The 144,179-nt window shown below is 50.4% G+C and overlaps 1 long non-coding RNA gene across 5 annotated transcripts; it reads right to left on the bottom strand.

Moving 5' to 3' along the window:
- Positions 1-2,083: 2,083 nt before the first annotated feature.
- Positions 2,084-120,339, bottom strand: LOC109493129. 5 transcript variants are annotated; one of them, XR_002737147.2, is made up of 7 exons: positions 120,245-120,339; positions 117,202-117,523; positions 16,332-16,419; positions 8,870-9,866; positions 4,695-4,914; positions 4,393-4,594; positions 2,084-3,986 (listed from the first exon to the last, which is right to left on the bottom strand). It is a non-coding gene; the product is annotated as an uncharacterized LOC109493129 (long non-coding RNA). The 5 variants fall into 5 exon arrangements; XR_002147190.3 differs by lacking the exons at positions 16,332-16,419; positions 117,202-117,523; positions 120,245-120,339 and adding an exon at positions 12,232-15,184 and having other exon boundaries at positions 8,870-9,187; positions 9,748-9,866; XR_002147189.3 differs by lacking the exons at positions 16,332-16,419; positions 117,202-117,523; positions 120,245-120,339 and adding an exon at positions 12,232-15,184 and having other exon boundaries at positions 8,870-9,224; positions 9,748-9,866.
- Positions 120,340-144,179: the final 23,840 nt, after the last annotated feature.

Genomic DNA, 144,179 nt, shown 5'->3' on the forward strand with positions numbered 1-144,179 from the left:
GGGGAGGAAGACAGAATTAGGTATTTCCTGCTTTGCTATCTCGGGCAGGTGGGGTTTTCAGCAGCCTCTGACTCTCCCCCAAGCCCCATCTCCCACTTGACAGGCCCTTTGTCGTTCTAGCTCCACTGGGTGATCCTGAGATCCAGTGACCTCACTTCCTTCCTGGTCCTTCCATCCAGGAAACGCACTGGGAACTAGCAATGGAACAGTAGAAACAGATACTGCCCTACGCACGCGGGACTTAACGGTCTAATGGATCAGTGTCATCACATTTAAAATTAAAATCCCGAGGGGCACCTGGGTGGCTCGGTCAGTTAAGCGTCCGACTTCGGCTCAGGTCATGATCTCATGGCCATGAGTTCGAGCCCCGTGTCGGGCTCTGTGCTGACCGCTCGGAGCCTGGAGCCTGTTTCAGATTCTGTGTCTCCCTCTCTCTCTGCCCCTCCCCTGTTCATGCTCTGTCTCTCTCTGTCTCAAAAATAATTAAACGTTAAAAAAAATTTTTTTAATTAAAATCCCAGTGGATGTGGTGCTCAAATGGCACCTGTGGTCATGCCGTCCTTTGACATTAAAACAAGAGGAGGACGGTCCCTTCTCCACGGTCTCGGGCACCTCCAGCGCCCCCGGGTGTTCGCGAAACCCCAGGGGGTTTGTGCCCGTGTTCTAGAAGCCAGGGTCTCCACCATTTCACGTATCTGAGCCCCCAGGCTGTCTTACTATTGTTCTGCTCTAGATCGGGATCCAGCAATTTTCCATCGCTCCCTGCCCTCCACCCCCAAATCCACCGGAGTCACGTCCATGTTAAACTTGAGCAGAGCTTTGAGCAGCCCACGCCCCACCCCCACCCCCGCCTTCGGCTCAGAACGTCCTCTTCTGCCCCAAGTTCAGAGGCCTTCAGCTTCACTGCTGTCGTACCCTTGAGATATCCTTGACGGGCGGGTGGCAGGGTCTCACTTCCCACTGATGTCTCCATCCAGAAAGACCCCCCCCCTCCACACACACACACACACACACACACACACACAGAACAAGAAGTGATGTCACCAACACCCAGCTCCACGCGGCAGAGTTTGGTGAGAACACTAAGAACCTGCTGAAGTTTGGCAGTTATCACCCTCTGGAGCTCCTGGGATTCGGCCCCTGTGATGCTCCCTGGCACGAACTCATGAACACACAACCCCCAATTCCGCTGAGATTACCCATGAAGGAGACGTTTCACGTGTGGACTTGGGAGTATCTTGACGATACTCAGACTTCACAAACAATCTATTTCGTTACCTTCCACACTGCTTGGCCTACTAAATCATTTGCAGCCAGCAGCCCTGACAGATCGAAGAACTTTCTGAAACAAAGCGGTCAACGACCCATCTGTCGTGTATTCACTCTTGCCTGGGTGGAAGTCCAGAACCTACTTTTGTACTGTTTTCTTGCAAACAATCCATAATTCATAATTAACACCGCCTCGGAATATGACAAAGTGCTTGTTGCTGGCGAGTGGAATTGTTGGCGTGAATACAAAGCAAATGTTTTTTTTTTTTTTTCCCCTCTAATTACAGGTGTTGGTTTTCTTGTTTCCTGGGCGCTGGTTTCCAGAGCTATGGAATTGCTGATGGCAATTTGACATGGGAAAAGAATGAAAAGCTATCCCATGATGGGTGGAGGATAGAGTTTAGAGAAATAAATGAAACGTGTGATTAAGTCACGGAGAGCTACAGGGAGAATTCATGTTGCTTAACTCAGCAAAAAAGAGAAGAGTGTGTGCTCTGTGGTGTGGTGATTGGTGGCCATGTAACTTATGGGAAATAACGTAAAATCTACATGTTTATTTTGCGCATACGGGCAGGTAAATTGGAAGTTCTGGCAAATCCACAAGTTCCTAAGTTTTTTGCGGCTGTCTTGAGTACACGCGGGATATACGGACGTCCAACCTTCCCTTCCAATGAGTCTGGCAGCCAGCCGGGGGGGTGATGAGCAGGAACACAGCAGCAGGTGCGATGCTGTGAGAGGCCCCGACGCGCTCCCGGAAGGGGACGCTCAGCATCCTTGAAGAGAAGTGGAGACATCTCCCAAGTTTTGACTGTCAAAGGAAAACGTTTATTTAAGCCTCAGAGAAGGTGACAAGCATCCCATTAGGAAACCGGTGCCCCTACAACCAATATTCCACGTTAGAAAACAGAATACTGACTTCTAACATTTTGTTTGAAGAAATAGAGTCATTCGGGAATAACTACACCCAACACTGTTTCGTGTTTAGAAGCTATGGCATGCTCCGGCCAGGTGATTCTTCAGATCTGGGGAACAGGACAATTTTAACACGCATACAAGTGGTATCACCACTCAACAGGCCATTTTTGAAGCACCTGTGAATACTACGATCAGTATTGTATTTCTTTAAAAAAAGGCACCCAAACGACTCTCTCATTAAATATATTAGTTCCAGCGTTGCTGGGAACAAACATGAGGCTGGGATCAGCCCTGACTTCCCGGGTCCCCGTGAGCTGTGGCATCATTCCTGTGCAGCCGTGTCCCCAGCTGGCCCCCCTGAGAGCTGCGTCCCAAGAGCGGCAGGGCCAGGGCGGAGGCTGGGGCTGAGAACTCACCCACTGGCTGGCGGGTTGTGCTCCACGAAGCTCACTCACCCTGCACACTCGGAGGCGCCCTCTTCTCCATCGTCCTCTCTACCTGGTGGGGAGGGAGGCTGTCCTTCCTCACTCCCTGATGGAGGAGGAAGGTTTTGCTCCAGAGATGATGAGGCCGCCGGGGGCTCCAGGCTTCTGTCTGTGGGCTCCCTTGCACTGCTGTGTGCTCACAGATGCCAGAGCCCATCCACATGAGCAAACATCGGACACGCCTACCTTCACCCCACTTCCTGGTACTGAACCCCCCCCCCCAGCCTTCCAGCCCATCATCGGTGGATTCCTTCCGAAATCAGGCCCACCAAACTCTAACAGAGGCCCAAAACATGCCATTCTTTTTTTCTTTACCCGACGGGCTGATTTTTTTTATTTAATGGTGAAAGGCCAATACAAGATTATAGAAACTGGGCTGTATTTCCAAGGCTCACATTCTCTGAATTAATACTTAAAAAAAAATTCTTTTACCGTTTATTTATTTTTGAGAGACACAGCATGAGCAGGGCAGGGGCAGAGAGAGCAGGGGACCCAGAATCCGAAGCAGGCTCCAGGCTCCGAGCCGTCAGCCCAGAGCCCGACGCGGGGCTCGAACTCCCAAACCGGGAGATCATGACCTGAGCCGAAGTCGGACGCTCAACCGACTGAGCCACCCAGGCGCCCCTCTGAATTAATACTTTTTAACACACGACAATAATTTTTACGTGCTTGTGCTAGCTATGTATATAATTCTGCCACTTAGATATTGATTCACAGCGTATCAATAAAAGCGTTGCTGAATTTACTGTATGTTGCCTCACTGCTGGAAGTTCCTACACGGCACTCTTAAAAATCCATCTAAAAAATGAAACATGTAGCCAGACATCCGGATGGTTGCTCCCAACTTTCCATCCCAGGGTGAAGATATCTGCAAATACCCCAGATGTTTGCACACGGCCAGCACCACTAGCTGAAGTGGCCTGGGATTGCTCATGACACGTCTTCCCCGAGTCCCCCAGATTTCATCAACACGGCCACTGCCTTTCCGCCTAACTGCTCTTTATCGTGGTTTTCCTTCCTTTCTTTTCTTTCTTGTTCTTCTTTCTTTTGGAAACAAGATAGCAATCACCGTGGAAGAAAGATAAAACCTGAGTTTCTAAGTATAAAGGGCAAGTTTGGGGAAAGTGAAAGCAAGGCTATACAGCTTTAGAGAAAAAGGCTAAAGCCGATGGAGTGAAACAGTGGGTGAGTTCAGAAAATGCAAATAAATGGCTGTAAAATAGGGCTTGGCTGGCTTATCATTCACGAGGGTAGATCAACCGTATTTAAAGTGCAACGTTCCCTGGCTGTCTTCTTCTCTTTCTCATAGACCGGAGGCTGAAACAAAAAGGGGAGGGAGAGAAGGAGGGAGGGAGGAAGAGACGGAAGGAAGGGAAGGAGGGAGGAAGGGAGGAGGGAGGGAGGAAGGAAAGAAGAAGGGACGGAGGGAAGAGAGGAAGGAGTGAAGAAAGAGGAAGAATATATATAGGTCTGAGATCTCTGCTGCTTTAGAATGCTGCGGACGGACCCTGAGTTCGTTCATTCAGACAGAATCTTTCACAAAACCGGCCAGCGGTGTGTGGCAAAGGTGGGGGGCCGGTGCAGGGTGGTCCTTTCCCTCCCTCCCAAATGGCTCCTGCCATCACTTTGGATCGATCTTCCCCATAAGGCATAAATCCAGAAGGACAAAGAGAAAGGAGACTTCAGCAGCAAAAAAAAATTTGGAAGCTAAGCTAAACCATACCCCCACAGGGAAAGGCCGAGCCGCAATGGGTTTATTCCAAAGCGGCCCCCAAAGGTCCAGGAATCCGAGGCACCAGGTGTCTCTGGGGCAGCTGCACTCGCAGGGTCAACGACAGAGCTGGGCTCCGGAAGCTTGGTCCTGTCTAGGGCGTGCAGCTGGGAGGTGCGCTCTCCACGACGCGGGCAGAACAGGTGATTTCTTCCTGCAGAGGCCAAAACGGGAAGCTCAGGGCACCTGAAGGCGAGTATCACAGTTAACAGCAGCAGCCGTGGCCTCCCCAACCCCGAGGAGACAAGGCTTACCTCACCGGCCTGGTTCCAGAGTCACAGTGGCCAGACCACGCCTTCCCGGCAGGTGCTCACAAGCTCCACCCAGCGGCCAGGCCACGCCTTCCCGGCAGGTGCTCACAAGCTCCACCCCTGAGGAGTTTGACCCGCCAAGGGGGCGAGGCACGTAGAAACTGACCTGGGGGTTCTTCAGTGAAACAGTCCAGACCAGAAATTATTTTAATATAGGGGAGACCTGAAAAATAGATAAATGTCCCGTAGGAAAGCATTATGTGCTCAATTTTTTTTTTACTGTTTGAGAGAGAGAGAGAGAGCCCAAGCACGGGAGGGGCAGAGAGAGAGGGAGACGGAATCCAAAGCAGGCTCCAGGCTCTGAGCTGTCAGCACAGAGCCCAACGTGGGGCTCGAACCCGTGAACCTCGAGATCATGACCTGAGCCAACGTCCGACGCTTAACTGACTGAGCCACCCAGGCACCCCTCCTCAATTTTGAATGAAGGCTTCAATCCCTAGAATGTCCAGGCATTTTTAAGCGATAATCCCCATCACCCCAATTCTACTTAATATGGGTTGAACACTGTTTACGGAGACGTCAATGCTATGCAATATGAATCACCCAATAAACAGGTTTCTAGATGCAATAGAATAAAATATCGAAGGCTGTTCACCAATCAAAACCCTTATAAAACCTTGTAAAACCTCTGTCAAGAAAATGCACCAAACTCACTTTATGACCTGCTCTATTAGGTATCAAAATGTTTGCATATTTAAAGGCTTTCCTGGTAGAGAAAATCATTTCTTTTTCTTTATGGGTCATTTAGTTTTCTGCATGTTAAGTTAACAGGAGAAAAAAAAAAAGGCTGACATTTATTCTAATATGTTACTTGATATAAATATGTATGAGTCTCAAAGACATTCCTCCCAGGAAGGCAGGGTGTGTGAACTCAGAATGTTTGTTCCCTGCAGGCATCAGAAAAGGTTGTTGTAATATCTTCATAACCCACCCTTTCCCAAAAAGGTCAACCCGGAAGCCCCTGTGGGTAAAAATTCTAGTTCAACTGTTCTCTCTCAGGTTAGCCGGGTCTTAATCTCTTACCCCATTTTAGGAACCAAAGGACCATCTTAAAGGGTTGAAAAACATGTTAAAAGGTCACATGTGTAACTGTTAATGTCACTTTTTAAGACTGGGATCCTTTACAATCCATAAAAGCACTGATTTATTCTCTGATCTTTTGTACTTGGGCTGGAAAGGGAAGTGATGGTGGCATTTTGAACGTCCTCTAAGTGATGAGCGTTGGCCTCAAGACAGGCTCATGATTAAGATCTTGGGTTCTGGATTTGGAACCTGGGTATAAATCCTGGCCTCACCACCCTCTTGCTCTGTGACCCAGGGGGACTTACTTATATATCCACACCTTCTGTCTTCAGAGCAAGGGACCCTATGTGGCCTCCAGTCCTGTGAGATCCCAGGGTCTTTCCAGCTTTTTGTGAAAATAGACCTCGGGGCATAGATATCGTGGTGGATGCAAGTTCAGGCCGAGGTCAGTGTTCGAAGTTCCCTGCTCCTTCTGCTCTCCTAAGCTTACATGAGCCAAATTGAGTGATATTTGGGGATAACTGTATCTGAACAAATTGTTGAAATATCCCTTAGTCCCAGGACAAATTAAAAATGGCAGCCATTAGGGGCGCCTGGGTGGCTCAGTCGGTTGGGTGGCCGACTACAGCTCAGGTCATGATCTCTCGGTCTGTGAGTTCGAGCCCCGCATCGGGCTCAGTGCTGACAGCTCGGAGCCTGGAGCCTGCTTCGGATTCTGTGTCTCCCTCTCTCTGCCCTTCCCCCACTCACACTCTGTCTCTTTCTCTCAAAAATAAATACACGTTAAAAAAAAAGAAAGAGTAGGGGCGACTGGGTGGCTTAGTCGGTTAAGTGCCCAACTTCGGCTCAGGTTATGATCTCACAGTTCGTGAGTTCGAGCCCCGTGTTGGGCTCTGTGCTGACAGCTCGGAGCCTGGAGCCTGCTTCGAATTCTGTGTCTCCCTCTCTCTCTGCCCCTTCCCTGCTTGGTCTCTCTCTCTCTCTCTCTCTCTCTCTCTCTCTCAAAAATAATAAACATTAAATTTTTTTTTTTAATGGCAGCCATTAGCCTTACAGAGGGTCTGGTCAGACTGGTGTTTAGTCTCTCCCAATCTGCAGAATTTCAGTGTCCAGAAGATGGAAAAATGTATCTTTGGAGACTGACGTCTGTATGTCATAGAATTTGCTGATACGCATTCCACAGGAAAATAAAACTGGAATTGTATGAAAGATTAAATCTGTATTGTACTAATGAGCACTGTTTAATCCGTCATCGGCATGCATTTTCTCAATAGGCAAGGTTTTTACAACATTACAGAGGAAAGTAAAAAGAAACACCACCAAACGAGGCTGCGTTGCCTTTGGGAAATGGTCAAGCCAATGGCCATCCTCAGCTGAAAGGCTGTGTGTCACCTGCCAGGCTGTTCACGGGCAGGACCGGATGGATAGAGTTAGATTTGGAAATTTATCGCCACGGACTCCCTGAAAGGAACCTCCCCACTCTTGCCACATGGTGACCTCGTCTCCCGGTCACAAATGATGGGTCCAGAATAAACACCTGACTTCAGCCAGGCCAATGAGATTCTCTCTCCTTCAAAGTCCATCCATCAGTTTCCCGGCTTAGTTTGTACCAAGGACCCCGAAGCCAGGAGGCAGCTGAGAAATCCTAACAGACAAAATGGAATGCCAGCACCCAAAAAAAAAAAAGGACAACATTAACAGTAATGGCCCAGACTCCTTCAACATACGCCACATCCCTGACCCCCGTTCTACTGCGCTTCAAACATTGGTCGATTTAAGCCTCCCAACAACCTGCCATGTAGGTATTTTTAGAACCATTTGACACATGAGGGAACTGAGGCACGATCTGGAAAGGAAAACACCAGAGAAAGAACAAATAATAGATGCCATTTGGTCCCAGAGAAAGAGAACGATTAATCAGCTGCTAACGATCCAAGGTCTCCGCGGGATGAAATTGATACAATCATGCTTGGCGTCTGGACAGTGTTCCGGGCGGTTGTCCCTGGAAGGCAGATCCTCGCCCCCTCCACCCCCCCAACCCCCCCACCGCAGGCTGAGAGGGGGTTTGGTGGGGGGCTCCAAGCCCTCTGGCCACACGCGGGGCTCTGTGAAATGCTCTCCGCCTCCCACCCCTGCAGGTCCTGAGGAAGGCGGCTGACTCACACCCTGGGGGGGGGGGAGGGGGGGATGCCCATCCCCCTCCCCAGCTGGGCACAGGGCAGAATTTACACCGCACGGCCCTTCCTGTGTGTCTGCCGCGCGAATGCCTCGCCTCACTGCATCTGGGAAGTCTGCCTTTGAGCCTTCCCTGCACATCCTGTTTATTTCGCCAGGGCCTTAGCGCCACCTCCCCGCTTCCTGGAAACCGACCTAACGCCATCCAGACAAGATGTCACGAAGGTGTCACTTGAATTAACTGTGATCCCGGAGCTCTAAAGGTTGAGAAATCTTGCTGCCGAAGGCGATTTCCTCGAACAGCTCCATAAAGTGGAGAGCGGGATGGATAGTTGGCCGTAAAAGGGCCAAGCGGCAGGTTGAGGGATGCAGGGGAACGATGCCTGAGGGGGCCCCGAGATCTTACGCCACAGGGAGGGAGGGATTTCTTGGGGACCAAGTGGCTCCCCCAAAGTCCATCTTGCTGAAGAAGTATGTCTCGAGCAAAGCCCTCTGGAGGGCAGCAGGGGCGACACTGACCAAACTTCCAGTGTTTTACTGAATCTGTGCACCGACCGTTTACTGCGAGGCACAGGTCTGGGCACGCGGACGTGGCGGGGAGCAGTGGACACAAACAGTCCTGTCTCCACGGAGCCTCCAGTTGAGAGAAGACGGAAACGCCAGTAAAGCGGCAAAACAGACTGTACGTCAGATGGACAAATACAGACAGATACAGCCGGGAGGGGGATTGGGATTTTTGCGGGTGTAGACTGAAACTTGAAATGACGTAGCTTAGGAAATGCTTCCCTAAGAAGGTGATCTTTGAACACCTGGCGGGTAGAAACACAGAAAGGGCAACTAATAAATATGATCACGAAAAAAATACTAAAGATGATCATGAAAACAGCAATAATACCCGTGAACATCTGTATAGTACTTACTCTACACCAGGATGCGTCCTCATAGCTTATCTCAGTGATTTTTCACGTACAGGTGAATAAACCCACGGGCAGAGAGTTAAGAAGCTCGTCCAAGGTCATCCGGGTGTTGCCCCCGCCGGTCTGGCCCTGGTGTCCGGGCTCCCAGCACCGTGGCCGATGGCTGGCGGTCCCCCGGGTCATACTGTAGGGAGTGCATGCGATTGTGTGGCCCCGGCCTCATGTAGACAGGGCTCCCTTCGCCGCAGTGGCTCGGAAAGTCATTTCCTTCTTGCCCTCCACAGTGGGACAGGTGACAGGCATAGGACCCGCGTCTCAGGGCTGCGGGGGAGCCAACAGGAACAAGAGGTAGAAAGCTCTGGAAGGAGTTGGGGACACGTGGTAACTGCTCACTAAAGAACGTCAGCGTGATGATCGTTACCTTTCAGTTGGGGGGCGGGTTGTGGGGGAAATAATCAGAGCCAACACGGACCGCCACCTCCGGGGAGGCTTCCATGATGACTTTCCTACGCTTCTTATTTGGTCGGCATAAGGCTGTCCCTCCAGGGCAGAGACACGGGCCCTCCTGTCCCCAATCTCCACTGGGGACTGACGGGAGGTCCAAATGGGAGGAAGAGTTAAGGAGCGTGGCGTCCTGGGGCCACTGTGTGGCTCTGATCACAGGCAGGAGAAGGCGGGGGTTCGGGGCGTTGATATTGGAGACAGCATTCGGATTCCTCCAGCTCCCTCCGCGAGGAGGACGCATACGTCCTCCGGCTTGAAAGTCCAGCACGAAGCCCTGTGGCCTCTGGGCGGACTCGCTTGGTAAATAACCCACAGAAAGAAAATGTTCGCCTACAGCGGGGCCGGCAGGCAGAGAGAGGAAAGCTGGAGAGGCTCACCTTTAGTGTGAACAGTGCGGGACCGTGAGGACATGTGTTATGCTCCCCGGGAAAACCCACTTTCTTTCACCTGTCTGCATACACTCGTGAGTAGTCCCGGATCTCCCCAGCAGCAGCCTCTGAAAAGACAGCCAACGTTATTGACTGGGAAACTCCAAGCCCAACCACCAACAGGCACAATCGAGGGAGGAAGTGGCTCGTGCAAGGACCCGCTGGCGTGGCCAGCCTGAACGACGGAGAAGCAGCCGCCTCTCCACGACGCACAGGGGGGTTGGGGCGACCTGTCAGCCCGTTTTTTCTCTAACTGACATGCTCCGCTTTCTGTTCTTTGTGACTTCTAGGAGCGGGGTATGTCATTTGAGCCGACTGCCTGGACGCATTTCCCTCTTTACCTCTCTCTGGGGCAATATTCTGAGTGAATCGCAACCCGATGGCCAGCTGGGTCCTTCGTCGCCGAATGAGTGTGCTTATACGGATGTGAGACGGCTCCGCTGGGATGCCTCCTCTCTGCGCTGTCGCGGAGGCGGAGAGAAACAGCATCGGTTGTGCTCTTCGTGTTCAGCAAACGGCCTCGCAGCGGCCCCCGGGCACACATGTGGGTCCAGGCTAGTGTCCCAGCCTCCCAGCCTCCCAGCCTCCGTGCAATTCTGACCCACGGGCTTTGGACGTGTCCCACGGGACCCGTGAGCTATCTGCCTGTGCCGATCCAGCAGCACGCACGCACGAATCTAGGATGATCGGGATAGCCAGATTCAGGCATTCGGGACAGCTGGTTTACCGGCCGTGCTGTGATGTGCCCCCCCCCCCGGGGTCCCCTCTGCCGTTGGCAGTCGTGGTGGCTTTGCACCGGTGGGGCGTCTTGCCGTCGGAGTTAAACACAACTGAGCCAATCAATACGCTTATTGTTCTGGGCCCAAGTGTCTCCAACTCATAACATTGCTTTTGCTTCTATTAAACGAGGGTGTTATGAGTTCGCACGGCCCTGCCCGGGCAGGATGCCCCCGGCACTGCGGGAAGACGGAGGAAGTAAGAGCCACGTTCTCGGAGCACTCCCTTGACGTGCCTTTTCATTTCGCCAGTCACACCCCAGCAGCGCCGCGAATGTCACGCACTTCTGCGAAGCTCCATAACCCATCCGATAAATGGCAGGAGGCGCCTCCCCTCAGCCCTTCTCGCTTAGGATCTTCTCGAACACGTTTCTCCCCCAACTCTTCGCGCCGCGAATCCGCTCAAGCACAAACCTTTAAGAATCTGAAACTCACCGGGAGCCGTCCTTCGTTGGCGGCCCAGCAACCGCTGGCTCTGGCGGTTTCCACTCTGTCAGTTTAATCTGGACGTGAATGCAGGTGTTTGCTGCGACCGCCACTAAAATAAAACTGTAAACCTCTCCAAACAGACTTGGAGAGCCCGCCCGCGGAGCGCGTTCACGCCGCCGCTGGCTCGCTTCGTGTTTTTCTGGCCCGGCAGCTGGGCGCAGGGGAGGCCACGAGGCCGCTCACCTCCTTTCATCGGAAAGGAAAGCAGCCACAGCTGGGTCTTGAACCCATGCACACGAGATCATGACCTGAGCCAAAGTTGGACGCTCAACCGGCCGAGCCACCCAGGGGTCCCTATATTTTAATTTTTATATTTATCATTATATTTATTATCTTGTATTTATGTATTTAAAATATAGATATGTAGGGGCGCCTGGGTGGCACAGTCGGTTAAGCGTCCGACTTCAGCCAGGTCACGATCTCGCGGTCCGTGAGTTCGAGCCCCACGTCGGGCTCTGGGCTGATGGCTCAGAGCCTGGAGCCTGTTTCTGATTCTGTGTCTCCCTCTCTCTCCGCCCCTCCCCCGTTCATGCTCTGTCTCTCTCTGTCCCAAAAATAAATAAACGTTGAAAAAAAATTGTTTTTAAATATAGATATGTAAAATAAATATAATCATTTTTCTTTTATCAGAGTCCCTGCCCCCCCCCACCACCAATTTCTAATCCAGAGAATTTTTCCCTAGATTCTGCTTCTTAGAGATAAATCTTGAGCAGTTTCTAGGAGAGTTGGAATTTGTATTGATTAAGGGAAGCCCATGCTGGTGGTAGGCACAACAGGATAATCAGGGGAGATATCCATGAATAAGAGGCTAAATGTATTTAGCTGTAAGTAACCAACTCAGCATTCAGCAAACAGGTCCTCTAGCCATAGGGATACTTGGTAATGTTTCACTAAGGGGTCTAGAGGTGAACTCAGGATTGGTTCAGAATGCTGGAGATGTCAGCAAGGTCCAAGACTCTTTCCTTTTGTTGTTGTTTTTAAGTTTATTTATTTATTTAGTAATCTCTACACCCAACATGGGGCTTAAACTCATGACTCTGACATCAAGAGTTGTGTTCTCTTCCGACTTAGCCAGCCAGGCATCCGGTTCCAAGGCTTTTTTTTTTTTTTTTTTTTTGTACTCCCGTTTTCCATCATGGGCATATTGGTTTACTCAGAAGATGTGTACCTCATAGGATCAGGATGGCTGCCACAGCTCCAGGCATCAAGTCCTCATATCTCAATCTTAGGCATCAAGTTCCACAGGGCACGGTGTCTGCTGGGAGAAGAGAGAACCCCTGCAGGCATCCAGCGGTATCAGAAACAAAGTGGGGAGTGCACACTTTTGAGGTCTCACCTGATGCGCCAGACGGCCTGCAGGATGCCAAAACTGAAGCTTCAGTAACTGACATTTAATGCCACGGTTGACAACATGGCTCTCTTCCGGTACCCGCCGGGCCGTCCTAATCACATCAGAGTCTCCGTTTGCTACTCCTGAGTCTCTAACATCAGCCTGACATTTATTACCCTCCCTCACCCACGGAGAGGAAGCAGGACTCTGACTTCAAGTCTTAGGTGGACATTAGCACCTAAATACAACGGTTTGCTGTGTATGATGCATAACTGCCTTCCTCTTACAGCAAGTGATCGTGGTTTCCCATTTGCAATGAAGACGTCCTTTCCGTACGAAATATATGTGCTTAGGTTCAATAAACGTGTCTGAGGATAATTTTAAGTAGCACTGCTATGATTATACGTTGCATTACGGCAAATGTTCCATCACAGTAAATAAGGCAAAAGTCATCTATGTGGCACAAAATGCTGAAAATCAGGAAAAGTCTGCCATCGTCGGGCAGAGTGTGAGAGGGAGCACAGGAGCAGAAGGCTCTTGGAGCACCGCGGGATTTAGTCAAGAAAACCAAAATCAAGGGGCGTCCCTTCCCAGGCAACATCAGCGGGAATCCGAGGTCTTTGCCAGGACTGTGTTTACGCCCACACCACCCTGTTACCTCACAAACAGCCACGACAAAGGCTCCTGTCGCGATGAATTTCATTGACGAACATTTGCTACTCCATGGGGAAACCCTGTTTCCGAAAACAAGCTGATGATTAACAATATATCGATTTCTTGACTTGAACTTCAGCGCTAACATACCAGAGGAGTCCACGAGCTTGTGGGTGTCTGTGTGTGCGTGTGTGTGTGTGTGGACACATTTAAGTACGAAACCACAGTTTACTAAAGTCACGGGGAGTAGAGCGATACTTCATACCCTCCGAAACTTTCCGTTTTGACCTAAACATTTCATACGAGCTTGTCATCATGAAAAGTATCAATTCTCTTCGCTCCGTATTACAACAGCGTTCCCCGGAGCGTGGGGACTCCCCACGGGTGGGGTGCTGTGTGACTTCACGCGATCCCCACGTGGGACTCTAGAACTTAGAATCACCTGGTGAGAAATCCGATTTCCTTTTCAATTCTCTTTCAATCCCTTCCATTACAACAAAGGGGGAAAAATGTCATTTTGAGAACAGAACCCTTTACATTTGCTAATACCCACTTGAACCTGGAGAGAGACCGGGCCTTGAGCCCAAAACCTTTTGCAGGAGTCAGAATCTAACTAGAAAAGTGCGTGTCTACAGCAGATACCTTTTGTTTTACTAGTTATCGGAGTCCCGACCAAAAGTACCATAATAATAGAGATTTTTAATTCCTCATGCGAGGAAGGCCGGGGGCAGGGGGTGCAGGGCCACTCCGGGCTTTTTCAGCAGCTAGAAAATGTCAGAGACCTTGGGCATTTCCACTGGCCTTTCCTGACCGACTGCGTAATGAGTGACTTCAAGCCCAAAACCCTCAGACATTAGCCTTGGGAACATGATGAGTCAGGTGGTTAAGGTCGTTTATCTGGGAGCTCTCCTCGCTGGCTCTGAGCCCCCTGTCTCGGGGCCCAGGACTGTATCTCATGCTGACCTTGGTCCCATCACAGGCAAAGCGGGGAGTGGAGTCAATATGGCTCAGACTGACCAAGATTCTGCGATCCAGGCAGGGTCAAGGCTTCCTCGTGACCCCCGGGCCGACAGAGCTGTGTTTATCTTGCCCGTTGTCCTGTCCCCACCGAAAACACACTGACTCCGTCCCAGAGAGCACAGAACCTCTTCTGTCCCCAGAGCCCTCCTGGGCACCGCACTCTGGACCTGTCGTTGCTGTTAGTATGGAAAGTGCAGCGCAAACGAAGGCATCCCCAGGACAAAACGCAGGGCTGGCTCCTGACCCAGGACAGGCTGTGCACAGCTTGAGAGCCAGGACAGACAATTTCTCACTGCTCCCGGCCCGACACTCCTGTAAAAGAGGAGGAGTTTTTCTGAAGAACTGACCGGTGTGGGTGGGTCTGAGCGTGACTGAGTGTAGGTGGCCCTCAGCATGGAGTCTCACGTCTTTGTTTTTCAAAGTAAACTCCAGTAAGGACTCTCAAGTCCACCTAAACCTCTTCCCCGCTGGATAATTTAGGGGAAGTTTTTTTTAAGATTGTTACAATTTGAATCACAAAATTGCAAAAAGAAACGTGACTTCACTGCGCATCACAATGACTAAGATCCCTCTAATGAGGCTGAACAGCATTGGAGAACAGCCCTTTTAATGATGAGGTAATGACGGTAATGAATCCTCATTATCCTTTTGGTCAGTAGAAATGGGGGCTTGTTTTCATGTGTATTTTCCTTTAAGGTATAACGTGCCCGTTTTTTTACTCAGTTGGTACCATTCACTCGGATTGGCTTACCAGGCGTTTTGTTGAACTTCATAACATGACTCCATGAATTCTCAGGAATTTAATGTGGGAGGCACCTTAACTCATAGGCCGATGACATCCTGAGCAACAGGCAGGCGATTATATTTTAAGAGAAACGCACGTAGCCAGCTCGCAGGCTGCCGTCAGTGAGCCCCAGGTGTGCCCCAAGCTTTGTGCTGAAACTCGCGGCCATGACAGCAATCACGAGAGGGGCTCCACTTGACAGATGGGATCTCAAAGGACCTCGGCTCCGGAGGTCGCGCTAACCGCGCCGCAACCAGCCGTGCTGATGGATGAGCGCTTATCTGAACCGGACAGTGGTTCGAGCCTGCGGTTTCGGGACCGCGTGAAACACCACCGCGCCCTTCCCCCCCCCCCCCCCCCCGCCGACCCCAGTGCGTCTTCCCCCGCCTCCTCGTGGGGATGAGATTGGTGGGGTTGGCACCCGCTTTCAGGCAGAGCTGACCGGGGAGTGGGGGGGAAAGCGTCTCCACGCCAGGCAACCTGAGGTTTCCTCTGATTTGCATCCGTGAGAACAGCCCCAGCCCTCCCTCCGGCCAAAGCACTTCGTGGATGGCACCGGGGTGGCGCGGAGTCACCCGTGGGCTTCGGCACAGCCGTGCAGCCTCGCTCTCCATTTGGCATCTTGCTGCGGTCAGTGCAATGGTCAGTAATGACCTGGGAGTCTGCGGGCTTCAGTGCTGACCACGGATGTCTCAGGAAGGTTGGGCGAGTTTACACCTGCTGGGTCTCCCCACTCACCACGGAAACACCAACTGCAGTCCGACCTTCCCCAAGGGCCCTGGAAACGTCACAGGAAGTGTGTGTGCAGTGCACTTTAAAAATTCCAAGTAGCTGCAAGATTTGAACAGACACTTCCTGCGGACCTGGGGTTGTGAGGCCCGCCCACCCAGGGAGGGCAGAGGCCAAATTCAGCCTTGTTGTGACCTCTGGGGGCCAGGGACAGCCGGGGACGGCCGGGAACATCTGGGGACAGCCTAGAACAGAGAAGAAAACGCAGCTCACGATTCTGACATCGTGATGCTGTTCCTAACACACATCTCTTCACATCTCCCTGCAAATCCACGCGGTATCTGACACACTGAACATAAATGTGGAGCCTGTGAACAGAACACGACTTCTCTCCCGGCCCCGTGAAACGCATTGACGGGGATAACTTCCTTCCCGCTCCGGCACCGAAGGCCCAGCAGCCCTCCATGGCCTTTATGTTCACAATTACAGCGTAGACCCAACTTGGGTTCATTTAGATGCTGATCGTCGTCCCCGTGCAACTTAAACTTCAGGGGAAGAAGGCAGAGTCCGTTGCAGCTTAATTTCCCACCGATTACACTAGAAACAGGACAGAAGACAAGAACAAAACAAACAAAAGCAAATAGCAGAGAACTCTGGGCACTGAACACATGTCACTGTTCACCCCATCACTGCAGGGCCCCGCCAGGCCCTCGCCCGGGGAGTCACAGCCTTGTCCGGGACGGCAACTCACAAACAGCCGTGGTCGCTGGGCCTCCAGCCTCTCCAGCCTCCTCCAGCCCCGGTAGAACGCTTTCCTGCAGTGACCTGCATTTGGCAGCCTGGGGAAAAGATGAAACCACAATGCAGGGAGTTCGGTCCAAGGGAAGACGGGAGATGGGAAGAACCGGGAGGGGGGGGGTGTCAGTCCCCTTCCTGCCTCTCCCCCACGGGCCACTCTGAGCCATGGCTTCCCCCGGCATCCCCTCCGGGAGGCCCTGCCCGCCGGGGGAGCACAACAGAGCAGCTCACGTGCCTCCTGCTGCTGGCGGGGGCCCTGCGCGGGCATCAGGGAGCAGGACTGGGTGTGGGGCACACAGCACAGCACCTGGCGCTCAGGCCAGGACCACGGGGAGGAGCGCGAGGCAAGCTGCAAAATGTAAAAGGAACAAAAAAAAAAAACACCTTGCAGTGGAGATAAATAATATTTTAAGGCGATATTTTTTAATGGCAATGTTTTTCAATCACCAAAATTGGCCCAAACATATCTATGAGGGACAAAGTATCAAAGGGTTAAACAAAGGCAGAGAGGGACCCTGCCCCTGCCCCATCCGCCCCCACCCACCCCACCCTCCCCCAGGTCATACTCGTCCCCACACAAGCCCAAACACAGCAGGCTGGGGCTGAGCTGGAGTCCGTAGGACGCACACACACACACGCACACACACGCACCCGGCACGCACTCCCACATGCAAACCCATCTGTGAGTCAGATTCCGCTCAGGAAGAAGAATGTGAACTTTCCATTAGAGCAAATAATGGGTTTGCACAGTTAATCACCCTGAATATTATTCCATTATCCACTCATAATTAGACCTGGCTACTGATCTAATTACCCAGGTCTCGGATCTCACCTTGAGCTGTGGAAGCCATTCTGCCATTCCCAATGTGCCGTGACACTCTTCCTGGCAGTGAGGAGAAAGCCACTAGAACTGGGAGACCTGAATCAGCCTAAAAGACCCGAGGGGGACCTGCAGATGGCAGGGAGCCCTTACTTTCTATCAAACCCTAAGTAATCACAGTACGTCGTCACATGCTGAGCATTGGCCAAAATTAGAAATAGTGGGTTGATTCCCTGAAAAACGGAAAAGCTTATTTGTCGCTCAAAGATAGGGAGTTATTTACAGTATTAAATTCATCATCTTTTTGTATGCTGTGGTTTTAAATTTTTTTAATGTTTAGTTATTTTTGAGAGAGAGAGAGAGAGAGAGAGAGAGTGTGGAGAGGGGAGGAGCAGAGAGGGAGGGAGACACAGAATCCGAAGCAGGCTCCGGGCTCCAAGCTGTCCGCACAGAGCCCGACGCGGGGCTCGAACTCACAGACCGCGAGATCATGACCTGAGCCAAAGGCGGACGCTTAACCGACTGAGCCACCCAGGCACCCCAGAAGATAATTTCTTAAATGCAAATCCTTGTCACCATACATGTTAACATGCCATGTTCTTTTTCAGCATCAATTTTTTTTTTTAGTGATCTTGTTTCCTGCTTACGGTGAGCGTCGTAGGATCATGCTTGCATTCTGTGTTTTAAAAACTACGTACAGGTAGTTGTACTGTTTATTGAAACATTCTTCCAACACCACAACTCCTGATGACTAACGAAGTAGTTTCTGATCACTGAGTGTCAGGAGACCGCGTGGCAGGGTGGAGGGAGCGAGGGGTTTCTGCTCGATGCCTGAGCTGTCGTGAATAAGGGAAATGAGTGGGGAAGCAGCAAAGTGGGGATTTCAACAGCATCATCTGCGATGCCTTTTCTAAATTTACGCCCAGTGACATTTACCCCTTTCAGTGCATCGTTCTGTGAGGTGTGACAACTGCATTGTCTTAGAGGACCACTACCCACAATCCAGCATGAGAACGTCTGTCCGCCTGAGTACTGGCACACAGATGCTAATGTTGACGTCCCCAAAGTGGAAACAACCCAACAGGTGGATGGACAAAAACTGCTATGTTCACGTAACAGACGACCACACAGCGATGGACAGAAGCACACTGTTCACGTGCACAATGTGTGTGAATCTCAGGCTCGTTAATTACACCGGATGAGAACAATTTTTAAAAAATATTTTATTCTATCGTTCAGTTTATATAAAATTCGAGACAAATCGTATCCAGTGTTTGCTTGGGGATGGAGTATGAGAAGGATAAGGTGCATGATGAAACATTTGAGGGTGCTGGGATGGATATGTGCACTGTATCGAAGGTTTTGCGGATGCATACGTACACCAAAACCTCAGATCTTACGCTGAAAAATATGCAACTTATTGTGTGGCTATCAAAACTCAGTAAAGCAGTCAAAGCAAGAGAATGAAGGAAGGGACCATAACAACAAACAATATAGAGACACAACCAAAAAGCTGTTTTAGAATGTTCCACCCAAAAACAGCAGAAAATAATTTTATTTTCAAAAGCACATGAGATATTTGTCAATTTCTATCATAATCTTGACCACGTGACAAATGTAGACATATTTTACTGAAGTCACGTAAAGTGTGTTCTCTATGATAGAATGAACTAACGTCAATAATAGAGTGACATGTGAATAATCCTCGAATACAGAATTATTTATTAATTAGTTAATTATTAATTAATATTAATTAATTTATTAATTATTAAAATTAAAATTGTTAATGTTTTTATTTATTTTTGAAGGACAGAGAGAGACAGAGCATGAGCGGGAGAGGAACAGAGAGAGAGGGAGACACAGAAGCAGAAGCAGGCTCCAGGCTCCGAGCTGTCGACACAGAGCCCGACACGGGGCTCGAACCCACAAACCGCAAGATCATGACCTGAGCCGAAGTCGGATGCTTAACCGACTGAGCCACCCAGGCACCCCTCGAATACAGAACTTAAACGGTAAACTTCTAATTGGCTGATGGGTTAAATAGTAAGTCTCAGAGAAAATTAGAAACTAGTTTCCTAATATTTTTAGTTGAATCTGCCTTTTTAAGATAATCTGATGATCTCTGGCTTCTATTTTGGGAGCTTAGAGTGTCTACATGAATTTCAACAATAGCCAAATTATGGAAAGGGCCCAAATGTCCATCAACTGATGAATGGATAAGAAGATGTGGTTTATATATACAATGGAATACTACTTGGCAATGAGAAAGAATTAAATATGGCCTTTTGTAGCAATGTGGATGGACCTGGAAGGTATTATGCTGAGTGAAATAAGTCAGCCAGAGAAAGACAGATATTGTATGTTTTCACTCACATGTGCATCTTGAGAAACTTAACAGAAGACCATGGGGGAGGAGAGGGGAAAAAAAATTTTTACGGGGGGTGGGGAGGGGGGAGGCAAACCACAAGAGACTCTTAAATACAGAGAACAAACTGCGGGTGGATGGGGGGCGGCGGGGGAGAGGGGAAAATGGGGGATGGGCATTGAGGAGGGCACTTGTGGGGATGAGCACTGGGTGTCGTATGTAAGCGATGATGATTCCTGATGGTCTTAACCTCTTTGGGCAACTGCAGGTTTCCACCTGGTGTCGTTGTCCTCTGCTTGTAAGACTTTGTGGGGTTTTTTGTGGTATATTTCTGGTGAAGCAAAGTTTCACCTTTGCCCTGGAAGATGTTTTCATTGTGAAAAAAATTCTAGGTTGACAGTTGTTTTTTGCTTCCTTTCCCTGCCTTAAAGATGCTGTTCCACTCTCTTTTAGCCCCTCTTGTGTCCAGCCAAAAATCTGCTGTGACTTCTGTGTCCTTCCGCATGAAAAGCATCCTTTTGGTTTAGGATTTCTCTTCATCAGAAAGTTCATTCTTTGCCGCAATTCGATTATGACCTGTCTTAGTCTAGTTTCTTCAGGATTTCTCTTGCACGGGCCCATTGAACCCTTCAGTTCTCTAGGTTATGGGGCTGTTTTGTTCTTTCTTTTCTTTTTTTTTTTTTTCTCTTCTAAAATCAGATTGGTAAATACTAACTAACTACTTTGGGCTATAATTTCTACAACCTTTTTAAAAAAAAAGTTAGAAACTTAGAAACTATTTTCCTAATTTCCTATTTTCCTAATATTTTTAGTTGAATCTGCCTTTTGAAGAAAATCTGATGATCTCTGGCTTTTATTTTGGGAGCTTAGTGTCTACGTGAATTTCAACAATAGCCAAATTATGGCTATTGGAATATAGGGAATATATTCCAATATATTGGAATAAGGGCATATATTCCCTTTTTGGGGCCCCTCGATGGCTCAGTTGGTTAAGTGACCTGATTTTGGCTCAGGTCATGATCTCACAGTTCATGAGTTCGAGCCCCAAGTCGCGCTCTGTGCTGACAGCTTGGAGCCTGGATCCCGCTGCAGATTCTGTGTCTCCCTCTCTCTCTGCCCCTCCCCTGCTCTCGCTCTGTCTCTCTCTCTCTCTCTCTCTCAAAATAAATAAAACATTTTAAAAATATTCCCTTTTCTCTCTCCTTTGTTGTAGGGCCTCCAATTATATGTATGCTTGGCCACTTGAGAATTTCTCGCTGTTAACTAAGGCTCTGTATTGTTTTCAGATGTCTTCCCTCTTAGGGTTCCATTTTTGAACAGTTTGTATTGATATAGCTTCACTTTCATTAATCTTGTATTCTCCCTCAACATCTCTGTCAAACCCTGCCTGATGTATTTTTCATCTCAGATACTGTTACTTTCATACCTCAGATGTGATCTGAAAAACAAAAGTAATTTTACTTAATATGTTCCATTTTTCTTATAGTTTCTTCGTTGTATGTAATAAAGTTACAATGATTGTTTTACTATCTCTGTCTACTAATTCTGTCATTTTGAGTCTGTTTTAAATTATTGATTTTTTTTCATTTCTTCAAATCTACATTCTATTATCCTGTTTCTTGGCTAGACCTGAAATTCTGAGGATGTATTTTTAATCATTTTATTATTGTCACATCTTTTGTGCTGACAACTCAGTCAATTTACCAAGAATCACTTCAAAAGTCACCAGGTCCGCTCCAATCACATCAGAATGCCAGACGGTACTCGGTTGGAAATAATAATGTCTATCGCAAGTGCTCTGTGAAGTCCTCTTGGAATAATAACACAGCGTCTCCAAATATTTTGGATGGCCCGCTACGTTAGTGAAAAAGTTGTGTAGCGTTCCCGAGAGAGTGATGATAGTTATTAGTACCATCCACTCTTCCCTGGGGAGAAACATGATGAAATGCTAATTCCCGACACCCTCTGTTTATGCAGCAACACGTGATTACTCCTGCCCTATTAATCGTGAGCAGGTGGTATGGGTGTCGTAAGGTGGGGGGGCCCATGGCGGGAAGCTAGCAGACATAACGTCGACGGCACGTGGTTAACCACCACCACCCAGCCTACCATGGGTTTCATCTCCCACAACCTGCCCCTTTGGGACGGCATGGATTTCTTCTTGTTCTGCTAACCCAGCAGCCATGCTCCCCACTTAGGACCTTTGAAATCTTTCTTCCTTCTCTCCAGAGCAGTCCTTTCATCCAGACATCCTCCGGCTTATCAGTTCACTTCTTCGAGGTCCATGCTCAAATGCCAGTTTATCCGTGAGGTTTCCTGATCATTCCCTCTTCAGTGATTGTGTCTTCACTGCAAGGAACCTTCCCTGTACTGTCCTCTCCTTTGTTTCCCTTCATATTTAGCCGCACCTGACCTCAAACACTTACTTGTTAATCGTTGACATGGTTTTCCTCCCCTACATGTGTGCACACACGTAACTATATAAACTCCTGAGGGATGGATCTTTCCCAACATGTCCTGATTCCTGGAAAAAGGACCGTCACATAGTAGGGACTCAATACCTGGCTGTTGTAAGAAGGAAGGAGAGCATAAATTAATGAACATCTAATACAGAGACTCAACTCACGCCCCAGTGACTGAGCCGACCTCCCTTCCTCTCCCTCTGCTGCCTCCAGAAAAGACACGAACATCGTATTTTATCACCTCCTTTGACTATCAGTTGCCTTTCTTTTTTTTAAACAATTTTTTTAACGTTTTTATTTATTTTTGAGCATGAACGGGGGAGGGGCAGAGAGAGAGGGAGACACAGAATCGGAAGCAGGCTCCAGGCTCTGAGCCATCAGCCCAGAGCCCGACACGGGGCTTGAACTCACAGACCGCGAGATGGTGACCTGAGCTGAAGTCGGACGCTGAACCGACTGAGCCACCCAGGCACCCCTCAGTTGCCTTTCTAAGAACACTTCTCCCCAGAAAGCTGAATGAAAGTAAGGGGGCTGCAGTCTCCGTGAGAAGCTGGGGGATGGGGTTACCACAGCAATGGATTCCCTACAAGCAATTTCAACAGCAAACTGTCGATTTTGCCGCCCGTCTTCTGTCAGCCTGCAGTGTCTTGACCCATTTTATACCATTTTATACGTACAGATACTGTCCTTGGTGATGTCAGTTCAGGGCTCTTACTCTGCTGCACAAAGAAAGCTGTGTGTGAGTTGTGCCCAGGGTCACCTTTTTCGGCAGACCCAGGAGTATTTTGTGGCTGGACTCTTGCCAAACGGTGAGGACACTGGGGTTACAAATAACACCACCTTGAAATATATATATATATATATATATATATATATATATATATATATGTATATGTGATATATCTGCATCAATCAGTAAGTCAATTTTTGGATATAGACACGCAGATCTAGACATACATGACATATAGGGAGATACAGACGATTTATAGATCCAGATGCTGATGCAGACGTAGATATTACCAGGTCATTCTTTCTACAGCATTTTGATCTTGATGGATTTGATAAAGAGAATAATTTATTGAGAAAGAGTACTTACTTCCTTTTCAAAGGTTGTCAGAAGTGACAGAACTACACGGGCAGAAGCCCCCAGGTCTAACCACGTGTGCCCCTCCCAGCGCTACCCCTCATAAAATAAATCTGGGCTTGGGGTGGCCCCAGGGCACTTGTCTCGATCAGGAAACAAGAAGATTGTGGAGGGCGACGGCTGCGGTCTAGTTGCTGCAGTAAAAAGGCATCAAGACGCAGAGCCCCTGTCACTCTGTCCCTTCCTCAGATTCTCATCCACCAGGGGCGAGTGTGGGTGGAAAGACACGGAGGCCTGGCCCCCACTCGGCTTCTTGGAAGGAGGTAGGTGTGCAATCAAGTTCTCATCCACGGCTTGAAAGGACAGCTCCCTTTCTGTGCATTATTTTATCGCTCCCTAGGTAACCCTGTTCAAAGTACTCTCATCTGGCCTACTTTTAAAAAATTAGATGTCCTTCAAATCGCTTTTAATCTGTAGAATTGCTCTCCACCCTTTAAATTCCCTTAAATTGATCTGTTGAAGAATCTAAACTTCGTGACCTATGGTATTTCCCAGACCTGCAGTCTGCCTTTTCTCTTTTTTTATATTTCCCGAAGCCTGGCACCTGGGGAAGACTCGGGTTTCCTGTATTTGGAGTAAGTATAGTTCATGTTTAGCAAAATTCAAGGTGCAAGTTTACCTGCTTTTTAATCTCAGCAACCAATGATGCTTAATGGCTAAATTTATTCACTCATAGCAAGCTATGAGATGGGTATGTAATATATATGTGCTAATATACAATAATAAATATGGCGTAAGAACGTATTTATAGGTTTGCAAATAAAATATAGAGTATATAAATAGTATACACTACTTAGCATAGCTATATATTGATATATAATCTACCTTATTCTATTTCATATCATTATTATATAAATGTGTTACCTGTTATATATTATGTTAAAGTTAAATATAACATAGAACAATGGGGCATCTGGGTGGCTCGGTCGGTTGAGCATCCGACGTCAGCTCAGGTGACGCACGATCTCGCGGTGCGTGAATTTGAGCCTCGCGTCAGGTTCACTGCTGTCAGTGCAGAGCCGAATTCAGATCCTCTGTCTCCCTCTCTCTCTCTCTCTGCCCCTCCCCTGCTCTCCCTCCCCAAAATAAACATCTTTAAAAAATGAAACATAACAAGAGGATTTCAGCAAGTGTCACATGATGAGAAGGAAATAAAGCCAGATGACAGGATAACGTGACCAGTGGTAGTCAGTGGTGCTACCTGGGAAGCCCTTAGGATTCGTGGCATCTGGCTTGAGGACTCAACGGCATTGTGGACCGGCGCTGCAAAGCTCAGGAAGAAGCTGCTCCAGGCAAATAAAACTGCAAACAAAGGGGCGCCTGGGTGGCACAGTCGGTTAAGCATCCGACTTCAGCCAGGTCACGATCTCGCGGTCCGGGAGTTCGAGCCCCGCGTCGGGCTCTGGGCTGATGGCTCGGGGCCTGGAGCCTGTTTCCGATTCTGTGTCTCCCTCTCTCTCTGCCCCTCCCCCGTTCATGCTCTGTCTCTCTCTGTCCCAAAAATAAATAAAAAACGTTGAAAACTGCAAACAAAGAGATTCCAGGAGTTGGCATGTCCCCAAATAAAACGGAAAACAGACGCTGACGAAAGAGGCCAGTGTAGTTAAAACACAGTAAGAAGGCAAGACAGAATTTCATGGTAGGTGACATTTTGTCTGGCCGCGGGGTGATGGCCTCGCAGGTCACACCCGCTGTATTTCAAACACCGTAAATGCCTCAAGCCACAGAGTCAGCCTGAAATGAAGCCTGCCCTACCGGGGCACACTCGGATTTAAAGATGTTCCTACTGCAACATGCCTTCCAGCGTTCCAGCAGATTCCCCGCATTGCGCACATGAAATCTGTATAACTTTCCACCGTCCGTTTAAAATACTGCTCTTTTGCAGAAAAGATAGTGCGTACTATTTTATCCGGGGCTGATCTTACAGGGGAAGTAGTCTGCTGAGTTTAAGAACCATTGATGCTACGTCTACAGAGAGAATCAAGAGTAGAATTATTAGCAGAGCGGAGGGAAAAAAAAACCCGTCCCCGTTACGAGAAAATTCCAGATGAATTTGCCCACGTGTTTCCTGCTCTTGGCGTCTTCAGCGTAGTCCTAGCATCCTGCACGTAAAATGCAAAGACGCCTTCCACATGTTTGTGTGTTGCTAAAGATGCTATTCATTCCTGAAAGGAAAAGAAGAGGAAAAGAAAGAAAAGAAAAGAAAAGAAAAGAAAAGAAAAGAAAAGAAGAGAAAAGAAAGGAAAGAAAAAGAAAAGAGAAGAGGAAAGAAAAGAGATAAAGGAAAAACATCAAGGGGTTTCCATTTCCACCTTTTCTCAAAATTTGTGCAGCTATGAGTTTAAACTCTAGTCCTTTCTATGGCCATGGCCTCTCCACTCATATATTTTGAATGTATTTCTAAAGCATCTCTTTCTACAGCAGTATCTCTGGGCCATGGGATCTGAGCTCATCCACTCCCACCTTTTGGGCTCTGTGGTCTTACAGGGGATCTGGACCCCCACCACGAGGCCTCACGAGGTCACAGGCTTGCTGTCCTCTCGAGGGAGCTGAAGCCCCTGCCTCAGTCCCGGCCCCTCGGCCCTGTAGAAAAGACAGGGATCTGACTTACACATTTTCCAATCAGTAATTTGACAGCTCACACACTGAAACGGTGGACTAATTCAGGGAAAATGAGCTATGACCCCAGAGTCCCAACCACAGGCAAGGACTCTCATACGTTCTTTTCCTCGCGCCTCGGTTTACACATCACAGGATGCAGTGCCTGTTGGTTTCCAATGGACTTGTTGGGAAAAGAGAATACGAGACACAGACACAATTCTGCTGCCTAGCTGGATCACATGGAACCATTACAGCAGGTCAGCACTTACCAACTTTCCGTTGGACCGTTACCCACGCTAGATCGGAGACCAGTTCAACGCCACCCTCCTTTCCCACTGAGCTTTCATCTGCTCTCCAGTCCTGTGGCTCCTTTCCTCGCTGGGAATGGATCAGGCGTTAGCAGCAGACGTGGTGGGGGTGCCGGGACCACAGGGTCCCTTCCCGAGGCGTCCGTGCAAGCCGTGCATTGCCGGCTCTTCCAGAGTCGCGGTCACGCTCAGCCTCACACCTGCGATCACACACTTGTGATGCAGGCACGAGCACTCTGCATCAGCCAAGTGTCCCTCCCCACCCCACCCCCCAGTGGTCCCCATTCTTGGGGAGGTGGCTGTGTGACTCAGCCCCTGCTTTGCTGAGACGATGCGATCAGAGAAAGAGAGTCATGGGACGCCTTTTCCAGTTACTGAGACCTGAATGCAGAGAAATTGAAGCCATTTTCTGAAAAGAGCAGGTGGCATAACCCTGTTTCGATAAGCGTACATATTCGCTTCGTGTCGCTTCGTGGCCCATCTGGGTGGGCTAAGGGCTATGCTTGGTTTTGGAAAAGCATGTGGGTCTCCTGGATTCATTGTCTAGACAAGAGTTTCTCAATCTCACACAATTGGCATTTGGGGCCAGGAAATTATTATTTGCTTCATTTATTTTATTTTATTTGAGAGAGAGAGAGACAGAGAGAGAATGCCAAGCAGGCTCTGTGCTGTCAGCACAGAGCCTGATGCAGGGCTCGAACTCACAAACCACGAGGTCAGGACCTGAAGCCGAAACCAAGAGTCGGACGCTTAACCGACTGAGCCACCCAGGCGCCCCCAGAAAGTTACTTTACAATGTTTTTATTTATATTTTTAAATTTCTGTTAGGAGGGGGCGGGGTGCGGGGAGAGAGGCTGGCCCGTATGAAGTAGGGTGTTAGCAGTCTTCCCGGAATCCAGATGCCCACAGTCCATGCCAGCTGCTCCCATGCGAGTCCTGACAATCTCAGAAGTTTCCAGACACTCCCAAGTGTCCCCCTCCCCCTCCGCGGGGTCACCCACCAGTTGTCCCAGTGACTTTGAAAGAGCCTTGGCTTGACCAGTGTCTATCTCCGTCACGGTGGAACCCTAGCAGGACCACTGAACGCCGATCTCTGGGGCTCAGGACCACGCCACCCATGACTGTACCTTGTCCCTGGTTCCCGACACATGGTAGCCCACGAACGAGAGAGAAAAGAACTTGTCACCTTCTTGCCTGTCAATGTGGTAAGGCTCAGGCTGGGGCGCAGAGTTCCCACCCGTGAACATATAGCGGGGGCACTGAGCTCCTCTGAATAACTCTGTCATGTGGGGTCACGGCACTGACTCAGATGACCTTCCCATGCTCCTGCCGACCCCTGCTCCTTAGCGCCCTTCTGCTAGGAGATCCCAATGCCCCCCCACCCCCAGAGCCCCCCGCGAAGCCAAGCTAGGCCAACGCTGCTCCCACAGCCCGTCTTAAGCAATGGCCGTGTTGCACCATAATCCTAACCTGGAATCCTTACCTTGCTTAGAATTATTTATGCTATCCTTTCACCAATATTTTTTATTTAGAAATTTTGCACAGATCTTCACATTTTTTGTTCTCTTTACGCTTTGAGTTTCTACCCTCTGTCTTCACCACAGCTGCCTCTTGCACGTTCGAAACCGAAAAGTTTACTTTTGGAAAATGCCCACGCTCTTCTCCCTCCAGGCACAGACTGTAAGGTTTTCTTTCTTTCCAGACTCACGACTGTGATGATTTTACAGATGGATTTCTAAGTGCAGGGAAATAGAACCATCATTCTTTTTCTCCCCGCCACCCCCCCCCCCCGGGATATTGACAACTTTGATCAGAATTTATTTCCTGGATGATTTCTCTCTCATGCACATCAATGGCAATTTCCAAATTTAGTTTGGATAATAACATGTATTGATTATAAAGTGACTGCATAAATTCAGCCAGTTTAATTGGAATTTTATTCCCCTCCCCTGAGGGTCCTTAGCTCTTTTCCCATAATTTTCCAACTGTCAGAGGACAAACTAAGCCTGCCAGGAGTTCTCATACTTCTTCCATGCAAAAAAGAAAAAAAAAAAAGTTGCTAAAAGATGAGCCTCATTAACAATTACCGGTTAGATTAATTAGTGGTTGAAAAAGCCCCACTGAGATGTTAGAACCAGAGCCCCTGGAAAGCAATCTTCTGTTTACATATGAGAGTTCCACTGGATGTGATTATCCTGTGATCGCTCTACAAGCATCCTGGGACCGCATGAAAATCGTGCCAGTTAATTATAAATGAGGACACTAGGGACTGACAAGCAAGCAACGTGGTTCTGAGAATCCGTGCGCGTTTCTGAGTTTTCGTGTTAAGTCTGTTTCGCGTTACTTTTTGGAATTTCTATAAGAGACATTTAAAATTACCTCCCTCTTGAACTTGAAGTTGCAGAGATGTGTTGAAAGAATTTTATGTGCTTCTGAGTTTGACACAGGGACAGATTTTAGACACAATCTGGTTACACCCTGTGAAATCTGTGTATCTAGCCACGGTATATGTATTCTTTTCTTAGAACATCGATTCTGGGGGCGCCTGGCTGGCTCAGTCGGTTAAGCGTCCAACTCTTGACTCTGCCTTCAGGTCAGGATCTCACAGTTCACTGCACTGACAGTGTGGAGCCTGCTTGGGATTCTCTCTCTGTCTACCTTGCTCACGCTCGCTCGCTCTCTCCCTCTCTCTCTCCCTGAAAATAAATAAAATAAACATTAAAAAAAATCAAATCCTTAAAAAAAAAAAAAGAACATCAATTCTGTCCTTGATGTGACGGCCAATTGTGTTTATAATATAAGGATGAATTTTTCAAAATACGATGGTCCAAGGATAAGAGACTTTAAAGAGGAAAAGGCGGCAAGTCAGGCTTTTTTGGCTACTTTCTCTAAACACGAGTGTAAAGCTTGGAGCAACCTAAATCAACATGGACACCCTCTATGGCAAACTCCACCAAATAAACTATGTATGTAAATCGAACAGCTCTAAGGAAAGCCTGAACACTTCCACCTTTATGCGTGAGTGAGAACGCCAAAGGCCGGGAGAACCCCATGTTCTCCGGGGGAAACAATGCGCGTGCCCGCCTGAAGCACCCGGCAAGGATGCCCCAGGGGAGCTTGAAAGACGTGGTGGCCTTTTTATAATCATTTGCTTAAGTTTTAAAAATGGTGAGAAATGTTAGCGTGGACGGTTAGTACGGCAATCTGGAGCCTGTCGGTCACGCTTGGGCAAGTAGGTGAAACCCACATTTCCTGGTATCAGAAACACCTGCTTAGACAAAACGAGGAAAATCCAATCCTTCAGGCCTGATCTAGCAGGAGCCTGGGCCTAGTGCAGATCCGCCCCCCAGAAAGCAGACGACACATGGACCTGTGACAGGCATGTCTCGCGGAGACACGACAGACTGGGGAAGAAGCAGCCAGAAGCTTCAAGAATCACCGGTCCTGGGCGCGAGTGCTCCACTGACCTCCTCTGCAGGATGCAATAGCCAAGAATGATCTCAACGGATCAGGGACAAAGGGACGCTGGGATCCCACCTGCTGGGGGGCTTGGAGAATGTCCTGGGCAGCCACCATCTCTCGAGACGATGGCTCGTTTGTCTGCTCTGTGAGGCTGCAAGGCAGAGACAAGCCAGCCACCAGCTAGCTGCCCGCCCTGGTCCGCAGGGCTAGAGGCCTCTCTCCTTGGCTCACAGATGGCTGTCTTCCCACTGGGTCCTCACCTGGTGTCTCCTCTGTGCCTAAGTCCCCTTGGGGTCTGTGTGTCCAACGTCCTCTTCTTAGAAGGCCACCAGTCACACTGAATTCATTCCCACCCCAACGGCCTGTTTTTATTTGAGGCCCTGTCTCCACATACGTCCCATCTGAGGAACTGGACGTTAGAGCCTCAACTATGAGTTTTGGGGGAACACGATGAGACCCACGGAGGAGACGATAACGAGGGTCACCATGAGCAGGACCGCCGGGCAGGAAAGCCGAAGAATGCGGTGTGTGGATAGAAGCAGATGATGTCAGAGAGACTGGAGAATGCTGTGCTCCTGGCCTCGGACATGGAGCAAGGGGCCAAGTGCAAGTGGTCTCGCAGCTGGGAAATGCAGGCGAACAGATTGCCCGTGGCGCCTCCGGAAGGAGTGCGGCCCTGCTCATGACCTTGATTTTACCCCAGTAGTTGCCACTGTGGACTTCCAATCTCCAGAACTGGAAGAGGACAGAGTTTTGATGTTTTAAGCCCTTGAATCTGTGGCGATTTATTACAGCAGCAATAGAACACTAACGTGCGGGTCCAGTGCCCCCATCACCGACAGCCGCTAAGCAGATACGTCTGCAGATTTCTCCCCTCCAAACGCAGTGATTGGTCCAGAGGTGGGAACATGAGCCAATCAGGGTCCTTCCCCGGGCTGTTCTGTTTGGGGCCGAACTCCGGGCAGGTGCGGCTTTCCCTGTGCGGGTCTAGAATTGTCCAAAAGCGTATTTCCTATGGCTTAGGAAAAGCCCGTCTGCAGCCTAGAGGCAGAGCTGCTAGAAGTGAGGAAAAGGAAGAGGACGAGGAGGAAGAAAAGGGTCCCAAGTGCTGCCCGAGCCCCGGGGTCCGGCTGTTCTCACACCCTGCCTGCCCCGCCTCTAGTGTGGTTAAATGCCCCTTGTGCCGGTTTGGGCTGGATTTCCTTGAGTCCCGATCAGAGTCGGAACTAAACTGTGTTACAGTGACAGGTGGGGACGCTGAGCATGTCCCCTCCCCAGTTTAAAGGTGACTAAGTCTCACTGTGGGACCCCGTGCCTCCTGCGGGGGGCTGCAGGTACCCTGACTGCTCCCCCCTGAGTATGCTGAGCAAAAGGCTGAAGTAAATGCCGGTGACACTTCCACACGTGTCTGGGGAACCGAGGCCAGCGGCCAAGCTGTGGGCAGAGAAACGTCAGAGCTGGGAATGGAGACGGAAACCCCCGCCACGCAGAACCAGGAGCTCATGCGAGGGACAGAACGATTCGAGGCCAAGCTGCCTGACTTCACACCCCGTCTTCACACCTTTCGACAGAGGCGCTTGGGCAGAACATTCCGGCTCGCCGCCCCCAGACCCCCATCTGTGAAACAGGGCTAGGAAAACACCTGTCGCCTGAGATCGGTGCGGTGGTTAAGGAATTTACGCGAAGACATCACACAGACAGAGGCACACGCCCAGCCTCTGTGACAAGTGTCCTCGCCTCCTGCCTTCCCACTTGACACACCGCCTCCAGAAGGCAGGTGGCCTGTCCCTAGGGCCTCAGGCTGGGCCTGATCAGAAGTGAGGCTCCCCGCTCCCTCCCTTCACAATCTGAGCCACTGCCAAGCCCAGGGATGATCCTGTCGGCCTCCCCCGCCTTCTCAGACAGCCCCTTCCCCACCAGGAGCCGGGAGGCACTCTTCACATAAAGCCTTCCCCGTTTAATTCGCTCTGTGGTCGCACTGCGGGAGACCGTATTCTGCCCTCCATCCGGCTTTTTCTCCTGCCTTGAAAATCCAATACTCAGGGCGCCTGGGTGGCGCAGTCGGTTGAGCGTCCGACTTCAGCCAGGTCACGCTCTCGCAGTCCGTGAGTTCGAGCCCCGCGTCGGGCTCTGGGCTGACCGCTCGGAGCCTGGAGCCTGTTTCCGATTCTGTGTCTCCCTCTCTCTCTCTGCCCCTCCCCCGTTCATGCTCTGTCTCTCTCTGTCCCCAAAATAAATGTTGGGGAAAAAAATTAAAAAAAAAAAAAATCCGATACTGTTCCCGAGGCGCTCCTCGTGTCTGTCATTATGCCCCCAGTGCTGGGGGATTCGCTGCTTCCAGACGCTTGATTTCCTGAGCCGACAGCGATTCCCAAAACTAGGGAGAAGGGAGCGCTTACCTGCGACGGTGTCGCGAAAGGTTGCTGCTTTTATTCCTAGCGTGTTTACACGGCACCCCTCTTCCGTGGGTTCTCTGACACACTGGTTGTGGAGACGCCGTTGTGAAAGGGACCTGTGCTTGCTGCAAAACGTTTCACGGCAAAGGCAGAGAACACCGCAAACTCAGAAACGCAGTAGTCGACCTGAGCCACCCTCCCCGCGTGGGGGACCACCCCTCTCTGACTTGACGTCCCGCGGTGACATCTGGGTTACAGCGAAGGCTCTCAGTGCTCCTGGCGAGTTGTCTGGGCAAAGGGGATAAACAGGAGAACAGCCTCTGAATGGGACGGCCTGGGTCACCGGCCCGAATCCCGTGTCCCGCCAACACCTTGTTCCTCCTTCGCCTGACTCTGCCGCTCTGTGAGGCTGGACCTCCCACTCGCGGACCCCCTCATCGTTAAACAAGGACACAGATACACATCTATCTCGCCCCGCCCCTCCCCCGACAGTGCCACCGGCTCTAAATAGGCCTGGAGCGCGGCATTCACCCTCTGCAAGTGATTCCGGGCTCGAGTCCGCCCCCTCGTTTCTCAGGACGTGCAGCATCACTTACTAGCGACACAGAAGTGACAGCGGGACGGGCACGTAGCCTGGGTGTATTTCAAGCCCATGCCCGCCTCTATTTCCAGCTCACCCTTTTTCCCCCAGATAGAACCAATTTTTCTGTTTCGTTTGTTTATTTCGAGAGACAGACAGCACGAGCAGGGGGAGGGGCAGAGAGAGAGAGAGAGAGAGAGAAGGGGACAGAATCCCAAACAGGCTCAGTGCTGTCAGCACAGAACCCGACACGGGGCTCAGATCCACGAGCCGTGAGATCACGACCTGATCCAAAATCAAGAGTCAGACGCTTAGCAGACTGAGCCACCCAGGCGCCCCAAGATAGAACCACCTCGTACGGCTGAACCGCTTCCACCGGTGGGGACACGGTGGCCACTGAGTGCCGTCTCTGCGGCTGTGTCCACGTCCCTCTGGCTCTACGCCTTTTCCTGACTCACACTCCCCAGCCTACCAACTTCTGCGCCTTTGGACAAACTGGTCAGAGCCTGCCTCAAATGCAGGGATGGGCGGGGCCTTCAGCAAGTTCACTCCCAGCGTTAAAGGTGTATTGGCAAGTAAATCAGTGTTTTCGACACTGGTGAGGCCTTTATTAACCATTGACGTCTGTTCTAGAAGATACAGACCCGATGCGCGTATCCCGGGAGTAGAGTAACTGTGACTTGCTCATTGGTTGATCCCTCTTGGGGCATGCCTCGGTGGTTTGCTCTTAGAAGCAGACAAAGTAGGGGCGCCTGGGGGGCTCAGTCGGTTAATCGTCCGACTTCGGCTCAGGTCATGATCTCACGGTCGGTGAGTTCGAGCCCAGCGTCGGGCTCTGTGCTGACAGCTCAGAGCCTGGAGCTGCTTCAGATTCTGTGTCTCCCTCTCTCTCTGCCCTTCTCCCCTGCTCTGTCTCTCTCTCTCCAAAATAAATAAACATTAAATTTTTTTTTTAAAGCAGACAAAGTAGTTATTGCTGAATAAAGGAAGCGATGAATGTCACAGAACAGAAAGGAAAGATGGAGACTCAGTGAATCCGCGCATGCGTGGCGGCTGCAGGAGAAACAACAGAGAGAAATCACGAAAACAGAAAACAGGATTTCTTCTCTAAATGCCGCCAAGGGCAACGTCAGCCGCACCGGCATCGTTCTGGGGTTGAGGAGGGAACAGCTACATGCCAAGTTGAGGACAGCCCAGAGATTTCCAAATCTTATCATTACCGGGGGAGTTTCCTAAAACTCCATCATTTCCAGGGCCCCACCTCATACTGACTGTTTGCTAAATTAGACTCGTGAAGGGATGAGGCCATGGAACTTCCATTAAAAATAAAATAAGCCTTTGCAGGTGGCAAGCCACGCAGAAACCGTGGCCTAGTTGCTGGAACCACAGTTCTGAAGACGGAAAACCGGGCTGGACGCTCGCTCCCATCACCGACTAGCTGCCCTCTGAAACAATCCCTTCTCTGTGCCTTGTGAAAGGCAACAGTGACGGCCCCTTGCTTCTGTCGCATCCATGACATCAGGATGGAAGGGGTCAGTGTGTGAAGTCTTCCTCATCGAGTGCAGAGAGGTACAGAGGAAGGCTGCTGTGGTAACTGACTGCAGGCAATCAGCCCTTTCCAACGAGCTAAGCGTCACCCCGGTCCCTTCTGTCGGGGGCCAGGGCCCCATCTTTGCATCCCAGGAGGGTGTAGACATGAGGAAGTGGAGGGAGAAAACCAAAGAGGAAAGGGAGACCCCACCCCGGGAGGCACTGGGTTAGTTCCAACCAACCCCTTTAAGTCTGCAGCTGTCCTGACGGTTACCACCCCGGCGATCCCGGCACCTGCATCCCGTGGGCACTCAGCCTCCTCTCGGGATGCCCTCTGGCCTATTCTTTCCGACTCTGTCATTTTCGACCATCTTCTTTGACTTCCAGCTGGAGCGTCTGGAGGGGCCACAGGCTTCCCTCTGGCACCCCGCACCCGGCGGCAGTGTCTCTGCTCCGCACAGCCGGGCATCGAGGCATCGAGGGTGGGGTTGCCCAGGTCCCAGGGCACGTGACCCCGTGAGCTCCCGTCCCCCGAGGGAAACACCTGCCATACGGGCTTCGGCGGCGACCCCCACAGCCCCACCGGGGTGCAGCCCAGTCTGGTCCTCTGGCTTCCAACTGTCCGTCCTGTTTCCTTAATTTTTAAGAAAAACAAACATCAGTTGACTTCTCTTTCCCGTTCTCAAGGAATATTTCAATGTCGAGGGCTGGGCGGTTTCACGTCCATCTATGTGTTAACACGGACATCTTGGACTCCGGAGACCAAAATGCGGTTCAGGAGAGTTGGAGACATCAAGGCAAGTGACGAGCCAAGTTCAGGAGTGGCGGGGGCGGGGGACAACGGCGAGGTGCCCCAGCGGAGCCCCAGGTGCGGAAACCGTCCCACGGCGCCCCTGAGAACCGAAGTGGCAGCCATGGCCGTGGGGACACGGGGGCCCCCCAGGTGGTACCGGGGTGTGCAACCTCGGTTACGGGTGTGAACGCAGGCATCGGGGCTTCCCTTTGCAGCTGCTGGAAGCTTCCGACTCGGGGGAGGGGACCAGGCAATGGTGCCGAACCACCACCTGGCCACATCCTGCTCGGAGCCACGAATGCAGCCAGCAGGCTCGACCGACACAGGGCACTGGAAAACCAGGAGCCAGACCACGATCCTGCAGTTTGTGAGTTCGAGCCTCACAGCTGCCAGACTGTCAGCACAGAGCCCCCTTAGATCCTCTGTCCCCCTCTCTCTGCCCCTCCCCTGCCCTCAAAACAAATTAAAAAACACAAAAACCCAGAAGCCAAGTCTGGCCTACCCCACCCTGGACACAGGGAGCTGTGACCGAGAACGAGGTCACTATATACAGACATGGAAAGGGCTCCAGGCTGTGTTACGAAGTGAAATCGGCAAACTGCAGAAAGGAGGCTACATTCTGCGTTAAGAACCAGGGCCTGGGGCTAGAAGGATAAATGTTTTCCTCTATTCGCATAATCAAACAAGAGGACTATGTATAAATTAATAGAAACAATTTCCCTTCAGGTGGGAGGGCACGAGATAGAGATAAATGGGGTAAAAATGAGGTGTTTGCAATGTGCGTTTTCATTTTAGTCTGAGCCAGAAATTTTAAATTGAGCCTGAAAGCAGCTCAGTTTTTCAATCTTCCCGCCTTGAGGGCACAGATCACACTCTTAACCGCGGCAGTGTCGGGACACAAACCACGAGACTTTTCCTAGATAGACTCACTCAGGGTTCTCTTCCTACTGTGGCTGCAGTGTATTCCTCTCGTAACATCTTTAGAATTTTCCCCTTAAGGAGAAAACGTCTCCTCAGTTCAAGTAATAAAACTGTTTTCTCAGGTCTGTTATTAGTATGCTTCTCCTAAGGCAAAGTTGCCGAATAATTCCAAGCGCTGTGAATATATATCGCCCTGTCATTTGTGTCTTGTCTGATCGCTTCCCCGCCCCCCCGGCCCCGTGTCCCGCAGTCACGCACGTCGACCTCGAGGAAAGCAGCTGTATTTAGACCATACACGTTTGCTTCTGGCTCCTGTCTCTGCAGGGGGAAAAAAAAAATGTGGCTTAAAGACACGGTCTGAGCAGAAACTGAAAGGCAGGACGATCCGAATGCTCGAAGCTGTGCCTGACCGTTTCATGTACTCTGGCCAGTTAACTACAAGAGCTGGGTCCCCGTGTGCTTTCCCGGCAGCCCGCAGAGCCCCCAAGTGACCCCGGAGAAGTGGTCAGTTCCCGGTGAGCCAACATGCGACAGAACATGCTTCCGCTTTCAAACAAGGACCACATCTTGGACTTGCATATGCTTCTAAAGGGGATCACGAGGGGGGCCCCGGGGGCGGGGGAAGGGGGCTCTGTCGGTTAAGCATCCGACTGCGGCTCAGGTCTTGATCTCGCCGTTCATGAGTTCGAGCCCCACGTTGGGCTCTGGGCTGTCGGTGCAGAGCCGGCTTTGGATCCTCTGTCCCCCGGTCTCTCTGCCGCTCTCTTTCTCTCTCAGAAATAAAGAAACTTAAATAAAAAGGTGGGGGGGGGGGGATCACAGGGAGCCAGCCAGCGCTCCACCAGAATCCCTCCTCCGCTACAGCGGCTGGGGGACCAGACAGCCCTCCCGTTTCCCAGCCCCCCACGCGTTGGCCTGGGCGCGTAAGTCTTGCCGGTGACGTGTGAGAGAACGCGGTACGTGCCATTTGAGACGCGCCTTGTCTCCTTCGTGCTCTGTCCTCCCCGCCAGCCGGACGCAGCAGGCGATGCTGAGATTCCCGAGAAATGGCCCAGGCGAGGGCTCCAATCCCTACGTGCTGGCGAGGCGCCCACAGTCCAGAGCCGTGGCGGGAGCAAGTTCACTGCTGCTGTGCTTGAACCACGATGCCCCCCAGGTTCTATTTCTTACAGCACGAGTTTAACCAATACGCTGTTTGAAGTGATGCGGTGAAAGCACCCAACACTCATCACGCGTCCACCGCGGGCCGGGCGTTGCTTTAAGGGTGCCGCTCACATTATTACGTTAACATTTCAGGAAAGCTCCACGTGGAACTGCCATCCCCCATTCGTAGATGGGGAAACCGAGGGATAAGGGGAGTTATGTACCTCGTCCTCAGGCTCAGGTTCTGAGTCACCAGTATGGCTCAGTAGCTCACGCTTTAAATCTCAACTCTGTATGCAATAAATACGGGTTCGTATTTACAGGTGGAGGGTGTCTAAGAAAGGATAATGCAGGTCATACGGAACAGGAAAGTGCAGAGCGAACAGGGACGCGTTAAGCGCCTGGTTGCTTTCTGTGCACTGCGACTCTGAGTCCCTTGCAGCACTCCTGCGACGCAGGCGTGATCAATAGTCACACGTTACATGAGATCGTCAGGCTCGGGGAAATCAAATAATTTTCTCCCCTGAAACTTGCAGCCATTGGCAGCGTTGGCCTCTTGAGACCCCGATATTCACACCCTCTGAGGCTTCCCTCTCCACGCGTACGGCAGAGCCAGACCCGTCTGGACCCCAAGCACAGACCGCTGTCACCCTCCGTGGATGCGGCTTCCCTGGGGCATGGGCTTGCCTCCCGCAGGGATCTGGGCCCCGGGGCCTCAGATCGCCTGGCTTCTCTCTGACAGTCATTCCCTTCTCGTCCGCACTGCCTGTTGGGGCCACGGAGAATATGGGTTCTATGGACGGGGCTGTCCTCCCAACGTTCATCTGTTGGAGCCATAACACCCAATGCGAGTGCATGGAAATAGGGAACTAATTAAGGTTAAATGAGTTCAAGATGGTGACACCTTAGTCCTCGTGGGAAGGGACACACGAGAAACCCCCTCCCCCACCCACCACGTGGAGACACAGAGAGAAGGCAGCTGTCTGAGAGCTCTCACTGGAGACCCAACTGGCCGGGATCCCCATCTTGGACTTGGGGCCTCCAGACTGTGAGGGATAAATGTCTGCGGGTGAAGCCGTCCGGACTGTGGCGTTTTGTGCTACAGCCTGGAACCTCCTGAGACAGCACACTAGACGGGTGGAGGGAATAGAGCACTTTTAAAGCCCTGGCCAGGAGGTGGCACAGACCATTTCCTCTCTGCTGTCCCCTGCAGGGTTACACCCATGCCCACGCCTCGATGCAGGGCCCCTGGGAAAGGCGAGCTGAAGAAAGGCACTTGGGGACCGCAGCCCATCCCGCCGGCCGCTCACCCTGGGGCAGACGCCTGGGGCAGCCCAGGAGGGAGGGCACCTGCTGCGGCAAACAGAACTCGGGGAACCCGGCGACCCAACAGCCCAAGTCGATACACGGTCAAATACAAGAGGGCGGGAAGTATGCTTCCTGCCTTTCTAACAACCGGTCCCCAAAAGTACAGCTCACCTTTTCACTCGATGATTCAGCAGTGTTTCAGCGAGCTACTACATGGGGGCAGATTCTGGACAGAACGACACAGACAAGACCTCCCGCCCTCGTGGGGCTTAAGGTCTGCTGGAGAAGGCAGGCATCAAACAGGGCACACACAGAGGCGGTAAGTCAGTCACTGGCGGAAGAGGTCAGCAAACGGCACAGAACTGCCTTTGACCTCCAGCGGATCCTACGCTTTTCAGTCCAGACTCTCACCACACCTAACGAAGCTGCCCAGTCAGCATGGATTCTTGGAAACCAAACACGACCCAAATTCCACGTTCAAACAATATACGACCGAGTGTATTACAAATACAAACACCTATGCGTACGTATGCCCTAAACATGTACTTGAACATTCCGTCCGTATTATATGTCTCCCCTGTGTCAGATAAATACACTAAATATACACTTTGTGTGTCGTCCCCGATACACCGTAAACTAAAAACTTTACTGGAAGTCTGTTCGAAATGAAACTCCCTGCACCCAAATGCTTCCATAGGGACGAACGCATACATATTTAACGTTATTAAGCTTCAGTCATCTGTGTGCACCAGAAGGTGCCAATGTGTGGGTCCCCGGACTTATTTTGCCTGATACTTTGATTTGCTTATACTGGGCAGTTCAAAAGTACTTGAGCCAATATTTTTCAATTGGCAGCTTTCACTTAAAAAGATTCAAGGTCAGTCGGGCATCCGACTTCAGCTCAGGTCACGATCTCACGGTTCGTGGGTTCGAGCCCCGCGTCGGGCTCTGTGCTGACAGCTCGGAGCCTGGAGCCTGCTTGGGATTCTGAGTCTCCCTCTCTCTCTGCCCCTCCCCCACTTGTGCTCTGTCTCTCTGTCTCTCAAAAATGAATAAATGTTAAAAAAAATTAAAAATAAAATCAGAAAGAAAGAAAGAAAGAAAGAAAGAAAGAAAGAAAGGGAGGAAAGAACACAGTGAGATACCATTCCAGCCTCACCCTGTTGGCTATAACCAAAAAGACAATGATGGGACGACTGGGTGGCTCAGTGGGTTAAGCATCTGACTCTTGATTTCGGTTTACGTCATGATCTCACAGTTCATGAGATCGAGCCTCGCATTGGGCTCTGTGCTGACAGCACAGAGCCTGCTTGGGATTCTCTCTCTGCCCCTCCCCTGCTGTCTCTCCCTCAGAAATAGATAATGGGGTGCCTGGATGGCTCAGTTAAGCGTCCAACTTCAGCTCAGCTTTTGTGAGTTCAAGCTCCAAGTCGAGCTCTGAGCTGACAGCTCGGAGCCTGGAGCCTCTCTGGATTCTCTGTCTCCCTCTCTCTCTGCCCCTCCCCCACTGGTGCTCAGTCTCTCTCTCTCAAAAATAAATAAACATTAAAAAAAAAAGATTCAAGATGCTAGCTCTCTCTTGAAAAACACAGGATAACGAGAAATGAACTCAACAACCCTGCATGGCACCAGCCGGCTGGGACTAGGCACGCGTCTCCGTTTATACATTCGGGCCCCCGGGCTCTAGAAAATCTTCACCCCTGAGTGGATTGTCTGCTGTTTGTCACCCTGCTGGGTCTTGTTTCCACGCCCCCTCACATGTGCGGGATGACAGGTAGCTTTACAGGGATGTGATTGAGAAGGAAAAACGTAGGGCTGAGACAGAACTCTGAAGAAGTCAGTAACAGGTCTACAGGTTTAATACGCAAAAATCAAAGCAGTGCAAAATGGTCCGTTCATCTACGAGTGCTCCTTGCCTCCTCCCGTCGGCCGCAGGTTTTGTGATCTCTGCTCAGTACTCGCCTGCCGGGACCTGGGACAGCGGACCAGGCACTGAGGAAAGTTAGCGCCTGGCCATCCTCTTTCAGGCGTTAGTGACAAAGAGATGTGGAAGAATGGAGAAGAAGATCACACAGCAAATTACTACAATTACAGAAGTAGCCCAGGTACCACAGTCTATGCCATCAAGCACTAAAATCTAGGGACACCGTCCAAGCTTCTTGAAATTTTCAAATGATCCAATTTCTGGGATCCCTGGGGGGCTCCGTCGGTGAAGCAACCGACTCTTGGTTTCGGCTCAGGCCATGATCTCGTGGTTCCTGGGTTCCAGCCCCGCATCGGAAGAGATTCTCTCTCGCCCTCTCTCTCTCTGGCCCTCTCCTGCTCGCACTCTCTGTCTCTCTCAGAGTAAATAAGTAGACTTACAAAGAAAATAAATACAATGATCCAATTTCTGTTACCGAGATAAACAATGACGGTAAAGAAATCCCCCGAACAACCGACATGAAGATCAGAAGGGCCTTGTGGCTTTCGCGGAGAACTGCACGGCCCCTGAGATTGTTTGTGATTTGACCAGGAGGCTCTGCGGTGACGCCCGCCAAGGTCAGGGGTGGACCACACAGGCGCGGGAGGTGATGCGGGCATTCCTAGGTTTCCAGGAAACAACCCACAGCCCAATTACACCTCATCAGGCCTTTCAAAGGCCAAAGGCTGTCGGGCGGCCGCAGAAGACCATTCGTAAACCGTCCGTGTCCCCACTAGACCACCCTCCTGACTCCCCCATCCCTTCCTTTGATGGCAGTTATTTCAGAAGGAGGGAGACACATCACCAGCCACGTAAATCATGTGGCGCTGAAAAGGTCACACTAACAGAGCCGAGAACTGCCTTTTAGCGTGCATTTGAAGGATTTAAAACCTCATTACTGTGTCCAGGATTGTAAAGAGCAAATGATAACAGGACTCTCAATAGGAACCGAGAGCTGAGTAGCTCACCGTTTTCCTGATGTATTAAAAGCGTCTGCTGCTGATAACGCCGTGCCCACTTGCCACAGCCTCAGGTGGGGGGCCGTGGACACCCCCAGTGAGGAACCACTCGCCCCATGACCCAGAGCACGGTGCTGGGAGTAGTCAGGGGTCACAGGAACCCGTCCCAGACGCCAGGACTCAAGAGTTTCATCTCGCCAGCACCGTGCGCGCTCGCCTAAGAGCAAGAAAGGTTTTGTGTTGATGAAAACACCGGAGGGAACTGGATCACGGGAGTTCTGCCCCACGCCTTCCCTGTGTCCCAGAGTTGCATCAGCCGTGTCTAGAACGTCCTTCTTCCTGCAGCAGGCAGTGATACATTCAAGTCACTTTATTTGAAGGGATTTCTGATTCTCGCTCACCCCCGACATGTTCCATATAGGCTCACTTCCCCGCCAAGTTGTTGATTCAACACATTTCTTCCACCTTGACTGAGGGACAACCGACAAATAAAAAGTCTGTATATTTAAGGTACACAGCGCGATGATCTGATATATGCATATGTTGTGAAACGATCACCACAATCCAGCTAGTTAACGTGTCCAAGACCTCATATAGCTTGTGTGTGCGTGCACGTGCGTGTATGTGTGTGTGTGTGCGTGGTGGGAACATGGATCTACTCTCTTGGCCAGATGCAAACACCCCGTGCAGTGTTGGTAAGTGTAGTCATCGTGCTATACATCAGGTTCCGAAAGCTTCCTCGTCTTGTAACTGAAAATTTGTACCTTTGCCAACATCTCAAGGCATTTTCATTACACCCCATTTTTTTCTTTTCTTTTGTTTTTCTTTGGTAGCAATCTCTACAACCAACTTGGGGCTTGAACTCATGATCCTGAGATCAAGAGTCGATGCTCTACTGACTGAGCCAGTCATGGAACCCCAAATATACCCCATTTTTAGCACAGGATCAGAACTAGCTTTGGAAACCTTAAGGCTCTTTTTATACAAAAGAAATGAAAGTCTTATTATAAGATGTTGCATTCGATTGTGTTACTATGAGACGGGCTGGTCAGAATCCATGACTGTGTTGTGCACAGCCTAAGAAGTTATCCTCTCAGAATAAAATTTAAGAATCCCTTCATCTGAAGACATCCAGATGGCCAACAGACACATGAAAAAACGCTCAACATCACTCATCATCAGGAAAACACAAATCAAAACCACAATGAGATACCATCTCACCCCTGTCAGAATGGCTCACATTAACAACTCAGGCAACAACAGATGTTGGTGAGGATGCAGAGAAAGAGAGTCTCTTTTGCATTGTTGGTGGGAATGCAAACTGGTGCAGCCGCTCTGGGAAACAGTGTGGAGGTTCCTCACAAAATTAAAAATACAACGACCCTACGACTCAGCAATTGTACTACTAGGTCTTTATCCAAAGGGCACAGGTGTGCTGGTTCGAAGGGGCGCACGCACCCCAACATTTACCACAGCGCTATCGACAACAGCCAAAGTATGGAAAGAGCCCAAATTTCCATCGATGGATGAATGGATAAAGAAGATGTGGTATATACATATAATGGAGTATTACTCGGCGAACAAAAAGGATGAAATCTTGCCATTTGCAACAACGTGGCTGCAACTAGAAGGTATTATGCTAAGCAAAATTAGGCAGAGAATATCACATGACTTCGGAAGATACAAAACAGATGAACATAGAAGAAGGGAAGAAAAAATAATATAAAAACAGGGAGGGGGACAAAACACAAGAGACTCTTAAATACAGAGAACAAACTAAGGGTTGCTGGAGGGGTCGTGGGTGGGGGGATGGACTAAATGGGCATTAAGGAATCTCCTCCTGAAATCATTGTTGCACTACAGGCTAACTAACTTGGATGTGAATTAAAAACTAAAAATAAATTAAAAAAAAAAAGAATCCCTTCCTTTGCAAAGCTATGATATGGGAAAACCTGAATTTGCATGAGCACAAAAAAAAAAAAAAAACAAAAAACCAAAAATCCAAAAACCTCACTTTAATCTATCTGTAACAGAATTCAGAATTCAGGGGCGCCTGGGTGGCGCAGTCGGTTAAGCGTCCGACTTCAGCCAGGTCACGATCTCGCGGTCCGTGAGTTCGAGCCCCGCGTCAGGCTCTGGGCTGATGGCTCAGAGCCTGGAGCCTGTTTCCGATTCTGTGTCTCCCTCTCTCTCTGCCCCTCCCCCGTTCATACTCTGTCTCTCTCTGTCCCAAAAATAAATAAACGTTGAAAAGAAAAATTAAAAAAAAAAAAAGAATTCAGAATTCAATTTACAAAATGCCATTTATCCATAATTTTTTCAGGATCACTGTCTAGGAATATTTTATGAGATACCATTGGACACATAAGCAGGAACCAAAATAAAAAAAAAATCCCTGTAGGGTCCAGGCAGGTAACAGAGATCAGTGGAGTAGGTCTGATGTCGATATTAGAGATATGCCATCCACTGTGGCTAGCGGGAGTGAGCAAACTCCTACCAGGAAGGCGGCCACTGATCAGAGGGACCCAACCGTCACCAGATGGGAATGCTGACAGAGCGTTTGTGAATCTTCAGAGTTTTCAAGAAAAACAAAACAAAACAAAACAAGAAATTGAGAATCTCCTCATTTTTCATGACCGGTAAAAAAATAACCAAAGGTTTTTAAAGCAAACAGTGCAAATCTTCTGCTGTATTTGCTTCAAGAATCATCATTTTGTAACCCCTGATCATGCAATTCTGATTCCACCAGAAAAACATGGGCGTGGATGTGTTTCATTTTTTTTCTGCTAGTTTGTCCATTTGATTGTCTTAGATAGGTAAAAGTTGGGGCGCACATCTTGGCCTCGTTTGCATCGTGCCGCAACCCGTATTAAAAGCTCTTTCCGGCTCTATTCTCCGCCAGAAATGGGAGATGGGTTTCATCCCACTTGCCATTTCAAGGCAGTTCCAAGAGGCAGCTACAGCGAGCTCTGTCTCGAGAAGGAACTCGCTCTCATAGGAAGCAACCCCGGGCTGATTCGTTATGTCTACCGCGAGGACGTGCTAGAGAATGTGGTGGCATGCATGTCTCATCTCTGTCATCCTGGGCTCACAAACCAAGTCAAAATTCCGACACACATTTCCAAGTTTTCGAAGACCTCACTTACACGTATAGCCTTATAGAAATGCCTCTTTCCCCAGTGTGTACCTTATACAACCTCCCTTCCCTGCACACAAGTAGCAAAAAGATGTATTACATAACATGTTCCTACATACCTCCAACTTTTGATGTGAGTTCTGTTGTCTGAAATGCCATCCACTCTTACACTCGTTTGTCTGGTCAAGCCCCACTCAAATTCACCAATCAATTCAGACAGCACCTCCTTTGCAAACCTTCTCTAGCTCTCTCGTCTCAATTCTTCTATGTCCCATTATGCTTTGTGCCCACGTTTATAGGGAAGCTTTTCAAATGGTCCTATGTCTCTCCTAATACGGCGTGAGCCATTCAAGGTCATAAATCATGTCTTAATTACCTATGTTTTCATAGCATCCAGGTAGCAACAGATCCTGTGCTTGGATGGATGGATGGATGGATGGATGGATGGGTGGGTAAATGGATGGGTGGGTGGATGGGTGGATGGATGGATGGATGGGTGGATGGATGGATGGGTGGATGGGTGGGTGGATGGGTAAATGGATGGGTGGGTGGATGGGTGCGTGGATGGATGGATGGATGGATGGGTGGGTAAATGGATGGGTGGGTGGATGGGTGGGTGGATGGATGGATGGGTGGATGGGTGGATGAAGCAATTACCCTGTACTACACAGAAATGCAAATCAAATGGCATATTTTTAGGTCAAATTTTCCCAAGCCGGTTATTCATGCGGTACTTTCACAATTTCTGCCACGTCCACATTCTAGAAATTACTCACGATTTTTATGTGACACTGAAAAGAATACAGCACAGCGTGGTGATTTAAGTCTGAATAGTGAGGAACTCTGTGGATGATTTGTGTGACCCGATCTCTCTATCCTTCCATCTGCTGTGGTGGAAGGCCATGCTTACACGCTGAAGTTTTACACCCATGGGCACACCTGCCCACATACCTATAATTCCAGCAATCATTTCCCTTAGTCATTGATTTCATGTTGTACTTACACTAATTTGTGACACATATCCAAATAAACATTAAAGAATACAACACAAGCGTGTCCCTATACCACCAAAAACCACATTATATACCTCCAGTGGCACACGCACCATGCTTGGGGAAACAATGATTTAAGTGATTTGTTCCCCAAAGCACACCATTTGACACATCACATGGATGATCCATCCATCATTCTGAAGACGCCATTGACTTGGGGATATCTTCTTTATGGACAATTAAGCAGAAGCCACAGGAATGCGGCATTTCCTCCTTGGTGAGCATCGCGAAGATAGCTCAGACAGATGGTGTGGCACACAATTCTTATACCCTAAATACCAGCCACTTAACAGCCGGTGCATAGCAGTTTTGTTTTAACAAAACGGCAGCCTGCATCGTCCTCTTTCCTTCCCTTACAAATGGAATTAGTTGTGATTCTCCCTTTTATCACAGAGACGTACAGTTTAAGATCACAGTCGTTGTTTCTAATGTATAGACACCCATGCCTCATGGTCCCTGGGCATCCTTGTTGAAGGAGGTCATCGGCCCTGCCTGCCACAAAGAAGCCAGCTGGCCAGTGAAATGCTATGCTAGGCAGGCAGGCGAGGTGACGTCAGGGCCCAGAATAGCCTGCAGAACGCACAGGGATAGGGTTTCCTGGGGGCAATGGGTGCTGCTGCTTTGGGTGATTCCGTGTATCTAGATCCTGTGTATCCATCCGAGGGCTTTTCCCTTTGTCCAGCAAGAATCCATCCAGCTGTTCCCAAAGGACGCCAAGGAAACGCACCCAGGGAATGCAGGCATTCTCCAGATTCATGGTGCCGACCTCATTCCACCCCGAAACCCGGGGCTGGCTGCCTGGTGCTACATTCTCAGCTGCTTGGTCTCTTCCTGTCTCCCTTTATCCTAATAATTATTATAATTAAAATAAAAGCAAAACACCATCATCGATACAACCTATTATGTTTTAAGGTGAGTTCGCTTAACCACTGTGGTTATTCCTAAACCTTATTTGTGTGCTGTTCTCAAGAACTTTTCCATACCCTGATACTACCTTTTATTACTTAATGCTTTTTAAGAATTCCCTTTAAATTGACTTTGTTCTTTTTTTATTTAAGCAAATGCTAAAGCACTTATCGGTGAATGTCTATATTGAAACAACTACTCGAGTATTATTGTTAAAAAGGATCGTGGCATCCTCTAAAACCATTTTCAGCTCGCTTTAGAGAACATTAAGTTACTTCATTTGACTATCAGGGAGTCTTTTGAGAAGCGTGTTAGCTATTAATTTATTTCCCATCATTGCCAAACTCACCCTTTATCATTGCATCAGAAAAGTGGATATGGGTCCTATAAATATGTTTCTATCGCTAGCAGGCACAGCGAGAAGCTTTGTCTAGTGTGACTAGAAAGGCATTATGGGGGGGATGAGCTCTGCTCCTTGACATAAACAGAGGCCCTTCTGCATCACCCCTGTGGGAGTCACAGGGTGTGGGGGGGGGGGGGCGGTGCTCAGGGAGAATGGAAGCAAACACAATGTGTGTTGGGACGCATAGTCTTTTGTCTCTGGTCCTAGAGTCTCATGTCTTCTGTGGGCATTTATGAAATTGGGGAAGATAAATTGCTATAGAATCAGTACACTGGAGTCTCAGATGCATTGCGATTCTGGACAGGAGGATGGAGAGAGTCTAATGAGGGCAATGTTTACAGAGGATGGTCTTCTGGGGCTTCTTGGCCTGGCGTGGGGAAGGCCAGCATGAACCCATGATGACTGGTTCCCATTCTGTTGGGTCTTCAACCTTTCAGGGTAATGATCCCATCAACACTTTTTCATCCCCCCACTTAAGTGTGCCAATGGGTTCCTCTTCCTTAGAGAGAAGAAAGAAACCTTTCAAGGATTTCTTCTTCTCTCCAATCCATTTCATTTGTTTCAGGGATTTTCTTAAAATCTTCTCCCCCTTAAAATTCTCCAGCGCTTCCCCAGTGGTGACAGGATAGAGCCCGCCCCCTCACCTTGGCTGACGTGACCATCCCAACCCGGCCCGTATGCCCTCCCCGTCTCACCTCCTGACCCACCCCTATAATCTGTGCACCCCTGCCAGGGAGGCAAGATTTTATTCAAAAAAGAGACTTTTTTTTTCACTAACTACCTATTTAACTCTCCTATAACCATTAATACCAAGTTCAGCCTTTCTCCAAGTCACCAGGATACAGTTTGGGACGAACCAATTCTTGTTTTCCTTTTCTTCCACCTCTGAATTCTCAAAGAAGGGTCGGTTAACTTAAGAGTCAATGCCTGTGTGTCTAAATTTCCCAAATCAGTGGCTAAGCTTGGAAACAGCATCACATCTTCAACTTGTTTCTCTGAAGCCAAAGTCGTTTTCGATGGCTGCCTGCCGACGCCCCCACTTTCTTTTGGCCGTGGACCACTGCACAGAAGAAGAGCGGGTACATGAGCCCAGCCCTGGGCAGTCCTCCCCTCCAGCAACCGGCCTGGTGGTCCACGTGGCTCAAGAGCTCTTCCCTAGGAAGCTGCAAACTGAAACTCGCCAGAAAATGTCTTTTTTCCTCTCATTACAAGTCTGTGCAAATATGAGTCTAGTTGTGCGTTTGGCCTCAACGCCTTCCTTGCGGAGGAGCTTGTCGGGGGAAATAAAATGCACCCACAAGAGAGAAAGGACCCTGACATGGGTCATTTTCTTCTGTCATCACGAGGACCCCCGTCTCCCCCGTCTGAGGGTGGAGAAACCCCTCCTTGCCCGTTTGTTTTAGGAAGTCGGCCAGACCGCTTTCGCCGCTTTTTACTGGGAAGCCGGACTCATTCACGTGGCCTTCTCATTCTGAAGGCTATTTCGATGCTCCGCCCTCCCCGTTGAGGAGAATAAACACTGTGAGGAACAGATGTTGGCAGTACGAAGGGAGAGGGTTTTGCTTCAAGTAAATTGATTCTCATTTGCACACGGCCTGCACTGGGGCAAATGCCAGATGAATTTCTTCCATCCGCTATCGGCCGCTAGTCTTGTAATCATTACAGCCTTATCTTTGTGGTTAAATCTTGCAACTACAGGGTCCACCGGACTTGACTTCCTGAAATAACTCTATTAAGGATGCGTGTTCTATTCAGACTAGAAATGGGGGCTTATTGATTTAACTCTAAATATCACACTCTTCGATGACAGTGCGTGCTTACTTTTCGGCAGCGTTCTGGGCTTTGTGTTGTCTAACAGGCATCGGTCACTAAAATTCTCTAGATTAGTGCAAATCACTGATTTTTTAGCGGACCAGTGAACAGAGCAGGGCACAGGTAGATTCCCACTGACCCAGACAAAAGGGATGTCTTCATTAGCAGGGAAAGGCCTCTGACATTTTTGTCTGCTTGTCTCGTTTCAGCCTACAGTAAAATGCAAGTGCTCTGTGGGAATGACCCTACGTGCGTCGGGGTGGTCCACGAGGAAAACACTTGCTCTTTCCCAGTCTTTTCTAGGGAATCAAAGTCTCATTCCAGAGCCCTGGCGAACCACAACATTCATGGCTACCCCAGTCCTTCAGCCTGCAGGGCAAAACTTGTTCAGCCCAAAATGCTGGCCACGTCCCATCATCTCCGGCTTCAGGCCACTGAAAACAGCTTTCAGGAATGCCATAGAATCTATCGTGGCCTGCACCACGCTCCCAACAGAACATGGATCCCGGAGTAAGGGAAATCCCAAACCAAGATCCATTTCCGTTAGACATGCAGCCTCTCTGGGCCTCTGTCTCCTGGTCCAGAAACATGAGACAATCTCACTCAGTATAAAGAGCTAGTGTTGTGCCCCCCCCCCCCCACCAGAGTGTTCTAGAAGAGTGTCAGGCACCTGGAAGACGTTCAATACATTTGAGTCTCCCTTCTGTCCTGCTTCAGAATGAAGGGGGGAGGGGCTAGAAATTTTTAAACAAATAGTTCTTTTTAAAAAAAATTTTTCAACGTTTATTTATTTTTGAGAGAGAGAGAGAGACAGAGCACGAGGTGGGGAGGGCAGAGAGAGAGAGAGAGAGAGAGAGGGAGACACAGAATTCAAAGTGGGGCTCGAAACCACGAACTACAAGATCATGACCTGAGCTGAAGTCAGACACTCAACTGACTGAGCCCCCCAGGTGCCTCCAAATAATTCTTAATAAGAAAACTGACAGTTGATGGGGAGTGGGAGGGCGGGGAGGGTGAGTGATGGGCATTGAGGAGGGCGCCTGTTGGAAGGACCACTGGGTGTTGTATGGAAACCAATTTGACAATAAATTTCATATTAAAAAAAAGAAAAGAAAAAAGAAAAAAAAGGAAACTGACAAATATTCATTTGAGTTTATTAAGTTTCTGAATGTGTGATGTGGACCTAGATCATTCACTCCAGACAACAGAGAAGATGCTGGGCGTCTGTCCAACCGCAGGAGGCTGACGGGATACGCGCAAGTGTGATGGTCTCTCTTCCTAAGATCACAGGATGGCATCCGCTTACGGGGGAGACGAACCTTCCTTGCGTTCTAAAGATGCTTCGGGCCGTACGAACTCTTCTGCGTGAGGTTAGCTGATCCAAATACAGCCACCACGTTTTAGCAGAAGAGCAAAGTGCAGGCAGAGATGTCCAGTGGTTTGCTAACGGCAGGGAGGGGGCATCAACAGGGCAAAGCAGGAGGTGAAGCATCGTCTCCTGACACCGTGATCTATTGGTTCTTCTCTACCATCCATCCCTTTATAAATTAAATACATCCGTATGAAAAGACTGTGTAATCACAGTGATGATTATTAACAGTTATGAATGGCTTACCATATGCCAGACTCCGTAAGAGGTATTTTTAATATACTATGGCAATGGTTAATTTCATGCGTCAACCAGGCTGGGCTAAGGGACGCCCAGACAGCTGGTGAAACATTATTTATCAGTGTGTCTGTGAGGGCCCTCCTGGATGAGATTAGCATTTCAGTTGGTAACGTTTCCCAGGCCTCTGGCTTGCACGGGGCAGATCAGAGAACTTCTCAGCCTCAGTGATGTTATGAATCAATCTCTCCAAGCCAATCTCTATATATCTACACACACCCTCTTGGTTCTGTTTGCCTGGGGAACCCTGACATAGCTGTTTGGTTCAGTGTCACAAATTCCTGGTACAGACCCGATGCGCTCGACCAAAGGTTCCCTCTGCCCAGTTGCAGCTCTGGTAAAAGACTGGAGAACCGTAGCTAGCCCATAGCATCGTGACCACTGGCACGCAGGGCTGCCGATGGGGAGTATGTGAAAGGCACGCCCCGCAGTGGCTTCTCAGATGACGAGTGTCCAGTGTGTCTGTGCACAACTGTACTCGAAAGGGAACGAATCAGGAGCGTAGCCCCCATAATCACGGAAGGGTACGCTCAAAGGATGTTCGGCGATATTTGATTTATTTGCCGTGTGTGGCAACCTGTCTATTGGGAAACCGCAAGGTTGAGACCCTCGGTTGACAAGAATGGCTGCTGGCCAGACAAAGTGTAGATGTGGCCTTCGTTCAGCAGATCACAGGTCAGTGCTTCAATCCGGAAAAACACAAAACAAAACAAAACAAAACAAAACGATCATGTAGGGACTGGACAACGTGGCTTTAGCAAAGGTCAATAACATAGAGACATGTGATTCGTCGGCCCACTTACTGGTCTGGGGGACGTGCGACCTTCCAGAAGGCTGACTCAAGCCATGAGCAGGACAGACTTGTTTCAAACGGAGGCACACAGCCCTCACCGGGGTGGCCCGGGCCATTAGCGGCCAGGCTACCTCAGTGGCAAATTCGATCCAAAGAGCAGTGTAGGAGACGGCATTCAAAAAGAAGGAATAAAGGATACGGATTGGAATGACCATTTGCTGCCCGCTGTTTCTCCCACCTGACAGGAACCAGAAGAGAGAATTTCTTCCCCATTGAATGGCTGAGCTGTGTGAATCTGAAATCTCTTCTTGCTTGTATAATTGCAGGGGGTTCTCGGCTCAGCTACGATTTCGATTTCCTTCAGCTCCTAAAGCCAGAAATACCTTCCGAGCATCCATACGATCGAGGTGAGGTGCATCAATAAGGAGCCACCAGGTCGCTAAATTCCCTGCCTATTTGAGGAGGAGGGAGGGGTGTTCTCTCCCGTCTCTGCCTACATCGGTGCAAATGCTTTTTGACTAGGCAGGCTTTCAGGATCTCCTCGGTGGTATCCCAGGCATGCCTCAGCTCCTAACCTACGCCAATATATATTCAGTCGTCTGCCAGGCTCGAGAAAGAACAGGACACATTTTCATCTCTGACAAACAGTAACTTTAAACTCTCAGACCTTCCTTAAAACAAGTCATTTTGTGGACGACTCAAGAGCAAGAGAATAAACAAAATAGAAGTGTCCCTGCTCTGGAGCTCACGACTCAACTGGGTCCCCCGCCATCCGGGTCACCTGGGGCAAACCTCCTTACCTTCTCTGGGCACCAGTTTCCCCAACCAGGAAACAGGATCCACAAGAGTATTTTCCCCACGGTGTTGTCTGAGGACTAAACGAGTTAAAACATGAAACACGGAGCGTGGCGTCGGGCATGCCGGCATACATTGAGTGCCTAATCCGTGCACACCATCGCGGATACCGTTACTTACACAGGTAGTCTCTGTGGCCACCTGTGCCCAGCCAATCACATAATACTCCTCACTACTGATCACTGAGCCAAGAACAGAACTGAAGTCACCCAAACTCCAGACCCCTACCCTGATCTCAGAACCAGATGCATCATGATCTGGAATACGTGCGCCTCCCTACGAGGTTACACCGAACCCCTCAGGGTCAAGGGCGTCAGCACTGGAAGTGATACAGAGATCCCAATGTCCTGGATTTTGAGTTGATGCTCTGGACAGGTGAGTTTTCAGGTCTTGAGAGGGGTCGGTGTATTTTGTTTGCATAGGGGAGGAGTATAATCTGGGGCCGGAGGGTAAACTGGGACACAGATCTTCGACACCTCTCCCTCTAGCAGGTGGGGAATGGTTCCCCTCTCACTGAGGGTGGGCTGGATTGAGTGAGTCGTTTGTCTTAGAATACAATATGTCAGAAGTGACAGTGAGTGTCCATGAAATTAACACATGGGAGTCTTGTGAATGCCCCCTTCCTCCCTCTCTGTCTCTACCTCTGTTTCTGCCTCCCTGTCTCTCTCAGATCACGCACTCTGGGAAAATCCAGCTGTCGGGTCACGAGAACATTTAGGCGGCCCTTGTGAAGAGGTCCGTCCGGTCAGATGAGCTGCCCGGGGCAGTGAAGTCATTCCCGAACTCTGGACCCACCGGAAGTCTGTTTTAACACCTGCATGTTTTTTCCCCGAGTAGCTAAGTTTTGGGTGATTTTCTATGCAGTTAGGTACTCAGTAAGTATTTGGTGGTGTCACATATTTCTCCAGGAGTTTGCAAAAGCCTCTGGAGGTCTGCCTCGGAGCCTCCACGTGGAAGGCTTTCTAGCAACGCCCACTGAGTGCGTTCTGCCTGAAAGAAGGAACACCCACGGGCACTCTTCGCGGGGAACTTCATCGACAACCATCATGCTTGGCCTGCACGGCCTGGCACCCTTACTGGCTGTCTTCTCCACCTGAGCCCGGGATAAAGTAGTCAGGGCTGACCCCTCCCCCCGGTCCCGTGTCGGGACACACAGCCTGGGTGTGGCCAGCTAGCATACTCCACCTTGTGTTCACGATGCTGCCGCTTTGCACCGGGCACGAGGACAAGCGGTTCCAGGAGGAAAGTCTGGGAACAAAGGCTGGCCTCCTGCTGCACTGAAAGCTAGGATAATAGGCCCCGGAAACCACGGAGGCCACAGCACAGGAAGAGCCTGACTGGGAATGAGGACAGCACAGAGGAAATCGGGATTGAGGGAAGGAAAAGCAACCAAGCCCTAAGAAAGCCCTCAATCCAACTTCTCGATAAACCTTACGAGTCCTGGGGGTGCCTGGGTGGCTCAGTCGGTTAAATGCCTATAATAAAAATAAATGTCTGTAATAAAAAAATTAATATTTTTGATGTTTATTTATTTTTCAGAGATGGAGCATGAGAAGGGGAGGGGCAGAGACAGAGGGAGACACAGAATCCGAAGCAGGCTCCAGGTTCTGAGCTGTCAGCCCACAGCCCGACGTGGGGCTGGAACTCACAAACCGTGAGATCGTGACCTGAGCCGAAGTGGGACGCTCAACCGACTGAGCCACCCAGGCGCCCCCGAGGGTCTGATTCTTGATCTCAGATCAAGATCAGGTCAGGATCTCATGGTTCGTGAGACGGATCCCTGCATCAGGCTCTGCATTGACAGGATGGAGCCTGCTTGGGATTCTCCCATTCTGCCCCTCCCCTGCTTGCATGCTCTCTCTTTCTCCTCTCTCTCTCTCTCTCAAAATAAACATTTGTAAAGAATCTTATGAGCCCCCGTGGGCTACAAGATCCAACCAGTTTCCTTTTCAGCATAACCAAATTTGATATGAGTTTTCATTGTCTGTAAGGAAAAAAAGTCCAAATGGTGTAGGGACGTGTATGAGAGCTTCCAGATCTCCCGCCCACACCTGTCCGCATCTTCTCCGCCTTTAGTGATGCCTTTGTCTCAGAGCATCCTGTCTCGAGGGGGGGCCCCATTCAGAAAACACACCACTGGCATCTCACCCTCTGTACCCCCAACCTCCAGGAGCGGGGCCTGAACCCACGGGATGCAGACGCTATTTCAGAGCCAAAGTCTTTCTCTCTTTAGAAACCAGCTTCCCGCACATCTCGAAGCAAATAGCGGGGCGATTGTGATTCTCCACGGGACAGCTTATCCAGAAGACACTACTGCCTTAAGCGCTCACAAGCCAGACTCAAAAACCAAGCGCCAAACACACATTAACGTCTTTTTATCACATCTTTAGCATCTCATTAGTGCCTAGCCCCGTGGAAACCACAGGCCCGGCCACAATTATCACAGGGACAAGTTGGCGGGCACTATCTCTGTGCCGCTATGGGTTTGCTTATATATCCTTTTCAAGAAGGAAAAGAGTTAAGGGCCTGCTAATGATGTGTGGCTGGCTTCGGGGGGGTGGGGGGGGGGGTTCCTGGGAGCTACAGTAATGTAATTACTAGCCCATGAAAGTAAAAACCCATCACGCCACTGGAAAAAGAGGCCTAAAAAGATTACCACTCTGGAAATACATTTTTCATCCTTCCTGCGAAGATCTTCAAAGAACCTTGGCAACCAAAAGGAAGCATGCCTCCGAGGGGATGTGGCTGCACACAAGCGTGTCACAAAATTCGGCAAAGCTCATTAGCAGCCGAGTGTCCCCTGTGGTGGGGGAGGAGTGGGAACGGCCCCTCTCAGCACGTCCTCTGTGACCCCAAAGCGGGAGGAAGCTGTGACGTGCAGGCTCAGAGCCAGCATGGTGGGGGGGACGCCTAGCTCTAGGGCCCACTGGCTGGATGACCTGGGACAACTTATCTTACGTCCTTAAGGCCCCTGATTCCTCATCTACAAAATTTAGGTAGTGGCATTCCTCATCCTGAAGTCCCGTTTGAGGCATAAATCAACGGACGCTGCTAACGTGCTTAGAACAGTGCCGGGCCGACAATAAAGCTTTGCCGTAACACCCGTTATCGACGTCCTACCACCAAGGGCTGAAACCAGACGGGTTCCGCTGTCGTAGCGCCCCGAGTTCCCGGAGCGTTACGCTGCGCACGGTGGGATGCTCAGCACCCGTGGGAAGGCACGCACCGCACGAGAACCAGAGAGAACTTGGATCATGGCACCTAAGCAGTGAGGTCCAAGCCCCCACCCAGCGAAAACCCACTTGACCGCAGAGGCTCCACATGTCTATGATGACCTCCAGGGAAAAGGAATTCACAGACGTTCCAGCAAACACTAGGCACGGGACAGCTCATACAGCGGCTCACTGCACCCCTGGGTCTCCCTCCATCCTTCCTTCCTTCCCTCTTCCCTCCCTCCCTCCCTTCCGTCTTTTCTCCAGCTATTTTCACCGAATACCTGCAGTGTTCCAGGTGCTCTGCTCTGCCAACGGGGAATCCACTATTTCATGCGACACGGCCCTAGAACCCATGAAGTTTACAATCAGGTGGATGTTAAAACATATATACATGTCAAGACCCACAAATCCATACGGCAGGTCACGGAGCTCCATTTGCGAGGTCTTTTTACAAATGCAGTCTTACTTTATTCTCCCCTACCTGGGACTGCGTTACTTACACACGTAACACGTAGCAATTCAATTATATACTCTCAGAAAAAAAAAAAAGAGAGAGGAAAATAAAACATATCTGTGGCTCCCCGTATGCCCCTTTAAACCAGACTTTGACCCGTTAAGAACCCAAAGAGATTAGCAATGGCCAAATGCAAGGAGAAAAGAAAGAAAATTAACTCCTGGGTTTATGAGTTTCAAAGAGCCCCAATCCTTGTAATCGAAATTTCCTTCGGGGGATCTCAAAGGTTCTTTTCCATCACTGGCAGGTTTGCCTTACAGGCTCGGATGTCGGGCTAATCTCTGCGCAGGTGGGATTCCACTGGTCCACAATCGTCTCCACGCTGCACAAGGGATGTCAAGGCATCACGAGTTAGCAGAACTTGCCCAAGTTTGAAGAGCTAGAAAGTGACGAAGTCCTATTGGAAACGGCTGCTAAAACTCTGGCCACAGGATACGTCACAGGGACGAAAGGTGCGCACCCAGGACACAGTCGGTGGTGGGGCGAGAGTGTGGCAAATCACTATGTTGTACACTTGAAACTAACGTGACCTTGAGTGTCAACCACACTTCACAAAAAAACGTAGCCATCGTGAGACACTGATTCTGAAACGTCTAGTGCTTTATAATGAGCTAAAACATGTTTCCTTTTAGTTTCCACTTAAAGACTCAGAACGAAAGAACAAATCTACTCCTTCATCCCCACAGTGGCCCTTTCTATACATAAAAGCCACCAATGCCCCTCCCCCCACCTCCCCGGGGGCCCTTTCTTCCCTCCTCATATGGCTAAGCTCTCCTATCCTTCAATTATTTCTTCAGTGATCTGATTTCAAGGACCCTCAGCAGCCTGAACTCCCTCTGGAGGAGCGCGTTCCAACTGGCTGGCGTCACTTTTAGAAGCTGGAATGACACAATTCTAGGACAGAGGGAGACTGAGGTCTATCATCGTTGCCCACTTTTTAAAAAAATTTTTAGTGTTTATTTATTTTTGAGAAAGAGAGAGACAGAGCACGAGCAGGGGAGAGGCAGAGAGAGACAGGGAGACACAGCATCGGAAGCAGGCTCCAGGCTCTGAGCTGGCGGCACAGAGCCCGACACGGGCTCGAACTCACAGACGCCGAGATCATGACCTGATCGAAGTCGGAGGCTTGACCCACTGACCCACCCAGGCGCCTCCCACAGGATCTTTCAAGGGCTCGCCTACAAATGGAAAACCCCATCGCTGTGTTACATACACTCAGAGAAGCAGATCTGGAGCTCAGATCTCTGTAACTAATACATCAGAGGCAGGGGCTGGATTCTGGCCGTTGGGGTCCTGGTCAAACGCAATGATTTAAATGATTTTATTTATTTAAAAATAAAAAGTAAACAAACCAAAAGCAGGAAAAGCACTCAGTAAGAAGTTGGCCAACTATGGAATTGTTTAACACTGGTAATTCTTTTTTTTTTTTTTAATGTTTATTTATTTTTTAGACAGAGAGACAGAGCTGGGGAGGAACAGAGAGAGAGGGAGACACAGAATCCGAAACAGGCTCCAGGCTCTGAGCTGACAGCACAGGGCCCGACGCGGGGCTCAAACTCACGAACCGCGAGATCATGACCTGAGCTAAAGCCGGATGCTCAACCGACTGAGCCACCCAGGCGCCCCAACACTGGTAATTCTTAAAATTATTTTACATGAATTTATCTTTGCCTTGGGGTTTTAATTTTTAATTTTTAACGTCTGTTTATTTTGAGAGGGGAGGGGCAGAGAGAGAGGGAGAGAGAGAATCTCAAGCAGGCTCTGTGCTGAGCATGGGCTCGATCTCATGGATCCTGAGATTGTGACCTGAGCCAAAACCAAGAATTGAGCACTCAACCGACTGAGCCACCCAGGCGCCTCTATTTTTTTTTTTTTTTTTTTTTACTTTTAACATTTTAACATATATTAAGATATGTAACATGCACAAAACTCAGGTTTCTGGATTGTAGACTCAGATCGTGGACAAATTTAGAGTGTTGGTTTTTAAAACTTTTTTTTAATGTTTTATTTATTTTTGAGAGAGAGAGAGAGAGAGAGAGGCAGAGTGCAAGCTGGGGAGGGGCGCAGAGAGGGAGACACAGAATCCGAAGCAGGCTCCAGGCTCCGAGGTGTCAGCACAGAGCCCGACACGGGGCTCGAACTCACGAACCGTGAGACCATGACCTGAGCCAAAGTCAGATGCTTCACCGACAAAGCCACCCAGGCACCCCGGGTGTTGTTGCTTTTTAAGTCTAAAGGATGAATTAATTTGAAGAAAAACTAGCGTGTATAAAGACACAGTGTTGTGTGCAGTTGGCCAAACTGTGAAGATGGCCTGTGAACACACTTCGGGAAAAATCTCTCCTGGGAGGGTTATTTCTGCAGGCGAGCAAGGGGTTTGTCCCAGGAGAAGAGAAGGCTCCCTCTGGAACCCGGGAGGGTCCCCACTGTCAATCACCCATCCCCAGTGTGCTCATCCTGGGACAGAAGGGGGGGCAACAGAAGGGAGTGAAGGGAAGATGTACAGGCAACAGAGACAGACAGCTACAGACTGTTGCGGGGGGAGAGGCTGGGACTCGAAGGCCGAGAGGGAGGGAAAGGCAGAGACCTGAGGGGGAGGGAAGCCGGGGGCGAAGGGACGGGGGGGGGGGGGAGGCAGAGAACAGGCAAGGGTCACCTGTGGTCTAGGCCACCTGTGCTGTCCCCGCCACATGCCCCGCCCCCCCCCCCCCCCCCCCCCCGCCGGCCTCACGGTCTCTCCTTCCTTCCAGGTTCATCTCCACTTCCTTTCGGGCGCCCGCGGTGCCCGTCAGCTAGCTGTGCTTTGTCTCCGCGGCGCCCGGTTAACGGCCTCCCTTTGTTATCTGAGGAATTCTCGCCCAGCTTGGGCTGGATTAAAATTTAATAAAACATCCGGTAGCCACAGGACTAACAAGCCGATGACAGCTGTTTAATTAAAACTTAAAACTTGATTAGATGGCACCACTGAGGGAAACACTCCAGAGGGAAAGCATAAAACTGTTAAAAAAAATCAAGCCTGAAATAAAGACTTTGCTTTAATAGGTAGTAGAAAGTGCAAATCGGCCCGGGCCACGCGGGATCATCGAGGGCTGGTCTTGGGCTGACTTCCTGCCCCTTGTCCGGGCTCCGGTTCGGCCTGCCTCCTGGCGGTGCTGGGAGCTCTGGTGAGGTTTAGAAGGAGTGTAAACGAATTCTGTGCCCAAGTACGGGAGAGGGTCTGAAACACAGAGGGTGCCTGCAAACAGAGCACAGAACTTTATGGCAACCTCTCCCCTCTCGTGGACTCATGCCTGGGGTGGGGTGGGGGGGTCCAGCACAGGGGGTGTGGGGGAGGGCAGAGCACAAGTCCCCTCCTTGGCCCCCGACCTTCCACGGTGACCCAAGACCCAACACCTGAGATGCATCGTAGAAGCGTACCAACAGTTAATGCCCATTTACGGAGTACTGTTTAAAAAAGAGGGGGGAAGAAAGGAAGAACCCTATCCTTTTGGGAAAACGTAATGGAGAATTTTTATCCGTTCCCTTCCCCCAAATCAACTTAACCTCTTTTAAGTGTATTTATTTATTTGAGGGGCGAGGGGCAGAGAGAGAGGTAGGGAGAGAGAATCTCGAGCAGGCTCCGCACTGTCAGCACAGAGCCCGACGCGGGGCTCGAACTCACGAACCGTGAGATCATGACCCGGGCCGAGATCAAGAGTTGGTTGGACGCTTAACAGTTAGGACGAGGATTTTTCTTTTGTTTCTTCTCCTTCAGTAAGCAAGATCAGCTAACTGAAGCAGCTTACTGTGTCAGGCAGGTGCTTTGCTAAATTATTACGATCCAAAGAGATTCTCCTGTGCCTTCGGCATACACACACCTGATACGTCGGGACGCAGGCGCCCCGCACAGAAGTGCTTCCTGCAAGGTTGCTCTCACTTCCTGCACCAGGTCAAATCCAAACGCATCGTGTCTCTACCCGAGCCTCCCCAACAGACTTTCTTGCGGGGACGAAAGGGCTCTGTCACCCGTGCTTCTCAAGACAGAGCTGTGGCTCCTGAGGCACTGAACATGTGGCCGGCGGGACCGAGAACCTGAATTCTGAAGTTACTGAAGTGCGGGCAGCCACGTGTGGCTGTCGCCCTGCGTGGCACAGCTGTATTTGTGTCCATTTGTTTCGTAAAGCGACACAGAAAGTGAACGGTCCCGTTCCTCGTTAGAAAAACGCAAAGATGTCACTTACGGCGTATCGAAAGAAAAGCTTCGTCTTTCTTATCCTTTAACCAAACAGGAGGAAGCCACTGGTTCTGGCATTTTATTTGCCTTTCTGATTTTACAAAGGACTCTTAAAATGCAGAAGGAAGGACTGTCCAATGCAGACGTCTCTTCCTCTGTTAACGGGAGTCACGGTATTTAGCAATCTGCAAACCCGTAGCGATCTTAAAGGGGGCACGACTGCTTTCCCGGGGTCGTCCTTGGATTAGGGCGCGTGTCTACTTTTACACGAGAAAAGGACCTTCAGCTGAGCCTTGTCCAAGAAGCGCCTTTCTCCCGTTCGAAGCGGACAATCACACACGCCACACGCTCTTCCCGAAAAGATGCCACCCGCTGGGATGCGAAGGGGAACAGAAGTCGAAGGTCTCATTGCCGTCCTGGAGAGGTCGCCCCCCGGAGCTCCCCACGGGGTGGATGCCCCACTGTGCCAGCCGCCGCTAGAGACTGACAATGGGAGGAGACCGTGAACGGAGCACAGCTGGCGGTTTCTGCTAAGTGCGTACCTCACGGACACCAACTCTGGTCAACTCCATTTGAAAGGGGGCCCCCCAGGCGAGCAATTTCAGTTACTTGTTGGAAGCCCATCCTGTTACTGGACAGACAAGACAATGCATGTTCTCACTTGACGCTTTTTTTCTAAGTTTATATATTTTTGAGAGAGAGATAGAGTGTGAGCAGGGGAGGGGCAGAGAGAGAGGGAGACGCGGAATCCGCAGCAGGCTCCAGGCTCCGAGCTGTCAGCACACAGCCCGACACGGGGCTCGAACCCACGAACCGCGAGATCGTGACCTGAGCCAAAGTCAGACGCCCAACCGACGGAGCCCCCAGGGGCCCCTCTCAGTTGACACTTCAGTGTAAGGGCTTGTGTTCAACACCGGGAGGCAGGTGAGGCACAGCTCAAGGGCAGATGTGGCCGTGAGATCGAATGACTTAGAGCGTCTGATGTCCACTTGCCTCGTGTTCACACTGCCGCCCCTCGCGTGGGCTCTAACTGCCTTTAAAAAAGAAAACACTATCTGGGGACGCCGGGCTGGCTCATTCGGTTCAGTGTCCAACTTCAGCTCAGGTCACGAGCTTGTAGTTTGGGGCTTCAAGAAACCCACCCCAGGGCCTACGCCGGCAGCTCAGAGCCGGCTTCGGATCTTCTGTCTCCCTCTCTCTCTGCCCCTCCTCTGCTCACACTCTCGCTCTCAAAAACAAACATCACAAAAAAAAAAAAAAAACTGTGCAGAGAAAGACTATGGGGGCTTCATACTCCCCGGTTTCAAGCTAGATCACAAAGCTGTAATGGTCAAAACGGCATGGTCCTGGCATAAGGACAGACGTAGCGCGACAGAAAAACCAGACGGCCCCGACATAAGTGGATACACGGTCAGCCGATCTTCTACAAGGTGGGCGGGAGCACACGGTGGGGCAGGCGCAGTCTCTTCAACCGACGCCGCCGGGAAACCTGGATCCCACGCGCACAAGAACAGCACTGGGCGCCTATGGAACACAGCACACAGTCAATTCAAAACGGGTGCAGGGCATAAACGTAAGGCCCGGGATCGTCACACTCCTTGAGGGGAACGCAGGGCCCGTGGGAGGCATCAGCAAGGTAGAGAGCCGGGTGGTCTGTCCATACGGACGACGGAAACAACAGACGAGCGGCTACAACCCACGCAAAGCGCGCTGGGAAAGCTCTGGGAAGCAGCAAAGCAGCAGCAGAGCTCAAAATCGGAGGATGGCCGCGAGGAAAAGCGAAGGCACCCCATCCCCCCGTCCTCGGCGACAGCGCCACGACCGCCCCCCCGGGAGGGATTTCACTGCCCAGGGAAGACAGCAGGAGACCCCCGCCAGCCATCCCCCCCACCCATGTGTTTGCCCCTCTGCTACTGAGAACCCTGCAGTGTTCACCCACGCCGAGCCCAGCCGCCTGGAGTCCTCCCCGCCTGGAGCTGTCGCTGCAATGAGACCTGCCCCCTGGGGGCCCCAGGGCCGCTGCACCCCAATCTCCAGGCTCAGAACACCGGGGCGGGGCCGTGTGCCAGACCCGGGCTGTCCCTGCCCTGCACACCACCCCCAGGTCCCCAAGGCATGGCTCTGTCCTCTCATTACAGGGCTCAGGGCCAAGCTGGGCTGCCAGGCGCCCCGCCATCTGGGTCCTAAGTTGGGGCTTCCCTGCACCCTGACCCCTGGCCCCCACAAGTGGCTTTAATGGACCATCACAGGGTTGAGCTGCTGCTGTTCCATGAGCTTGATCTTAAACGTTTTTTTGGTTCTTTTCGCTGTGTTTTGGGAGGGAGAGGGGCTCCCTTCTTCCTTCAGAAGCCAAGTTAGATACATTATGAGCAAGTTCATAAATGCTTGCGTGGCCCAGGGCGGTTGCTACTTAAGAGTCCGAGGCTGAAAAGTCTGGAGGAGGAAGGTGTCTTTCTTTAACGGAGCACAATCAACCCTGTGGGGGAATTTCAGACCGAATTCCCCCCGAAGGACCCCGCAACAGGGAGCTGTCAGATGCCCGAGGAAGGAGCTTTCTGGGGCAGCCCCCTCACCAGGTTGGCAAGGGTTTCACAGAGTGACAACCCCCTCTCAGGGATGGGAAGGAGTCTGCGTCCTACGTGCTGCTCGTGGGGACGCTAATCCGGCAAAAATCAAAGCAAATTAGGACACACGCTTTTTGATCCTGCTGTCCGATTTCTAGGTGTGATACCATTATGGGCACAAGTAATGAGGAACTGTGTAAAAGGTTGTTTATTGCGTCATTGTTTGGGGAGGACCACAGGCAAGCAAAATAAAACCAAAACCTGCAAATAGCTCGAACACCCAAATGAAATGGAAGGCTGAGTAAATTGCACTTACTGAAAAAATGGAATATTATAGGCAGAATGTTTCGCGTCTGTTCGACTCACCTCCGGGGGGATTCTTGCAATGTAAATGGAAAATGTTAAGTTGTAAAGAAATGTGTACAGAACGAGCCCATTTTTGTAAAGACACAAAACGACAGACCAGAGAAACAATGCCACCCTGTGACTGTGTGCGTGGACGTGTGTGACCTAAAGAAAGCTACAGAGGATACAAAGTGGGGACATACTGAATATTTCGGAGACACAAAAAATGGAAAGAATAAAAACAACGTATGAAAAGAAACAAACCACCTGGTCCACACTCCCATTTCACAGAGGGGAAACTGAGGCCCAGAGACAGGGAGGGGTTCTGCCAAGGTCATGCAGCAAGGCAACCTGAGTTGCCAGGGCTGGTGGGGGGCGGGGGGCGTGGAAGAATACCACCAGTGGCTCTGGGCGACAGAGGAGGACGTCCTCCCTCAGGGGGGGTCGGAAGCCGCCAGCCTTCCGTGGGTGTCACCCCGGTCCTCGGACCTTCCGAAAGCCTCGCCTCTGCTAAGCAACGAGCCCCTTCCCAAGACAAGACCTCTCGCCCCCCGCAGGTGGCGACCACAGCACTTGAGCAGGGGAACTTCCGTCTTCAAGTGACCTTCCCGGAGCTGGACGACGTACCCGGAGCCGGGAACAGACCCCACGGCTGGATGAAGGGCAGTGATGGTCCCCGCGTGAGCCTCCTTCCGAGAGCAGGAGGCCGCGGCCGGGGCCGAAGCGCTTGGTGGAGGACCGTGCTTTCCAGAGCAGGGACCACTCTGAGGAACCTGCACCCCCACGTTCCGCAGCCTGCACTGGCTCCCTAGTGCCCTCACCCGCAGCAGCACGGCCCGGGCCGCCGTCGTTCACGCCCCGCGTGGCCTCCGTTGCTCACCTCGCATTTTCCTTCCAACTGATTTTGCAGGTTTCTAATTTAAAGGAGAGTATATATTCTCAAATACGGCGTCCTGTTACATTAAGTGGGAGACGTCGGCATCCCTTAGTGACCAATAGAAGGAAACCTGGAGACGGTGTCGCGAAAGAAAAATGGCCCTGTGAATTGAAGGCGGATTCTGTGGCTCCCAGACAGAGGCTGAAGAGCTCGTCTGGGTTGAAAAAGAGAGATAGGGGGTGGGGGTGGGGGGAGCTCCGTACTTTCCACTCAATTTTTCTGTGACCCTAAAATTGCTCTAAAAATTAAAATCTATGAGAGAGAGAGAGTCCTGAAAGGGGGGAACCGTCATGCAGACCCTGATTCAGTGCAACCGCTTTGCTGTCCTACTTAGGACACCATCCGGCACCCTCTCACGGTGGTCTTGGCCCCCACAGAAACCTCAAAGGCCGTGTGTCCTCAGCATATTCGGTTCCTTCAGCAGCACGCTGATGGGGACACAAGGGTCCCCACTGTGTAAGCCCATCCTGTGTGCCACCCCCGCAGGAACTGTCTCAGCACACCCCCTACCCCTGCCACTTGCGCCACCGTGAACACAGACACTTTACACTTCCCCGGATGCACCAAACACACCCCCACCTCAGGGCCTTTGCACCTCCTTCCCGGTACACACGAGGACTTACTCTTTGACTTCCTCCAGCTCTCTGCTCAGACGCCACTTTCCAATCCGGCTCTCCATGATCCGTGATGGCTCCCCCAGAGCGGCACCCTCACCCCAGCCCTCTCTCCCACACCCCCTGCTTTGTTCTGACTTGCAATACTTAAAATATCCTGTCACTGCGTGTATGTATTTTTGGTTCTTTCTACCTTGCCCCTCCCCACTCTAAGCGTTATTGATCGGAAGACACTGGGGAGTCCAGAGATCAATTTCATAATCTTGGGTGCCGTAAGAATGATATTCTTATCCTCACAAACTTCTCATGCCAACTCAACATTTCCTTCAAGGATTCTATTATAAATATAGGCAACAGACCACAGGAGCATTAGCAGGATCTGCGACGTGATCACCGGTGGAGATTACGGATATTTTCATCTCATGTTCAAGTCACAGCAGATGTTTCCAAATGTCAATTACACCCAGCACGGCTGCAAAATTATAGCGGCTATCAGACCTGCCGCTTGATCTTGTTACGAAGGTAGCAATAAAGACGTGCCTACGTTCCTCTTCCGTGGTTTTTGAGAACTACATCTCCGCGTAATGCACTGCCTTCACAACGCTACGTATTTTAAGTTTTTACCTAAAAGCGTTAACGGGAGTTGAGACTACAGGCTACGCCACACAGCCGAAGGGGTCTAAGGCGCACACCAGACGGGGCACAGCAGCTCTCACTCCGCTGAAAGTTCCAGGGGGACCGGTGCCATGTCGTGCGTATTGCCTTATTCCCGTGCCTGGAGCAGTGCCTGGCACAGCCTAGGAATCCACAAAGAGTCCACGGAGTCAACTGACTTAAGAACTTCTGTGGATGAGGAAACGGAAGCTGGCTCGGAGGAGGCGGGACAGCCGGAGGTAACGCAGCCCCACGCGCGTGTGCACTCTCCCAGCCCCAGCGGGCACCTCAGTCAACACGGCAGATTCCCCTCATCATCTGCCGGGGCGGTGGCGAATTTTCCTTCCTCCCTTCTAGGTTCCCCGGCTGGCCTAATAATTAAATTGACATGAGGCAGATTAACAGAAGAAGAACAAATTTAATTTCATCTGTATGGGAGACTTGTGAAAGATAGGACACTGAGGGCCAGTCGGGCAGTTGGGGCTCACGTTGCATCCTGAGCAGAGGAATGGAGAAGGTCTGGGCTTCGTGGGGCAGGAGGGAGGCTGGCAGGACAAGGCGGAGCACGTGTGTAGCGATTAGGTGTTTGCACGCCGCCCGGATCCGACTTCCAGAGAAAAAGTTGTCTCCGGGCATCTCTCTCTTTCTGGGCTGGGCCCGTATTCCCGTAGGTAGTTGAGGGGGAGGGAGAAGTTGTTCTGGAGTCCGCCGGGGCTTAACTGCTTGCAGCTCAAAATAATCCACATGCCAAAGTGGCACATTTCGGGGTCACGTATTCTGCCGCCTCAAATCGAACTACAGCGTCCACGGAGCCACACCCGAGAAGGCAGAGAGGCTGGTCTGCTGGCGGGAGCACATCTGTGCCGGAAGGTTGCGGTCCAGACACCCCTGGGGACAGACCCCGCCCCCTTGAGCCCCTGCTGCCACAGCTGTGCCCAATAAAACCGAGATCTCAAGGGGTCTCCCCCAGAGTGAGACGGCTGCCGTCCGGTCACACATCAATCACCGGTTATGCTGCCCGGCACAGTAGGACCCCTGTGACCCCAAAACCGGAAACATCGTCCACAGCACCAATGACCACGTAGGGGAGGAAAAATAACTTCCCCTCTGCCCTTCTAGGTTCTTGGCCGAAACCCTCATGAAAGAAAAGGTTAGCGGAAAAAAGCAAACAGAAGTTTAATCACATGCATGCCTCCCGGAGAGGGAGAGACCCAGGAAAACGGAGTAACTCCCAGAAATGGCCCAAGCCATCACCTCCAACGCCATTTGCTGCTAAAGACAGAAGAGGCTGGGTTTGCAGGGAGGAGCCAGTTGGGGGAGGGGGTGCGGGAGGGGGCTGGGAACACACTGAGCGAGGGTAGGGTCCTTGTGCAGATTTAAGACCCTGCTTTCAGCACCAACGGGAGCTTCTAGAGATTTAGAGTCCCCCCTCTCCCCGGTGCACACAGGTACAGACAAAGGGTGTCAAGGCCTCCTGCAAGAGGGTACAGGGCAGGCCAGGGGAGGGGAAGCCCTAACCAGGCCGGCCTCGAACACCACGCAGGACTTGGGAGGCGAAATCCCTGCACTCCCCCTGTGCGGCACGGCGGCTCTGTGATTCGTGAGGTGCCTTCCCGGACAGTCTCATGGAAGCCCCCGGAGCCCATCGCCTGGCACGGGTGATATGCATCTTGATGGGAAAACGCTGCAAAACAAAAACCAAAGGGAAAGCAAAGCGAAGCTGTCACCACGAATGTCACTGAGGCATTCCCGATGTCCAGGACCACCGGCTCCCCTTGTCGACGCACGGCCGAGAGACCGGTACTGGCAAACACGAATCGATCGATCTACACATACTAAGTGGCTGACTTGGGTCTATAGGAGGCACTCACTCCCCGCTTGAAGGACAAGCAAATAAACGTGTACGAAATCATTAAAAAGTCAGCTTCACATCGATCCCAAATTAATTTCTCGCTGAAAGTGTGGGCGCACTGCATCTCGATTCTCCTCTAAAGATCTCACTGGTTCAGGGGGGCTCAGAGTGACGGGGCTGGGAATCCGGGCTGCTCAGGGCGCCCACCTAAACAAGCTCAGGGCTTTGGCTCTATGCACCCTTGAGCTCTTCCTGCCACCAGCCTCTCGCGGGGTCGGGGACTCTCGAGAAGGGTCCATGGGGCCCCTCTGAGAGGAAGGTGACCCCGAGCTAAGGCCTAAATGGGCAGACAAGCCCACCTGGAGAGTCCCTTCGGGAGGAGGCTCTCCCAGGGACCAGCTAGTGCCACAGTCTGCCAGCCCCGAGCCTGGGGTGTGCACGGCAGAGGGGCAGAAAGCCAGTGCCTTCTAACACCTGGCAGGAGACCAGGCGGCCTGTGTCAATATAATGGTCCCCACGGGCCAGGCAGACGGGAGAAAGGATGGGGCTCCAGGCAGGATGGGGCACGAGAGAGCATTGTGAGGGGGACGGCGCCTGGGGACAGTGACTCACTTCCCTTTGCAGAAGGGTTATCACATGCCTTCTGCATATGAGAGGCTCTGAGTAGATCACCAGTAATGACACCTGTTCAAGTGCACGTGACAAACAGAATAATGCCCCCCAACATGTCCACGTCTTACCCCCGGAACCTGTGCATCAGTCGCCCGGTGGAACCACAAGGGTCCCCGTCCACGGAAGAGGGAGACACGAATGCCAGTGTCAAGGGGACATGGTTTGAGAAGTCCTTGAACAGCCACTGCGGCCGGAAGATGGAGGGCGTGACCAGCCCGGAAAGCGGGCGGCCTCCAGAGGTTGGAAAAGGCCAGAAAAGGGATTCTGTGCTGGAGCCTGAGAAGGAACGGGGCCCTGTGCACACCTTCGTGTGAGCCCAGCGAGACCCGTGTGGCCCCTCCGCGTACGGTGAGGCAGAATTGCCCTGTTTTATGCCGCTGTCTGTGCTGATCTGTTATGGCAGCAAGAAGAGACGGGCCCAGCCCCTTACATCGGTGGTGTTCCGGCTCTGCCTGACCCCAGAGCGTTTCTGTTCTTTTCTTTTTTTTAGGTTTATTTATTGGGAGAGAAAGAGCGCTCAAACAAGCAGAGGAGAGGCAGAGAGAGGGAGAGACAGAGAGAGAGAGAGAATCCCAAGCAGGCTTCACACCACCAGTGCAGAGCCCAGCGTGGGGCTCAGACTCATGAACTATGAGATCATGACCTCAGCCGAAATTAAGAGTTGGCTGCTTAACCGACTGAGCCCCCAGGTGCCCCGATCCCCACGACATTTCTTTTTTTTAATTTTTTTTTAACGTTTATTCATTTTTGAGACAGAGAGAGATACAACATGAACGGGGGAAGGGCAGAGAGAGAGGGAGACACAGACTCGGAAGCAGGCTCCAGGCTCCGAGCCATCAGCCCAGAGCCCGACACGGGGCTTGAACTCACGGACCTCAAGATCGTGACCTGAGCTGAAGCCGGACGCTCAACCGACTGAGCCACCCAGGCGCCCCTCCCCACGACATTTCTTAAAGAGAGCTGAGGGGGAGGGCACTGGCCCAGATTGCAAGTGAACAAGGCATCTCAAGAAGGAGATCCAGTGGTCAGAGTCGTCAAACGCTCAGGGCAAAGGACCGTCATTTCTTCCCTACGCGGCTCACAGGTGAAAGTCAAGTCAGGGCACGCGTAAGGACGCACTTGGGAATTACGAATCGCCACAGTCACGCGGAGTTGGTACTCTCAGCCGGCCGCCTACACCGCGTTCACCGGAGATCAGAAGCCACCCCTTAAGCTCTGCCCTTGTGATGAACATCACCGCCAAACACCACACAAAACCGTCCAGAAGGAATTTAGACAAATGACAGAATTGGAAAGCTCCCCGAGCCAAGGGGGAGCATTGGCCTTTTCGGTTCTGGAACGAGGGCCAAAATTAATGCCCCTCGCAGGAAGTCAGGCGTTGCTAATCGAGACGCCTGCGTGTTCAGGGCGATGTGGAGGGAAAGACACCCTTCCAAGGGCATACGCGCCTATCTTGTGACTCCACCTGCTACAAGGCCATTGGTTCAGAGGTGCCAGGTGTTCCAAATATCTCAAGCCAGAAATCTCAACATCACGTGAAATTCCTAAACTTCGGTCTTGAAAATGCATGCACGAGACGCAAATATTTCGGACGGTCAAATAAAACATGCCCGCGGGCCACGTGCGTCCGAGACCCCGAAACGCACATCACGCGCGGTGGGGCAGGTGCACTGGCTCAGCGCTCCACGGTCCACGACGTGGTGCCCTGTGCAAGTGATGCTGCTCACTGCGCACCAGGCACTCGGCGGTGCCCTCTGGGGCAGCACCAACCCCCATAACCAGACGGCAATAGTGAGGCTCAGGGAGACTTGCCTGGTGCTCCCGGCCCGTGGGGGGCAAAGCAGAGGTGGGAATCTGCATTTTCCTGAATCCGGACCCGGCTGTCCGAGCAGTGGTGCTGCCTGTGTCGCCTCTTCCCTCTTCTGTTCCGGCAGGTCAACTCCTCAACCTCACCTGCTCAGAGACAGACGACAGCCAAAGGGGCGACCGGACCCGATGGCTCCGTCGAGCCTTCGGCAGGTGCCGGCAGGCGTCCCTGCTCCTCACCTGCCTCCCTGTGCCGTGAGTGCACAGACACCGCCAGTGACGGAATGACAGGGCCACAGCCGACGTGCTGGCAACGCACCTGCTCCGTGTTAAGTGAAAGCTGTTGTTTCCCCTCCAGACGTCTCTGTTTGGGGGTGTATACATCCGCCTGCCACAGTCAGAGATCGTGTTTAATTAAACACGGCGGGCTGGCTCATGGCACACAGAGCGTCACCCTCGCCCGCCTTCCCGCGGGAGCCCCCAGGAAGGCGCGGGCCAGCGCGGATCCAGGCCCTCTGTCCGGGAGGCAAGGCCATCTTCTCTCTCTCTCCTCCCATCCCTCCTTCCTTCACAGAAAGAAGCGGGAGCAACAGAGGCATCGCGGGCTCTCGTAACGTCTCCAGAAACTCCCATCACTTAATCACTTATCTCCAGTAACGGCTTCGCCGGGAAAAAGCCCGGCACGCTGCCTTCGGGTCTCACCGGCAAGGGTCCGCGGTCACATACGGGGATCATCCTGCCCTGCTGGGTGCCTGCCACCTGGAAATGCGACTGCTTTTATCTTCGGAGTCACCTGGAGGGAGAATGAAAGGGGGCCGGGAAGCTGTGGACGCACAGTGACATGTGGAACCTCTCTGTTGAGACCAGAGGCTTTCCAAGACTCATCCTAAGCCGTCTGTCGGTCACAGAGTGGAGTTCAGCCCCAGAGAGGAAGACATGATAAGAGGGCTCTCGTTCTCCGTGTTCCTGCGCCTGGCTATTCTCCAACCGTTCTGCGCACGCGGGCAGCACCTACCAGACTGAAGGCAGAAAGGGCACCGTGTCCCTCTTCGTCATTCCTCCCAGGCATTTATTACAAACCTCCTTGACTTGTAAAAACTTAAAGGATTAAAAGGCATTTATTACAAACCCCCTTGACTTGCAAAAACTTAGTTAAAGGATTAAAAGTATTGACTGGCTTTTCAGAGTCGTCTATTTCTTCAAAGAACTTTTTCCTAAAGCTCTGTCCTGAGTCCACGCTGTTCAGGAGGAGGTGACAGAGTCAGTGGGAGAAGGAAGAAACGCCCCCTCGCCCCGCCCGGACTCCAGCTTCTGTCCAGAGGGAATGGCCTTCCTTAGGACACTCTGCAAAGCTGGCCGTCCCCTGTGCCAAACGCAGGGTCCGTGCACCTGTCCCTTCACGCTGGAAGACGTCTGAGGCTCCGCCAAAAGACTGTGGCCGAGGAATTCAACAAAACAGGACGACTTCAGCAGCGATGTGGTTTGATTGTTCGCAAGCAAACCCCCGTGAGGGCACCTTTCTCCAGAAGGTACCGCTGACGATGAGCAGCCGGCGTCCAGACGGCGTGTGTCGGCGGTGTCCTAACCACCTACGTGGATGGGGCACTTCAAGCGTGGCAATCCACACGGGAACTGGGAAGTAACACCAGGAAAGCTGACACGCCGACGTCGGGCAGCCTCTCCAAGGTTAGAAGCCTGGCAAGAGGCAGAGCTGGTGTTCGAGGCCAGTTAGTCTGCTTTCGGGGCCTGAGCCTCTAACGGCCCAAGAGAGGCCCCGGGCTTTGCTGGAGCGGCTAACGCAGAGCTCTCGGAGCGCTGGGGCAGAGACGACCGCCAAGACCAAGGCCCGGCCACCGGTGTCCACTGTCCCGGGACAGGCTGAGCGCTGGAGCTCCGTGAAGACTTACAGACGCCGTGAGATGCTTCCGGTACCTTCCGGCCGGGTGAGGGAGAGGGCGGAGCGGCACAGGCAGTGATGGTCCAGGGAGCACCCACACCTCCCATCACAGGATTTAGCTGGGTGCCCGTACCAAGCTCTGGCTGAAAAGCTAAATAAACAATTAGGAGGCCACTGCAGGCAAACTGATCAGAGCAGCAACAGTCCCCGCCCTCAGGGAGGAGACAGAAAGGGTCTCCAGATGGCTAATGTCTCCAGGGACCGAATCACCCAGACAAAGACTGCCTCAGGCTGCAGACGGTTATCAGAAGGCTCCCGGGGCTCTACAAGAAAGACTGCCGACCACTGCCAAGGGAAGTCAGTTCTCCATCTGCCAGCCTCTGTCAGGATCTCAGGCTCCTCTCGTGATCTCCGGGCAACTCTCCTCCAAGGTGAGCCACACAGGTGCTGAGCAGGAAGGGGGCCGCTCACAGCTGCCGGCACTGGCGACCGTGACCTCCCAGGGAGGTGTCTCACAAACGTGGGACCCTCTGGTCGTGCCCCCAAGGGCGGACAACGCAGAAGACAAAATGATCCCCCCAGAAATCAGGAGTAATAAACAGGCAGCATGCCCACTGGGTGAGTTTTCCTGTCCCTCCACAGTCTGGAAGTTCAGAATGGTGACGGCCCCCGGGAGACCCGCTCTCTCCTGAGTCAGGAGCGGCTTCCTTCCACCACAGACACGTCGCTCCTCCGTGCAGGGGTCTGTCAGCGCATCGTCATAAAGACCGTGTCCGATTCAGCACACTCGGGGGCCGGGCTCCGGGTCCCTGCTTCCTTAAAACTTGGTGGGCCAGAAAAACAGAAAAGTCAAAGCCAGCTTGCTTTTAGCAACAAGGACGGCCTGATCATGCTCCGTCCAGACCCACCACCCAGAAGAAATGATGCTGCTTTTACACGGCTGCGTCCAAAATGGACACATTGACGAGGCTCACAAGTGAGAGTCAAAGGGAAACTGTGCCGTGGACGTGAAATCACAGTGGGCAGGCACGGTCCCTCTGAGCTCAGACTGGGTTCTGTCCCATTAGGTTTCCTACCGCCCGGGCTGCTCCCCGTGCTAATTTAAATTTACTGCTTCCTTCTGTAAATTCCCCTCCCCTCGTGGAGAGAAAGCAGGACCTTCTAATCAGTCACTGCTTAGGATGATTCGCTTTATCGGCCAAGAGTGAAATTCTTCCAGGGCCAGAGACGGGTCAGGGGAAAGTGGGGAGACTGAGAAGCGTGCCTGCATCTCTGAGTTTCTTGGAAGCGTCCCTGCTCCTGGTGCCATCCATAATAAAAGCTCCAAGGAAACAGGAGAATGAAGGGACCTCCAAAATGGGAAAGGACACCTACGTGAAACTTTAGTAAGCATCACGTTCCGGGATGAAAGACAGTTGTTTCCTCCTGAGATCGGAAACAAGGCAAGGATGTCCACTCTCACTGCTGTCATTCAAAACTGTTCTGGGGATCTCAGCCCTGAAAAAAATAAAATTAGAATAGAATAGAAAGCATAACATCAAATAAGGGAAATAGGTCTGGAGGTCAGAAGGCGAGAAATTGTCCCTACTTACAGGCGACAGAAAATCTCAGGGAATCTACAAATCTAAACTTTTTTTGCAAGATTTTTGCCAGGGTATGGATACAAAATTTCAAAATAATCAGTTGGATTTACGAACAGCGGCCAATTGGAAAATAAAGTTTGGAAAAAGCTACAGTGAAGCCCAAACATAAAATACCTAGGGATAAATCTAACGGACACATTTAAGATTTGGACACTACAAAACGCTGCTGAGAGAAAGGAAATAAGCTTTATGTAAGTAAAAAGTTCTACCATTGTTCACAGATGGAAAGCCTCGGAATGATTACAGTGTTCATCCTCGCCGCATTGATCTAAAGTCAATGTAGCCCACATCAAGATTGCAGAGGACTTTGGTAGAAATTGACACACCAGTGCCATCCATGGTTTGTGCAGAAATTCAAACAACCCAGAATAACCCAGTATTTTTTTTTTTTTTAACTGGAGGACTTAACATATCTGATTTCAAAACTTAACGTGAAGTTACAATACTCAAGACAGGTTTGTTTGCAAAACGTGGACGTGATCATCAATAGCGTGGGATGGTATTCAGAAGTGGAACCACTTGGTATATATGCTGTTGATGTTTGACGACCGGGACAAGACGATTCAATGGGGAAAGAAAAGCTTTGTCAACAGACGTCGATACTCAACTGGATATCTATTTAAAAGTGAACGCCCTCCTTATCTCACACTGTAGATAAAAAAACTACACCCACTGTATCACATAACTAAATACCATCTTGTAAGTTTATAAAATTTCTGTAAGAAAATGTACGGCAAGTTATAGCAAAGTTGACCACGGTCAATGTTTCTTCGATGAAACACTAAAAGTGTGAATCACGAAACACAAACATTTTGGACTTCATCAAAATTTAAAACTTCTGATCCTCGAAAAACACCACTAAGGAAACAAAAAGGGAGGGCTGCCTGGGTGGCTCAGTCGGTTAAGCGTCCAACTCTTGGTTTAGGCTCAGGTCATGATTTCGCGGTTCAGGAGTTCAAGCCCTGCGTCAGGCTCTGTGTTGACAGCGTGGGGCCTGCTTGGGATTCTGTCTCTCCCTCTCTCTCTGCCCCTCCCCCGTTCATGCTCTGTCTCTCTCAGTCTCAAAAATAAAAAATAAAACGTTAAAAAAAAAATGGCAAACCCATCACAGTGGCTAAATTTACAGGCAAGATAAACTGGCCATGGCATCTGTTGGCAAAGTGAAATCACAAGCTACTTTCCCAGGCATTGCCGAGGGAACAGTGGGTGGTACAACACCCGTGGAAACAGGTTAGCATGCTTCTAACGTTAAGCGCATATAAAGCATCCGACCAGCTGTAAAGACCTCTTCTAGATACTTACCTAAGAGCAAAAAACAAAAACAAAAGAAAAACAAAACAAAACAAAACAAAAAAACCAAAAAACCACACATGCTCACAAAGTCTTGTGCCTGCCTGGATGTTCTGTTCACGGCAGCTTTACTTATAAAACAAAAAACTAGAACCAATTCAAATGTCTATTGGCAGGTGAATAAAATAAAAAAAAAAAAAAACAAAAAACGAGTTTTTGGATGTCCAAATAGGGAGTGTAATCAGCAAGAAAGAACACTCACTGTGCATGAGGGGCGCCTGGGTGGCTCAGTCGGTTAAGTGTCGGACTTTGGCTCAGGACATGATCTCGCGGTCCGTGAGTTCGAGTCCCGCGTCGGGCTCTGTGCTGACGGCTCAGAGCCTGGAGCCTACTTCCGATTCTGTGTCTCCCCCTCTCTCTGACCCTCTCCCATTCATGCTCTGTGTCTCTCTGTCTCTCAAAAACGAATGAACGTTAAAAAATAAAAATAAATAAAAAATAAATAAAAATTTTTAAAAAAAGAACACTGTGCATGAGCCTCAAAGCCGTTAAAGTGAGCAATAAGAAGGCTTGTAAATGAGATTCCAAGATGACCCTCTGCATAAAATTCCGGGAAAAGCTAACTAGTCTCACGAACGCGTGCATGTGTATACCGATGGTGTGCAGGCAAGCACACACACACAGAAGACAAATTTGAAAGAGACAGCTAATTGCAAATAAACTTTTGCAATTAAGTTTCAATTATACAACTAAGTTTGCAATTATATGTGACAAATACATGTGATAACACTATCACATCGTATCATACTATCGTATATCATATACCATTGTATCGTGCAATATGACATACGTCCCCTGAACCACAGAGAATTAACTTTCTATTTATAAACACAGCATTCCCAGAATGTAAACATATATATATATATATAATATAGACTTAAATATCTATAATATAATCAGAATGACCACACTGAGGAGAAGAGCTACCTCTGGGGAGGAGGAGACCGGAATGCGGTCTGAGAATCGAGACCTTAAGGCTCGAATGGCTTCTGCGATGTTTTAAACATGACGGCCTTGAACACGCAGCGCTAAAGAAAGTACAGGAAGTTTGGCAAGATGTGAGGCCTTGACAAACAGAGTGGCAGGTGCACGGGTGTTTGCTGTACCCAGCATATGGATGTCTGTACACAGGAAACAGTGTGTTTAAAAGGAAAACGCTGTTGGGGCGCCTGGGTGGCTTAGTCAATTGAGTGTCCGACTTCAGCCTGGGTCATGATCTCGCGGTTCGTAGGTTCGAGCCCCGCGTCAGGCTCTGTGCTGACAGCTTGGAGCTTGGAACCTGCTTTGGGTTCTCTGTCTCCCTCTCTCTCTGTTCCTCCCCTGCTCACGCGCGCTCTCTCTCTCTCTCTCAAAAATGAGCTTTAAAATAAATAGCTAAATAAATAAAAGTAAAACGCTGTCATCCCGACTCTTATCTCGTCACGGATGCCGCTGCTGTTCGTTTTGGATCTTCACATGGTCTCCTCAGAAACACTCCAAGAAACCCCCAGAGTCTTAATTCATCTCCTAACATCTGGACCAACCCTCCACCAACCCTCTAGTTTACAACCCCAGGAAAATTATTTGGGGTTCCTTCTGTTTTTCTCCTTCTCTCCATTAAAGCAGGATCTACCTTGCGGATTGGCTCGAGTGACCTCGTTTTTGCTTAGCTAACACTTCTCCGGAGCCAAAAACAATAACTCTCGATAACGAGCAAATGCTCGGGAGCGTCAGTTTCCTCAGCTGCCAAACCCAAAGCCATTTCTCACACTAATAGGCTCACTGGATGTTGTAGAAATCACCGTGACAAGCCTGGGTACCGCTAAGACAGTTGACCCAGTTACATTTTTTTCTTTCTGTCTCTGTCTCTGGCAACATCCCAAAACCCTTCCAGGAAAGGGAGGCACAGAATTCATCCTACATTGATTCTCTAAAGGCAGCCTTGAGGACTCGTCCCTCTCCCTGTTTCCCCCATTACTGTCCAGAACGAAAGCTCTTATCGTGCCTAATAATTTCAATATCCCTTGCAAGCGTAGCTATTTCTGGGCCCCCTAACCTTAAATCCGTGCTTAGCGACTTAACAAAGCAGGTGACAGACCCTGACGGTGTTCGCTATGAACGGGTGTTAGTCCGTTAATAGTTCTCCTCACTGCCCCCCGGGGTGGATGGTTTTGGGTTTGTCTGAGCCACGAGCCAGGGAATCTGCATTACGATGTGTTTAATTTAAAGATATTTTGAATAAATAACGCATTCCCACACAACTAGCGTTTCCAAAAGCGTACCGTGGTAAAACGGTGAAAACCCGGTCTCCCTGCGGTACCCCAGGACCCCTCCACCCCAGATGCAGGTCAACAATGTTATTCTATTTCCTTATCAATCCGGCAAAGATACTCAGGGCATCCAAGATGAATAAATGTGTGTGCTCCTCCTCGTCCCATTTTCGCACAGGTGGGGTCCCCTGTGCACAGCCAGAGCTCTGGCGGTTCTCGGACGGCCAAGGGCAACCCCGGCCCGGAAGTGACGCGCGACACGTCCGCTGCAGAGTCACCGGCCAGCGCACGTCGCTGTCCCATCGGACCACAGGGGGCCAGCAATGCGATCCTACCGCCTGCCCGCATGTCGAAGCACCAGCAATGGTGGGGCGCACAGCCTTGCGAACAGGAGGAAGTCAAGGCTTAGGGGAGCACCCCCTGCGTCTGCAGGCCGGCTGGCTTCGCCACAGAGCCCGCGCAAGGCAACCGAAACTCCAGGCCAGGCGGTCAGCGGGGGACCAAACAGCAGCTGCTGACCTGCCCCGGCTTCTCAGGAGCGACGCCTTCACGCACAGAGGACCACACTGTGGTTTCCCTTCTGGAAGAGTCAGATGACCCTTTCTGAGTGAGATCTTTCTTTTTTTTTTTTTTTTTTTCTGTTAACGTTTACTTATTTTTGAGAGAGACAGAGAGACAGAGCACAAGCAGGGGAGGGGCAGAGAGAGAGAGAGAGCCAGAAAGACACAGATCAGAAGCAGGCTCCAGGCTCCCAGCTGTCGGCACAGAGCCCGACGCGGGGCTCGAACCCACAAACTGTGAGATCATGACCTGAGCTGAAGTCAGATGCTTAGCTGACTGAGCCACCCAGGTGCCCCTGCCCCCCACGATCTTTCATTTAAATTTCAGGTTCTTGGCAGGCAAGTTAATGGCACTGTCCCTTAACAGAGACAGGGACTTCCAATGTCCAGAAATAAACAATGGTAGAGCCAGTATACTCACATCTCAAGTAGCCAAGTATGAGGCTTGGTCCCTGCATTGAACTGGTATCCATGCCTCCCATGCAACAACCTTCTAGAGCAATGATTAAGCACCTACGGAGTAGCATCACCAGCACAGAGGAGGGCCGTAGGACCTGGGCCCTGTCCTGGAATCAGCGTACTCTCCAGGGTGTGAGGTCTGGATATACTGAGGTCTGAGAGCCTGCTGAGGCTGTGTGTTCAACTTACTGAAAGCAAGGACTAGACCAAGCTCATGGCCAAATCCCCCACAGTGTTGGGAGGCAATTAGAGCTCAGTAACTACCGGTTACCTTCAAAATTTAGAGAAATCCATTTAGGATAACCGCATGGGAAGCATCATCACACCAGAGACAAAAAATGGCCTAATGGCCGCCAGCAAAGCCAGCAATGATATGTTAACGTTTTGAGGGCAGGTCTTGTGACAACAGACTCAGTACTGGTAAGGAGAGTAAAAATGACCTTTCCCTGGGGGCATCGCAAGTGGCAGGGAGGCCCAGCTCTCTCCCAAGAAAACCAGAGCTCCCAGCACTGCAGAAATACCAGTGATCGCTGGTGATTATTTAAATGCCACAAGAGCAAAGAAAGAAATCAAATACAAGACTGAAGATGTGTGTACGTGTGCCTACGTGCATATACATGCACAGACATATATGCATGCCCACACGCATGCATGCATGCACACATACATACATATACACACCTAGTCGGGAGAAAGAACACAAGCCAACTATTCAAAACCTGTAGTTCGGGGGCGCCTGGGTGGCACAGTCGGTTAAGCGTCCGACTTCAGCTCAGGTCACGATCTCACGGTCCGTGAGTTCGAGCCCCGCGTTGGGCTCTGGGCTGATGGCTCAGAGCCTGGAGCCTGCTTCCGATTCTGTGTCTCCCTCTCTCTCTGCCCCCCCCCCCCATTCATGCTCTGTCTCTCTCTGTCTCAAAAATAAATAAAATGTAAAAAAAAAAAAAAAAAAAAAAACCTGTAGTTCGAAGAAAGCACACGTCCTGTGCATGCCCCAAGTGCAAAGACACTGAGGCGACGCAGATAACCTCAATGGTGCCTCCACCTCCAGGAAGCTGAAGGATTCAGTGAGGGCATCACAATTAGCCCACAGGTGGCATGGCATTCTGAATGCCATTTGAGTAAAAAAATCAAATCAGAATTCGTATAATGTTCAATTAACCTGGGGTCTCTCCCACACTTCTCATCTGGGCAGAAATTCAATGGAAGGGATTTGCTGGCTCTTGTAAACCCAAAGTGTGTAAATAGTCCTAGGTGATGAGCTCTCCTTCAGAAGAAATGAAATACTCTGTCTCCAATTAATGAAAATCCAATATTTCAGTCACATCTCCTACCGGGTTCATTGTGTTAATTACAAAAGCCTCAAACTCATTTTTAGAGGACAGGGTTTCTCAACCTGGGCATTACTGATATGATGGACCAGATAATTATTTTTTGTAAAGCGGGGGGTGAGGGCTGTCCAGGGGCACCGTAGGATGCACAGCAGCTTTCCCGGCGTCTACCCACTAGATGCCGGTAACATCCCAGTGTGACAACCAACAGTGTATCCATGCGTCACCCAATGTCCCCTTGGGGACAAAATGCCCCCAGTGTCAAACCACTGGCCAAGGATAATTACTCTAAGGCAATTCAGCCTAACCATGCGGTTAGAAAGAACTATGTGTCTGTGAGTCTCTTACTTCTCCTTTCCCGATGGGATCCATTCCAGCACTCCTGCGATATTTTATGTGGAAATGTGCCCGTATCCTCCCTGGCAATAGTTTGATTAGGAAACACTCATTTTTTCCCCCAAAGGGGTAATGAAGAGTGAAATGCACGTATGAGGCGACGGCAAACAGTGGCGAAGAATGGTATCTGTGGCTTCTGTCCCTGGAGACCTACTCACGGGTCCGGTTACGGGACACGAAAACCAAAGTGGTTTGGGGTATGCCCATGACTTGAGGAGCTGTTTCTCTGGGCTCCGGGACAGGGATTTGAAAATGAGCTCACTCAGTGTTCTGGAACACTAGAAACGCGGCTTTCAGACACAGCATCAGTAGTGCATTTCCAGACATGCAGAGATGCCCGGTGGTGACAAAGTCTAGATGGGAGTCGGTACCAGGCCCCAGAGGATGAAGGCCACTAATGAGTCCCAGAATGAAAGGTGATGTCCCTTCTGATGGCTGAGCTGGCCTGACTCCCTCCACTCTGCACTAATGAGGGGCTGTGGGCCATTTAATGGCCACTGGGGAGACTGACCTCTGCCATTATGAGCAGGCCCCACTCTCCTCACCATTTGCCACCACAGGGGAAGGCCAAAAACACACTGGAAAACAGGCAGAGCCTCCTGGTTGGGGGGGGGGGGGAGGTTATTATCTAAGGCCAATATCGCAACAAAGAGTCAATTTCTACTTCAGCTCGGAACATTCAAGGTCAGAGCCCCGGGAGCTAGCGTCTTTAAAAACTCTGCTGGGCCCCAGAGCAAAGACGTGTCCTCTCTCTGATCTAGGCAGATTGACTTGCCCCAAAGAAGGGGGTCAGAGTCCAGAGACCACGCTCTTCGAATACAGAATCCAAACACGCAGTCTATTAGGTGTCACTTTATGAAGGGAGCATAATGTTTGAAGTCGGGGCGGTCCTAGAAACTCCAGGTCAGGACGCCGATGATGAGACAAGACACCGAAGACACACGATCGCCAGTGCTGGACCCATACGAGCACGCGCTCAGGGCGGACATACATGCCATGGACACATGGTCGGCAACGAATGAGGAGGGGCCCTGTGCCAGCTTTGTTCCGGGCACTGGTAAACAGCAGTGACGAAGGCAAGGGTGGCCCCTGCTCCTTCTATTTTAGTGAGGGAAGGTAATTCATAGTGACTGTGACCGTTGTGAGTGCCCCTCCCCAGACATCTCCAGCTCGTAGCCTTCCCGGCACACGACAGGAGTGGACTTCCCGGCCTCTGTGCACGGACCATGCTTCCTCTGGATTGGAACTGCATCCAGTCTGGGCTTGCTTTTCTGCCAGCACAGAAAGAAACAGAGACTCTGTATACTTTCAGAGGGATCAGCCCTCAAAAGCAGGCGTTAGCACGCAGGGGCACGACATCCTTCCCCCGGCGGTGATTCAACTCGCCACCCCTAGCCTCTGCTGGAGCCATTTGCCAGCGCTCCAGGAATCCCTAGCAACCAGGAGTAGGGGAAACTGTCGTGCCCCGGGCCCAAAGTTTCAAGAGCATTGCCGTCCCCTTCAGGCAGAGCGCTACCTTGGGTATTTACAATTCTCTGGCCCAGGTGAATCTGCGAGTTCCAGGTTCAAGTTAAAAGAGGAGGAAAAAACTCAAATCTCCATAAAACATCCCCAACTATTTTGACCTTGAATTCCTCCCCAGACCACCCCATTCATCGGGTATTTTGACCTGGGTCACAGGGTTATCACTGAAGACGTGTCCCAAGTGTAGGACAAGATGACTTTGATCGCGTGTCTCTTCGGGTGGCTCACATCCCAAACTCTAGTCACTGTGGTTCGTATGTGGGTGGACTAATGAAAAGAAAACATACAGAGGGGTGCCTGGGTGGCTCAGTCGGTTCAGCGTCCGACTTCGGCTCAGGTCACGATCTCGCGGTTCGTGGGTTCGAGCCCCGCGTCGGGCTCTGTGCGGACAGCTCAGAGCCTGGAACCTGCTTCGGATTCTGTGTCTCCCTCTCTTTCTGCCCCTCTTCCGCTCATGCTCTGTCTCTCAAAAATGAATAAACATTAAAATAATTTTTTAAACAAAACATAGAGGACCTCAATTGCTTAATTCCAATATAATTATATCACAAATATATCAGGTATATTAATAAATTCCAGGAACACATTTATTTGTTCTTATTCATGCAGAATAAAAGAGATCTCAACCCAAAGTGGTGAGGACAGGTAAGGGCCCAGAGAATAGTCTCCAAATGTAAACAATACATTTGGGGGAAGCGTAAAGCCAAGGACAGCGTTTACCTTCCCAGGAACGCGCTGGAAAGTCCAGGCTTTGCTCTCAAGCCTCCTCTGGAGCTAATCCAGTCAGGGGACAGCACTGAACGTCTTCTCAGAACAAGTACTCAGAGCATCGAGACGGGACCTCAAAGTCAAGCAGTCCCTGAACACCTTGCACTTGTGCGGGGAAGAGGGCCCTCCTAAGGACTCCTCCCCCTCCTAAGGGGAGTCGAGTCTTAGCAGCCAGAATCCGTGTGAACTCCTCTGAACCCTGAACGCTGTCCTCTGAGCTCCTCTGCCCAAGACCAACCGGGCTGGTGTTCCAATCATCCGCAGGCATAGGGCCTAGTCTCGGTTATCTCCGTGCGGGACGGTCATGCCATTTATTGCTAATACTTGCGGACGACCACGCGCAAAACACGATGAAACACCCCCGGCCAAGAATGGCCACTATGCGTAACAGACTGATTAGCAAGGAAGGGGAGCTTCAAACTACATGCGGGGTAAATGGGATGTTTTAATTTTACACCAACTGATCTACCATCATTTTGTTTTCGGTGCAATGGCTTGTTACACACATAACTAATAATGCTAAATACTGAAATGTCAAGCTTCAACTCTTAATAGCCTCATTTGAATGACATTTGTATTTATTGCCCCTCTAATTATTTTCCCAGGCATCTGAAGCAAGACGCTTCCCGACACGATAGTGAGCCAGTGACCCTAGCTCCCTGCCCCAGGGATAATTAAAATACTCTGGCCCTTGCAAACTCAAAATGATTGCAGTAGGGAGCCTGGCCGTAGACTTTCTGCTACAGCCTACATTTTGTTTCCTTTCCCAGATCACACTTCGAAAATGTATTCAGAGGGGCGCCTGGGCCTCTGTCCAGCTTCACGTAATAAAGCTCACCACTGTGATCTCCCCGTGTAACTCTCTGGAAATCAGTTTAGACTCGTTCGCGATAACGCACACAGTTCCTGAGCGCCCAGAGCCAAATTCTTCCAGCCTTGGAAGCAGGTACCAGTAGTGAAACTACTCCACACGGAAGTATATTCCATTTACAAACCGTGGCTCAGGCACAGGTGCTGGGTACGTGAGCTGGCGCCTGATTACCTCAAATCCCAGCCCTCCCCTCTTCCACACAGTGTGGGCGGGGCTGAGCCCGCCCCCCAAGTGCAGGAAGGGCACGTGGCCTCCACCCTGGCCACCAGAACATTCTACCCATGTGGGCAGAGATGCCCAGCAGACCCCATGGGGCAGGGAGGTATGGGCAGGATGTTAAGAAAAAAAAAAAAAACACTTTCAGGAATTGTAAGTAAAGAGCATCTCTCTGTTCTTCTGGGATTTGGAGCTACAGGGAGCTGAGGCTTGTAGGTGTTGGTACATGAAGAAAGTTGGCCAGAGATGAAGCCAGTACAGGGAGCAGAGCCCAAAGATGCTCAAAAAGTTGGTCCTGATGCACACGTTTTACAGAGCCTGGATCCAGTGATGCCTCTGTTTTGGTTTTTTAATAGGCTTTATTTTTTAGAGAAGTTTTAGGGTCACCCCAAAATTGAGCAGGAACAGAGATTTCCCACGTTCCCTCTGCTCCCAGTCCTACACACCCTGCCATCGACAACCCCGCCACAGTGGGACATCTGCTACGATCAATGAATCCACAGTGACACACGACTGTTGTCACCCAACAAGGCTCACGCTTGTATGTTCTGTGAGTTTGGGCAAATGTGTAATGACACAGGTCTGCCGTCATAATGTCCTACGTCTAGTTTCATTGCCCTAACAACTAGTTTCATCCCTCCCCACTAAGCCCCGGCAACCACTGAACCTTTTCCTGTCTCCAGTCATGCCTTTCCCAGAATGTCATAGAATTGGAACCATTGGGTACGTAGCCTTTCCATATTGGCTTCTTCCACTTTGTAATAGGCATTTAAGCTTCCTCGCTGTCTTTTTATGGGCTTGATAGCTCATTTCTTGGTATCCCTGAATAACATTCCACCGTCCACATGGACCACAGTATGTTTATGCATCCACCTACGTGGTTGCTTCCAAGTTTGGGCAATTACGAACAAAGCTGCTATAAACATCCACCTGCAGGTTTTTGCGTGGATATGTTTTCGGCTCCTTGGGTGCCCGGGACTTTTAGTTCCGTGAGCTTGTACTTGTCTTTATTAGTCAAGCCATTAAGGTGAATCCCGTGTCGTTTGTAAACACAGGCGTCCCGATTCCATCACTACTTTCCAGATTATATGTGATTCCATCAGAAACAACCTGTGTGGCCTCAGGTGAGTCGCTAAACCTCACTCCGCCTGGTTTCGTCCTCTTTAAGGAGGCCTAAGAGTACCCTCGCTCAGCATAGCACAGCATCGTTAACCTTGGTGACCAGGGGACCGTGTCAGCACGTGACGCTCTCAGCAGGCAGCACCCCAGAGGTTAAACAGGCCCCGCCCATCTACACCCCAGCCCTGAGCCCAGATGGCACACGGGCAGATGTGCCCTCTCCGTCTCTCCCAGGTCCACTTGAGGGGTCTGGGCATCTGGATCGAGGCCTGTCACATGTTCCACGACGAACCAGACTTCTGGTATACCAGACCAGCCTAAAACCAGCCGGGAGTGGGGCGGGGTGGGGGTGGGGGGGGCAGGCCAGATGATCATGAGTTAGGTCCCCTCTTGCTAAAGCTCCCTGAGCCAGTGACCTTCACGTTGACTAGCACGGATACAGACGGTTATGCGACACTGACCAAGCTTCTCTCGCTACTTCACACCCGCGGGCATACAGTTGTTGTTCAATTCGGTGCCGGCTGTTCAGGGGGCACCCACGGTTAACGGGACGTGGTCGTCGGCCCTGCGCGCGTGGCAACCACACCACAGTGTGTTTCTCCTAATACCGGAGGAAGGAAACGACCACGCACGGGGTGACGCGTCAGGAAACATCACGACGAGTGGCATAAAAGAACGAAAGAGGAGGCTTTCTAAAGCAGTTCACAGAGGAGCCAGCTTACAGCAGAGGCTGGAGGCGAGCCGGAACACGCACCTCGCAGGAGCGCTGCCGCTGATGGCTGGACTTTTCTCGCACATATGACTCTGCGGGAAGGGATCTCAACATGGAGCCTCGCTTCACAAAGCGCGTTGAGACATCGCGTGGGACCCCATAAAGCCTGTCTCTCGCGTCACACGGTTTCGTGCCTGCAGGCGGATGGGCACTCACCACGCGTGCGGGGTGGCTGAGCCCCGGGCCAGGGTCCCTGGACGCTTTGCCATCAGACCGGTTCTGATCCAAACCCGGCTCTGTGGGAACCGGGGTCTCCTCCACGCCGTGCCCACCCGGACCTGTGTGTCTTCGCGGCCAGAGTTGCCTTACCTCCCACGCTGGTGTCGACCGCGTCCAAGTTCATACCCCTCTTTTCAGAACACTGCACGTTCTACTCTCACTTGGAGGTGCCCGAATAAGTTACAAAAAGCTTCAGACTCAAAAGCAATCGTGTCCTAATTTTCAAAGTTTCTCAGAAAACGAAAACTGGGTGAGCCCTCCAGATAGCAAAGTGGCTCAACTACTGTCCTGGGGGGTGGCTGAGTGTCCCTGTCTCTCTCCACCTGCCCTCTCGTCCTCTTCTGGGAAGAGAAGCCTCTGTTCATTTTCTTTTTCTTTCTCAGTAAAACATAATTTTTTTTTCTAGAACCTTAATTATGCTTCTTCCTGAAATACACTGCTTTTAGCTTTGAGAAACGTGAATTCTTCCAGTGTTTCAGTCAATACTGATCAACACCTGTCGATCCACAACTGTAATTCACTAGGTACTCTGGATTTTAATTCTTTCTAAGGGGATAGGGTGGATTTTTCAGAACTGCCAAACTGCTAATCCAAATCTAAAAGCATAGAGTTTATGGGCAGTATGCTGGACTCCTTCGTGAAATCGAACATTTTCATAGTAAGGCCAAAAGTACACTGAGCTCCAGAATCTAAGAGGGCAGAATTCCTTGACCTGGGTTTTCAACTAGAGTCTATATGCCTCCAATCAAATTCTTTTTTTTTTTTTCTTTAGAGAGAGAGAGCGAGCTAGTGTGGGAGAGAGGCAGAGGGAGAGAGAATCCCGATATGGAGCTTGATCCCATGACACTGGGATCACAACCTGAGCCAAAACCAAGAGTTGGATGTTCAACTGACTGAGCCTACCAGGTGCCCTCACTTCTTTTGTTCGGTAGGCTCCACACCTAACATGGGGCTTGAACTTGTGACCCTGCGATCAAGAGTCCTGCGCTCTACTGACTGAGCCAGCCAGGGGCCCCTCAGGTTGCTGAGAGAGAAAGATTCCGATCGATTCTTATTTCCCTGAGGCCAGTGTGGGTCAAATAAAGACAATGCTTAAAGCGGAACTCTTTTAATTTGCTAAAATGGGAAGGTTTTCTCTCCGGCAAACAGTTGCGCTAAAGGGAAAGCTCTAAGGGCAGCTGCTGGGATGGCTGTTACGCCGAGTTAAGAGGTCTGAGCGCAGGAACCCTGTACGAAACGGGTGCAAAGTCAAGAAGGAGCAGTAATCTCTTCACTCAGCCGCTGGTGTTCGAGCGCTGAGGTCTCCCGGCCCCGCATCTCTCTCCTCCCACCCAGAACTGGGGGGGGGGTGGGGTGGGGGGGAGGCTGGTTCTCCCGGGTGCACGTGTCAGACTGTCACTTGGCCCCCTGCCACGGTTTCATGGCAGCTGCCTCCGTCATCTGCCCGCGTCCCCTCCGACGGCTGCCGTTTAAATGTTCGTTAGTGCCCGCGAGCGTCCTCCAATGCTGTCTTCTGCCTTCCAGACAGCTAATTAGGAACAAGTGTGAATTCATCTCTTCGAACCTGTCTTCCACCTTTCGAGGAAACTCTGGGCTTGGGGCGGGGCGGGGGGGACTTGATGGCGAAGGACTTGATTTGTGTGAGACGCTGGGGCACCGTCTCTGCTCCACCAGCCCGATGCACGATCCTGTCCGCGAGGTGTTGCGACGCTGGCGTGGGCCTTTGTGACCGATTTCTCTGTGAACTTGCACACAGAGGTGGAGACCAATGGGCCACACGCCGCCCCTGGATACGGACTGGCGAGCAGGGGTCCATCGGTCTCCGAGCTACTTGTGGAGCTTTTCATGCAAGACCGTAACGCACCCACCCACTGGCGCACTCACCCTTTCGTGGTGTCGTCTTCCCGAATGTTCCTTAATCCCTGGCTCTTGCCTCAAGGTCTGTGGAAACACTCTTGCACGAATTTCTGGACTGTGGTTTTCTCCTTTGGTCTTGTAACCGAGGATATGATAAGATCACTAATTTTTAAAAAACAGATCCTTCGTGAAGTAGAAAAATGTTCTTAAGGCTACGGGATCCATTAGGCTTAGCATTTTAGGAAAACACCAGACCATTTTTAGGAAGTGGCTGTGCCATTTTACATTCCCAGAAGCACTGAATGAGGGAGAATATTCTGGAGAATTCTAGCACCTCCACGCACTGGCCGACACTTGGTCCAGCCAGTCTGTTAGTTCAGGCACCGTAATGCGTGTGCAGTGATCCTCGCTGTGGTTTTAATTCACGTTTTCCTAATATCTCATGCTGTTTAAGTTTCTCACTGTTTGCAGCAGGAGAGTAGGCTGGACCCAGTTACATGTATTATACACGCACACACACACATATACACACGCACACACACATGCACACACACACATACACACACGCACACACACATATACACACGCACACACACATATACACACGTACACACACACACATATACTCACACAATACACATATATATACACAAACAAGTGTATATATATAAACACGCATGCACACATATATACACACAAATGTATACACACATACACATAGATTCACATACATATATACACACACATACGCATATAAACACATACACACACATACATACACATATACACATGCACTTTCTGTATTATCTATATATCCCCTGCCCTGGAGAGTCCCACCTCCCTGGAAGCTTCTGGAGGAAGCACACAGGTGTGGCAAAAAGCATGAAGTTTGGAATAAGACTCGGGTTTGAATCCTGCCTCCATCACCCAGTCCCCATGTGGTCTTGGAAAAGTTACCCCATCTAGAAACGGGAAATAAGAGTAAAGCCTGCCTCGGCAGGTAGTTGCGGGGATTACGTGGGATCATGTACATGAGCAAAGGGCAGACCAGACGGCACGCACTCTGAAAATTCCACACGGTAGCACTTTCCCCGGTGGGCACGCATTTCAGCTTATGTGACCAGCTGCAGACATAAGATCTGCCGTGCAATCTTTCAGCCGAGCCAGATGATGCCTAACAACCCAGGAGTCTAAAGGATAAATCCACCTGTGGTGGTGATTCCCAGAAGTAGGAGTTCAGATGATTTCTACCCAAAGTGAGGCACCAGGCGTGTGTTGTTCCACTCAAGCTTGGGGAACGAGCTTAGTGATTCAGGCCCGTGCAGGTACCGTTTCCCAATGCGACAGAAGGGGTACAGCTCGTATGACAACTGCTGTCTGTGGAACTCACCACAGCCCAGGGTGCACGGAATAGAAATGTCCGAATTATAACTATGCTATGAGGGAGAAAATGCACACACAATTATAGCTCTAAAATCATCAGGGGTGCCTGGGTGGCTCTGTCAGTTAAACGTCTGACTTCGGCTCGGGTCAGGATCTCGCGGTTTGTGAGTTCGAGCCCCGCGTCGGGCTCTGTGCGGACGGCTCGGAACCTGGAGCCTGCTTGGGATTCTGTCTCCTTCTCTCTCTGCCCCTCCCCACTTGTGCTTTCTCTGTCTCTCAAAAATAAACAAATGAAAAAAAAGTTTTAAATCGTCTTCACGCCTTCTATCAAAGAGAAGACATCAGCACACTCATTGCTGAAATGACACAGGCGCGTCTCCGCTCTTGCCCCTGAACTGGTTGCCTTGAAGAGATCATTTGGTTCAGCCAAAGATCTCATGACAGCTCTTGCAACTACCGACCCTGAGAGGCCCAAATCAGCCTCGGAGACTCACAGCCAAGTGTGCGCGACAAACTCCACCCCAGGTCACGGCCCGGGGCTGTGGCCGCCACGTTTACTCTCGGTACCGGAGGAGGATGCTCCATCTGTCCCACAGAGACATTCCGTCTCGGAAAGTTCCCCGAATGCAAAGACTCCGGGAGAGGAAGGACGGACAGAGGACCGACCTAGTGTCATTTGGAGACACTGACTGTGCTGCCGCTCGACCTCATCTCGAAGTAAGGAAACAGACCAAAGTGTTTTAAATGACCCAGCCGTGCAGGAGTTTGCCAGCCACACCCTGGAGGGTTCTCCCAACAAGGAGAATAGTCAGCGGAACGGGGTAGAAGGAGGGCCTCCCGTGCAATTTTGTGCATGTTTGGGCGAGAACGTGACTCTGCTTCCACCCAATTCATTCTCCATGAGAAGGGGCATTTAGGGAAAACAACCGTAAGCATAAGAGAAACTGACTTGCAGAAGCAAAAGAAGGTTCTCAGAGGAAAACGCAAACCTAACAGGTGTCGAAGGACACAAATCATTTTGTTTCTAGCCGTCCCCCCACCCCCCCCACTGTGAGATCCACCCCCGGGGGCCCATCTTCACAACACACAACCCATGGATTTCCAGATACAACGCCTCTGGGCTGCTTCTTGCTCTCCAAACTTTAGTGACACTTAAAGATGCCCTTAAGATAGAACTCATAAAGAGCCTTGGTGCAGTCGCCCATGTCCAGAGAATGAGGAGAAACACAGAAATTTGCATTTAGATCCATTTATGCCATCCGTCACGTGGGGCTCTTAACCGTGCCGCGGGGCGTCCCTAGCTCTAACCAGCAAACCGGGATTTTTAACTTGGGCTTGCCTTCCAGGAACGGTGACTGAAAGATAAAATAAATTGTACTTTAATGCTGGGGGCTCAGGAAGCCACCCCTGTCTCGGCTGCTAACTACTGCTGGAAAATGTTTCCCAGAGCCAACTTGGCCTCGCCGACCACAGAGAAAGCCTTATGGGGAACGTGGATCCAAGTTCACGGTGGGAGGCAGGGAAGACGACACTGAGTTCTTGGTACTGGCACAGTGACACGCAATTCCCGGATGGAAATAACAGAAGGAATAACGTGCCCTTTACTTCTGCACAAACTCCTCGGCTTCCAGACAGCTGTTTCATTAAACAGTTGCAGTTCGAGTATTTCTGCTAAAAAGTGACAGGCAATGAAAACAAGCCCCACAAATGTTAGCATTTTGAAGGAAAAATACAGCGGAGACAAAACGGGGACAGCAGCGTTGGTGAGATTCAGTCCTGACTCACGTGGCCTTGTGCAGGTCGTGATGTTTTCCCATGGCTTCTCGTGGAGAGGGAACCCCTGTCCCACTCTGGCCGGCAGAACAACACCTAAAAGGTCCCTGCTGTGGTCCCCGGAGCTATGGACATGACAGGTGACGTGGCAAAACAGAAGGAAGGTTGCAGATGGAATTAAGGTTACCAATCAGATGACCTTGAGATGGGGAGATGACCCTGGATCACCCAGATGATCCCAATGTCGTCCTAAGGTCCTTGAATGTGGGGGAGACAGAAGTGAAGTCACAGTGATGCAGTTTGACAAGGGCTAGACCCACGACCCAAGACGCCAGCTTTGAAGATGAAGAAGTTGGGAGAATGTGGGCGTCCTCCTTCTGGAGGACAGAAGGGCAGAAAAATGCGCCCCCCTCCCAGAGCCTCCGGAAGGACACAGCCGTGCTAACACCTTGAGTTTAGGCCAACGAGACCCCTATTAGAGCCCGTCCTCCAAAACTGCACGGTAGTAAATGCGCGTTGCTTTAAGCCTCTAAGCTGGTGGTGACTTCTTACGGCAGAAGAGGGCATTGACACATCCATGCGTCCCCCTCACGAGAGCCTCTGAATGGCAGGTGACAGTGTGCCCCAAGGTGTTGTGAAGGGCGGACAGCACCGAGTGGAAGGTTCTTAAATATTGGCACAAACTACTATCCGTTAGGGACCAGCACTCACTCGGCTATAAGGAGGCATCTGTGCACCTCTACAATGAGGGACGTTATGTGAGAAGAGAGAAAATCCTACATGACTATGAACAGCTATCAGGATTCTGAATTTGACTGCGGGCCCCCTGCACACACGTGAGCCCAGGAGCAAGCGTGATCTAACGCTGGCCAATGGGTTAGTTACTAGGGTTTCTGGTATATTCTCTCTCCTGGATGCTAAGCTGGAGGAGGATAAATAACCCACAGGTGCTGGTGGCTGTGTCTTTCCAGACACGGAGAAACCGCCTTTAAGGGAAGCCAGGCCAGAGGGCCGCAGAGAGCCAGAATCCTGGAGACATTCCTGGGGCCCCTGAAACTGGTGCGGTCCCCTCCCCCGGTCACGAGCACTCTTACAGAGCTTTCCTCTGGGACAAGCGAGATGAGCAAATATGAAAGAACCTCCTTCGAGAAGGACGCACCAAAGACCCCCAGGGCTGTCAGTTAACTTCAACTTTCTGCGCCTCAGTCTCCCTACCTGTAAATGGGGGTAATAATACTCTCCACCTTGTCACAGTGTTGGGCTGATCAAAAAACTCTATGAGCAAGAGGCACCTGATCAACACATAGCAAGCCCTGTGTGCGTGCTCTGAAGCTCCCAAAATTTCGGGGAGGAAAACAAAACAAACAACAACAACAACAAAAACCAGGAACCAGCCTCCAAATAGTCACAGTTACGCACTTCAACTTAACAAAATGATTAAATCATGTCATTCCTCAGCCAGAAATTTACTTATTTTGAAGGACAGGTCCCCCGGGGCTTGCTTAGTCCATGATGCTGGAGTAGGAGAAAAAGTTAATCGAGTTCTAATGATATCAACTTTCTGTTTTAAAAACCCAGTTCTCACGGGAACCCTCTTGCACTGTTGGTGGGAATGCAAATTGGTGCAGCCACTCTGGAAAACAGTGTGGCGGTTCCTCAAAAAATTAAAAATAGACCTACCCTATGACCCAGCAATAGCACTGGTAGAAATTTACCTAAGGGATACAAGAGTACTGATGCATAGGGGCACTCGTACTCCAATGTTTATAGCAGCACTCTCAACAATAGCCAAATTGTGGAAAGAGCCTAAATGTCCATCAACTGATGAATGGATAAAGAAATTGTGGTTTATATACACAATGGAGTACTACATGGCAATGAGAAAGAATGAAATCTGGTCCTTTGTAGCAACGTGGATGGAACCGGAGAGCGTGATGCTAAGTGAAATAAGCCATACAGAGAAAGACAGATACAGTATGTTTTCACTCTTATGCGGATCCTGAGAACCTTAACAGAAACCCATGGGGGAGGGGAAGGAAAAGAAAAACAGGTTAGAGTGGGAGAGAGCCAAAGCATAAGAGACTCTTAAAAACTGAGAACAAACTGAGGGTTGATGGGGGGTGGGAGGGAGGGGAGGGTGGGTGATGGGTATTGAGGAGGGCACCTTTTGGGATGAGCGCTGGGTGTTGTATGGAAACCAGTTTGACAATCAACTTCATATGTTGAAAAAATAAAAGAATAAAAAAAATAAAAATACAAACCTGGTTCTCATTTATTTGTCTGCCGAGGGTTTACCTCGCTACTTGCTTTCTGCTCCTAATTCACAAAACAGAAATAAATTAGTGCAGATGTATTAGATCATGGTCCCTTAAATTGTCCCCTTTTAAGCTGAAGCAATTAAACTCATTCATGTTTATGGAAGTTGTTAATACACCCATTTATCAGAGATGTGACTTTATTAAGTGTAGGCAGTAGTTTCCATGCAGTTCAGTGAGGCTCCTGTCTCCCGTCTGCACGCCTGACTTGACTTCCTCGGCGAGGCCAGCGACAAGGAAGAGGAACAACAAGGCAGATTTCACCCAAGAGGCGTCAAACGGCAGGACCTCGACTCTCTGGCGGCTGAATAATTGCCCTCACTCGTGGGCTCTAAACAAACAAAGCCACAGAAACAAGGAGTAAACCGGGGGTCCCCAGAGGCGGTGGAGGGGTGGGTGAATGCGATCAGAGGGCACCTTCCAGTTACGGGGGGAATGAATGCATGTTGGGGGTGTGACCATTCAGCATGGTGACCACAGCTCACAACACTTTCTTACGTGTTTGAAAGCTGCTGAGAGAGTAGATTTTAACAGTTTTCAGCGCACACACACACACACACACAAATTGTAACGATGAAGGTGATGGATGTGTTAACCTCACCGCGGTAATCATTTGGCCATACGGTGCCCCCCCACTTTACCTGTGCAGGGTCTGTTCCCAGACCCCCAGCAGATGCCTGAACACGAGGGGAACCGAACTCTACAGGTACTATGGTTTTTCCTACGCCTGTATAGACGTGCGATAAGGATTAGCTTATAAATCAGGCACAGTAGGAGATTCAGGAATAGTAACTAATAATGAGGTAGGACAACTATAACAATATACTGTAATGGAAGTCATGTGCACGTTCCCTCTCTCTTGCTCGAAGTATCTTACTATTCTGCACTCACTCTTCTTCCTACAATGACGGTGTGGATGACCAAATGCCCATGTGACAAGCAGCAAGGTGAATGATGCCGGCACGTGACATAGCGCTAGGCGGCCACTGACCCCTTGATGCATCAGAAGGAGATCATCAGCTTCCAGACCACGGTCGACCCCAGACGACCGACCTTGTGGGAAGTAAAACTGTAGATGGGGGGAAGGGGGAAGGGTCTACTGTACGTACGTATATAAAATCGCTACGGTTTATACCTTAAACTTACACAATATTACATGTCAACTCTAGCTCAATAAAGCTACAAAACAAAGCAGAATGTCAATTACATATGGGGCACCACTTGAAATCATGGTTCTGAATTCCCTTCCCGGTTCACACATTCCCGCACGGCCTCCTAGCCACATCACAGTGAGATGTCGCAGGGTAGGATGACGAGACCCATTTGTCCAACAGCTGACTCGGGCTCCACACCTTGGAGACACGGCCTTGAAGACAGCGGTGGCCGCTCTTACGGACACTGTCTTCTTTGCAGTGAGACCTACACCCCGGTATCCACAAGGTGTGGCGGTGACCAACGCCATGAGGAAGGAACAGTGTCAGCAGCTAGACGGTCGTGGAACTTGGGACGGCCGAGATGAGAGGGGACAGCCCCTCCACGCGACGCTCCACACCCCCTCCCACATTCTTCCAAAGACCAGGCAAATACAGGCGCGCGTGAATCCGCGGACTGAACCACGGCGGGCCGCCAAGGCGCCGGCACCATTTCATGAAAGAGCCCCTCGGCTGGCGACAGGGTCTGAAACGATGGGGACCAGAATCTAAGTTCCGCACTTTTCATATTCCGAACTGACAAAAAAATAATAGGCAAATGATATCCTTCAAGTTCCACCCGTTTTCTTGGCAATCCCTGGTTATAAGGAGAAACAACACACAAGGATCTTTAAGAAGGTTCGACCGGAAGAATTTTCTTGTTCTATTGTCCAGTGGCTGGTCACACGGGTAACAGAGAGGGGTGGGGTGTGTGTGGTCAGATAAGGAAGGATGGAAATGCAGTCCAAGAAACGGGGCTTAAAAATACCTGTACACTCGCACACGCTCCTGGGCGTGCACTCACACACATGCCTACTTAGGGATGAAGCACGTGGGAGGAAAACTAAGGCCAGGTAAGGACAAGAAAATGAAACCCATGAAAATGGATAATCTGGGCTATCACTGCCCAGCGTGGGGAAAATACGAGACACTATTTTCAAGTGCCCCGTGTAGAAATCATTGAATTCAATTGCTTGATGTCCCTGTAAGAGATCAATGAACTTTTATCCCAGGTTCTGTACTCATTACTCCTTGCTTCTGGAATGTTCTTCTTCCAAAATGTCTAAAGCTGACTCCCTTCTTATTCAAGTGTCTGTTAATATGTCGGCATGCTCAGGAAGCTTCCCCTGGCCATCCTTCCTGTAGTGGGAGCTCCCAAGTATTTCTCAACCAAATCACCCAAACTCATTTGCATGAGTGTGTGTGTGTGTGTGTGTGTGTGTGTGTATATATATATACACACACTTATATATTTATATATATATAAATATTTAATATAAAAATACATATTTTATATTATATATATGTATATATACTTATATATAATATAATATATATTTATATATTATATAATATTATATATATTTTATATTTAATATAAATATACTATTTATATTAAATATATATTTATAATATATAATATTTATAATAATATAAAAATATATAAAATATATAATATATATAATATATTATATATATAAATATATATATTTATATATTTATATATTTATATATTTATATAAAAATATATAAAATATATAAAATATAAAATATATTTAATATATATAAAATATAAAATATAAAATATATTTAATATAAAAATATATAAATATATATATAACATATATATAAATACTTACATATTTATATATATATAAATATATAAGCAGCTTGAGCTATCTTAGGCATATGGTCTGTTTTTTCCTACTAGGAGGGAACCTCCTGTAGATCAGGGGCCTCATCTAGCCCCGTTTTGCTGCTGAACTCCCAGTGCTGAGAGCCCGGACCACCCAGACAGATCTGTTGAATCAGTGAACAAACCGGTTTATGTCACGGATGAGGAGATGGGGGCCCACGAATGATAACTGTCTTGACCTGGCCACAAAGGTCACTAGTGGCAGGGCTGGGATCCAAAGGTATGACATTGACAGTTAACGTTCTGGAACGTGTGGACTCTTGGGGAAATAACCCTCTCATTTGGATTTTTTTTTTTTTTTTTTTACATTTGGATTCTTGATGATTGTAATAACCTGAATACTGATGAGGTGGAGACATAGAGAGATGTCAAAAATGCATTTTTTTTTCACACCATCAAGTCTTGCCACCCGGGAAGAAATTAACATTGAGGATTTTCTGAATCGCTAACATTTCACCTCCACAAGAGGTATGAGGAGCTCTCCTCTCCCACAAACGACATTAGCAATTTAGAAAATGATTTAAAATAAAAGGGCATTTCCGAATATTGCCAATAACAGTTAGCAAATCTCATTAATGAGATACTCTGATGTGGAAATCACTACAATTCTTTTTCACAGCAAAATACTGTAATTAAGCCATTGTGTGTCTGTGTTATTTAGCAAATGAATAATTACACTATGCCCTTGAGGCTCACTGCTCCTTTGGAACATCAGGCTAATACCCTTGCAGACTTGTCTGGAACTCAATTTAACGAGAAATATATTCTGAGCCACGCTCAAGGCAACTGACTGCTTTATACAAGGAGATATTAGAGCAACAGCAAAATTACCCAGTGTGCCGCAGGCCAGAAGGCACGAAGGACAACTGACATACACCGAGACTGCACTGGTTTCTTAAACACGGAGTGTCGTTGATTCAGCAGTGGCCGCCGAGCATCCCGAGAGCGCCAGGCTCTGTGTTAGACGGAAGGAATAGTCCCTGCTCTGGGAAGTAGGCTGTCTGTGGCATTTACAAAAAAGTCACAACATCAGCCTGGAACAATGACCACGTCGCCAGCGAGACAGCAAGACTGGATTGTATTAATTGTATTAATTGTAGTGAAGAACTTGGGCCGAGCAGCCTGTAGATTGACCCCAAAGGGAGGAGTGTCCTTCAAACCCGGGGCCAATGATAACCGAGCAAAAGCGGGGCCCCCCAGAAGCTCTGTGGCCACCTGGCAGCTGCTATCCCCCCAATAAGTCAGGGCTGCGGGCTGAGAGGTGTGGACACGGAGGCGTGGTTGAGTCCTGTCCAACGAGCTGTGTTATACTCGGGGGGGCGGATTGATTTAATAAGAAAGAACAACAGGTGGTCAGTCAATTTTGCAGGTCAGCTCTCGGCCAGTAAGACGCAGGAAGGGCACACACGATGACAAGCGGAAGCTATGGACTGTCTGCTCTCCTACGAGCTCCGGAGAGATCGGAGCTGAGAACCGTGCCGATGGTGTGCCGTGTGCAGGAGAAAGCTTGGTCTGTCTGAACTGCAGGCTCATCATCGTGCCCCAGCTTTACACGCGTCCTCCAGCTAACGCTGCTGCACTGCACGGTCACGTGCGAAGGAGGTACAGCTGACCCCCCCGAACGGCACGGCTTTGAACCGCGCGGATCCACTTACGTGCGGGGCTTTCTCCATAAACACACTACTGTGCTGTAAACGTATGTTCTCCCCCTTATAAATTTCTCAACTTCCCCTGGCTTGCTTTATCGGAAGGATGCACCACCTGCTACACACAGCATACAAAATATGCGTTCATCCACGGTTGCTGTTATCGGGAAGGCTTCCCATCAACAGCAGGCCAGAAGTAGTTCAGTTTCTGCAAAGTCCAAGGCTGTACTCAAATTGTTGACTGTGCAGGGGGCTGGTACCCTGCACGCCACCCCCCTGCAATGTCCGAGGGTCAGTGCATGGAGCCCCCTTAGGTCTTCACCAGCCTCCCGTGGGCACGAAACTAACAGAGGTAGAGGCTGATGGACAAAGAATAAACCCTCCCCGGAAGGCCGGTCTGACCGGTTCCTGTACTAGCTCTGTAACTCAGCATCCGTCCAGGCGGCAAGTTCCAGGGACCTGGGGCTGACAAGTAAACCACAGGGCCACCAGGTGGCAGTGCTACACAAGGAGTCCCTCCGGGAGCAGCTGGGACAGGATTGCATGTGGACACGTCCCTCACAGCCTGAGACCTTCCAGAGGCTGGAGGGAAGGTAGGGGAGCCAGGGAAGTGCTGGGGGAGAGGGGGGCCTGGGAGGAACTCACCCCAGCATGGAGGCCCCCCCCCCACCAGTCAGAGCTGAGAAGGAGGGACCTGTCCTAGAGCAACCCCCTCCCCCAGCTCTCAGACTACAGGGCGGGGAAGCAAAAACCAGAGGGTCTGAAAACTCTGCATAATCCCCCAACGGGTGTCCAGAAAGGTCCTTCACACAGCCACGGGGGACTCAGCTCCTTCCTGGAAGGGAATGAAAGGTCCACCATGTCCGTGATGTCCCCCACTGCCCCCCCCACCCCCGCTCAAAAATTTTTCCTAAGCCATAAAGGCAGAACGTTAATCTGTAACAAAGCCGGATGTGAGATAAACGGACAGGTGCACGATAACTTCTGCATATTTAAGGGTACGTGAAGTAATTCATAATTTAAAAAATAAAATGAAAACAAAATTTGGGGCGAGGAGAAGGCCTTTTGCTTGCAAGATGATGCAGGATACGCCGTTGAACCCACAGCAGGGTTGGAAGGAGCTATCTTTTTTGTTTTTATTTTTTTCTCTGTTGGCCTCCCATTTTGCTTTGTGTCTTAGCAGTGGATGGTTTTGTCTGCCTCCCTGGCTCTCCAAGGATAGCACCCGTTCGAGACTGGATGCGTGGCGTGTCCCTATCGCCACGAATCCTTGTCAAGTTTCCTATCGACCCGTTGCTGGAAACGCATACGCATCAGCTTCCGTGAAACGGCATCACCTCCTGAAGTCTTAAAAATATATTAAATTCTTAGAGAGCCTTACCAAGGGTGAATGGAGTTGAATCTTACAGGAGAGTTTAGGGCTCAGCATGCATAAGGTAAAAAAAAAAAAAGCCATTATTAAAAAAGCACCTTTGAAGATCCCTTAAGCCAGACATAAGGCACCTAATACATAGCCTCACGTGAGGGGGATGCCTGGGCCCTGAGCTTCCCAAGCAAACGGAGACCAACCCAGAAGAACGGCTTCACCCCACCGCCACCCCCCACGCCCCGCAGCAGGTGCCTCTGGAGTGGAACACAGGCAGGATTATATTTAAATTATGATTTCAGCCTCCCTCTTTTCCACAAGTGCTTCAAGGTGACCTTGTGTGTGCTCGGTGCACGTAGCAGGGGACTCCTCTGCGCCCTCTCTCTGCCAGAGGTCGGGACCGGGCACACCGCACTCCGGGGCCGAGAAGGCGCTGCAGAGACAGCCCCCAGACGGAGGAACGAGCCTGCCCCTCTCCCGGTGAGCCGATCCGGGCTATGTGGAGGCCTGGAGGTTCAGGGGGAGCGGGAGACCTGTGCACAAGGCCTCTGCATCTGGTCGGCGGGAGAAAGGACAGAAGGTGAGGAGAGAGCCCTCGTGCTGCAGAAAATAACACCAGGATTCCGGGGGAGCCTCACGCGTCCCGCGGACTGACCACCCTGGACTGGTCACTCGGCCTTCACGGGAACTCAGGAGTCAGGTGGCCTTGACACTGTCCGTGTGGACGGCCACCTCACGGGGCAGGCCCCAGGGAACACCTAGGCTCCGAGCTCCTGCCGTCCCTTTCCCGGCTCCCAAGGCTTCACACGGCCTGCACGCTCTCAGCCTTCAGGTTAAACTCGGTATCCGCGAGTTTAACAGGACAAAGTGGGTGCGAGCTTTGAACAAACGGATCTCAGGGCTCTGCTCTTCTCCCGAGCCCGAGAGACGCTCGAGCTCCGCTTTCCGGGGAGGATCACTGAGCTGTTCACTCTCGCACCCGGTCCAGCGGGGAGGTGGAGGCAGGCTCCGCGGGGTGGCTTCTGGCCACGCAGATGTAGCTCGCTCCCTCTGAGAACTGCTTCCCAGTGACACAGACGGGGATCACTCAAGGAGCAAGGCCCTGTCCGTGCCACCTGGTAGGCCCAGGACACCGACACGCAAGCGTGTCTCATACTGATGGCTCCCGTTTGCCGATTTCCTCCTGTAACCCTTGATCCCATTCACAGAAAAGGAAGCATCCGTCCTCACGAGCCAAAGGACCACGATTTGTGCTGTTCTCTCTTTTTTTAAAAAACATCACAGCTCACTCAGTCATGTGGTCCAACAAAATACGGATTTTTTTTTTCATTTTACAAGTATTTATTCTGTGCGGGAATACAGAGATGTCGATCACAACATTGTCGCTGAGGCAGCAAATTATGACGTAAGGTAACCGAAGAGCATCACGGTGGGGGAGGGGGGGTGTGGTTCAGGGTAATTTTCATGCTGGGGGAAAGGTTTTCCCCCACGGTCGAAACAAGATGTGTGAGCACGACGTCCCCTCCTGCTGCTAGAGCTGTGTGTCCCAGTGATGTCTGGGGGCTCTGCGGTCACACTGGGATCGTGAGCGAGTCGGTTCCCTGACGTGGTTGAATGGGAAGACCCAGGGAAGCCTCTGGATGTCATGATTTTGCTGCAGAGTCCCCCCTCCCCCACCACCAGTGGAACCACCTACCTCTGGACGTCCTACGGTAAGAGAGAACAACCCACGTTGCTTCAGCCACAGTGAATCAGATGCTCTCCCTCACGGGGCTGGAAGCAAATGACAGAACTACAGGCTCTGTCCCCCGTATTTTTCGCTTGAGGTTTGAACATGCTCCAGGACAGAGATTTCCAGACGCCCTGCGGTTGAAGTGAGCTGGCCGACTAAGAGTCTCTCCCAACGGCTGTGACGGACGGGGATCTTGGAATGGGCACCACCAGCCTGCTCGCCCAACTTTTTCCCTTTGGAGGAACCCTTGAGGAAGAGGCAGGAGCCAGTTCCGGACGAAGTCTGGCTCATCCGGGCTTCCAGGAAGGCATCACCCCTGTGTCCCAGCAGGGGTGAAGGCAAGCCCCCCCCCCCCCCGTGTGATTCTTCATTCGCTCACTCACTCGTTCCCACGATGACTTTCTTTCCAGCACTGTGGATTTAAAGGTGTTTGTGGCGGAGAGAACGGAGAACAGAGACCGCAGCAAAGTATATGCGACCAGCGCCATACCCCAAACAGAGGGCGCTGAGAGGCATTAATGTTTTAGAGCAGGGGAGGGCCTGGTCCAGAGATGCACATTGGCCGGACCACTTCTGCAGCCCTGGAAGATACGTGCTCATTAAGACGGGTGGACAGAGGGGCGCCTGGCGGCTCAACCAGTTAGGTGTCCAACTTCGGCTCAGGTCATGATCTCGCGGTTCGTGGGTTCGGGCCCCGCGTCGGGCTCTGGGCTGACAGCTCGGAGCCTGGAGCCTACTTGGGATTCTGTGTCTCCCTCTCTCTCTGCCCCTCCCCCACTTGCGCTCTATCAAAAAATGAATAAATGCTAAAAAAAATTTTTTTTAAAAGATTTACAATCAAGGGGACCTGGGTGGCTCAGTCAGTTAAGAGTCCGACTTTTGGCTCAGGTCATGATCTCGCGGTTCGTGGGTTCAAGCCCCACGTCGGGCTCTGTGCCGACAGCTCGGAGCCCGGAGCCTGCTTCCGATTCTGTGTCTCCCTCTCTCTCTGCCCCCCTTGTGCTTGTGCTCTGTCTCTGTCTCTCAAAAATAAATAAGTGTTTAAAAATCAAAGGACTGCTGCCTAGCAGGTGCCACGCTGGCCTTGCACATAAAATGCATGTCTCGCACTTGCCTCATGAGTCATTTCTATTTTCTCCATCGCAGTCTTCAAATCTGCACTGAAAAGCATGAGCACAATAATAACCAATTTGAAAAATGTTGTCGAAATCTTTATGGCAACCATGAGCTCAAGTAACTTTCGCCACCTTAAATAGAATTAGGTCATTCCTGGATAAAAAGGCACAGAGAATCAAAGCCTCCCGCAGCAGTGCAGCCCGGTAACGGAACAATCCGGAAGCCCAGTGACGGAGCCACGTGTTACCCAGTCAGCAGACAGTCACTGCTTCCCAAGCGCACACTCGTTCATCACCACATACATACGGGCTCCTGCTGCATGAGCGCCCGGGTGATCGCCTGCGTCTGGGTGTTGGGGTGATGGCCCCCATGGGTGAGGCTTAAAAGGGGCTGTGGACGTGCTGCCACTTTCTATTTCCCCCGGGACTTCCCACAGGTCCTCACGCCGTTGTTTTTACTCCAGCGACTGTCTTCATTATGCTAATTGGACTTGTCCATAAAATCATTTTGTTCCTAAAAAGGTACGATCAGAGGAGAGCTGGTCACTGGTGAAAGGCGATCCTCACATGTCCCCTTTCCTCCGGGAGATACGGGGAGGGGAGCAGTGAATGGCTTTGCCTTTGAAAACTAAGGTGCTTTTACCAGCACCTAGAAGGAGCTCTAACGTGCATTTTGCAAGCACGTGTTACTTCTCTGTTTCACAGACATGCTGGGAACCAGGGTGCTGTCTGCTGCGGGGACCGCGAGCGATGGAAACGGGGCAGATGTGTCCGGGCAGGTGTGGATGGGACCTGGACACGGGGAGGGGTCCCCACGAGGTGGAGGGGGCTGGGGAAGCCCAGGGGACCCAGGAGGAAGCGGGCAGTCCCGGCCACACTGGGAGGAGGGCAGGAGGGGGCACACAGTCCTCAGGAGGAACCAGACACGGCCCACCCCTGCTCGGCGTAAGGTTTTCTTTCTTTTGTTATTTATTTAGAATTTGTTTATGTTTATTTTTAAGAGAGAGACAGACAGAGCGTGAGCAGGGGAGGGGCAGAGAGAGAGGGAGACACAGAATCGGAAGCAGGCTCCAGGCTCCGAGCCATCAGCCCAGAGCCCGACGCGGGGCTCGAACTCACGGACCACGAGATCAAGACCTGAGCTGAATGGACTGAAGCTGAATGAAAAGCAGTGCGAGGTTTTCAAAGCTCACTTCCTGAGGACGATTCCACGTAGCTGGAGGCTCCTGCCACTGGGAACAGACGCACAGGGGAGCTCAGAGCCCGGGCTGCTCACGTCTTGCCCTGATCCTAAAACAACATTCACATCGCTGATTTTTACTGCTACTCCTAAATTCATGATTATGACTAGCCAATAAGCTAGTCTCACGGGAAGGAGCGACAGCCACCGTCACCAGTCACGTCAACATCTTCGATGCCTTCGTGGGCAGACTGCAGCCAACTTGGGGGTGTGGGGGGGGGGGAGCGAGAGCAGAGTGACTCGGTGACACTGAGCCAAGATTTCCTGAGACAAGCCCAAGGAGGAGCGGAGAATTCCTGGGGTCCAAGCAAAGTACAGACAATGAAGATGTAGCAGGACTCAACCATTTGTATAGCAAACGCTCGCGGTTATCAACTGCAGAAGACAGAAGGCAGCAAAGGCGACTCGTGTGCCCCAAAGCGACCGTTCCGGCATGGGCGGAGGATGGCCCTTCCCAGCATGCAGCAGCGGCTCTGGAGGGTGTTCGGAAATGACACTGACATCCTGCCCTATGGGAACGGAGGCCCCTCCTTGCCTGTGCTTTGACCTCGGCGCTGGTTGGCCACACAGCTCTGTCCACGCTGTCCTTCCGAAACAGTCATTTCCTTCTCTTCACTCGGTGTACTGGTGTTCATCCTTTCAGACCCAGCTCAAGGGTTAGACTCCAAGAAGCATGGACTCCCATGGGTCCACAGAGCTCTGACCTACCTCTTTCGTGTCGGTGTGCATTTAATAGCAAACTGTAGTTCAATACTTAATCGCTTAATTGGTTATTTAACACCCTTCCCCTCAAAACTCCGTAATTCCTCTAACATTAAGGATGTTTATATTGATTGTTACTGTAAGCCCTTGGCAACTGGAGCTATACTGCCAGTAAGAGTTTACTTGATTATCCAGGGAGTGAGCCCCACAGGCTGTTGGGAAAGTAAATGCTCACTTTTCCAGGTGCCTGGGTGGAACAGCCCTGACCAGTGAGACACAACCCGGTATTAGATGGGGGCTTCTGGAACCGCTTGACTGTCCTGATAAAAGAGACCAGCATCGCTGGGTTCAGCGTCTTCCACCCTACTTCCTGCCTTGAACACGGCTGTGATGCTTGGCATTAGGCAGCCATGCTGTGACCACGAGGGAAAGTCAGGGACGATCATATGGTACGAGGGCCTACTATTTTTGAAAACCCAAACTGATGCCAGCGGCTGCCTAGATCTGGACATCTTGCTGAGCAAGCGAAACAAAGCACTATCTCAAGTGGGTTAAGTTACCTGAGTTTCCTATTACCTGCAGTGAAAGCATCTCTAACAGATAGCAGTATGTGTTGGGTTAAGATATCTCAACGCCCCGAGATTTAATCACCGGAAATTAAAAAGGAGATCCGATATCTCTCACACTCGGTACCGCTGAAACTGATTCTAAGGCAATCCACAATCTGATAACTGGTAGAGAGAGAAGAGTTGAAAAACACACAGTTACAAAGAAGGCGTTTTAATTTATATGCTGGTCTCACTGAAAGGCAGGATCTCCCTTCCTCTGCCTCCAACAGTACTACGAGTAGTTCACCCACAACAAGCAAAACCTACTAACCATGAGGTACAGCGAGTGATGTATAGTTTTTAAAGCAGCCACCTGCGGCTCCTTTATTCCCCGATGTTAATTATGCAAGTTATTACGTAACCAATCGACATCCGCGTACTTGAATCTTGATCATGTCTGTTCGTTTTCTTCAGCATTAAAAAAAACAAAAGTCAAAGAACAATGTTTCTCTAATCTATGACTAGCTATGTTTAACTCCAAAAATATCCGTCCTTCAGTCACACGGAGCACTTTTTTTTTTAATATGAAATTTACTGTCAAACTGGTTTCCATACAACACCTAGCACTCATCCCAACAGGTGCCCTCCTCGATGCCCATCACCCACTCTCCCCCCGCTCCGACCCCCCCATCCACCTTCAGTTTGTTCTCAGTTTTTAAGAGTCTCTTATGTTTTGGCTCCCTCCCTCTCTAACCTCTTTTTTTTTTTCCTTCCCCTCCCCCATGGGTTTCTGTTAAGTTTCTCAGGATCCACATAAGAGTGCAAACATATGGTATCCATCTTTCTCTGTGTGACTTATTTCACTTAGCATAACCCTCTCCAGTTCCATCCACGTTGCCACAAAGGGCCATATTTCATTCTTTCTCATTGCCACGTAGTACTCCATTGTGTATATAAACCACAATTTCTTTATCCATTCATCAGTTGATGGACATTTAGGCTCTTTCTATAATTTGGCTATTGTTGAGAGTGCTGCTATAAACATTGGGGTACAAGTGCCCCTCTGCATCAGCACTCCTGTATCCGTTGGGTAAATTCTTAGCAGTGCTACTGCTGGGTCATAGGGTAGATCTATTTTTAATTTTTTGAGGAACCTCCACACTATTTTCCAGACTGGCTGTACCAGTTTGCAAGCCGTAATCATCAAGACAGCATGGTATTGGCACAAAACCAGACACATAGACCAATGGAATAGAGACTCCAGAATTGGACCCACAAAAGTATGGCCAACTAATCTTTGACAAAGCAGGAAAGAGTATCCAGTGGAAAAAAGACAGTCTCTTTAACAAATGGTTCTGGGAGAACTGGACAGCAACACGCAGAAGAATGAAACTAGACCAGTTTCTTACACCATTCACAAAAATAAACTCAAAATGGATAAAGGACCTGAATGTGAGACAGGAAACCATCAAAACCCTAGAGGAGAAAGCAGGAAAAGACCTCTCTGACCTCAGCCGCAGCAATTTCTTACTTGACACATCCCCAAAGGCAAGGGAATTAAAAACAAAAATGAACTATTGAGACCTCATGAAGATAAAAAGCCTCTGCACTGCAAAGGAAACAATCAACAAAGCTAAAAGGCAACCGACGGACTGGGAAAAGATATTTGCAAATGACATATGAGACAAAAGGGCTAGTATCCAAAATCCATAAAGCACTCACCAAACTCCACACCCGAAAAACAAATAATCCAGTGAAGGAATGGGCACAGAGCACTTTTTACAGTCATTGGAGGCGTCACTGGTAAAGTACACATTGGCATCACATTCCAAGAGCTATTAATAAGGCAAGACTTGGCCGTTTGCGCTCCACTCAAAGTTCATTCCCCACATCCCAACCTCTCGGTGATGGCTGTATTTTTAGCCAAGCTCAACCACTGTGATCACAGAATCAGGATCGGAGACTGAATTTCTTACAGAAATCAAGAGGGAGCGGGAATTTTCACGTGCACATATACACACAGGCTGTCTTTTTCTTTGTATCTGAGTTCAAATATCACACCATATGCTGTTCCAACTGCAATAAAATTTCTGACACGACATCCGTTATATGTGAAATTTACATACAAATGGCAAGTAAGTAGAACCTGGCTGCTGTTTCTTGGTCTGTGGTTCTTCTGGTCAGTAAATCCTATTAGGGGCTTCATTAGCCTGCTTGGCGAGGGAAATGCTTTTTCTGATCCTGTGACTTGAGCTGTGCAATCCGGCCTAGCTGCAAAATGGAATCTAACTCCTAGGGCTTTTTTTTTTCCCTCCAGCACAAAGGCACCAAAATTGAGTTATTGAATTTACGCTGTAAGCAGAGCTAGGAATATCTGCCCAATCTCATTTCTCATTAGGCCGCAAATGTTCTCCTTTCTTCCCTCCATTCCAGCACATAATTAGAACTGGCTAGCCAGCACGAAGGTATACGAGTTGACCAATTAAGACCTGGAAAGTCTGCAAGCGGCCGTAAGGCCGAGCCAGAGGAAAGGGAAGGGGTCTGCAGGAGCAGTTGCATCAGGAAGCCGGGCGACAAAGCCCCACAGAACGTCCTTAGGGATGGAGGCTCCCTCTCTCCCACCTTCAGGCCGGATCCCGGCAAGAAGCAGGTCAGAGTCGCAGAACCAACAAATGACAAGCAGTCCCCGGTTACCGCGACCCGTCACGACCGGCTGCCTTCCGTTTCTAGACAAGGAAAGAAAAATCCTGTGTTGGGAGGAGGTGAACTGAGGTGTGCACCCTACCAACCCTAAAAATAACTCAAATACTGGAAAACCCCCGTGTGCCTCGGTGGAGTTCAAGTTTAAGAAGTTATTTCAGATTTCCGTTTATTTATTTTTTTTTTTTGAGAATTAAAAAAGAACTATTAACGCATTAAAAAAACAACAACAATAAACCCAGGAGGTGTTAACATAAGTGACATTTATGGAAAATAACTGTTTTTTTTTTTTAAATAAAAAAATCTGTGCCAAGAGGGGCACAGTTTCACATTTTTGCAAATCTCTGATGTCTGACTCAGGAGAAGACAATTGGATTCTCACACAAGTTTCTGCATTCAGTCTGTTGCAATACCACACATCATGCAGCTTCTGGAAAATTCCACTGTATACACATGAATAATCCAGAAAAGAGAAAGCAAGTAACATGCGGCTGCTGATAATAACAGTGATGGTTAAAGAGTCTTAGGAACCCCAGGGGTCCCTGGAGCCCCACTTTGAGAACCACTGCTTTAGATCAACAACATTTCGTGGATGAGCGGCATCCTTTGGGCCCAAAAGGCCAGTCACCAGCACTCTGACGTGCACTGGGTTGGAAAGCCCTTCGCAAGAGGCTCTGTTTGGCTCAGGTTCCCATCACACCCTCCGCCACGTACCTTTCACCCAGTCCTCCGGAAACTCTGCCGAAAGAGGGAAGTGGCCCACTTTTAGCATCTCTAAATTGGTTCCACCAAACCTTCGTGTAGGAAGACGTAGAAACTGAGGCCCAAAGAAATCATGTTATGTCCCCAAATCTAAGCCCTGGTGAGTGGGACCAGAAGACAGGCTGTAAAGTCAAGGAAGGTGATCACGGACAAGTCCCCAGCCCTCAAGTGCCTTCGTGACGGTTTGGATGAACCAGGTCTGCGGCTCATATGTTAATCTGCTCCGTCTTCCCCGATGGACTGAGGGATCCTGGGATGTCAGACTTTAAGGGAGAAGATATTCCAGAGAGATGAGTCTCAGGGAGTCAGAGGGTCTGGATACGCCTCTCTTTCCTTGCTAACCATTTCTTCCGCAGAGATCCTAAAGGAAAGTCCCTGATGAGGAAACCCAAAGTCCAGAGCGGGGTCCCCTGTGTCACCCACCTGTCAGGCGGAGGCACCACAAACCGATCCGTCCCACCACGACATCTGCCCTCCCGAAATCTTCACATTGGCGATAAACGAGCCCAAACGAAAAACGGGAGAGTCCTACAGGGGGGACACAGAATGGGAGTCCTGACCTCAGCATCTCAGGTTTGATGGGGCTCGTCAGATCCCACGTCATTACTTCCTACCACAAGGTCCCACAGCACACGAGTTCACTGCCGGCTCTGAAAGCTGAAGGGGTGTTTGTCCCACAAACAGTCACATGGTAAGCCCTGTCCTTAGGCCTGGGTAAAGCTGAGGAACTCGGGCACGGTCCCTGCCTGCACGACGCTGATGTTCTAGTGAGGGTCATGGACGCTAAATAGATAAGCAATAAGATGACCCCACGGGCTAATAAATACAGTGCAGAAAACGAAGCTGGGTCGTGGGAGAGACTGCCTCACATGGGGCCTCTCTGGCCTGGAACAACAGGGCTCTTAAGAAAGGGGGTGTCGAGGGGCGGCCGGGTGGCTCAGCCAGTTAAGCTTCCGACTTCGACTCAGGTCATGGTCTCACGGTTTGTGAGTTCGAGCCCCGCGTCGGGCTCTGTGCTCACAGCTCGGAGCCTGGAACCTGCTTGGGATTCTGTGTCTCCCTCTCTCTCTGCCCCTCCCCATGCTCACGCCCTGTCTCTCTGTCTCAAAAATAAATAAACGTTTAAAAAAAAGGGAGGGGGGTGTCGGGACTTGTAGCCCTCTGAGGAGGAGAAGCCAGGTCCGCAGAAGTCCAGGCACACAGCGCTCTCAGCAGACGGCAGAACGATCACAAACCACCTTGAGATGGGAACCAGCGTGGAGATTCACGGAAGCCCCCGGAAGTCCCCGTGGCTGGACGGCAGGAGCAGGGACGTTGCAAGAGGAGGTCGGAGAGGATGGTGAGGTTTCGGGGAAGAGCCTGAGTTTGGGGGCGCTGAGTCTGGATTTCCTCGCAGTCCGCCACGACTCTTCCATTCCAAATCAAATCCTTCTCAAATTCGCAGAGAGAAGAACTGGCCCTTTCTACTTTATACCCAAGCAAAATTGCAAATGCTCGAATCAGCATCAAATCAGATCCCAAGCAATTCAAAATGGTCACTTTGCTGGCTCAGTGAAACTTCTCTTTCCTCCAGACAAACAGCGCCTAACATTGATCCTGACGCCCCAACCCCAAGGGCGGGTGGAAAGCTCCTTTAGCTAAACCCGGTGGAGCCCAAATACTGCATAAAAGTTTCTATTGCCACTTAGAGGGGAAAGCTGCAATGTATTTATTAAATATGAATGCAAATGTATTGCCGTGGTAAGAACAAAACTCACCGCTAAGGACCCTGCAGGTTGGTGCAAGATTTTTAATATAGTATTTCAAATGTAATTCAATTCAACAAATATTTAATGAGCTCTAACAAGCTGCCAGTTCTGTGCCGGGGATGCGGAGAGCCCCAGTCGGCAACGCTCGGCAAGCAGCGTGTAATCAAAGTGACAGACACATTTTCAGACAGTAAGTTCTGGCGTTGTGAACAAAATGCAGGCAGCAAAGAGAAGGGTGTGATAAACATTTGCAAAGAGCTGCACGGGCCTAGACCGCGCAGATCAAGACGCACGCACTTTTGCATAATTAAAGTACCTCATTCTATAATTAGGGATTATAAATTATAACGGCATGAAATACATTCTCTTCTTCCTTGCTCTTATGAAGTGATCCCTGAAGTCATCTGTCTAAATGACAGTGAACAGGAGTCAACCTAACCCACGACACAAGTATTTTAAAGCTGGAATGGGGCGCCTGGGTGGCTCAGTCGGTTAAGCGTCCGACTTCAGCTCAGGTCATGATCTCGCGGTCCGTGAGTTCGAGCCCCACGTCGGGCTCTGGGCTGACCGCTCGGAGCCTGGAGCCTGTTTCCGATTCTGTGTCTCCCTCTCTCTCTGCCCCTCCCCCGTTCATGCTCTGTCTCTCTCTGTCTCAAAAATAAATAAAACGTTAAAAAAAAAATTTACAAGTATTTTTAAGCTGGAATTGTTGGAGATAAAGGCACAGCCCATTTAGAAGGGATCCACTGTAAGCAGATCCCCACACAACACGCCTCTGGTTGCGGTGAAATCGCAAAATGCGCCCTGTATGCCTGCTTGGAGCTGGCCCTTTGGATTTTTTTTTGTTTTGTTTTAAAGAATTGCTTACTGCATAGGGTCACAGCAAAGAAACTATCCAACTGTAAAATGTGGAATAGCTAAACTGAACCAGCTACCTAGTAATGAGGTTTTTTTACTAAAAAAAAAAAAAAAAAAATAGAATAGATCTACTTGGCAGACAAGTCGGTTTGTTGCTACTATTACTCTAAGTAAAACACAAAAGCACACACAAAACCTCTCAAGTGAGCAAAGCCCCACAGGGAAAACTGAGAGATCCTTTAGACCCTCGAGAAAGAGCCCAAGCTACACTTCTGCCTTTGCACAGGGTCAGGCTTCTGTCAGCATCTCTGACACGAGGAGACTTGAGTTAGACAGGTGGCCCCGTGTGGCTCGGCAGGGCTCCTGGGTGTCTCTCTGGGCTCCGAGGCTCCTTCAGATCCCCCTCGCACGGATGGCCTGTCAACTGCTCTGCCCCAGGGCCTTTACACCTGTCGGCCTCATGCCCTCGGACTCGGCGGCTGGCTCCTGCTCCTTGTCCAGATGTCTCCGCGAAGCCTTCCTTCCTAAAGCACGATTTCTGACGCGCTCTCCTCACCACCTACGTCCTGCTGACAACGCTCGCTTATTCCCAGGGTTCACATCCAGCACCGCCTATGCAGCAGTGACTTTCTCGCTACAGTGCAGACACCTCGGGAGCAGGACGTGCTCGGCCCTGGTTCTGCTGGGTCCCTTGTGGCCTAGAAGTGAGCCTTGCGCCGTGGGAGGCCTGAGCCTCCGGACGCGGCAGGAGAAGAAACCAAGGCCGAGTCCCCAACTAGCGACTCATCCAGAGCTGGGGAGCCAGGGGAGCTGGGGATCCCAGCCCAGACGGTCCTAGCCAGGAGGCCCCACTGCCCCCACTCACATCCGGGGGAAGCAGCTCAGGGAGAAGTTAGGCCACCAGCCTCGCTGAGCCAGGGGGGGGCTTCTTCTGTCCGCTGGGGGGGGGGGAGGGGACAGACACACACGTGCTGTGCTAGCAGCAGGTATCCGTCTGCACGGGGACGGTCAGGAGCTCCGGTCAGAGGTCGGAGGACCTCAATTTTCCCTTCACCCTAGCCAGACACAGTGCTTCAACACTCTGATTAGCCCCTGTGACCGGCAATGCCCCGCACGATGTCCGTGACCTAATCCCTGTGACCTGTGAGGCCGTTACCCTGCCTGGCAGAGGAAGCCTTGCACGTGGCACTCAGGTCAGGGGCTGGAGACAGGCAGCCTGTTCTGGACTATCCCGGGGGCCCCCATCACATGAGCCCTTAAAAGTGCAAGAAGGCGGCAAGAGAGTCGGCCGGAGACGGGTAATGGCAGGAGAGGCGGGAAGCACGACGGGGACTCACCTGCCATTGTTGCTTTGAGAGGAAGGGGACCACGGGCCCAGGAACGAGGGCCTCCTCTGCAAGCTGGGCACGACCCTCAGGGGACCGCCAGCAAGGGAGCCGGGGCCCCAGCCCGCCACCGTCAGAAACAACCCGAATGCGCAACAAAACGCAATTCTCCAGAGGAAACGCAGCCACGCAGAGACCTCGACTTTAACCTGGTGCGGCTTTTCACCGACTTCCAGCTTCCCAAACAACTTCTGCTGTTTGCAGGCGCTAACTTTGCGACCGAACGGCAATGCAGACTGAGGCAGAAAGCAACGTTTTGCTTACTCGACAGGGAGTCCCACGAATGGATCGGCTCACGTTGGCAAAGGCAGCAGCAGAGGCTGCGTCGGGTGTCCTCGTCAATCAGACGCACCTCGACTGGCAGGAGCAGGGACAGCAGACAGTGCCCTGGCTTCAACCTCAGCTCGGCGCACTGTGGCCGTCAGCCGCGGAGATGCACCCAGCCACGGGCACCTGTGTGACCAACAGGGGCATCGAGAGAAACCCCATGGAAGAGCCCTCGGTTTTCTTTCTGGGAAACCAATCTATTTCGATTTGGTCTGTGTGGTTCGGACGGAGGCCAAACGTTCCAGGGGTGGACATGTGACCGGGCAGAGCCAATCAGAATATCCCATCCTCCGGGTTACAGTCACTGGTTCAGGGGTGAGCCTCTGGCTCAGATCAGACCAATGACAGGCAGTCCTGGGATCTTCGCGGCATCCTCGGTGTTTAGGCCAGCAGCTGGCACATAGTAGGTGCGCAATAAACGGCATTTAATACATGAATGAAAATTAATGTGCGCTGCTGTTCAGTTGCAAGCAAATCAAACTTTCCAAATGTATGCTCTTATGTTGGCAATGGTTTAAGTAATGTTTGGAATCACTATCGCTGTAAGCGTGCTTACTTGTTTTTTGGAAACACAGGATGTTTCCCTTGAGGGAGACACAGGATGTTTCCCTTGAGGGAGCGAATGTTTCTACCAGGACAAGCGTGATATTTCTGTTGCTTCCTGCCGTAGCCCCAGTATCTAGAATTCCTGGAACACTGTAGGCACAGGAAAAGCTCATGGAATGAATGAATGGCGCTCTCTATTCCTGGCCTCAGTACTGTTGCTCTCCCTGGGTTTTACTTTTGGAGTTGTCTGGGAATTTAGTTCAGATTCTGATTCTTTGACTTGGGAACAGTACAACACCCTCAGTCTCACGGAACCAGAAGCAGGTGCCGACAACAACTCTTCGGGCTCTGAGAAAGCCCTAGCCACTGGTGGGGGCCACTGATGCAAGATTCGGGTCAGCGGACCAAACAGGTAACGTGCACCACATGCTAAGCTGAGCCACAGCATGCGTTAGACCATCTATGTCTCCGATCGCTTCAGGAAAAGCTTCTTGTCTCGTTTCCCCTCAAGGGAAATGCCCCCCTTTTCCCAACAGACAAGCAAACTTACAGAGACAATAATTCTGAGAGAAAAATGTACCAGACTGACCACTGTAACCCATCACCTAATTGCCATTTTAATTACTATATACACCAGGCAGCTAAACAGTGCAGAAAAACACAACACCCATGCCCCCACCCAGCTAGGAAATAAGACGCAGATGTGCTGAAGTTCCTGGGCACCCCCATCTCCTCCCACCCACCTCCCGCCCTCCCCAGAGACAGCCGCTATCCCGACGCTTGTACGATTTCCACGTTTATATTTTGGTTCATACTGTCACTGCTTAATTGCGCGTTCACAAAAATGTACGAGATTGTGCTCCGTGTTTCAGGCTGCATACAATGATGCCTTGTTCTAGGCATGCCCTGGCAACTTTGCTTTTTAAGTTTCTTATTCCATTTTTTTTCTTTTTTTTCTTTTTTTTTTTTTTAATTTTTTTAACATTTATTTATTTTTGAGACCGAGAGAGACAGAGCATGAATGGGGGGAGGGTCAGAGAGAGGGAGACACAGAATCGGAAGCAGGCTCCAGGCTCCAAGCTGTCAGCACAGAGCCCGATGCGGGGCTCGAACCCGTGAACCACAAGATCATGACCTGAGCCGAAGTCGGACACTCAACCGACTGAGCCACCCAGGCGCCCGTCTTATTCCATTTTAAGTTTTAAAGACTTATCCACGTTAAAACGCGCAGCACCAGCTAATGCTCGTGGCGGGTTGGTGTTTCCCTGTATGAATCCAGCAATGTGTGTCTGCCTCTCATTTGCGGCTCACGTGCCTGGAGATATTGCCTCTCTGAGCACGGCGGACTGGTGGGAAGTCACATTCTGGGGATGAAAAGGCTCGGCTCAGACTCGCCTTCCTCAGCTTGGCCCTCTTGTGAAAGCCACATCGCCTTTCTGAGCCTCTGTTTGCTCATCCAGAAAATGGGGGTCATAACCACAAGGACTTCTACGGGCTGGGGTGAGGAATTAAGTAATACGACGGGGCGGAAAGCAGTCCCAAGTCTTCAAAATGCTGAAACAGGACGGAGTGGAAATTCCAGGGACTGGAATGTCCAATCCCCATGTCCGAGTGCCCCATGAAAAGCAGTGGACCTTCACCTGGTTGCATGCATCAAGTCAGCCCTACTCATCTGCCAAGCCTCCTCCTCCAGGAAGGTTCCTCTGGGTAGCCGTCAGGACTGCACGGCTCTCCTCTCTCTTCTCTCAGGTCATTTCCTGTCTGCATCCTGTTCCTCCGGGACTTGAACAGCAGTGTGCATATTGAGATAGTCCCTCGCTCAGAGGGTCTATGTCCTTTGAAGCCCGCCACACAGGCCTCCATAGTAGATGTTCGACTAAATCATGCCGACGGACGGTCTCCTCCAATGCGGCACCCAGCAAGACAGTTCTGGTGCCTTCTATGGGATCTCATTAGTATTGCTTCACTTCATTCTCTAATTCCGAAAACAGAACTACTGAAACGGAGTGCTGTTTCTAGACTCATTTACTCAAAAGTTGCACTTTGGCCTGGGGAAAAGTACCTCTTAATGTATGCATTGGCCTTCTCTCTCCTTCCATAGAGACTGTGAGTTCCATGAGGGCCAGGACTATTTCTCAGAAAAAGAGAGAGAGAGAGAGAAATGGGGAGGAGAGAGAGAGTGGAGAAAAGGGTGAAGGGGGGAGGGAAGGAGCGAGGAAGGGAGGAAAAATCTAACCCGGATTTGCACATAAGACATGGCCAGAGATACCTGTATGATGGAAAGTATATTCTAGCAGCCTGTAGGAACTATGCACACAGGGGCACAAACCCCACAGCACTGGATGGGGTTTCTGGAGTCAGCATCCGGGACCTTGGGCAACTGGGGCTGGCCAGCAAGGGGCCGCTGTGGGTATGTCTGCGCCTGGATTGATTCTAATCTCTGATGATGAAAACATCGTGCGCCGGTTCTTCCACGGCCTGATGTGGCTTCCGGATCCACATGTGGTTCTGGCGGTGCACAGACGCGACCTTAAATTCCACCGAGTCACAGAGTGAGACAATCATGTCCAAGTTCTCCCGCAGCCCCTCTGATCTGGACCTCAAGGAGAGTCTCGGTTCAGGGCTAACCTGCATTGGTTCCTCTCCTTTCCAATGGAGAGAGAACAGGCCTCAGCCCACGTGCTTCGGCAGGTGACTGGGATTCACTCGCATGCGCCCAAAGTCAGTCCTCACTCTTAGCCCCCCTGCCCCCGTCCCATGAGCTCTCACAGATCCGAGCGGCCTCTGTGACAGGGGAAAGGGCTGTTACTGGGATCCAGGAATAAATTTTCCCAGGGTCTCCTTCAAACTCTCTTAGTACCACGATCAACCCCATTCTAACAGAACAGCGCCCAGCCCCCAGCACCACACACCCTCCAAACAGTGCGTTACCCCCACTGCTGGAAGTCTCTCAAGGCACTGTCAGAGTTAAATACCAATACTGAGCCTGAACCTAATTACACGTCACTGAAAAAGAAATTCAATTCTTGCTGAAATTGGGGCTTCTCAAATTCAGACTGAAATATCTCGAATTCAGACTGAAATAGAACGTGACGTGTGAGGAGAAAACTCACAAGAAAAGATAGGAAAATGGCTCTTAAACATGAAAAAAAGTATCCAAACGCACTCACAGTTAGGTGAAAACTAAAACAACACGGAGATCCCATTTCTCACCTAACGAACAGGCAAAAATTACAAAGCACGCGAACACACGTTGCTGGCGAGGCTGTTGGGAAACGGGCACTCTCGTATGTGGATGGTGAGGGGAGACTGGCCCAGCCCTTCTGGAGGGAAACGTGGCAAGTCTTAGGTAAACTGCTCATGCACTGATGTCTCGACCCAGAGACCCCACTTCTAGGAAGCCGCCTGAAGATATTCCCCCAAACATATAAAAATACGTGCACACAAGCTGACTCCTTATGGCAGTGTTTGTAGCCGCAAATTACCGGAGATCATGAAAAATCTCCAGACAAAGGGGAGTGCTGGAATAACCTGTGGTACATCCTCAAGCGAAGTACTAGGCAGCTACAGCAGAGGATGGGGATGGAGGGGTGGAATTGGGGGAGGCTGTGCCCATCAGGAGCTGGCGCGTATGAGAAGTCTCTGTACTTCCCACTCGGTTTGGCCGCAAGCCTAAAACTGCTCTAAAGACCAAACTCTATTTAAAAGGAAGAGGGGAAGGAACGAGGAACTGAATTGGGAGTAATTTCCAGGACATGCTGTCTATAATACACTCCCGCACACGCATCTGCTCGGTGGTGCAAAATGCTCATAGGAAGGATAAACCAGAAATGAAAGGGATTCGGGTGGTGTGGAGAGGTGGGGAAAGAAGGGGGTGGGGGAGCAGGGGGCAGAGATGAAACGGAAGGCACATCCCCCCTGAGCAGACATCGTGGGTAGCTTTGACTCAGAACTTCAGATACCCTAAAAATAAATACATACACCATTTTCCAAAGTCAGGATGTAGGGACGCCTGGGTGGCTCAGTCGGTTGAGCGTCCGACTTCGGCTCAGGTCATGATCTCGCGGTTCACGAGTTTGAGCCCCGCGTCGCGCTCTGTGCTGACAGCTCGGAGCCTGGAGCCTGCCTGGGATTCTGTGTCTCCCTCTCTCTCTGCCCCTCCCCTGCTCATGCTCTGCCTCTGTCTCTCCCTCTCTCTCTCTCTCAAAAAGGATAGATAGACAGACGTGTGTGTGTATGGATACGTGCACACATACATTTCCCAGCGCCCTCTACAGAGTGGGCTTAGGCACACCCAGGGAGCCTAGCCCTGAGCCCAGTGAAATGCAGTGCTGGACCACACTCCTTAAAACCCCTGGCACAGCATAAGAATGTTCTCCATTTAAAGTAAGTGGACACACAGCCAGCCAGATTTGAGGGTAAAAGGTTCAGATTGGATCTTCTAAGTAAACCTTTAAATCCTCCGGGGGCCTCATATGCAGAAAAGTTAACGCAAGGAAATACGAACCTTACATAAAGTTTTCTTTAACTATAGCCAGGTTCATTACACCTCCCAGAGGTCAATTTACAACAAGCTTCAGGCGCGTTCTCTTTCTTGAGGACTGGGGCCCATCCCCCTGGGAATTGGAGGTGGTTTATACTTCTGTTTCGCTCTGCCTCAAGCATAACGTAAGACAAATTTTGTCCGAGAGCTTATATGGAAAGTCATAAACATCAGGTGGCAGGTCCTCGTTTTGTCCCAGAACCAGCTGACCACAAAATGTTCCATCAGGATTTAGGAACGTGTTATGAAGCCACAGGGACGTGTATTGATAGAACGCCTCATGCCCGGACAAGCCATCATCCCTCTGTTTAATCTCAAAACCCACCACCGCACCATCAGTCTTTTTTCCATTAATAGGTGCCGCGGCTGCTTGTCCACATACTGAATGAGAAATGAAGCTGTATTTGCTCCAGCGTTTTCTGAGACTGCCTGCACCACTCCGCTGCGGGAGGCATGTCCTTAGAGGAGAGCGTGACAGAGCCTTCGTGAGGCCCGCTACGAGCGGGCCTTGTCACTGCCCTCCTTACGAGCCATGAGCTGGGGAATGTGCAGGTGCATATCAACCCACGCATCTATGTGCACACACAACCATCCACCCATTTATCTATCTGTCCATCTGTCACCAGAGTGATTCGTACTGATACCTCCGATTTAAATAAAAATAAGTTCAAGGGTGCCCGGGGCGGGGGGGGGGGGGGGGGCTCCGTGTTTGAGCATCCGAATCTCGCTTCAGGTCAGGTCATGATCCCGTGGTTTGTGAGATCGAGCCCTGCGTTGGGCTCCACGCTGAGCATGGAGACTGCTTCGGATTCTCTCTCTCTCTCTGCCCCTCCCCCGCTTGCACACGCATTCTCTCAAAATAAATAAATGCACTTAAAATAAAAATAAAAATAAGTTCAGAGGTTCCAAAAGAGAGCTAGAGGCCGCATCCCACCGTAGGAATGTTCTACCCATCAATCGTTCACCCGTTAGAGACCGCGCACGGGTTGTTTCCGGGGTGGGGTGACTGCCAATAAAGCTGCTGTGAATATTCACAGACAGGTCTGGGTGTGGGCGTAAGTTTGCATCTGTGCGCATCGCCCAGGACTGCAGTAGCTGGCCTGCCTGGTAGACGGATCTGAATTTTTAAGAACCTGCCAACTTTTCCCAGACTTTTCCCATTTTACATTCCGCCCAGCAATGCGGGACGGATCCAGTTTCTCCGCGTTCTCCCCCACATTTGGCAGTGGGTGTTCTGTGTCTACCAGTGTTACCTTGAAGTCGGCGGGAAGTTGGTCACGGAAGTTAATTCGGGGACTCCGCAGGGGACCCGCGGGCAACGGAGGCTTGCTCTCGGTTGGAACCTTCATGCCCATGCGAGAAGCTGAGCCACCAAGAACCCGGGTGCCAGCGGTTCTCCTGGGCTGCCATCTTGGATCCGGGGCCTTGGTCTTCCCTAGAAGCCCCGCCTCCAGACCTTCATTAGCATCCCATTGGGCAGATCCGTGTCACGTGACCACCGCGAGCTGCAAGGGTAGCCGGGAACCGTGTTCCCCCTGCAGCGTGGCACGCTGCTCTGCAAACGAAGTCCGGAGGCTGGAAGTGAAGAAGGGAGACGACTTACTGACAAAGGAACTGAGCGTCAGTCACGTCAGTAAATAGCCCTCCGAGGACGTAATCACCGAAAGAAATAAAAAACAAAACCGATAGGGTTTAAAATGGCTCCCCTTTAGGAGCAAGGCTGGGATTAAGGAGAAACCAACAAGGACAGTTTCGCTTTTCGTTATATGCCTTTCTGGATGCCGGATGTTTGGTTCTTAATAAACTGCGTATTGTCCCGTGAGCTGAGAGAACTTACCAATACTTGCACTCCACGCGGGTTCCTTATCCTGCTCCCATGTGACAACTGCACTTGGCGTTATTTTTCCAATGCTACAAGCACTTTCTCTGATCTGGCCTCCTCGCTGACTTAAAATGGAACCTCTCAAAAGGTGTTTCTTTTTTCTATACAGTCTCCTTGAACAAGATGAGCTATTTGCATGTATGAGTGGGGGGGGGAGTATAAGACCGTTATAAAGAAAGAATTTCCCAAATAAGGATGGTTTTACACACTAAGCGTCGACCCAGTGGTGCAATGGCTTTTTTGAGTCGTAGATATGAAAGATTTGTTTTGCACCTGACCCTGGCAACTTATTTTTTTTTTTTATAATAAGGTATATGGAGAAGCCTGCTTCACAGAAGATAAGTTACCCAGACATAATAAGCTGCGCTTTGTTTAAACAGCTTTTAAAGCCCGTTCTTCTCATGTGATGTGGGGCTCAATTTCTAAAGTCTGCAAGTAGGGGATCAAAATTACGCTCGAAAAGTATCTTAAATCTCCCATTAAGGACAAAACAATTTCAACTCTTAATACATCCAGCATAACCAGTTTTTTTGCTAGTGTTGTGCCAGACCGCTGTTTCTTTGACCCATCTCTAGACGAACTTCAGTTTAGGCAACTTTTTTATACAATAAAAAACATAGATACACAAGTGAATGTGTGTGCACAAATACACACGCACAGACACACACACTAAATCTTGTCTCTAAAGACTAGACTAATAATCAAAACCAACAGAGGAGGAGAGAGATGGGCTGGGCTCACTCCAGGCACACACATATACTCAAATGAAACAGACCAGAAAGATAACCCCCTTACACACTACCACACCTCTGCGTATGTGAGGCCGTGTTTTTTCTGGAGTTTGTGGCAAGGGGCACGATTATAAGCTTTAGGGAACACTATTGGAGAGAACTGAGTGTATGAAGCTGTCAAGGAACCTGGCAAGGAGGGTGGATTTCTCTGGAATTCCGGGCTGTGCACGCAGACTTCTGAGGAGCAAATGCAACTTTTCAACGTCGGTTGGCAACACGTCCCAGTGTTCTACCAAGTGCTCTAGCCCAGCTTAAACAGTTTCAGGAAGAAGAGAAAAAATGATCTCCACTAAGGTGGATTTGGCTTTTGACAACCGAGTCCAGAGGCTGGGAGTGGAACCAGTGGCCCCACAAGCAAGACACAGAAATGTGTGCACCTTGTGGACAGTTGAATCCATGAGGTCCTGCAAACCCTCACCCCTGCGAGGCAGCAAGAAAGAGGTATTGTTGCTTTTTCTTCTCCTGGGTGTGCACCCCAGGACCCTGGCATAAGCTGTAGGAGCAGGCACCATCTTTGAGGAGGTGAGACCTCACTGCTGCCCGCCCCCGGACCACTGGCACCTGTTCAGGGAAAGGGCCAGGGTGCTCCTGGGGCTGAGAGACCACCTCTCCCCGCCCCTCCCACCAAGCGGGAGCAGTGACCCTGGCCCCACGTGCGCAGAATAAAAATAGCAAGACTCATAATGCCAGCTGATTTCTGGAACGTTCCAGGTCCTTGCTATGTGCCCAACGTGCCCCTAAAATCCCCTCAACTCCAAAAGGCTCATTCCCTCCGTGGAGGACGGGACAGCCTCAGGTATGGGACTTCTGGAAGCCCAGTCCTGTAAGGTAGACTCACACCTGCTCGCCCCAGACCCCAGCGTCTCTGAGAGCGACCATCTGTACTGCAAGACACCCCCGAATCACATCGGACTCAATCTGGGGTGTCGGGGATTGGGTCCCAGATTTCTGCCAAGCCAGAGTTAGCTGTGAGCCGCCTTGTGAGCGCGCCTTCTTCGGTGGTCCAAGCTCAGCTCTAGGACCTGGCGTGGAGGGAACAGATGCAAAAACCCGCGATCCGCGGGGGCTCCCCAGTCCCAGTGTGACGAGCTGCGGTACGAATGCGGGGGTCAGGATGTGATCCTGTGCTTTGCGGACGGAGGTTCACGTAACTTGCCCCACTTCCTGGAGCCTAAGTGCCACAATGTGGTCGGTGTGGAGTGGGGGTAGACCCCATGGAAACCGTTTGGGGGGGACAGTAAACCCTTCCCCTTAGTCATGCCCCCTCCTCACTTCTGGGAACAGAAGCTGGTCTGGTTCCAGGTGCTTCCCAAGGTTCCGGGTAAGGGTTCTGAAGATCCTGGAACGGACTAATTTGTCCCAAACCCCTGTCCCCATCCAGGGGAAGGGCCGCCCTGAGCCCCGCAGAGGCACTGCTGGTGGCATCAGCGCCCCCGCCAGACTTCCCCAACAAACCCCAAATTGGGGCTGCCCCGCCCGCCGCAGGGCCGCGCGACAGACGCCCGCTCCAGCTTCATCTGTGCCCAGCAGCGCGCCAGCGGCAGGCTCCGCGCCCCGCACATCCCCGGGAGGTGGGCCTGGAGCGCTCCCTCAGACCCCAAGTTTTCGCCGCCCGCTCTGTACCTGCGGGGTGGTCCTCGCTCCAGCGGCTCCAGCTCCAGCAGCTGCTGGCGCTCGGATCCCTGCAACTTTTCTCCAGCTTCCGGGGCCGCCCCGCCTCCCGCCTCCGCCCCGCCCACCTGCGCCCCGCCCCGGCCCCGCCCGGGTCCCACCCCGACCCCGCCCACCTGCGTCCCGGCCCGGCCCCGGTCCCAGCCCCCGCCCCGCCCGCCTGCGCCGTAGCCCCGGCCCCGCCCCTGCCTCAGGTTTCACCCCGCCCACCTGCGGGGCGCCCCGCCCCTCTGCCCCGCCCACCTGCGTTCCGACCCGCCCCGGTCCCAGCCCCCGCCCCCCCCACCTGCGCCCGAACCCCGGCCCGGCCACTGCCTCAGATTTCACCCCGCCCACCTGCGCCCCGCCCCTCGGCCCCGCCCACCTGCGTTCCGACCCGCCCCGGGCCCAGATCTCGCCCCGCCCACCCGCGCCACAACAAGGCGACCCGGTCCCATCCGGGTCCCAGATCTCTCCCCGCGCCCCTGTGCCCAGTCCCTAGGCCGGCCCCACGCGAAGTGAAGGTAGAGAACGCGAGCCCTCCAGGCGCGAGGCGCGGCGGGGAGAATTCCTCTAGGCCGGGTGCAGTTTCCGATGATAGCAGAGAATTACTGTCTTGAAGGAATGATGCTAATTCCCCGTTGTCCACTTTGGTGTCTGCTGCAGACAGGACCCAGGGGAGAAGTCCGGGGAGCCTATTGCCTGTGGCGCCCTTTAGCGACAGGGACGCTTATTTTTGCAGCCTAAAGGGCTGGAGGATTTTTGTTGCTGTTGTTTAATCATAGGAAATATTTTTGGCCTCTCACGATCAGTGGGAAATAAAATAGATCCCATTATTCCTGGCTGAGGGCTCGGGGCCCGCTTCACCGTCCCTCCTGTCCGAAAAGGTAATATTTTAAAAGCCAGAAAGTGTGTCCCCTTCACTGTCACTCCCTGAAGTGCCATATTTTTGCAGGTTTATGATTTGCAGTTCCCCACACTCATCATTTCTTTCCTCTCCCGGGAGAATATCACCCTCCCAGCTGAAGAGCCAAATGCAGATCCCAGATCCACTATCAGGAGGGAGTAATCCCGGAGGTCCCCGCAGGCAGTGGGGGAGTGACTGACTAAGAGAAGCCCACTCCCTCCCCTGTAGGTAAAGACTTCTATCCCCCAGCCATCTATCCCCTAGGAGCTGGTATTACATCTATTAAATCCATTTAATCCTCACGGGCAACCCTGGGGTTTGCTGTTTTTCTTATCCCTTCCAAAAGGTCAGGGAATTTAGATAACAGAGAATGTAACCCCTGTTTACAGAGCATTTGTTGAATAGGCAATTCGCTGTCTGTCATCCTGTTTATTTATTTGGGCATTGCGTATAGTCTGTCTTCAACTCCTGTGTCTGCCTTTCCTCCCATCCCAAATGTCAGCTCAACGTGGATACCTTCGTATTTGCCCCCCTCCCCGAATTCTCAACAACTTACACAGTGTGTCTCAAGTAAACAATCGTCAAATGGATGGATCTTGTGCATTTGTATACATAGCATCAGGGCCCATTCTACCGATGAGGGAATCTAGACGGAGAAATGGCAAGTGGAAATCACCTAACGGTAATATTTACTGAGCACTGGCTTCAAGTACAACATTATTCTAAATGTAATATTTGGGTGAAGCCCGTCTTCATGAACACCTGCGTGCGTGGGCTCTTGTTATACCCATTTCACAGGCAAGGAACTGAGATTTAAGGAGGCTCGATAAATTGCCCAAGGGTAATGCTTGCGTGTGTGGGAGCTGGGCTTCAGACAGAGCTAGCCTACCTTCAGAGCCCACGTTGGGAACCCCTTCATAGGCTCCTTTGTGCTAGGAAGTGCCTAGAAATCCCACAAAATCCTTTGCACCAAGTATCCTCGTGACCTGTGTCGACTCTCCCTTCCTGGGTCACCCCTCTGTGTCGGGTCTTTTCAGCCAGATTTTTCTGCCTTGAAGCAAAGGAGAAACGTTGGTTTCTCACTTCTACTGCGCAGTGCGGGAAAGCATCCCCAAGCAGTTTGTTCTCAGGGGTTGAAGCCTATCCTGACATCAGTCCTTGTGGACATCCCTGTCCCCACAAGGGAAGCTCACTCGGCTTCTCTGAGTAAGACTCGGGCAGCTTTTGTCTGAGCAATCAGCCTTTTATGATCGCCGACCAAACGCCCTCCCATTCCTCAGCCTGCCTCCGCTGGGTGACAGCTTAAAGCTCAGGGTTTTGCCAGTTTCAGAGCACCAGATGTCTACCCACGACCTTCCATTCTGGGTTCCAGGTCAGGAAATCACCCATCTAGTGTCAAAGGTTGTGTAATAGAGCTTTTGTGACAAATGGAGTTGAGTCATCACCCCGACCTTCCCTGTATCCAATTTGCACACGTTACGGTGAGAGCTGACATTCATGACAGTGAGGCCCTTCTGATGAACTGGTCTTCAATGCATTAATTCATCCAAACCTCACAACAACCCCACCAGGTTACTGTTTTTCCTCATCTTTTGTTGAAGGGGAAAGAATGTAGAGACAGGAGTCTTATTTATAAAAACCGGCAATGAGAAGGCACGGAGTTCAAACGCGGGCAATTTGGTCGCAGAGTCCGCTGTGAAACCACCCCACTGGCCTGCGTCTCTAAAGTTCTTCCTTCAGGCCAGGCACCTGAGCTGGGAAAACCTCTCTTCGGTGTTTCCCTTCACTTCCGCACTCCCCAAACCCCTCTGGCTGCCAAGGGCATGTGTGTTTCTCCCACCAAGCAATTCTCCAATTCTCTGTTGACCCAGGTGGATGTGCGTCCGGTCCCGCACGGCAAGGGCTCAGTCCCACAAGACCACCCCCGTCAAGACGCCCATCACAAGTCCCGATTGTCACTGGCCAACCAGTTCCTCTTCAGTGGTTCCTGCAACCCTCTCCGGGGAGTCGATAATTTCCCTGAGCTGCTGCTCCCAGAACTCAGGAAGACAGTAACTTATTAGGTTACCAGTCCATCACAAAAGGCCATAATGCAGGGTGACCGGCTGGAAGAGACACAGAGGGCAAGGTAGGTGGGAGAGGATGAAGAGTTTCCACGACCTCCCAGGTGTGCCGAAATCCCAGCCCCTCTGTGTGCTCACCAACCCAGAAGCTCCCAGAACCTTTTGTTCTAGGGGTTTTTATACAGGCTTCTTCCCACAGGCATGATAGACCATCAACTCAATTTCCAGCCCCTCTCCCCTCTCTGGGGCAGAAATTTCTAGGGTTCTAATCATGGCTTGGTGTCTCTGGTGACCAGCCCCCATCCAGGGGCTCACCAAGAGTCACCTCATTAGAAGAAAAGACATTCGTACCCAGCAGGAAATTCCCAGGGATTTAGGAAGGGAGTCAGGAACTGGGGACAAAGTCCCAAAAATTTATATATCTGATTATATCACAGTATCACAGGAAACAATCCTAATCTATCCAAAAGTACTGCTTTTGTAAGCCCATTTTTTCTCTCTCACACCCTTGCATTTAATGCACCTCAGTGCCTTAGCACAACCACGGTGCTTTGTTACAACCGCCTTACTGATTTTGCAATCAAACGATGATACCTGTTTGGTATATATCACACACAGAACCCCAAATTTGCAGGCGGAAACACAAAAAGGAGATCGTGTCATGAAGGACCTAGTGTAACCCCAAGGGTAGTAGACAGAATAATGCCCCCCAAAGGTGTCCCTGTCCTGATCCCTGAAGCTAGAGAATATGGTTCCTCTCTTGGCTAAAAGGATCTGCACAGGAAATTAAGATTGAGGACTTGAAAGCAGAGACGTGGTCCCGGATTATCACACGGGCAGTTGCAAGTTGACAGAGGAGGGCAGGAGAGTAGGAGTGCGGAGTGATGCCATGACAGGAGAGGATCCATCCGGGAAAGACTCTAAGTGTGAAGCCTTGTGCAGTTGGTGGCTTTGAAAACGGAACGGCGGCGGAGGGGGAGGGGGACACAGGCCAAGGAACGTGGAGACCTCTAAGAGCTGGGACCAGCCTTCCTTCAGCAAAGATAGGGCGACTTCAGTCCTAAACCACGAGGAACAAGAGACAAACAACAATGTGAACGAGCGAGGAAACGCAGTTTCCGCAGAGCCTCCGGAAAAGAACACAGTCCCAATGACGCCTGGCTTTCAGCCTCACGAGACTCCCAGCGGGGGAACAGCCGAGCCCAGCAGACTTCTGAACTTACAGAGCTGCATGACAGTGAGTCTGTGCACAACAGAACACAAACCCCCCTTGTCCCAACGCACTGTCTTTATTACCCAGGACAGGCTGGGTCACCCCGGGACGAGAAACGACCCAACCGTCTCAGTGGCGTGAAGGAACACAGTTCGGTCCTCGCTTTTGCTTCGTGTCCCCTGCACATCAGCTGAACGCTCCGCCCTGGGTCCTCCTCTCTGGAACCCAGGCGGATGGAGCAGAGAATGTGCCGGGAGGAGAGGACTGTCACGCGCTGGCCATTGGAGCTTCTGCCCTGACGGGACCCACATGGTTTCCACTCACATTTCTTTGGCCAACAGATGTGGCGCAGAGAATACTCAAATGTTGTTAAAATCACTCTGCACGCGTTTGTTATCGAGCACGTGCTAGGAGGGAGAGAATTGCGCACACACTATGTCATCCTAGTTACTGTCCTCTCTGTCCCGCTGGAGTGATCGCAGAGGCTTGAGAGAAGTCACAGGCACCCTCTTGGATAAAGCGTTTGGAGCTGGGTTGTTTTGGGTTTTTTTTTTTAATCTTTATTTATTTTTGAAGGAGAGAGAGACAGAGGGTGAGTGGGGAGGGGCAGAGAGAGAGGGAGACACAGAATCGGAAACAGGCTCCAGGCTCCGAGCCATCAGCCCAGAGCCCGACACGGGGCTCGAACTCACAGACCATGAGATCATGACCTGAGCCGAAGTGAGACGCTTAACTGACCGAGCCACCCAGGTGCCCAGGAGGTGGGTTTTCAAGTAAAAGGGCCGCGAGCATCGCGATGCCCCGGGGAGTCAAAGTTCTGCCTCCTTGATCCCTTAACTTCACGTAGTACATTCCAGACCCTGCAGGATTTCCTGGTGCCTCAAGAGTAGCCATTCTGTTCCATCTTGAGCCTAAGCATGCCTGGGTTAGTCTTCTTCCTGTGCGCATGGCCAGGGTGGATGCAGGTCCTTGAACTTGAGCTTGGTTGATGACACTGCTGGTATTTGGGACGGTGCAACCAAATGACAGGGGGAGACATGGGTTGTGATAGTAACACGGAGCTATTTCATCAGCCGTGCGTCTGCCCCCCCTTGTCATCCGAGACACTAAATATCATCCTTCAAGCCACCTCGCTGACTTTTCTGTGATGCAGCCCAGTCCGCAGACGCAGGACTATTTAGACCTAGGCTCAGCCCAGCTCCGCGGCTCACTGTGCGTGTGAGTTTGAGCGGGCCACGAGTCCACACTGGCTCTCTTTCCCTTGTGTCTGTAAAGTGGCTGTCTAACCCCAGACCACCTCTAAGCACCGCGTGAGTTCTAACATTTTAAGCTCTCAGAGTTTAACTCATTCCGTCTCCAGGATTAAAGCACACTGGATTTTCCTGTCAGCGGGACCCAATTTGGAGGGAGTCGAGGTGCAAAGAAGGAACAGCTGTCGTTCTCCGGGACCTTTAAACAAGATGCCTCACTGAACCCATCGGAGTAACCCCAGCGGGTGTTATGGCATGCCCCATTTTACAGACATTATCGTCAAGGCCCAGAGAGGGTTAGTCAATTGTCAAAGGGCACACCGCTGGACGGAGCAGGACTGGGAACCCAGGTCTGGCTGAATCCCAACACCTGTAGGAAACTCCTGTTTCCCTCCCTGGGAGAGCAAGAAAGGGATGGCCTTTCTCTAAGACCTTAGTGAGACTTGTTTTTTTACACTGTGGCCAGTTTCAGATTTCACTGTATTTGTAAAGTTTTTGCACACCCAGATGTTTGGGATGACAGAGAATTAAAGAGCCTTTGACATCTAGAAAGATTCCTAGTCCCCGTGTCAAATGTACATTCTTGCAAGGAGACTGAGTCACTACGAGACACTCAGCCTGTCTACACGGCATCCACTCCCTCCTCTTCAGAGATTGGACTCGATATAATACTTCTCATCAGCACTAAATTCAATCAGGCCGTTCAGTCTCCTGATAATATTGCCAGAAGACGCAATTCATAAGCTCTGGAGAGGTGACTCAGGACTTGATTGATTTAATCCGGTGAATACATTACACTGTCTCAGTGCCTTTGTAAGTGGGATCCATTGTGTTTGGCTTTTCCATAATAAAAAGAGGCATAAGGCTCCGATGGAAGTGTCTAAGTAATTTTAAATATGTGTTTGAACTCCTAAGTCCTGAATTCGTCTTCTTCGATTCACCCACACATTTGCCAGGAACCTTATCACAAACGTGAGCTGGATCCTGAGAGAAGTCAAGATGGCCACAGAGATGATACGGCTACAGCAACTGTATGTCTTGCTCTGGAGATCCTAACCTCTCCTTTGGCTCCGGTTTTGGGAATCCAGGACATCTGGCTTCGACTTGCATAGATATGAAGTAGGAACCCATAGACCACTCGGAAGATGTTTTCTCCAATACTGCGGAATACAGCAGAAACTTCAGAGTTGAAGGTCCCAGGTTCTGCAGAAAGGTCCGGAGATGCCTCTTTAATTTCACCACCAAAACAAAACCCGAGGGCCCTTTCTCGGACACAAAGGGAAATCATTAGATCTCGGCACCCTCCGGAGCCTGCTTTAATGAAATGAGAATTAGATCAGACTCAACTTGCCCTGACAGGTCAGGGGCAGGAGGAAACTCTATCACCTGTGCGACCTTGTTGGGCTCCTCGCTGGCGAAGGGACAGAATAAGGTGACGCCTTTTGCTGTGAGGGTCGGTGCTCTGAATTCACATGCATGCGGGAAGTGGAAGAGGAGACACGGAGAGGCGTCATTACCACGGGCGAGAGGGAGCTGGGTGGTGAAGCTGGAGCCCCTGACGCCGGTGAGAAAGGCATCCTCCTTCTCACTTCTCCGGGGTTGTGCCCTTCGATGCTGAGAACCCTGGAGCCCAGGAGAAATCGCCTCTGGCTGCCTGGTCTACCTCCGATTGAGGAATCATGGGTGCACTTGGGAGGGATTAAAACATCCGTGGAAGATCGGAAAGAGCCACATTCAGGGTATCAGGTGGGATTTGGCAGAACGAGAAGAACCGTTCACTAGAGTTAGCTTGAACAAAGAAGGGCTGCTCGACTCACATAACAAGGGCGGTGGAGGTAGGGAGCCCAGGATGTGTGTCGTGTCCCAGTTTTATCGCAGGACCCAGGGCCGGTCCATTTTGCGTTCCCATCGCCATCAGGGCCGTTGCATCCTGGTGGCAACGTGGCTGTTGCACCTCCAGGTGTGATGCCCGTGGCCCGTGCAGGTGGCAGGGGGAAGGGCCAGAGGGCAGCAAGCCTGCCTCTGCAGGAGCCCACATCCAGGAGGGAGTAGGTCGAGAACACAGGCGTTTGACACAAAAATTCCCAGTGCTTACTTGTGAAGTCAGTTTTTGATCCCAAAGACTAGGAAAGACTGGGTGGAGGAAAGGGGGTCAGAAGGAAGGACAGGGGCTGAGACTAGAAGGGGAGGGATGGGGGGGGGGCGCTGGGGATGAGCCCTAAGTCATCTGCCGCACATCGACCGCTCCATTCTGGACTTCCCTTGAGTGGGAGACTTTCTGTGGATGTCACCCCACACAGACGCAAACAAACACCGGAAACAGAGTGCAGGGTCTGGGCAATCTTGGGGGCATGCTGGGGGTAAGAAGACAAAAACACCTCACCCACTGACCAAAGCGGAAATTTTACCTGAGCCTGGACAGGGCAGGGGGGCACCTCCACAGTTACGTGTACTTTGCAGGGAGATTTCACCTGCCCCGAGCAATGGCGATGTCAGTTACCACGGTTATTTTCACAGGGTGGTTTTGAAGAAAGAGAAAAGTCAAAGTTCACAGAAAAGTCACAAGTGCTGTTCCAACAGAAGATCTCCATTAAGGAAATTTAACAAAAGAAAAAAGAAAGAAAAAGCTGGTTCCGGGTTGCCTGGATGGCTCAGTCAGTTAAGCCTCTGGCTCTTGATTTCAGCTCAGGTCATGATCTTATGGTTGGTGAGTTCAAGCCCCACGTTGGGCTCCTCACTATCAGTGTGGTACCGGCTTGGGATTCTCTCTCTCTCTCTCTCTCTCTCTCTCTCTCTCTCTCTCTCTCTGTCTCAAAGATAAATAAACTTGAAAAAAAATCTGGTTCTTTCTTACTGTCGACAGAGGTTGATGAAGTGGTTCTGAGAAGATCATGCTGACTTTAGGGAACAGTGATTACAAATCACCATTAATTCATCCTAAACAAAGCCTGTTCCCTCAAGTAGGTCAAATGGCTTTCATAAAATCTTACTCCGTCTTTAGAAAACCCTCCGGTTGTACAAGAAATAACGATTCCAGTGTGTAATCCCTGGGATCTGGGTAAGTAATTCTTACCGGATGAGAATTTTAATTAACGGGAAAAGGTTCAAAATGTGTATCAGTATTCTAGGACAGTGATCATCCTGGGCTGTCAGATGTGGGCTCTCCGGGAGGTCCAGAGGCGCAGAAGGAAGGTGGGAAATCAAGCAGGTGAATTAGCATTCTTGACACTGGTAATAATGTTAAAGACAACCAAAATGGCAGAGTGACTTTGTGGCCTGATTGCAGATTCCTTCTCCGCTCCCCAAAACGGAAACACAACAGCCCTGAAAATAGATTTGACCATTCTTAGTCTTTGAATTGGCGCCGCGGGTGGTGAATACTCTCTCTTTTGTCTGATGCTGAGACCTTGGCAACTTTATCAGGTAGCACCGATTCATAACAAATTGCTCCCCCCAAGTCCCGTCTCCTTCCACCTGGTGACGTCGGCAGAAGCCCGTCGTCTAAGAGAGCCCCACAAAACGAAGCCATAAAGGCAGGCAGCTGTGTGTTCCTTCCGTATGGAGACTTTTGACACGAAAGGGGCAAGTTACCTGCTCCCTCCCACAGACCACTGTACAAAGTGTAAACAGACGTAGGATGATCACTGTAGACACTTCTCTTCAAAAGGAAGGAAACCGAGAGTCCCTGATCTACTGTAGTAACTCAAAAATAGAGCCAGGAAAACACTGGAAGTTTCTTGATATTAGAGCTCAAAGCCCTGGGAATAATTCTCTCATGACTCTCAGTTTCACTCTCTGAGTGGAGAATACATGAAAACAAAACAAAACCAAAACCAGACATGTTATTTGCTGCTGAATTTTTTTTTTCTTGGCTGGTTTCCTACCTGTAGAATTTGGGGGATCCATATGCTTTCTTGCATTTTATTGTCTGTATTTCTTTAAGTTCAAGCGAGTGGTTTTTCCTGCTGATAAAATTCTCTCAAACTCTTTGTGGACCTCCTGTGAATCACACTGGGGCTCACACCATTTGATAAAAGCCACAACAGTGAGCCTCTTTGATATGATATAATCTTACACACTTTGATTGTTCTATTTAGAGGCAGATGTGAAGTCTCTCTACAGAGCCTTTTCTGAACGATTGAATAATTCTCCAAGGCACCCTCTTTGAACTTCCTAAGATTTTAACAAATATCTTACGATCAAACCCTCACTTTCATTTCAAGACAACATTTTCCTGCTAGTGCTCTGGATTTCTTCCTTGCTTGGGAATCATTTCTTAATTTTAGCGTCGTTTGCCATTGGGAGAAGCTGAGAATTTTCAAAACCACTGACTGTCTCTTTTGTTATTGGTCTTTTTCATCACACACTGTACTATAAACAGCACTTTCAGTGCTTTGCTAGGAACGTCCTAGGCTAAATCTCCAAGTTCGTCGGACACAGTTTCTACTTTCCAGAGTATTGCAGGTGCCGTGAGGTTTCTGCCTCTACATAACGAGACCCTCTCTGTTCTTGTTTTTTAGTATGTTCCTCACCCAGCGGGAACCTTCCCTGCCATCGTCCTCAGCATCCAGAACCAGATATCTGCGGTCATCTACTCAGGCGATGTGAGCTTTCTCTGACAGGCTTCTTATCTTCACGGACTCTGCCCACCGCCTGGCTCCAACCCACCCCTGAATTCGTAGGTTTCGGTGGGGACAGTACTACACTTACAAGTACTAAAATATTCATTTCGTGATTGTTTCGTAGAAGCAGAGCACAGAATGGGGTGCGGGGTCCGAGGGGCGGGGGCAGGAAGTAGGAAGATGTTGGTCAAGGGTACAGCGTTTCGGTTATAAGATGAACCAGTGTCCGAGATCTGACGTCCCGCAGTGTGACTATAGTTAATGGTACTGTATTGTACACTTGAAATATGCTGAGAGTAGATCTTAAATGTTCTCAACACACACACACACACACACACACACACACACACACACACCAAGAGGAGGAAGGGAAAAGTAAATGACAACCATGTGAGGTGAACGGATACGTTCGTTAGCTGGATCCTGGTGATTATTTCACAATGTACGTGTATATCAAAACATCAAGTTGTATGGCTTAAATATGTACAGTTTTTGTTAATTACACTTGGATCAAGATGGAGGGAAATTACCTCAAATTATAATAGCTTAAGACGGCAACCATTTATCATCTCTTGATTTCTGTGAGACAGCTTAATTGGTGGCCTGTGACTGAGGTCTGTGACAAGGGTGTAATCAAGCCGTGGTCCAGGATTCAATCGCCTCAGGACTGGATGAAAGGTCTGCTCTCTCGCTAGAGTTCTGCTCTGAGAAAAAGCAAGCTTCCAGTTCCTAAGCTGCCCAGGGAGAAAGCTCCTGTCACAAGCCACGGATGTCTCTGGCCAACAGCCGGTAGGGACTTGCCAACAGCCGTGTACAATTAAAACTTGGCTCGAGACAGAGCTGGAAGGTCACACTCGGAGGAGGATGGGTTCACTTGGCCACTGCAAGGAAGTGTGGTTGCCTGAGATTTCGTAGCAGATGAAAAACAATCAAATGACACTGGAACGAGGGAGAAACAGAAGCAATGGAGTTACTGGGGCCTCCCTGCCAGTGTCCCGGTGTCCCCCCCGACAAGGGACCGGAGCCTCTCAGGCCAGAGTCTCAGGCTGCTCCCCTATCGCAGAAATGCATGAAGTATAAAAGAAGCATTATAGGCTGGGGTCCTAGTAGGAAACAGGTGCACCATCCAACCGGCTACTTTGAAGACAGTTAAATCAAGGCAGGAGCAGTGTTTACTTACTTTTTTATGTTTACATATTTATTTTGAGAGAGAGAGAGAGAGAGAGAGAGCAGGGGAGGGGCAGAGAGAGAGGGAGACAGAAAATCCCAAGCAGGCTCTGCGTTGTCAGCACGGAGCCCAACCTGGGGCTCGAACTCACAAACAGTGAGATCACGACCTGAGCCGAAATCAAGAGTCGGATGCTCAACTGACTGAGCCACCCCGGCGCCCCAGGAGCAGTATTTATTACAACCGAATAAATACCGACTACAGGGCTAGCGAGAGTGGAGAGCGTATGTGCCTCCCGTGTCTCGAGAGGAGGAGGGAGGAGGAGGAGTTTCTAGAACCAGGAAGTGGTGGCTGCAGGGGTGAGGCCATCTGACAGTAGCCCTGGCCTTTGGTAGAGGGACACAGAATGCCCCCCTTGACCTGAACGGAGCAAACTGGAGACACCAATCCCGGCGGCCTGGCCGTCATTCACTGGCATGAGAGGCGGAACCGTCCAAGCTTCGCCGTGAGCGTGGCTGGAAGTCAGGGCTCCTGGGGAGAGAACAGAGCCCCCCTGTCGTCCAGGGTCAGGTGATACCCCTGCACCCAGACCCACCTCCACCTCAGCCCATCTCTTCTGCACCAAACACACTCGGAAAATAAAAATCACATGACTCCCAAAAGGTCGACCTTTGCTTTCCTCCCTAAATTATTCTGACTGACGTATTTTGGTCATACTTTCTTATGATCCCAAACCTGGATTTTGAAATATCTAGTGTCCGCCTTTAAAAAATACACACGAACAGGGCGCCTGGGTGGCTCAGTCAGTTGAGCCTCTGACCTCGGCTCGGGTCCTGATCTCAGGGTTCATGGGTTCGAGCCCCGCGTCGGGCTCTGTGCTGACAGCTCGGAGCCTGGAGCCTGCTTTGGATTCTGTGTCTCCCTCTCTCTCTGCCCCTCCCCTGCTCACGCCCTGTCTCTGTCTCTCAAAAATAAACAAAAAAAACTTTTTTAATAAATAAATGATACACACAAATCTCATACTTCCTGAATTCACTACTGTCTTTAGAGCATATTTCCAATGAAAATTTGAGTCTGTTGCCACAAACCAAGCATTTTCATCAAGTTTTAATAAAGGCTTAAGAGGACATTTGAGATCAATGTGTGAAGGATACTATTTTCCGAAGCTTGATGACTGCTCGTGAAATCAGGCAGTAGTGACAGGAATTAGATTGGGGGAAAAAAAAAAAAGATTGAAATTTGGTGTGTGCCTATCTGGTCTGGAAAGATAGACTCAGTCGCTTAAGTGTCCAACTTCAACTCAGGTCATGATCCCACGGTTCGTGGGTTCAAGCCCTGCATCAGGCTCTGTGCTGACAGCTTGGAGCCTGGAGCCTGCTTGGGATTCTGTGTCTCCCTCTCTCTCTGCCCCAACCCTAGTTGCACTCTCTCTCTCTTTCTCTCTGTCTCTTCTCTCTCTGCCCCTCCCTTGCTTGTGCTCTGTCTCTTTCTGTCTCTCTCTCTCAAAAAATAATCATAGGAAAGAACGAAAGAAAGAAAGAAAGAAAGAAAGAAAGAAAGAAAGAAAAGAAGGAAAGAAAGAAAAAAGAAGGAAAGAAAGAAGGAAAGGAAGAAAGACAAAACCTATGGCATGATGGCCTCTCTATGCTTAGTGTTTCTTTACAGAATGTCTTGGGGTTTTGAGTTTTAATTCAGCAGACTAAATAAAACAAATGCCTGATTAGAAAGCATTTTCCTAGACAGCGCTCTTTAAAAAACAGATGTTTGCAACAAAAACACTGATAATCAGGCCCACGTCCCTGTTGAAATCAATGAGAAGAGAGATCTCTAATACTCGCATCAGCAGGGCATGGGCTGGGAAGCCAGTTTGAAATCTCCAAATGTTTTCAGAAATGCAGGGATCAGACTCTGGGTCACCCATATTCTCCCTCGTTTTAATTTATTTCAAAAAAGAATTATTCCATCAATTCAGAAAGCCCTCATGGCTTCAGATACTCCTTTCCCGAATTGCAGCACGCACGGTTAGGGAGCTATTTGGTGCCGTGTCCAATTGTAATTATCCTTGAATCAGAGATATCATTTTAGTCTGGAATGAGTGTATGCGCAGTAAGATGAATGAGTCCCCAGCTGGGTCCAACTTTGAAAAGACTTTCAGCGTGGAAGCTTGCATTCGGAGAATTAATAAAGACGGTGATGGTTTATTCACATTCCAAAAGAGACTCCCTTTCTTTCTTTCAGGGTGAGCCCTCCTGGTCCGCAGCATTGTATTTCCTTACAGCTCATGAGCTATAAAAGTCCGGCCCGATGCGGATGCTCAAGTGGTGCCGAATGGAATTTAAAAGCCAGGTTGTGGGAGCATATGGCAAATACAAAGCTAACGTGTTAAGTTTGCGCTGGAGGTTCAAAGACAGAGGCCACATTGTCCGCTAACGTGAAAAGAAAGGAATGGGATTTATCAGAATTATGTCCCAAAGCTGTGTCTGTGGCATAAAATGCCTTTGGGCTTCTCTTTGGAAGGAACGCGGATATTCCAAGGAGGTCTGTCTCCGGGCATTTTTCGTTGTTGCCCACCCCCCAAAACGGAGAAACGGGTGGAGAGCCTGGGGAACCTTCCACAGGGGTCTAGGAGCACAGACAGCATATAGGGTGTGGCTCCGCAAGCCCCTCCCCCTCCATCCTTTTGCCTCCTCTCCCCTCTTCCCTCAGTCCGACCCCCTGTCTGATCTTCAACCTGTATCGCTTTTCCTTTGGTCAGGATGCCACTTACGTATTATTTCACACATCGTCCACGAATCACATGTCAGCAAAAATCACTGTAGTAGAAATGTCCCCCATGCTGGAGATGACCAAAAGGCCTCCCGAAGAGGGCACGCGCCCTCCATTGGCACAACACACTCAGTGGGTGAGGGGACCGCCAACGTGGCTTCCAGCACGATCGTGCCATGATTGCCCCTTCTAAACCGTAATCTGACGCCGTATGAAGTGAGGATAGTCTTCATTTTGCTATATGTTGAGGCACGGGAGGAAAGACTATAAAAATAACCTTATTTTAAAATGTTAAGCATCCAAGTCTCCATTGTGGAAGCTATTTCAAGTTTCCCACACACTCCCAAAGAACTCTCTTCTAGACTGGGGGACGTGGAGATAAAAGGACAGTAGACAAAGCTATGCAAGTAGGAGCCATCCAGGGTCGTCTGAGGAGAGGGTTGCCAGATTTATAAAATATAATGCAAGGCACCCAGATCCTTTTGAGTTTCAGTGGAACAACAAATGATTTTAGTGTAAGTATATCCCATGCGACATTGAGGGTATACTTATACTAAACAAAAGTCTTTGTTGTTTATGTGAAATTCAAATTTAACTAGGTGTGCTATAGTGTGCCTAACAATCCTGAGGGTTAACTAAGGAGTTGACAAACATGTGTGCTTAGTAAATGCTAGTTTCTTTTCAGCCATTTAGTATTCCTTGCAGGACAATCTGGAAGTTTATTTCCTAGTCTATAAGACATAATAGAGTAGAAAACACAGTCGTATTTCTTTAAGGAGATATTTATGGGGGGGGATTCCATATATTTTATGTCACACGTGGATGGAAAATGATTTTAAAATGGGATTGTAGGGAAAATGTACAGTGTTGCTTATGTAAATACAATATGCTATATATTGTATATAAGGGAACAGTTCTGGATTTGAAATAATAGTCCGCTAGTGCGGAGAAATTATAAAATCACATAGTCAAAAGAAATATATTGGCATCAGTGAATGAATAAACCGGAATACGGCACCAGAAATACCACAAATGTGCTAGTAAATTGGGTCTATTCCTTATCTTTATTATTATGAGGACAAATGCTAGTCTGGTAGTTCATAGAATATCGGTGGCCAGAAAGCAAGGTACCATATAAAATAAATGACAGTAGCATGAATTCCTGTACTGCATTTGCAGTCAGGGTAAGTGAAGCAACAAAAACAGCAAAAATATAAATTTGAGTCCATTCCCACCCAGGTTGTTAGATTAATGTAGACAAAACAAATATTTCGGCAAAAACAGAAGAATACACAGAGGGAAACAAAACAAACCTGATGAAATTCCAACGCTAGACTCACGCCTGCATAAAAAAATATTTTGCTGACAATTAGTAGAGGAAACACAAGGGAGAAAATGAATGGAATCTTGGGAAAACTAACTCGATCAAGAACTCACTGCAACTTCCATTATTATTTGAGGCATACACGGTGAAAGATTGTGGAATAGCTATAAATCAGACGGGTACGGGTAGTGACCCAAACCTCATCTCTAACCGTCTGGGCATCCCAGTTCTTATTATCGGGTTGATCAAAGACAAAACATAGACGCGACAATAAGGGTGATAAGTTAACCACCGATTTCTTAAGTCGGCCCTAGTTAAAATTACGGACAAAATCACAACAATTTCTAACAACTCTGAAAGCAACATTACGAGGCTATGGACGTGACTATTTAGATAAGTAAAGGGAAAAGCAAGCAAATATTTATACTCCATTACCATTGAAGTCAGATTAGATTTCTTTTTTATAAATTAGACTCATCTGTATCATGTCATCATTAATCCGAGTTTCTTTTTTTTTTAATTTTTAATGTTTATTTACTTTTGAGACACAGAGCACGAACAGGGGAGGGGCAGAGAGAGAAACACAGAATTGGAAGCAGCTCCAGGCTCTGAGCTGTCAGCACAGAGCCCGGCGCGGGGCTCGAGCCCACGAACCGTGAGATCATGACCTGAGCCGAAGTCCGACGCTTCACGACTGAGCCACCCAGGCTCCCCAATCCGAGTGTGTTTCTATTATAGAAAGGCAAATGATTTTCTTGCAATACGGACACATTTATTTAATGATTATATGGACTTCATTTCTCTCTTTCATAATTCTCTTATTCGATTTCATGAAAATAATTATTTCCCTTATTACATAAATGCCATTTGCGTTTCATTTGTCCTCGTATTTCTTTAAATTTTTTTTTTCAACGTTTATTTATTTTTGGGACAGAGAGAGACAGAGCATGAACGGGGGAGGGGCAGAGAGAGAGGGAGACACAGAATCGGAAACAGGCTCCAGGCTCTGAGCCATCAGCCCAGAGCCCGACGCGGGGCTCGAACTCACGGACCGCGAGATCGTGACCTGGCTGAAGTCGGACGCTTAACTGACTGCGCCACCCAGGCGCCCCTGTCCTCATATTTCTTAAAGGCCAGTTTCGTGACTTAGCATCTCCCAAAAGCGGCAGGGAGAGAGCTCTCTGGACACAGGAAGTTTTCAGAAATGTTCTTTGAGCCCATGCGCGTTGGTTTTAGTGCACATCTCTTAGGGGAATTACGTCCTAAGAGGATATCAGCTGATCTAAGAGTATCTCTTCCTGGGTTCCACACCCTTCTCCTCCTCCAGGGTTTCCTCTGGTGCTAACTGCGTCGCTCTCTACTCAGCACTCAAGCCATCACTCTGGAATCCACTCACGGATCCCCTTCCTCGCCCAATCCAACCACATCCTGCTGGCTCTACCCTGACGACATCATTCAAATCTCCCCACCTCACTGTTCCAGTCCCAGCTACTGGAACCAAATCCACTTCTGCTTCCGTTCATCGATTCCCCTCACATTACGGAAGAGGGACTGGAGGAACACAGCAAGATCCCATCCCTTACTCTCTTGCTGGAAACCCTTCAACAGCTCACAGTCTGCTTTTAGGGTAAAGCCTTTGCCTCTGAGGGCCCATGTGGTCCAGTCCCCAAGACCATCTCACTCCCTCCCTACTGTTGAGTGGAGAGTATAAAGGAACTCCAGAAAAGCATGAATAACAGCAGCGAATTAATGCAACAAACATCCATTGAGTATCTATCACATGTCTGACCTGAATCCGGGTGCTCGAGATTCATTGGAAAGCAACTCCAGAGACATAGAGTCCGGTATTCCCCACCTTACCTCACCTGTGTGTTACTCTCCTGAAATACCTCTACTATTCCAACGACCGTGTGTTAAACACAGAGGTGCCATTAATGTCGATGGGAAGATTTTGGAGCCCATTCCAAATACCACAATTAGCACCTACTGATTACCATAAACAGTAACACAAGGCACTTTTCCTTCCATAATGACTCTGTAATTGTCTCCATCATCTCTTTAAGTACTTTAGAGTGATTATATATTTAAGTCTACGTTCACAATCAAAACATAAACATCATACACAACGTTCGTATGCTTCAAGCTCTCAGGTCATCTCTTTCCCCCAAAGACAAATAAACCCAGTAGAACATTAAAGAAAACCCTTGAAACACACAAAGCAGATAATCCCCCTTGGCCGCGCAGGTGCACGTCCCCCTGTGAGGAGCCAGCGGACCACCAGGGCTCTGACAGTCACCTCGCAGCTCCACACCGCTCTTGTCCTGGGTTGGGGGGCGGGGGAGGGGGTAGGGACACCCAAAGGTACCCTCAGAATGGGTGTGAGTAGATGTGTGTGTGTGTGTATGCGTGTGTGCCTGCACCTGTGTTTCTGTCCGTGTGTGTGTGCATGCACTTCTGTGAGCGTGAGGGATGCATTAGGAAAGTGACCTCTCTCAGGTAGAATGTGAACGTTTTGAAGCCGTGACTTGCAACCAAGAAACCGTTTAATTGCTCTGTAAACAAACTGGCCTTGGAGGAGGAGAGAAGAGGGGAATGGGGGAGGGAAACAAGAGGGAGACGTAGCCAGCCAGCAGGCAGGGGCTGGGTTAGAGAGGAAGGAGGAAAGACGAGGTTGGTTTGTTGGCCATGATGTGATGGAAATTCCACTTCTCTCCAAATACTCAGGGAAATACACTATGCATACAAACGACGATAGTTGTTTTTCTTTCTTTTTCATTTTTGCCTTAAATAGAATTTGTATCTGCTCGGCTGCAACCCGGAAGGAACCTTGAAGAAGAAATGTTTAATATAAAGATGTATTAACTATAGGGGTGCCTGGGTGGCTCTGTCAGTTAAGCATCTGACTCTTGGTTTCGGCTCAGGGCACGATCTCGGCTCAGGTCATGATCTCAAGGTTTCGTGGGTTCAAGCCCCACATCGGGCTCTGTGCTGACATTGTGGAGACTGCTTGGGATTCTCTCTCTCCCTCTCTTTCAAAATCAATGAATACACCTAAAAAAAGATTTCTTAACTATAACAGGAGATGGGAAATGGTGGGAAGATGGGGGTCATGGTGGGTTGGCTAGGAACGAGGACAGGGAATTGTGAGGAATGTAAGAACAGCGTCACTACCCTCAGGGCTGAGACAGAACCCACTCATCACCACCGCTGCAGATGAGGTCTTGCTGGAGAGGGCACAGCCAGATGGTGTCCTGCTGGTGGAATTTGCTGGAAATCTACCCCCTGGATTTCTTGGGAAAACTGTCCTCTAGGATGCCAGGGAAAGCTACTCACCGGAGGCGATCCCCTACAAAAGCACAGGACAGGGAAGCTGCTGGAACTTTCACCACGGTGACCATGGGCCAGCAGCCGCCCCGGGAGCCTGGTGCGTCAGGGGTTAGAGGCGCCTCACAGCAAACCTGGCTGAAGGGCCTTCGGGGCCGCTGCTGGCCACCATGAACTGCACACAGTGGACCCTGGCCCCATACATTTCTTCCTCAATGTCCCTCTAGCGCCCTCTGCTGCAAAAGCTTCTGTGTCAGCTGATAAAAGAAAAAACAAAGCAAAACACAAAGGGCTGAGATCCATTTTCACAGGCTATGCTCTAGCGGGGGCTCCAGAGAGACAGAACCTATTGGACATGCGGACATACATAAGAGGAGATTTAGGGGCACCTGGGTGGCTCGGTCGGTGAAGCGTCCGACTTCGGCTCAGGTCATGATCTCACCGTTGGTGAGTTCGAGCCCCGCGTCCAGCTCTGTGTTGTCAGATGTCAGAGCAGAGCCTGCTTCAGATCCTCTGTCACCGCCTCTGTCTGCCCCTCCCTTGCTTGCTTTTTTAGGAGATTTAGTATAGAAACTGGCTCTCCTGGTTATGGAGGTGGTCCCAGGAGCTGAGAGATCTGTAAGAAGCAGAACTAGAGCAGGTGGTACAAGCTTGAGAGCCAGGCGCTGGGGTGTCCAAGGGCGGGGGATGGGCGCCCCAGCAGGTGTCCAAGGGCGGGGGATGGGCGCCCCAGCAGGTGTCCAAGGGCGGGGGATGGGCGCCCCAGCAGGTGTCCAAGGGCGGGGGATGGGCGCCCCAGCTCTAGCAGAGACACTGGGGGATGGGCGCCCCAGCAGGTGTCCAAGGGCGGGGGATGAGCACCCCAGCTCTAGCAGAGACACAGAGCTCACTCTTCTTCTACTCTGCCCCGTTTGAGCCGTCAGAGGACTGGGCGATGTCCGTCCACACTGGTGACGATGATCTTCGTCCCTCAGTCTCCTGAATCAAACCCTAATCTCCTCCAGAAACCATTTCACAGATACATCACAAGTAACGTTCCCCGGCTATCTGGGTGTCCCTTAGCCCGGTCAAGGTGACACATAAAAGGAACCATGAAACAGACCAGGCCAAAAAGGTGAATTTAGAGCTGAGAGGAAATGCGTTTGGGATCGGCACGGGGCTGTCCCCGTGAGCATCGGTGGAGCAGAAAACAGCAGGAGAAGCTTGAGGAGAAGGCGCGAATCCACCCAGACACAGAGCTGGGGGTCTGCTCTGCAGCGGCAGCCCACGGGGCAGGGGCCCTTCTGCCTGCCATGCGCACCCCGGGAGCCGGGCACGGGACCCGCACAACAATTCCCAGAACGAATTTTAATTCCCTCGGCAGAAATGCAGGGTGAACACAGGGCACCCCCCCAAAGATGCGGAGGAGGAAGGGCATGATGGTTAGCTAGCTAAGTTCTGAGGGTCACACTGACTTTAGCTGAGGGGGATGTGTGTGTGTGTGTGTGTGTGTGTGCGCGCGTGTGTGTGCGTGTTGAAAGAGGACAGACCTGGGGTGTGTCAATTAAAACATAAGTCTGCTATCTTTAAGTAGTATAGTTTTAGGTGTTTTTATCTTTTTACAATGAGTAGATACAATTTTATAATTTAAATTTTTTTAATGATTATTTATTTTTGAGAAAGAGAGAGAGAGGGAGCATGAGCAGGGGAGGGGCAGAGAGAGAGAGGGAGACACAGACTCTGAAGCAGGCTCCAGGCTCCCAGCTGTCAGCACACAGCCCTACGTGGGGCTCGAACCCACGAACTGCGAGATCATGACCTGAGCTGAAGTTGGACGCTTCGCCGACTGAGCCCCCCAGGCGCCCCACGATTGTACAATTTAACTATAATGCCCACTGAATTAATCAAAGGAGATACCACAGCCTAAGTGACAAGTGGCAAAGAACAGAGGAGATATGGATCCTCAGGTGACCCACTTTGGCCCTGCAGGGACCTTTGCTCCGCAGGCCCCAAGCCCAGATGCCTGCGAGGAGCCCTGAGAGGACTCAGGGTGAAGGAAGCAGGACAGAACGCACGTTGCTTCTTGAGTGCTGCCTGTCCCGGGGGCTGTTCCTCCGACAGCAAAAGCAGAGCGCCTGGTTTCCGAGTGCGATCACCTGAAACCCCTCTCTTGGGCCATATTTCACAGTTATGACCCCAACCAGCCTCCCACGTAAGCCGTCCTGCCAGCTGCTCCCCACACTGGAGCTCGGACGTCCAGATCGATTCTCCAGGAGGAGGCCCTGATGGGCTCCGAGGACGTCCCCCCAAATGATAGTTATTTTCTCAGTTATTCTGCCCAGGAAACAGCATGTCCCCTCCGGCTTCTGCGAGAGCCGGAGATGGGTGAGCGGTGACGAATGCCACGGGGGAAGAAACGCAGGCAGCAGCTGGGAAGAATGATGTCCGCACCCACCAGGCGCCAGAGGAAGGGTGGGGACCCCGGAGCGGGCTCCCTGTAGGACGGACACTCCACGGACACAAAGCCCCTCCCCCCACCAGAGGGAGACAGGTGCACCTGCTGAGAACCCTGCGGTGCTGATCCAGCCTGAAGAGTTTGGATCGAGGTCCAAGACCGCAGAGAGGGGCCGAGCCCCTGTTAACCGCACAGGGGAAGGGAGCTGAGGTTCCTCCCAGGACTTGCTTAGAACAGAGCTAGACGAGGGGCTCCTGGGTGGCGCAGTCGGTTAAGCGTCCGACTTCGGCCAGGTCACGATCTCACAGTCCGGGAGTTCGAGCCCCGCGTCAGGCTCCGGGCTGATGGCTCGGAGCCTGGAGCCTGTTTCCGATTCTGTGTCTCCCTCTCTCTCTGCCCCTCCCCCGTTCATGCTCTGTCTCTCTCTGTCCCAAAAATAAATAAACGCTGAAAAAAAAATTAAAAAAAAAAAAGAACAGAGCTAGACGAGAGGGGGAGGAGAATTGTCACCTTTGCCATCAAAGGGGCCCACGTACCCAGAAGACGGAGAAAACGCCGAGAAAACAGCCGGATGCTCAGGAGGGTCACCGCCCCACATCGGTGAGTCTGCTTGTCTTGTGCGGTTTTCTATCTGTGGCAAAATGTGGGTGCGTGTGCCTCATCCACGGAGGCTCCTTAGCCAGAGTCTTCACCCCCGGCAAGAGCTCAGAGGTTGCCTGACCCCCCGGGCTGCCCCTGAGTGTCGTGCAGCCCCATCAAGCGGCATCTGTCATTGGTGTCCCCAACACGGGGAAGTTCCCCCAGGGCACACGCAAGCGTGGTGGCCTCTGCACAGAGGTTCCTGGATTCCCTCGGAAAAGCCGATGCCGTGGCTCCCGTGGCCCCCCAAGCCCACTGAATAGCAACGGTCGTGCGCCCTCTGCCTCCCTGCTGTCCGCATTTCTCCCTGCTGTCCCTGTCATAGGAGCTGAGCATCCGGGCCATTTACGATTGCTGTTATTCCCGCACAGCAGAGCTATGAGAATGATAAAATACATCTTGTGCCAATGGCCCTATCCTCAGGAGAGAATAAGACAAGGGAGGGGCCCCTGCGGTTCAGGTGTGACGGAAAGGAGGGGATAACTCCTCCTCCCTGTCCCCTGTGCCCGTGGTGTCTGTGCCACGAGAGATGTGTTCTGTTCCACTCATTCACCCGCCAGCCTGGCCTTGAGTGGTTTCTGCGTGGGCTCCTGCTAGAAGGCGCTGTGTGAGGTCAGGGGGAACAGCTATGCGGGGGAAGGCACACCAGCGGACCGGTCGATGGAAGGTTTTCGCCGAGTAATAAAGGTCAATACAGGGAACTATAAAATCAGGCTTGGAATCGGCCGGTTGAGAACGTTCAGAGGAGGCTGGAGGCAAGTGAGGAACCCGCTGGAAATGGTGAGACTTTATCTCAATGGCCTCGAAGGAGCCGCAAGACTGGGTTGGGAGCAGTGGCTTAGTCTCGTGCCTTCCAGCTTCTTTTTCATAAGGCACAACCAGAAAGGCATCTTATGCTGGGACACTCGACATACACACGCATACACAGTTTAAATGAAAATTTTATTAGGGGCGCCTGGGTGGCTCAGTCGGTGAAGCGTCCGACTTCAGCTCAGGTCACGATCTCATGGTTTGTGGGCTCGAGCCCCGCGTCTGGCTCTGTGCTGACAGCTCAGAGCCTGGAACCTGCTTTGGATTCTGTGTCTCCCTCTCTCTCTGCCCCAGTGCTTACACTCTCTCTGTCTCAAAAATAAATAAGGATTAAAAGAATTTTTTTTTAATTTAAAAATGCAAATTTCATTAGAAAGAATATATTCAGTTGGTTGACTATCTCATTCTTGATTTCCGCTCAGGTCACGATCTCGCGGTCCAGGAGTTCGAGCCCCACGTTGGGCTCTGTGCTGACAGCACGGAGCCTGCTTGAGATTCTCTCTCTCCCGCCCTCTCTCTCTGCCCTTCCCCCGCTGGCTCGCTCTCTCTCTTCCTCAACATAAATAAATAAACTTAAAAAAAAAAAGAATATGTAACTTTGTTCCAAGCATGCACCCTGATATTTTCTTATCCTGGTCCACGTATTTAAAAAAATGATAGATGACGTCCCTTAAATTAATGTCATGGCTTAGAGTTGACCCCCCGTTTAGACCTAAGATAAAGAACAGTCACTGAATTTGGAAATGGAATATTTTCTAGTTTAGACACACATCAGATCTAGCCACTTTCTCCCCTCTCCTTTTGTAAATTATCACTGTCCTGAGCTTTTTGTTTTGTTTTTTTTTATTTTTTTTCAACGTTTTTTATTTATTTTTGGGACAGAGAGAGACAGAGCATGAACGAGGGAGGGGCAGAGAGAGAGGGAGACACAGAATCGGAAACAGGCTCCAGGCTCCGAGCCATCAGCCCAGAGCCCGACGCAGGGCTCGAACTCACAGACCGCGAGATGGTGACCTGGCTGAAGTCGGACGCTTAACCGACTGCGCCACCCAGGCGCCCCTGTCCTGAGCTTTCTAGCACCATTCAGGTGGGAGACTTAGATTTGAAGCGTTCACTGCTGATTCCCTATATGTGTACCTGAGACCTGTCAAAGCTGCTGGGCCTCTATGCACAGAAGTCATTTCCTGTCTCAGGGTGCCCAAGGAATAGGCGACTGTTCTAGTCTAGCCGAAGCTCGGGGCTGGAGGCTCTTGGCCTTGCCTTAAGGGGGAAAGCAGCCCCAGGCCACCTCTGGATGCTGAGGTTCCTTTCAGGGCCACTGTGAGGGACATCATCAGCTCCCCCAGGCCACTGAGCCAGTCTCCAGCACAGAGCGACCCTAAACAGGG

The sequence above is a fragment of the Felis catus genome, chromosome D3 (assembly GCF_018350175.1).
Source record: "Felis catus isolate Fca126 chromosome D3, F.catus_Fca126_mat1.0, whole genome shotgun sequence".
Taxonomy (NCBI): Eukaryota; Metazoa; Chordata; class Mammalia; order Carnivora; family Felidae; genus Felis; species Felis catus.